Source organism: Schistocerca gregaria, chromosome X, assembly GCF_023897955.1.
Source record: "Schistocerca gregaria isolate iqSchGreg1 chromosome X, iqSchGreg1.2, whole genome shotgun sequence".
NCBI lineage: Eukaryota > Metazoa > Arthropoda > Insecta > Orthoptera > Acrididae > Schistocerca > Schistocerca gregaria.
Window position 1 is genome coordinate 524,895,519 of NC_064931.1, and position 144,179 is coordinate 525,039,697.

At 42.6% G+C, this 144,179-nt stretch overlaps 1 non-coding gene across 1 annotated transcript; it reads right to left on the bottom strand.

Moving 5' to 3' along the window:
• Positions 1–25,292: 25,292 nt before the first annotated feature.
• Positions 25,293–25,376, bottom strand: Trnas-gga (transfer RNA serine (anticodon GGA)). Its single transcript is given in 2 exon segments — positions 25,293–25,327; positions 25,337–25,376. It is a non-coding gene; the product is annotated as a tRNA-Ser (tRNA).
• Positions 25,377–144,179: the final 118,803 nt, after the last annotated feature.

Sequence of the window (144,179 nt, forward strand, 5' to 3'; positions counted from 1 at the left end):
GAACCTTGGATACAGCACATTCGCCGGGAAAGCCTCAGATCACAAAGAACGATTATATTTGTATTGTGTATTGAACCAGGGACCTAGAAACAACGGAGAGGCATCGTCCCGCCGTAGCCCTCAGTGGTTCACAACTCCACAACAGGCCACAGCAGGCCACCCACCTCACCGCCGCCCCACACCGAATGCAGGGTTATTGTGCGGTTCGGCTTCTAGTGGACCTCCCTGGGAAGGTCTCACATACGAGACGACTGTAACCCCAAGGTTTGCGTGGTAATGATGGTGTATGCGTACGTGTTTGCGCAGCAACCGCCGACATAGTGTAACTGAGGCGGAATAAGGGGAACCCGCCCGTATTCGCCGAGGCAGATGGAAAACCGCCTTGAAAACCATCCACAGGCTGGTCGGCACACCAGACCTCGCTACTAATCCGCCGGGCGGATTCGTCCGGCGCTCGGGAAGCAGCGCGTCAGATCGCGCGGCTAGCCGGGCGGGCACTGTTATAATTTCTGAGACGTGACAGAAGGTCGTTAGTATAGAATCAATGGTCGTCACTTCCAACTAGACGTAAGTACCAGTGAAAATGTAAACGTGGAACAGCCACAGTTTATGTACAGATAATATTACTAATGTTACTTCGCAGATCACGTGACAACGGCAATAAGCCGAAACTGCCCCGTCGTCTAAAATATTAAAAAAAAAACGCATTACCTTATTGTGGCTGGTTTGGAGAATTCATTTCCATTATGTCTTATACCGAGCGTAGAACACCATCAGTAACTCACATACTGTTAGATTTGCGCTTAATTCAATGAAGAGTTTCGTATTTTGCCGGTAACTTTATTTAAATATTGATTGTAAGTGATATTAAAAAAAAAATGCTGCACTCATTTGAAAGTGGTCAACTGCATATGTTAGCGGACACAACTGAAAAAGAGTGCCAGAAGACACTTCTGTCAAGCAGGTATAAATAACTGTTTAACCAGTTTTGAGCGACAATATGTTGTCATTAATGTAAGCGCACTTGTGCAAGAATGCTGGCTCATTCAGTAATAAACAAACCTTTATTTGTAAGTATTGTGAATAATCTGAATGTAACCGAATGTTTATAATACTCCCTTATATAAACTTTGTTGTAACATATTAGTCTACTTCGGAAAGTGGTTATCTTAAGTCAAATTATGACTTTAGAGCCTGAGAACATGGCTTTTTGGTGGGGACAGACTTCCGCCAATTAGAGTTGGACAGTGGCAGAACACTTCTGGAGTCAAGTGGAGACAGACTTTTCCAGGGAAGAAATCAAGGGAGCGATTTTGGACTCTCTTAAGCGCGTTCTAGGAGGCAGAGCTGCCCATTGTAAAGAGTGGTATTCGATTGTGGAGGTGCTTGGTTCTGGGCGGTGAACGGCCGCTACTATGCTTCAACTTCTGGAGAGCGAATATATTTCAAGAGGTTTGAATGTGCTAACTTTTACCACCAGATTTACAGATTTGAGAACTGATAGACTATTAGTTACTAGTCTTCGTATCGTGTATGTTAATTTCTGAATCATCATGTTGGACTCTGAACTATTTAAGCTGATTAATGTCTAATGTATTATGATAAAGAAATGGACTTAGTTTTCGCAAGTCTTTGATGACTATAGAGTTTGGGGATTTTGCTACTACTTTCGTAACAGTCCCAACGCAACTTTACTGCATCTGATCGTGTGGGCTCGGGAACTAAATCCTCAAAATAATTTTCGGAGAATGCGTTTAGCACAATTTCTGATGTTCCATGCATACCACCGGAATTAAACATGTATTTTCACCAACATATCGAGGATGGTGAAACAGGTGTTGACTGACTAAATTATTAGGACTGAGGGTATGCGTCTATACTTAAGGTTAATGCTGAGTAATTGGTCTCCTAACCAGCAGTCCATACGAGCAAACCAGTTGCGACTGTACCTGATTTAGGTACTGGGGCTATTCACGGCTCTGTTTAAAAAGAATGGCTCGATGTAGTCATAGTAGTATTCTCCCTCTGTATTTTAAACGAATATCGTAGGACCTCTTTCCGCTTATCTGAGATGTCCTTTCTCGAATAAACATTATTCGATATAATTCTCTGCCGTCTTCCTTAATTACAGAACTTAAAATCAACCCTTTTTATTAAAAAATACTCATTTATCTTTCTTTTATTTTTGCATTTTATTAATTCGTAATTCTAGCCCACGCACAGACTATTTGATTGCAGGATTACAGTTACGGGTAACTATTTGCAGCGAATTAGCTGCAGGGCATGAAAGCAGACGTGCACGGCTCGAACCTATGACTACATCGAGCCATTCTTTTTAAACAGAGCCGTGAATAGCCCCAGTACCTAAATCAGGTACAGTCGCAACTGGTTTGCTCGTATGGACTGCTGGTTAGGAGACCAATTACTCAGCATTAACCTTAAGTATAGACGCATACCCTCAGTCCTAATAATTTAGTCAGTCAACACCTGTTTCACCATCCTCGATATGTTGGTGAAAATACATGTTTAATTCCGGTGGTATGCATGGAACATCAGAAATTGTGCTAAACGCATTCTCCGAAAATTATTTTGAGGATTTAGTTCCCGAGCCCACACGATTAGTAAACGGTTGTGAAAACACACTTGACCTCTTAGCAACAAATAATCCTGAGTTAATAACGAGCATCAAAACCGAATCAGGGATTAGTGAATAGAGAGTTGTCGTAGCTAGACTGAATATTGTAACACCCAAATCCTCCAAAAATAAACGAAAAATACACTTATTCAAAAAAGCAGGTAGAAATTCAATTGACGCCTTCCTGAGAGACAATCTCCACTCCTTCCAAATTAATAATATAAGTGAAGACCAGATGCGGCTTGAATTCAAAGAAATAGATCTGCAGCAATTAAGATATTTATACCAAATAAATTAACAAACGACGGAGCTGATCCTCCTTGGTACACAAACCGGGTCAGAACACTGTTGCAGAAACAACGAGACAAACACGCCACATTTAAACAATCGCAAAATCCCCAATATTGGCGATCTTTTACAGATGCTCGAAAGTTAGTGCGGACTTCAGTGCGAAATGCTTATAAAAGTTTGTCTCGAAACCTGGCAGAAAATCCACCGAGATTATGGTCGTATGTGAAGTATGTTAGCGGCAGGAAACAATCAATGCCTTCTCTGCGCCACAGCAATAGAGATACTATCGAAGACAGTGCTGCCAAAGCAGAGTTACTAAACACAGCTTTCCGAAATGCTTTCACAAAAGAAGACGAAGTAAATATTCCAGATTTCGAGTCAAGAACAGTTGCCAACTTGAGTAACGCAGAAGTAAATATCCTCGGAGTAGTGAAGCAACTTAAATCACTTAAGAAAAGCAAGTCTGCTGGTCCGGATTGTATACCAATTAGGTTCCCTTCAGAGTATACTGATGCATTAGCTCCATACTTAACAATAATATACAACCGTTCGCTCGGCGAAAGATCCGTACCCAAAGACTGGAAAGTTGGACAGGTGACATCAATATTCAAGAAAGGTAGTAGGAGTAATCCAGTTAATTATAGTCCCATATCGTTGACGTCCATATACAGAATGATTTTGTAACATATACTGTGTTCGTACATTATGAATTACCTCAAAGAAAACGGTCTATTGACACACAGTCAACATGGGTTTAGAAAACATCCTTCTTCCGAAACACAACTAACTCTTTATTCGCATGAAGTGTTGAGTGCTTTTGACAAGGGATTTCAGATCGATTCCGTATTTCTGAATATCTGGAAGGCTTTTGACACTGTACTACACAAGTGGCTTTTAGTGAAATTGCGTGCTTATGGAATATCGTCTCAGTTATGCGACTGGATTTGCGATTTGTTGTCAGAACGTAAAACAGAAGTGATTTCTGGCGTTTCTCAGGGTAGTGTTAAAGGCCCTTTGCTGTTTGCTAGATAAACGATTTGGATGACAATCTGAGCAGTCGTCTTAGGTTGTTTGCTGATGATGCTGTCGTTTTTCGACTAAGAAAGTCAGTATAAGATCAAAACAAATTGCAAAACCATTTAGAAACGACACCTGTATGGTGAGAAAATTGTTAGTTGACCCTAAATAACGAAAAGTGTTAGGTCATCCACAGAGTGCTAAAAGAATTCGTTAAACTTCGGTTACAAGATAAATAAGTCTAATCTAAAGGCCGTAAATTCAACTACATACCTAGGAATTACAATTATGAACAACTTAAATTGCAAGGAACACACAGAAAATGTTGTAGGCTAACCAAAGGCCGTTTTATTGGCAGGACACTAACAAGGGAACCTCCCCATCGTACCCCCCCCCCCCCCCCTCAGATTTAATTATAAGTTGGCACAGTGAATACGCCTTGAAAAACTGAACACAGATCAATCGAGAAAACAGGAAGAAGTTGTGTGGAACTATGAAAAAAATAAGCGAAATATACAAACTGAGTAGTCCATGCGCAAGATAGGCAACATCAAGGATAGTGTAAGGTCAGGAGCGCCGTGGTCCCGTAGTTAGCGTGAGCAGATGCGGAACGAGAGGTCCTTGGTTCAAGTCTTCCCTCTAGTGAAAAGTTTACTTTCTTTATTTTCGCAAAGTTGTTTGTCCGTTCGTTCATTGACGTCTCTGTCCACAGTAATAAGTGTAGTGTCTGTGTTTTGCGACCGCACCGCAAAACCGTGCGATTAGTAGACGAAAGTACGTGCCTCTCCAATGGGAACCGAAAACACTTGATCACAAGGTCATAGGTCAATCGATTACTCCACAGGAAAACAAGCCTGATATATTCTATACGACACTGGTGACGGCATTTGCGTCACATGACAGGAGTATGTTGTCGATCCACCTAACTTGTACACTTGGCGAATGAGTAAAAAGATTCTTATATCTTGCCCGATTTAGGTTTTCTTGTGGATGCGATAATCACTCCCAAAAGACGGACAGATAATAATTGTCTGAAAATAAGAAATTAAATTTTCCACTCGAGGGAAGACTTGAACCAAGGACCTCTCGTTCTGGAACTGCTCGTGCTTACCAGGGGACCACGGCGCTCCTGACCTCAAACTTTCCTTGATGTTGCCTATCCTACGAATGGACTACTCAGTTTGTATATTTTGCTTATTTTTTTCATAGTTCCACACAACTTCTTCCTGTTTTCTCGATTGATCTGTGTTCAGTTTTTCAACGCCTATCCACTGTGCCAACATATAACTAAATCTGAGGGGGGTGCGATAGAGAGGTTCCCTTGTAAGAAAATGTAACAGATCTACTAAGGAGACTGCCTACACTACGCTTGTCTCTCCTCTTTTACAATACTGCTGCGCAGTGTGGGATCCTTACTATATAGGACTGACGGATTACATCGAAAAATTTCAAAGAAGGGTAGCACATTTTGTATTATCGTGAAATGTGGGAGAGAGTGTCACTGAAATGATACAGGATTGGAGCTGGACATCGTTAAAAGTAAGGCATTTTTCTTTGCGACGGAATCTTCTCGCGAAATTCCAAACACCAACTTTCTCCTCCGAATACGAAAATATTTTGTGGACACCAACCTACATAGGGAGAAACGATCACCATGAAAAAATAGGGGAAATAAGAGCTCGTACGGAAAGATATAGCTGTTCGTTCTTTCCTTGCGGTATACGAGATTGGAATAATAGAGAATTGTGAAGGTAGTTCGATGAACCGTCTGACAGGCACTTAAATGTGATTTGCAGAGTATCCACGTAGATGTAGATCCTGGGGCAATAAAAATTCACCTTTACCAAAGTTTCACATTAGAAACCGCATCGGGTGCGTCTTGTGGGCATTTAAGCGTTAATCTGTTTCGTAAATGGCACGCGCTGATGATACGGATTACCCCATTAGCTGCATTACTTATATTACATTCCACGTCTTTCATAGCAACACTAGTTTCGTTTGCACAAAGAACATTTTCTCAGTCCTCTGTCATCTTTTGCGACAGCTTATTGATTTATGTGTAACAACCAGACCCAGAAGACAGACCCTTGGTGCATTTCATTTCTTTTTATATGTACTTAATTTACTGGATTTCGGAATGTTTCCATACAGTGGCCCCAACTGTGAAATGTCAATTGCGACGATACGAACTTAAGGACCACGTAATACCCAGTTGCCGAGCGTTGAAACTGCCCCAACCGACGAGGAGTCGTACGTACACGACGCAGACCAAAACATTAGCAAATACAAAATTGACTGCTCTGGCTGTAACGCCTGTATGATAGAAGGAACACGCACGCGTAATTAAAAACAATAAAACCTAAGTTGCAAATCCACATTCGTAGCTCACCTAGTACAAGATACTCTCAAGATACACAGTAACAAAAAAACTTCATGCTACAAAGAAGAGCTACTTTATGGACATTATGAAATTTGCGCTCACCTGAAAAAAGCCAAGGAGAAGACGCGTAATGAGCAATGCACATTGATGAACACTAGTTTCTTCCATATCTGCCACCCAGTTGTTGACAACTTCCCTTAAAGATTTCCCACAGGTTCACACTTGAAGCCAGTTGTTTGTAAACACACTTCTATAAGCAATCGATGATGCGTCCGAGCTATGCGATAGCCCTCAATAGTTTCCGATGGTTCAACTTTTACTCGTTAGAGGTCGTACCTTTACGCTCGACTTAGACACCTCGTCCACTGTAGTTATTTTACACTTTTATTAATTCCAAATAATTTCATTCAGCTTTTATTTTTGAAAACATGCAGTTGTAATTCTGAAACACGCCAGAATTTAACTCTTTTAAAGCAAACAGGTTTTCTAATTGCACTTTTTTTATAATTGCGACACATCCAGTTTCTGATGACGTCAATAGCGCGAAACTTTTTTAAATCTATTTGACGTAGCTGTTTTATCGTTTACTTTTAACACTTTATCTGAAAAAACCAGCTATGTAATTTTAAAACAATCAGGTAACACTTTTTAAGCTAAACCCTTCTAACAGTTTTCAAGTATCGGATCGTACAGTTTATTATTAAGACACGCCTATTTCTCATACCGTCACTGGGCACGAAACTTTTTAAATACACTTAACTTCTGCTATTTTTATTATTTGAAGTTGCTTTTCTCAAGCATAACCTAAGTTGTACATTATATCTGGACTTACATTTATACCCCATCATGTGGCAGTTTCAGATGCATTTGAAAATGGCCTAATGTAAATGCCGAAACCGGTCGGATGAACTTAATAAAGTTCTGAAAAAAGCAACTGGAGCGGCTTTACATTAATTTATTCAAAAGTATTGCGTGGTCATCGGAATCAAATGCTATTGTTAAATCAAAGAGTACGCCTACTGTCCTCAATCCTGCTAATGTCGCATACTCCAAAGAATTAATTGACACTTCTGTGGGAACTCCTTGCCTGAAGCCCAACTGCGAGCCTCACAGCAAATGGTGTACTGAGATGCGGTACTACACCGGTACGCACTTGTTTCTCAAAAACCTTTGAAAACACTGCTAGCAAAGAAATTGGCCTTTGGTTGTATACATTATCTCTTTCATCCTTTTCACAACATAGTTACCCAGGCGAGTTTTTATGACGAAACTGATCACCCCTGAAAGACACATTACACAAGTGACTGACAACGAGACCAAATGGCAATCGCATTTTTGTAATTTTTTTATCTTTATGGTAAGTGTAGTTGCTAACAATCGTACAGAGCTATTCGATGCAACTCTCAAAAATTCTCGAGAAAATTGACTTTTAAGTTTTTCAGGCGTCCGCAATACTGTAAAGCAAAATATTTTTTCGATAGCTAGAATGACTCTGTGGTAGACTGCTCGTGGGCGACCGCAGTCCGATTTTCGGTTGTGGCAAATTTTCAAACAAAGGTGCAAGTTCTACGAGCATTTCCATGAAGAGTAAAATGCAAAATGCAAAAAACGAATCTGTAATGTTCTTTTTAAATTAAAAATACCTTTATTAACAGTTTTTTATAAAATATCGGCAATTATGAATTTATTTTTTAAATGTAAACTGGATTTTTGTATGAGGTGTGTAAGGTGATTAGAAATAAGAATATCTGCATTTTGCGTAAATATTACAATTAAATACCAGTTAATTAGCATATATTTGAACAACAGTATATTTACATGACGTACATATTCCATATGAACGTGAAAAAAACGAAACAAATAACAACTCAAATGATACGCGAACCAGCTATCTAGTGATTACCATTCTCCAACTTTACTGATTTTTTTCATCCTTTCTTAGCCACGGAAATGCTCATAGAACATGAACCTTTCTTTAAAGACTAGCATCCGCTGGAATTCAAACCCGGGGTAACGACGATCCATGCTGCTTATCGAAAATTTGACCTTGCTTCACGCACTCAAAGATGCTCGTTAAACTTCAAAGTCGACTTTTTTTCAGGATTGTTGAAAGCTGCATGGAACTGCTGTATGAGATGGGTCTCTAAGTTTTGAACTTTACGTACCATACATATAAAAAATTACAAAAATCCAACTGTCGTGTGGTCTCTTCGTAAGTGCAGAATTAATGAATGGTGTACCAGTCTTCATAATCCTACTTGAAATTTCGCCATACCAGTGGAAGTCTTTGGTCTTCATTGTTTTAAATATTGATTCAATTTCATTACAGATTGTTTCCTGTATATAGATGCATTGTAGTTGCCTCGGAACAGTTCAGCGTATTTACCTGCACCAGTTATATTTTGATTTAACTTGTCCACTAAGGACCGAGTAAATATTAAATATTTTGCACAGCTCTGGAGGAACTCTAGCAGCAATTCACATCTCGGGCGCACATTGTTCCACCGACCACCTGCCAATTTTCCAAACACTTCACTTTATTACATGGTGTAAAAGCTCACGGGGCGGCAAGTCACAAGGTCTTCTCAAAAAGGACAATTAAATTAAATCTTTAAAGTCTCGACCCAATGGAAGTCCTGCACGATTCTATACTGATTTTATAAAAGACGTTGCTCCCCGTCTAGTGGTATCTAACCCCCGACATTATGGGAAAACAGGAAAAAGTCGTACCAAATAATGTAGGGAATCCCAGGAGTTAAAGTTCAGGCTGCTGCTTCCAAACATTGCTGTAACAGACGGATCTTCAGCACTCTGTCTTCCAACCATTCACTCTCCTCCCCCTTTGGAAATGTGCTGCAGTGGCGCCATGGATCAGGCTGCTCTCTTCCTGTTGTCCATCTTCATCTGATTCTTCAGTTGTCTTTCTGGTACCAGTTATATAGGTGGACGTGGTTTATGCATGATAAAAGGGTAATGGTCTAAAATAACGCTGATAACGCGTATCGCAGTAAAACGTAATCAACATCACCCGCTAATTTGTCCGCTCAAGTGCATGGCGCTATGATTGTGTCACACGTTGATACAAAAGCGAACGTGATGTCTTGCTTCCGTGATAACTCTAGCATTTGTATCGTCCCAATGATAATTATTGTAATATATTATCCCACTTTTTGTGAACCCCGCCTAAGTAGTAGGGCTGCATATTGTAGATCTTAAGTGCTCCGCCTTAGGGTCCCTTGGCAGAACTGTAATATAGTACGGTGGTCTTGTGGCCTGGAAGCTTACAAACGCTGTAAGTAGTAAGGATAAAGTAACTTCTCGTGCAAAGCTGATTACGCAAGAGCATGGTTTATGCTTTCAGCAGCCCCAGTTCTCTGCAGATTTATTTCAGGGTCATATTTCACTCGTCACAAAATTCGCTCCTTCTTATCCCATATCTGCACTGTGCCACGTCTAGCGTGATTCCTAATCTTAATTGTGAATGATAACATGCCTGAACGTTGCTGGAACGACTTGCTGAAAATTTATCAGTTGGACTGCGACGTTGATGACGTTCATTGCAAATGACACGTGTCTGTTGATTAATGCTGCTGGCTAAATCGCAGGAAAGTACCACATCTGTCATTTCCCGTGTGGAATAATAAGACTCCATTTTACCGTTTACGTTGTTCACATTCCACAGAATCATTCATTATGTTCAGATGTCATCACAACATCAAAACGATAAGTACGGAATGACTGATGCAGTAGACAGTTGAAAACACTATGTTTAACACCAGATCACAGTGCGTAGACAAATTCAACCCATAAGAAATGAGCAACTAATTTCAACAGAAAGGCAGCCTGTACAACAACAATTTTTGATACAAGTAAGATTGGCCATATCCCAACAGATACTTATTTCCGTCCTCGTATTTACACGATTTTGTATTTTGTTTTGACAAGTACTACCTCTTGAAGGAATGTGCAATACTTTTTTTAATAAAATCCCATATATAAATGGTCTGGTAGGTTAATATCGACTCATTAGCAGGATATTCCGAAACTGCAATCTGTCCTTAAAACAGACTGCATACAAAATACTTCTACGGCACATACTTCAATATTGATATGGGATCAATGTCATATCGAACTAACTGGGGACTTCGACAGTATATGAAGAAGGGTGGTTATAAAGGTCACAGGCTTGTTTCACTGGTGACAGAATGTAACACATACCTTGGAAAATCCGAATTGGCAGGCAATTGAAGAAAAACGCCGCATTTCTCTCGAGAACCTGCTTAGGAAACATCAAGAACAAACCTTGTTTCCCTTCATACACACCTATTTTCTAAACATAGCGTAGATAAAACTAGGTGACTAAAATTCGGTAAAGTTTATTTACAACAGTAGGAGATTCATGTTAACTTTGCTTTGGTGGCGTTCTCTAGACATCGTGACTGGGTAATCTTCCCGAACTCCTATAATCTAGTACTCTTTTCACTCTTTATTACTTACTTGTTTATTCTTCTTTCTCAGACAGATTTTGCCAGAGACGGAGCTACAGGCGCTATACCAGTCACACTTGTGCTGTACAACGGTCATATCATTTATCACAATTTTTCCCCGACAAATGGCTCTGAGCACTATGGGACTTGACTTCTGAGGTCATCAGTCCCATAGAACTTAGAACTAATTAAACCTAACTAACCTAAGGACATCACACACATCCATGCCCGAGGCAAGATTCGAACCTGCGACCGTAGCGGTCGCGTGGTTCAAGACTGTAGCGCCTAGAACCGCTCGGCCACTCCGTCCGTCCGTTCTTGTTTGTTCCATGAGAACATTGCCACTTGCTAGTCAGTGTGTGACAGTCCAAGGAGTATGTTGTGAGTAGGCCATGGGATTTACCAATGCAGAAAAATCCTAGATACTCATGATGTATGGAGAGTGTAGAAAGAATGCAGTTCGTTCTCGTACAGAGTGTGCGGCAAGATATCCCAACAGACGTCAACCCTCTCGGCAATTATTTATCAACCTCTTCAACAATTTACGTGAAAGCGATAGTGTTACACCTAGACAACGTAACAAAAGGAAATAAATGAGGACAGAAGAGGGGAAAATTAATGTTCTTGCTGTTGTTACAGTTGATCCGCACGTTAGCTTCCGCGCGGTCGCACGATGAAGTGACATGAGTCAGTCAAGTGTCCTACGCATTCTTCATCGACACAGGTTCCATTCTTATCATATCTCTCCCCAGCCAGTAGGAACTGCGTTGAAACGATTATGAGAATCGTGTTAACTTCTGTAGCATTAAGGCAGGATACTCCAGAAGTGTCATGCAGCTTGTTTACTGATGAAGCCACATTTACCAATCATGGCCAAAATATGCACTATTGGTCTGTTGACAATCCCTGTTGGCTTCATCAAGTGGAATGTCAGCGTCCATGGACTGTATGTGTGGTGTGGCATAGTGAACCGTCAGCTCATAGGTTCGTTTTTCACAGACGGAGCACTTAAGGCTCAACATTTTCGCAGCCCCCTAAGAGACCAGCAGACTAGGAGTAACGTCTGGTACCAAAATGATGGCTGGCTAGCCCAGAGTTCACTAAGTACTATGGCATGTCCTCGCGAATTGGTTCTAAATCGTTCGACTGGACGCAGAGGACCTGTGCATCGGTCTGTCCGTTTCCCAAATTTGACGTCTGTACACTTCTTTCTGTGGGGAAGACTCAAAGACGCTGTCTACAAGGACATACCAACAACACCCGGTGATACGCAACGACATATTACTGCAGCCTCCTGCGACATCTCCGCTGAAATGCTACTACATCTCCGCTGAAATGCTACTACGTATGCAGCAGTCGTTCAGTACAGGATTGGAAGCGTGTATTGCCGCTGCCGGTGGTCATTTTGAACTCCCAGAAATGTTCACTTGTGTCGTTACTGGTCAGAATTCACATAACTAGTGTACGGTCTTGTGTTGTTCTTCAGTATGTGCTACCACAGATATTTTACATTTGTTGGTGTGAGAACATTTCAAAGTACGATATCTCGTAAACGACTTGCACTAGAATCCTTCAACAAACACCACTGACATCTCTAATTTATCCTACTTTTAGTCTCTCAATGCCAATAGCCATTGTTCCATTTAAAAAGTCGATTTATGATAGTCCTCTGGACACAGCAAAAGCCAGGATATATATATATATATATATATATATATATATATATATATATATATATATATATATGTGTGTGTGTGTGTGTGTGGTGTCTGGAAGAAGAGACACCATTTTTATACCGCAGCCACTATGAATTGAGACCCAAAAGAACTACAGACGTTGGCTGCTAGTGGGCATGAATTTAAATTAATGGGAAAAGTTGAAAATTTGTACTGAACTGGGATTAGAACCCATGTTTTCGGCTTACGTCTCAGACGCTCTGAAAACTGAGCCATCCAGAGACATTAATCATCACAGCTGCATGGACTACAGTAGCTCGCACTCTGCCAGACAAAAATTGTCAACTTATCCACACACTAATAATACTATCAGTAGTGTGTGGGTGAGTTGAGAATATATATAAGATGGCCAGTAGAGATCACTTTCATTTATTACCGGATTAGCAACGGTCGCATACGCATTGTCGGAGGCATCTGCAGTGCAGAAAACAAAATAACATTCAAAATACGTTTATCTATAGTGTACATAGTTTCAAATAAGCTAATGTGACTGCTACTTTTTTATATAATTGAATCTGCTTTAGATACTTGCTTCTTCGAACATGCCAAAGATATTTGCCAATAACAATCATCTAATGATATGATAGTTTCAATCAAAATAATAATTTTAATTATTACGTGCTTGTCATTGGTGAGGTCCTTAACATTCAAAATTATTGATTGAGCTTCAAATTACGTAGATTATAACAATTAATTTCTAAACTGTATTATGTGTCTTAATAACTTTTTAAAGAAAGTAATGTATTTCAGTACAAAAGATTTAAGGGGAGACTGGTGTAATGTTCGTGGTTTTTTTATGTCGCTCTCTTGCTTCAAAATAAAGTCAAAATGTTTGGTTAAATTTATGCATAAGATATGTGATGATTTCTATTTCTCCCAGAATACTTTTATGCTACCGTTTCCGACCATGCGGAGGATTGAGAGGTACTGTATTGTCTTATGTCACTGGCTGTATGATTTTGTTATTTCAGCTATATGCCAATGAAAACAAAATAACAAATAGTATTATCCTAACAAGACCACATGATTAGCACAGCATCAATGAATATTATATTAAATAAGTTAAATTATACAAAAAGTAGTTATCACAGTAAGCATTATGAAACAGTACATACTAGTGTTTGTTGGTAAATAATTCTTCTGCTAACAATCACGATTTTCTTTATTTTATTTTTCATACGACGCGTTTCGGGAAATGATTCCAATTTTCAATTGCGTTTTTTGTGTTTGTTATGCCATTTCTGTGTGATGTTGTCGATATGAACGTGAAAAAAACGAAACAAATAACAACTCAAATGATACGCGAACCAGCTATCTAGTGATTACCATTCTCCAACTTTACTGATTTTTTTCATCCTTTCTTAGCCACGGAAATGCTCATAGAACATGAACCTTTCTTTAAAGACTAGCATCCGCTGGAATTCAAACCCGGGGTAACGACGATCCATGCTGCTTATCGAAAATTTGACCTTGCTTCACGCACTCAAAGATGCTCGTTAAACTTCAAAGTCGACTTTTTTTCAGGATTGTTGAAAGCTGCATGGAACTGCTGTATGAGATGGGTCTCTAAGTTTTGAACTTTACGTACCATACATATAAAAAATTACAAAAATCCAACTGTCGTGTGGTCTCTTCGTAAGTGCAGAATTAATGAATGGTGTACCAGTCTTCATAATCCTACTTGAAATTTCGCCATACCAGTGGAAGTCTTTGGTCTTCATTGTTTTAAATATTGATTCAATTTCATTACAGATTGTTTCCTGTATATAGATGCATTGTAGTTGCCTCGGAACAGTTCAGCGTATTTACCTGCACCAGTTATATTTTGATTTAACTTGTCCACTAAGGACCGAGTAAATATTAAATATTTTGCACAGCTCTGGAGGAACTCTAGCAGCAATTCACATCTCGGGCGCACATTGTTCCACCGACCACCTGCCAATTTTCCAAACACTTCACTTTATTACATGGTGTAAAAGCTCACGGGGCGGCAAGTCACAAGGTCTTCTCAAAAAGGACAATTAAATTAAATCTTTAAAGTCTCGACCCAATGGAAGTCCTGCACGATTCTATACTGATTTTATAAAAGACGTTGCTCCCCGTCTAGTGGTATCTAACCCCCGACATTATGGGAAAACAGGAAAAAGTCGTACCAAATAATGTAGGGAATCCCAGGAGTTAAAGTTCAGGCTGCTGCTTCCAAACATTGCTGTAACAGACGGATCTTCAGCACTCTGTCTTCCAACCATTCACTCTCCTCCCCCTTTGGAAATGTGCTGCAGTGGCGCCATGGATCAGGCTGCTCTCTTCCTGTTGTCCATCTTCATCTGATTCTTCAGTTGTCTTTCTGGTACCAGTTATATAGGTGGACGTGGTTTATGCATGATAAAAGGGTAATGGTCTAAAATAACGCTGATAACGCGTATCGCAGTAAAACGTAATCAACATCACCCGCTAATTTGTCCGCTCAAGTGCATGGCGCTATGATTGTGTCACACGTTGATACAAAAGCGAACGTGATGTCTTGCTTCCGTGATAACTCTAGCATTTGTATCGTCCCAATGATAATTATTGTAATATATTATCCCACTTTTTGTGAACCCCGCCTAAGTAGTAGGGCTGCATATTGTAGATCTTAAGTGCTCCGCCTTAGGGTCCCTTGGCAGAACTGTAATATAGTACGGTGGTCTTGTGGCCTGGAAGCTTACAAACGCTGTAAGTAGTAAGGATAAAGTAACTTCTCGTGCAAAGCTGATTACGCAAGAGCATGGTTTATGCTTTCAGCAGCCCCAGTTCTCTGCAGATTTATTTCAGGGTCATATTTCACTCGTCACAAAATTCGCTCCTTCTTATCCCATATCTGCACTGTGCCACGTCTAGCGTGATTCCTAATCTTAATTGTGAATGATAACATGCCTGAACGTTGCTGGAACGACTTGCTGAAAATTTATCAGTTGGACTGCGACGTTGATGACGTTCATTGCAAATGACACGTGTCTGTTGATTAATGCTGCTGGCTAAATCGCAGGAAAGTACCACATCTGTCATTTCCCGTGTGGAATAATAAGACTCCATTTTACCGTTTACGTTGTTCACATTCCACAGAATCATTCATTATGTTCAGATGTCATCACAACATCAAAACGATAAGTACGGAATGGCTGATGCAGTAGACAGTTGAAAACACTATGTTTAACACCAGATCACAGTGCGTAGACAAATTCAACCCATAAGAAATGAGCAACTAATTTCAACAGAAAGGCAGCCTGTACAACAACAATTTTTGATACAAGTAAGATTGGCCATATCCCAACAGATACTTATTTCCGTCCTCGTATTTACACGATTTTGTATTTTGTTTTGACAAGTACTACCTCTTGAAGGAATGTGCAATACTTTTTTTAATAAAATCCCATATATAAATGGTCTGGTAGGTTAATATCGACTCATTAGCAGGATATTCCGAAACTGCAATCTGTCCTTAAAACAGACTGCATACAAAATACTTCTACGGCACATACTTCAATATTGATATGGGATCAATGTCATATCGAACTAACTGGGGACTTCGACAGTATATGAAGAAGGGTGGTTATAAAGGTCACAGGCTTGTTTCACTGGTGACAGAATGTAACACATACCTTGGAAAATCCGAATTGGCAGGCAATTGAAGAAAAACGCCGCATTTCTCTCGAGAACCTGCTTAGGAAACATCAAGAACAAACCTTGTTTCCCTTCATACACACCTATTTTCTAAACATAGCGTAGATAAAACTAGGTGACTAAAATTCGGTAAAGTTTATTTACAACAGTAGGAGATTCATGTTAACTTTGCTTTGGTGGAGTTCTCTAGACATCGTGACTGGGTAATCTTCCCGAACTCCTATAATCTAGTACTCTTTTCACTCTTTATTACTTACTTGTTTATTCTTCTTTCTCAGACAGATTTTGCCAGAGACGGAGCTACAGGCGCTATACCAGTCACACTTGTGCTGTACAACGGTCATATCATTTATCACAATTTTTCCCCGACAAATGGCTCTGAGCACTATGGGACTTGACTTCTGAGGTCATCAGTCCCATAGAACTTAGAACTAATTAAACCTAACTAACCTAAGGACATCACACACATCCATGCCCGAGGCAAGATTCGAACCTGCGACCGTAGCGGTCGCGTGGTTCAAGACTGTAGCGCCTAGAACCGCTCGGCCACTCCGTCCGTCCGTTCTTGTTTGTTCCATGAGAACATTGCCACTTGCTAGTCAGTGTGTGACAGTCCAAGGAGTATGTTGTGAGTAGGCCATGGGATTTACCAATGCAGAAAAATCCTAGATACTCATGATGTATGGAGAGTGTAGAAAGAATGCAGTTCGTTCTCGTACAGAGTGTGCGGCAAGATATCCCAACAGACGTCAACCCTCTCGGCAATTATTTATCAACCTCTTCAACAATTTACGTGAAAGCGATAGTGTTACACCTAGACAACGTAACAAAAGGAAATAAATGAGGACAGAAGAGGGGAAAATTAATGTTCTTGCTGTTGTTACAGTTGATCCGCACGTTAGCTTCCGCGCGGTCGCACGATGAAGTGACATGAGTCAGTCAAGTGTCCTACGCATTCTTCATCGACACAGGTTCCATTCTTATCATATCTCTCCCCAGCCAGTAGGAACTGCGTTGAAACGATTATGAGAATCGTGTTAACTTCTGTAGCATTAAGGCAGGATACTCCAGAAGTGTCATGCAGCTTGTTTACTGATGAAGCCACATTTACCAATCATGGCCAAAATATGCACTATTGGTCTGTTGACAATCCCTGTTGGCTTCATCAAGTGGAATGTCAGCGTCCATGGACTGTATGTGTGGTGTGGCATAGTGAACCGTCAGCTCATAGGTTCGTTTTTCACAGACGGAGCACTTAAGGCTCAACATTTTCGCAGCCCCCTAAGAGACCAGCAGACTAGGAGTAACGTCTGGTACCAAAATGATGGCTGGCTAGCCCAGAGTTCACTAAGTACTATGGCATGTCCTCGCGAATTGGTTCTAAATCGTTCGACTGGACGCAGAGGACCTGTGCATCGGTCTGTCCGTTTCCCAAATTTGACGTCTGTACACTTCTTTCTGTGGGGAAGACTCAAAGACGCTGTCTACAAGGACATACCAACAACACCCGGTGATACGCAACGACATATTACTGCAGCCTCCTGCGACATCTCCGCTGAAATGCTACTACATCTCCGCTGAAATGCTACTACGTATGCAGCAGTCGTTCAGTACAGGATTGGAAGCGTGTATTGCCGCTGCCGGTGGTCATTTTGAACTCCCAGAAATGTTCACTTGTGTCGTTACTGGTCAGAATTCACATAACTAGTGTACGGTCTTGTGTTGTTCTTCAGTATGTGCTACCACAGATATTTTACATTTGTTAGTGTGAGAACATTTCAAAGTACGATATCTCGTAAACGACTTGCACTAGAATCCTTCAACAAACACCACTGACATCTCTAATTTATCCTACTTTTAGTCTCTCAATGCCAATAGCCATTGTTCCATTTAAAAAGTCGATTTATGATAGTCCTCTGGACACAGCAAAAGCCAGGATATATATATATATATATATATATATATATATATATATATATATATATATATGTGTGTGTGTGTGTGTGTGTGTGTGTGTGTGTGTGTGTGTGTGGTGTCTGGAAGAAGAGACACCATTTTTATACCGCAGCCACTATGAATTGAGACCCAAAAGAACTACAGACGTTGGCTGCTAGTGGGCATGAATTTAAATTAATGGGAAAAGTTGAAAATTTGTACTGAACTGGGATTAGAACCCATGTTTTCGGCTTACGTCTCAGACGCTCTGAAAACTGAGCCATCCAGAGACATTAATCATCACAGCTGCATGGACTACTGTAGCTCGCACTCTGCCAGACAAAAATTGTCAACTTATCCACACACTAATAATACTATCAGTAGTGTGTGGGTGAGTTGAGAATATATATAAGATGGCCAGTAGAGATCACTTTCATTTATTACCGGATTAGCAACGGTCGCATACGCATTGTCGGAGGCATCTGCAGTGCAGAAAACAAAATAACATTCAAAATACGTTTATCTATAGTGTACATAGTTTCAAATAAGCTAATGTGACTGCTACTTTTTTATATAATTGAATCTGCTTTAGATACTTGCTTCTTCGAACATGCCAAAGATATTTGCCAATAACAATCATCTAATGATATGATAGTTTCAATCAAAATAATAATTTTAATTATTACGTGCTTGTCATTGGTGAGGTCCTTAACATTCAAAATTATTGATTGAGCTTCAAATTACGTAGATTATAACAATTAATTTCTAAACTGTATTATGTGTCTTAATAACTTTTTAAAGAAAGTAATGTATTTCAGTACAAAAGATTTAAGGGGAGACTGGTGTAATGTTCGTGGTTTTTTTATGTCGCTCTCTTGCTTCAAAATAAAGTCAAAATGTTTGGTTAAATTTATGCATAAGATATGTGATGATTTCTATTTCTCCCAGAATACTTTTATGCTACCGTTTCCGACCATGCGGAGGATTGAGAGGTACTGTATTGTCTTATGTCACTGGCTGTATGATTTTGTTATTTCAGCTATATGCCAATGAAAACAAAATAACAAATAGTATTATCCTAACAAGACCACATGATTAGCACAGCATCAATGAATATTATATTAAATAAGTTAAATTATACAAAAAGTAGTTATCACAGTAAGCATTATGAAACAGTACATACTAGTGTTTGTTGGTAAATAATTCTTCTGCTAACAATCACGATTTTCTTTATTTTATTTTTCATACGACGCGTTTCGGGAAATGATTCCAATTTTCAATTGCGTTTTTTGTGTTTGTTATGCCATTTCTGTGTGATGTTGTCGATGTGTGAGAGTCTGCTTTATTTCGTTGACTTTAAGTTTCCTTATGGTCCATTTGTGCAGAGTCTCACACACACTAAACATCACACACAGCTTGCTGTACACTTTAAACATCCAAAATATGTTACATAAACAAAATAGTTACAAACATGTTCCTATGAGTAGTCAAAAGAGATGAGATTACACGTCTTTCACAGAGTATGAAATACTTTTGTGTAGAGGTTACTTACCTTAACAATTTGGATCATAATTTACGTACATCGATTTTACAATTGTGCTTATTTCTACGTGTTACTATTTTTATTTAAGTATACTACTGAAATATCTGAAGAAGTTCCTGATACACTTTCAAGTTTTTCGTTTAATGTTTTATCTTCATATTTTCTGTAATGTGAATACATCTCCAGTTCTTCTAGCAAATCCATTTTATGTCCTTAATTTAGTCGGTGGAGTACTTTGACATTTTGCTCTATTTTGCCAAATGGGTGTCCTGTATTATGTATATGTGTTGCTATGGCTGATGTAGTGTGTCTGTTGCGTGTGTAGGTTTTTATGCGCTCTGTGAACCTGGTGTTGAAATTTCGGCCAGTTTGTCCTAGGCAGAACATCGATCATTCCTGGCATGTGACCCTGTGTATTCCAGAGTCTGAATATGGATCATGCTTACACTTTATATTATGTATTAGCTTGCGTTGCAGTGTATTAGATGTAGAAAACCCAATTTTTACTTTGTGGTTTTTGAAAATATTTGCAATCTTCTGCGATACATTGTCAATGCTGGGATACTAGATATACATTTGTTTTTCTCTTTTTCTTCTGTGGTGCAGTTTGTACCTGGGTATTTTCTCACTTTGTCTAGGATTGTGTCAACCATGGAAGCATCTGAACGATTTATAATGGATCAAATCAGAGTACGTATTAGAGATAAAAGTATTCGGAAAGATAGTTTGCTTTCTGTAATGGAGATGCTGAAGATGATGGGCATGCCCCGATGTTAATCCGGCAATAAGTGAATAAACGTAATTTCTGTTCGGGATCTTACGTCATTATATACATAAAATGTCGTATTTCTAAGGTATCGTATTGCTTGTGGAAAATCGTCCTTACTAAAAGGTTGACTGAAGTAATGAGTGATGTGTAAACACAACGTCAACTGTGAAAGAAAGGAGTGAGTTTTCTGAATGACATAAAAGGCCAAAGAAATAGACAACACTACTGGATATATCACTGATTCTTTTTTCTGTGGATTTAAGAACTAAAATATCTGTAACAACTGCTACATACACTTCAAATGATTGAAATATATACGAGAATGGGGTGCATTATTAATAAATTTATTGAGGGAGGCGTGTAGGAATCCGGATTGACCTGTTCTCGCAGCCTGCCAATTAGTTTGCTGCTCTGTCTATATACTATTTCTGCAGCCGACTATTTAGACCAGAAGTCATACAAGAGAAGCCTACTGAAACGTTTCTTGCTATTTGCCCGTATTTTTTGGAATTAGCTTATTCGCAGTGTCCGATGTGTACGTTACTACACACAGTGGTGATTACGAGTACAGAAAGCAGTTCCATTGAACCGACATGGGAGTGTTTTGCCGTCGGTGTAAGCGGATACGTGCTGGGATGTTGTCTGTCTGTCAGTGTGGCAGCTGTCGCCTCAGGTTGGGTTTCACGCTGTCAGGCTTTTTCTGACGCTGACTGCAGGTAATGGATGTCCCAGGGGCCACAGCGTAGATACTCGTACAATAACAAGCTTACACGTGACTGCACACTCGTAGCCGCGGGAGTGGGAGTTCAGTTATGTCAAAGCTAACAAGATTAATCAAAACAAAACAAGCTTCGCTGACATCAAAATAGAAGTAATACGCTGTTAAGTTACGATGTATTGTATGCATGACTGGGAACCATTGCATTAGAGTCGTCTGCTCTTCGAAATAGAAAACATGCTGTCGATCGACATATGTATGGAATTGATCACCAACAACCTCAAACCCGATTATACATCTCGGTCGTTCGAGTTCTTGCATTATATTGTTTACCTCGTTAATATTGATAATTTTTGCAGCAGAATATATATTTCTGATATGAGAATTAGATTACTGCTAAGTTGGAGAGTATTTTACTATATGCCCCTCACCCCCACCCCCCCCCACCCCCCGCCCCCAAAAAATCAAAAAAATACACTCCTGGAAATGGAAAAAAGAACACATTGACACCGGTGTGTCATGCCCACCATACTTTCTCCGGACACTGCGAGAGGGCTGTACAAGCAATGATCACACGCACGGCACAGCGGACACACCAGGAACCCCGGTGTTGGCCGTCGAATGGCGCTAGCTGCGCAGCATTTGTGCACCGCCGCCGTCAGTGTCAGCCAGTTTGCCGTGGCATACGGAGCTCCATCGCAGTCTTTAACACTGGTAGCATACGCGACAGCGTGGACGTGAACCATATGAGCAGTTGACGGACTTTGAGCGAGGGCGTATAGTGGGCATGCGAGAGGCCGGGTGGACGTACCGCCGAATTGCTCAACACGTGGGGAGTGAGGTCTCCACAGTACTTCGATGTTGTCGCCAGTGGTCGGCGGAAGGTGCACGTGCCCGTCGACCTGGGACCGGACCGCAGCGACGCACGGATGCACGCCAAGACCGTAGGATCCTACGCAGTGCCGTAGGGAACCGCACCGCCCCTTCCCTGCAAATTAGGGACACTGTTGCTCCTGGGGTGTCGGCGAGGACCATTCGCAACCGTCTCCATGAAGCTGGGCTACGGTCCCGCACACCGTTAGGCCGTCTTCCGCTCACGCCCCAACATCGTGCAGCCCGCCTCCAGTGGTGTCGCGACAGGCGTGAATGGAGGGACGAATGGAGACGTGTCGTCTTCAGCGATGAGAGTCGCTTCTGCCTTGGTGCCAATGATGGTCGTATGCGTGTTTGGCGCCGTGCAGGTGAGCGCCACAATCAGGACTGCATACAACCGAGGCACACAGGGCCAACACCCGGCATCATGGTGTGGGGAGCGATCTCCTACACTGGCCGTACACCTCTGGTGATCGTCGAGGGGACACTGAATAGTGCACGGTACATCCAAACCGTCATCGAACCCATCGATCTACAATTCCTAGACCGGCAAGGGAACTTGATGTTCCAACAGGACAATGCACGTCCGCATGTATCCCGTGCCACCCAACGTGCTCTAGAAGGTGTAAGTCAACTACCCTGGCCAGCAAGATCTCTGGATCTGTCCCCCATTGAGAATGTTTGGGACTGGATGAAGCGTCGTCTCACGCGGTCTGCACGTCCAGCACGAACGCTGGTCCAACTGAGGCGCCAGGTGGAAATGGCATGGCAAGCCGTTCCACAGGACTACATCCAGCATCTCTACGATCGTCTCCATGGGAGAATAGCTGCCTGCATTGCTGCGAAAGGTGGATATACACAGTACAAGTGCCGCCATTGTGCATGCTCTGTTGCCTGTGTCTATGTGCCTGTGGTTCTGTCAGTGTGATCATGTGATGTATCTGACCCCAGGAATGTGTCAATAAAGTTTCCCCTTCCTGGGACAATGAATTCACGGTGTTCTTATTTCAATTTCCAGGAGTGTATTTACTCCTGTTGCATACGTGATCAAATTTTCAACCGCTGTTTTTAATTACTACATTCTAAGATTACTATCATATATTGAAAATGTGAAGCACTCATCGAGCATAATGTGATAGTAGGATTTATGGGGGAAAGCTTCCACATGGTAGATTTTTCAGGCGGATATTCAAAAACCAAGACAACATTATGAGCGTGTATAATTTTCAGAAATTTATATTACCCATCAGTCGAACGAGCTGCACAAAATTTCAGCTGATATTTTTGTTTATATTTCGATTCACGGCCTCCAAATGTTTCATCCCACTACTAAGAAAAGGAACAGCAGGGATGGGAGATCTGATGATCCAATCATCTACGGAACAACTGAGCAAAAAGGCTAAATATAATGTATTATCCCATTATGGACGTATACCAGATAACACAGCAAAAGTGTTTCGTAATACTAAGGTGCACTCACAGTGAGCTCAGTCCTAAGATACTTCACCATTATGTACAGAAGGTACAACTCTTTAGGCAATCTGGTTCAAATGGCTCTGAGCACTATGGGACTTGACTTCTGAGGTTATCAGTCCCCTAAAACTTAGAACTAATTAAACCTAACTAACCTAAGGACATCACACACATTTGTGCCCAAGGCAGGATTCGAACCTTCGACCGTAGCGGTCGAGTGTTTCCAGACTGTAGTGCCTAGAACCGCTGGGCCACTCCTACCGGCTAGGCAGTCTGGTTGTGACAAGATCTATGCGCAACAGACGGTTAGGAGCTTAGGTACGAGATTAAGGGAACACATAAATACTAGCGAACATAAAAAGATATTATTTAGTGGCCTTTTACGCAATGCAACGTGTAATGCTACTAATACTTATACATTGGAAGCTCTGCACTGGCTCAGTAAAGTCAGGTTAACGAGTATTTTCGAAGAAATCGAATTTTATACAGGCCTCAACAAACAGCCAAAGTGTGTTTTAATGAACAAACCGAAATATATATTACGTTCAAGACTGAAAACACCAGTGATTTGTGTATTTGCTGTGACAGGTGTGTAGTACTTTCCTCGTTTGCTCTCACTCTTCCTTATTGGAATTATGAGTGCGAATGATAAAATTAACATTAGTGTTATTACATTCCGATTATAACTTATTTGTGATGCTTTGTTTACATAGCAGGCAAGATAGAATATGAATTGAGCTCTTGGATTTTATAAGATGAATTAAGGCCATAGCCTTACTCTATTGTTATTTAACAGGTTTATCTTTTTGGTGCCCATAACGCAAATATTTTGGTATGTAGTATCCGCATCTTATTGTTAACCTTTGTAAACTTTAACGTTACCCTAACGTGTTTTTCCATATTTCATTTATACGTTCCTCTATTTTCCATTAATTACACTTCAGGTACTACTTATTTTAGACAGAAGTATGCACTAAAGCAAGGGAATAGAAGTTGTTATTTGTACTTGTTGCCGTAGTCACTCTTTTTCTGTTCAATAATCCTTTCCAGTCAGGCGATGGATGCACTGTTGCGTTTTGCATCACCAACATATACTCGTATGTAACGATACTTGAAGATTTATGTATTATCTGAGATTACAGGCCACTGAAGTTAAAACGATGTTTTTTATCCATAACGAAATATGCAGTCAATATTTACGTTGCATGTACCATAATTTGAGAATACATTTATTATAACGTTACTCGTAATTTGTGCCTAAAATTATCTTCCCCAGCAGTACCCACGACATTCTTTGTAACCCTGGGATATATATTATCATTCTTTCAGTTATAGGTTACTCTTAGAGTTGTACTTCGTGGATAAGTAAGTGACATACGTTAGTGTATTTAACAGACAAATTGAAATTCATATTATTAGAGCTATGGTGACACGCCTTTGTTCCAATGTTACGTTCACTATAACTTGGACGAGCAGTTTAATAATGTCCAATCCTTTCTGTTTCCCGTTTCATATTTGGTTCGAGTAATGTAATGCATATTCCATAGTACTAATGTGGTATGTAGTTTTAGGAACTGTCGAGATTCAGGGCTGCTTAATAGTAATGTACACTGGTCACAGTTTACTCACTATATGTAAATATTTTTCACGGTCATGTAGTTAAATGTTTCAAATGGCTCTGAGCACTATGGGACTTAACATCTGAGGTCATCAGTCCCCTAGAACTTAGAGCTACTTAAACCTAACTAACCTAAGGACATCACACACATCCATGCCCGAGGCAGGATTCGAACCTGCGACCGTAGCGGTCGCGCGGTTCCAGACTGTAGCGCCTTGAACCGCTCGGCCACTCGGGCGGCTCATGTAGTTAGGTTTATACCATTTTGAGGTTGTGACAGATGTTACATATAATGTATTTCAAAATGTGATATTTAACTATAAGTAATCTGAACGCCAGAAAACTATGTAATATCAATGGTCATACAAAATCGATAAGTTTGTATATTGTGTTTGGGGTATCTTTGGCAAAAGTTAGAACAGATTATTATTACTTCAGTCTGTACGTTTATGTTACCAGTGGATTAGTTGTGGTTCGCACATAATATGATGTTGTTCTGCAGTGAATGAACGGAATCTTCGTCTTCAAGTTATACTGAATACGAATCTTTCACATATATTACTGTCCTTCCGCTTGTATTCGATACCAAGTCGACCAGGGTAAACTGCAGCAGCAGATGACTACATTATGCAACAGTGAAGAAAGGACCCACTTCAAACAGCTGGCGCAATTGCAAGCACATTTAATAGGACTGCAACCTCACGCTACATAGCAGCACGGCAACTGCACAGTGGTGGCACTGCCTTCACTTTTGTGGATGACAATGCGCGACCGTATCGAAGTGCACAGGTGGAAGAGCTCTTGGAACGAGAGGATATTCAGTGAATGGACTGACCTGCCCGTTCGTCGGACTTTAGTCCAAACGTGGACTTGTGGAATGCCGTGGGGAGACGTATTCCAGCACGTCCACATGCCTCAACGACCATCCAGCGGTTGTTAACTCCGCTAATCAAGGAATGGAACGTCCTGTCACAAAAATTCGCTACCGACTTTTTGGCAAGCACTGAAGTACATTGGAGAGCAAACATTGCTGTCTGTGATGGTCACACACCCTACTGAGAGCCATGGCATGACTTTTGTAATGTTCAGGGGACAATCGTGATTCGTAGTCACTGCAGCGTAACTACTGTCTTTGCAAAAAGTATATGTCTGTCCGTTTCTTTGCCTATTTCTTTCAGTTACCCTTTTGTTCTATACTGTAGATTTTATTTGTATGTACGGTCCAAGTTTAATCGAACTTTGTTGCTTGGCAGTGACACATCATGCAAACCTGCTCTCGTCCTTCCTCTCTGCACACCAGTTTATATTCGATGTTAAGATCGGAACTCTCAACCACTCAGTAATCAATGTGTTCAGCTGACAAGACAATAAAAAGTGAACAGTATTCAGTAAAAAAGTGACATCTCAGACGCAGTTTCATTTAAAACAACAACTTCCTATACCACAGTAACAAGCACTCAGTCACCATGAATTTGGTGATGAATCCATGGACAGCGGGAATTGCACCTGAGGAGTATAAACTATTCACTTTTATGAGCGAAGGATATAAAACGTAGATTGGTGATGGCAAGAAAAGATTTTCTGAAGAAGAGAAATTTGTTAACATCAAACATAAATTTAAGTGCTAGGAAGTCTTTTCTGAAGGCATTGTCTAGAGTGTAGACTTGCATGGAAGTGAAACATGGTCGATAAGAAGTCCAGACAAGAAGAGAACAGAAGCTTTTGAAATGTGGTGCTACAGAAGAATTCTGAAGATTAGATTCATCAATCGCGTAGCTAATGAGGAGGTACTTAGTACGACTGGGGAAAAAGGAAATGTGTGACATAACGTGACTAAAAGAAGAGAAAGGTTCATGAGACAAGTTTGAGACATCAAGGAATCTTCAGTTTATTGATGAGGGAATGAGTAGAGGGAGGGGAGGGATAGCAGAGAGAGACTAAGAGATTAGTGCAGCAATCGGGTTCAACTGGATGTGGGTTGCAGTAGTTATTCGGATATGAAGACGTTTGCACAGGACAGAATAGCGTAGAGATCTGCTTGTAACCGATCTTCTGAACAACGACAACAACAAGATAATTGATTGAGGCTGAAAGTAAAATATACCAAAACAGGCACTGGAGGCTTGAGATGTTTTTCATCTATAATGAAGTCCAACAACTAAAGCAGTTAAATAGAAATGATGATCTTCGTATCTGTACGTAGGCTAAACAGCGTCGGGTAGTATAGCTGACCAAAGAATGGAGGGAAGGTTAAGTATTACCGCTCCGCAGACATACAAGGTCATAACATGCGGGCTACATACTTACTTGGATAACGACAATGGAGGAATTGAGTCGCTTTCTTGAAGAAACCATTCCAGCAATTGCCTGACGTAAAAAGTACCTCAGAAGTACTTGGCGCCTTTCCTCCACACTCCACAGGACATGCAGCACTGGGACCGCACAACATCCAAAATTGTCAGAGGCGGATATTATGTCAGGTCTGTAATCCTAACCATTTGTGTATCGTTATGCAGTCTTTCGCTCATTCTATTCAATATATACATCGAAGGAGCAATGACAGAATTGAAAGAAAGGTTCAATAGTTGGAAATTCTGAGTGAAAGGATATCAAGGATACGATTTGCTGATGACATTGCTATACCCAGTGAAAGTGAAGAAGAATTGCATGATACGTTCTACGGAATGAAGAGACTAACTAGTACAGAATATAAATTCAAAGTAAATCGGGAAAAGACAATAGTAATGAGAAGTAGCGGAAATGAGAATAGGCAGAAACTCTACATCAAAATTGGTGGACCCAAAGTAGGCAAAGATACGGAATTTTGCTACCTTGGAAGCAAAATAATCCATGACGTACGAAGGAATGAGGACATAACAAGAAGACTAGTACAGCAAAGAGTGCGTTCCTGGCCAAGAGAAGTCTATTGGTATCAAACAGAAGCTTTAAACTGAGGAAGAAATTCCGGAGACTACTTTTGGAGCACAGCATTGTATGGACAGTAGGCAAACTGGAACAGGAAAAATCGAAGCGTTTGAGATGTGGTGCTAGAGATGAACGTTTAAAAACAGGTCGATTGATAAGATAAGGAATATGGAGATTCTCTAAAGAATCAGCTAGTAAAGGAACATATGAAAAACACTGACAAGACGAAGGGACAGGATGATACGACATGTGTTAAGGTATCAGGAAATAATATGCACGGCGCTAGAGGAAATTTTAGAGGATAAAAAATTGAAGTGAAGACCGAGATTGGAATACATTCAGAGAATAATTGAGGACGTAGGGTGCAAGTGCTACTCTGAAATGAAGAAGTTAGCGCAGGAGAAGAATTGGTGGCGGGCCGCATCAAGCCAGTCAGAAGACTGATGGGTCAAAAAAAGCGCATATAGCCACTAGTGTGGAGATCATTTCATTAGTATGGATCCTTAGTGCAGCAATCTTCATAGTAGATGCGTTACATTACCAAATGTCTTTTACAGCGCTATGAATCTAACCTGTAACTTACCGGACGCTTTAGTGTCCTTTCGTGGAATTGCAGTCTTCAAAAGCTATTAACTGCATTTCTAGAAATGTAAAATTCTGGTAAGTTGCAGATCAGGTTCGTAGTTCTACAGAAGGTATTCGTCAAAAATAATACACAGATTTTCAAAAATTCAATGAAAGCTGCGATAATGACACACTAAATAGTTAAAAACAAATAAAGAAATTTATCAAAAGATTGTAGAGAAATCTCCAAGAACCACAAGTAAAATACACTCTAAGAAAAAAAAAAGTGACAGACCACGAAGGAATTATCCGAACGGAGCGAAAATCGATATATGTCATGTACATTTGCCGATAAACAGATGATTTATTCAAGAGAAAGAGCTTTACTTATTGAGCAAGTCAGTAACACGTAGGTCAACTTCTGTCCCTCATGCAAGCAGTTATTCGGATTTGTACATATTGAGAGAGTTGCTGGATCACCTCCTGACGGAGATCGTTCAAAATTCTGCCCAACTGGCGCGTTAGATCATGAAACTCCCGAGCTAGTTGAAGGACCCTGCCCATAATGCTCCTAATGTTCTCAATTGGGGAGAGATCCAGCGACCTTGCTGGTCAAAGTAGGGTTTGGTAAGCACGAAGACGGGCAGTAGACATTCCCGTTGTGTACGGGCGGGCATATCAACAAAAAGGGTCATGCTGTGAAATGAGTGGCACCCCGTGCCATCACTCCTGTTTATTTGGCTGTGCGGTGGCTGACACTCAGGTCAGTGTCCCACCTCTGCCTGGGGAGTCAACAGACACGTCTTTGTTGGTCGTGGGGACTCAGTTCGAAGCAGCACTCATCACTGAAGACAATACTACTCCAGTGAATGAGATTCCAGGCCCCGACAACCAGTAGAGACGTGTGAATAGACGCCCCAGGCAGCGGTGAAATACCAACCTGTCACCCCCATATTGCCCGACAACCAGGAGTGATGGTCTGGAGTGCCATTTCATTTCATAGTAGGACCCCTTTGATTGTCATCCGTGGCTCCCTTACAACATTGCGGTGCTTTGACGACATTCTTCCCCACGTTTTGTTGCCCTTCATGGCAAGCCATCCTGCGGTTATTTTTCAGCAAGATAAAGCCCGCCCACACACGGCGAGAGTTCCTACTGCTCGCCAAACACTACTTTAGCCAGCAGGGTCGTCGGACCTATCCCCATCTGAGAAAGTTTGGAGCATTATGAACAGAGCCCTCTAACGGCTCGGAATACTGGGAATTTAACGCACTAATTGAACAGAATTTTGCGCGATATCCATCAGAAGCACATTAAACAGCTCTACTAATCAATACCTGTCCGAAAAACTGCTTGTATAAGGGCCAGAGGTGAACAAACGCGTTACTGACTTTCTCAATTGTTGAATGTCTTTCTCTGGAATAAATCATCCACTTCTTTCTGAAGTTGGAATCATTTGTTTGTCAGTAAATCTACATCCCATCTACCGAGCTATGTCCCATTCGACTGAGTCCTTCGTGGCTCGCCGTTTTTTCTGTCTTAGAGTGTATATAAAACAATATCTAACAGAGGGCGATTCAAATTCCTGTTCGGCCATGTAGACGGAAGTTTTTCGTGGTTTCCCTAGATGGATTAAGGCTAACGAAACGATGGTTCATTTGAAAATGATACCAGATTTCCCGAACCATGCTTCCACATTTCAAGTCTATGCTTCGTATCTAATGACATCATCGTCAACGGAATTTTGAACATCAATATCTTCTTCCTTTGTCTAGATGGTTAATCGTTGTAGCAAGGTTCATCTGCAGTCTAAGAATGGGTAGGTTAATAGCTACTGGATTTTCCCTCGTATTCATTTCTGCCCTTTTGTCGAAATTCGATGAAAGCAGACAATCATTATGTTGCGTAATTATTCTGTGTAATTACACAGAATATTACTGTGTAATACAATCAGATATTGTATCGCAGACACAGCCCCTTAGACTGTTTAGAGACGTCACTAAACCTGCCCAAAGATGTAACCAATCATGCATTAGCAGCGCCTATTAGACGGAGGGGGTCCGACAGCCGATCAGTTCCAGTCATTCCACCAGGAAGGAGGTACATGGCTCGTGTTGTCTGTAGTTCAACCATGCCTAGACGGTCAATACTGCGGTTTGATCGCGTCCGCATTGTTACTTTGTGCCAGGAAGGGCTCTCAAGAAGGGAAATGTCCAGGAGTCTCGGAGTGAACCAAAGCGATGTTGTTCGGACATGGAGGAGATACAGAGACACAGGAACTGTCGATGACATGCCTCGCTCAGGCAGCCCAAGGCCTACTACTACAGTGGATGACACTTACCTACGGTTTACGACTCAGTGGACAGCAACGCCACCATGTTGAATAATGCTTTTTGTGCAGCCACAGGACGTCGTGTTACGACTCAAACTGTGCGCAATATGCTGAATGATGTGCAACTTCACTCTCGACGTCCATGGCGAGGTCCATCATTGCAACAACACCACCATGCAGCGCGGTACAGCTGGGCCCAACAACATGCCGAATGGACCGCTCAGGATTGGCATCACGTCCTCTTCACCGATGAGTGTCGCATATTCCTTCAACCAGACAATCGTCGTGTTTGGAGGCAACCCGGTCAGGCTGAACGCCTTAGACACACTGTCCAGCGAGTGCAGCAAGGTGGAGGTTCCCTGCTGTTTTGGGGCGGCACTATGTGGGGCCGACGTACGCCGCTGGTGGTCATGGACGTCGCCGTAACGGCTGAACGATATGTGAATGCCATCCTCCGACCGACAGTCCAACCATATCGGCAGCAATTAGGCGAGGTAATCGTCTTCATGGACGACAATTCGCGCCCCTATTGTGCACATCTTGTGAATGACTTCCTTCAGGATAACGACATCGCTCGACTAGCGTGGACAGCATGTTCTCCAGGCATGAACCCTATCGAAAATGCCTGGGATAGTTTCAAAAGGGCTGTTTCTGGACGTCGTGACCCACCAACCACTCTGTGGTACCTATAGCGAATCGCCGTTGAGTAGTGGGACAACCTGGAACAACAGTGCCTTGACGAACTTGTGGATAGTATTCCACTGGGTATTAGAGGTACCGGTGAGTACAGCAATCTGAGCCACCACCTCTGAAGGTTTCACTGTATAGTGGTAGAACGCGCTATGTGTGGTTTTCATGAGCAGTAAAAATGCTGTAAGTGATGCTTATGTTGATCTCTTCTCCAATTTTCTGTTCAGGTTCCGAAACTCTCGGAAGCAAGGTGATGCAAAACTTTTCTGATGTGTGTATATCCTGCGTTAGAGTATTAAGAGCGTTGGATTCTGCACGCCTAATTCTTCGGAAACCGTATGGAATTAACAATATAGCATTTTTTGGTGCAGAACCTTGCAACTATAGGATTGTGTGTTTATGCTCTACTATCATTTCTCTCGTGCCGGTACCTTCCTAGTGCTGTTGCCAGACAGAATTGATAGCACGGTTGATTTACGAGAAATGTTTCAAACTCCATCAGTGTGGAGCTTCATCATGTACTCTGAAGCAACAAAGGAACTGGTATAGGCATGCGTATTCAAATACAGACATATGTAAACAAGTAGAATACGGCGCTGCGGTCGGCAACGCCTATGCAAGACAACAAGTGTCTGGCGCAGTTGTTAGATCGGTTACTGCTGCTACAATAACAGGTTATCAAGATTTAAGCGAGTTTGAACGCGGTGTTTTAGTCGGCGCACGAGTGATGTGGGACAGTATCTCCGAGGTAGCGATGAAGTGGGGATTTTCCCGCACGACGATTTCACGACTGTACTGTGAATGTCAGGAATCCGGCAAAACATCAGATATCCGACATCGCTACGGCCGGAAAAAGATCCTGCAAGAATGGGACCAACGACCACCGAAGAGATCCTTCAGTGTGACAGAAGTGCCACCCTTCCAAAAATTGCTTCATATGCCAGTACTGGGCAATCAACAAGTGTCAGCGTGCGAATCATTCAACAAAACATCATCGATATGGGATTTGTGAGCCGTAGGCCCACTCATATACCCTTGATGACTGCACGACACAAAGCCTTACGCCTGCCTGGGCTCATCAACACACACATTGGACTGCTGATGACTGGAAATATGTTGCTTCATCGGACGAGTCTCATTTCAAATTGTATCAAGCAGATGGACGTGTACAGGTATGCTCACAATCTCATGTATCTATGGACCCTGCATGTCAGCAGAGGACTGTTCAAGCTGTTGGAGGCACTGTAATGGTGTGGGCGCGTGCAGTTGGAGTAATAGAGGACTCCTGATACTTCTAGATACGACTCTGGAAGTGGGCATGCACATAAGGAACCTGTCTGATCACCTGCACCCATTCATGTCCATTGTGCATTCCGATTGACTTTGGCAGTTGCAGCAAGACAATGCGAGATCCCAAACGTCCAGAATTGCTACAGAGTGGTTCCAGGAATACTCTTCTGAGTTTAAACACTTCCGCTGGTCACCAGACTCCTCAGATATGAACATTACTGAGCATATCTGGAATGCCTTGCAACGTGCTATTCAGAAGAGATCTCCACTCCCTCGCACTCTTGCGGATTTATTGACAGCCCTGCAGGATTCATGATGTCAGTTCCCTGCAGCACTACTTCAGACATTAGTCGAGTCCATGCCACGTCCTGTTGCGGCAGATCTGCTTACTTTCGGGGGCCCGACACGATATTAGGCAGGTGTACCAGTTTCTTTGGCTCTTGAGTGTAGTTTACAGAAAAATAGTATTGTAAGACGATCGTAAAGAACTGCAGAAAAAGTCTGATAGAATTTCCGTTTGTCGTAGCGACTGACAGCTCGCTTAAGTTGTGGATGAAAGTAGGATAATGCCTAAAACAATGAGCAGTATCCCGATAATGTCAGATTACAAGGTTAATACCGAATTAATGGAGCACATGAAATGGAACGAATACGGAAAAGCAGTAGAAGGGGAGGCGAATCGGAGACTTAGAACTGTAGGAGGGATTCGGGGAAAGTGCAGTGCACGTGTTAAAGAAATCGCATATATAATTCCAGAGTGACGAATTCAAACGTTTTGCTACAGGATTTGGAGTCCTTATCAAGTAGTAAGGACGGTAGATACTGAAGGCCTTCTGAGATGATCTGCTAGAGCAGTAATCATTTGTACTTACCAGTTGTATCTACGAAAGCGTAACAGCGATTCTTGCTGAACTTATATGGGAATCTTCCGAAGAAAGGCAACCATGGTCTCAGAACTGTGACATTTTGTAGCAATACGCCTCATACTTAACTGACGGTAATACCAGTATACAGCGTCTATCCAAAAAGGGTCTTGGTGTATAACAGACGAGAGTGCAGTAACTACCATGGCAGCTTGAACTAACAACTGCAACCAATATGTGCACATCCGATCTGTCAGTTAAGTATCAAGCGTGTGGCCATTCTTTTGACGAAAATCGCAGGGGGGACATCTCTAAATCAAGAGCTCAAGACATTCTTCAGAATGTTTAGAAAAAGAGCGAAGTTTGTACTCAGTTTGTTCCGCACATCTTGACTCCCCAACAAAACGAACGACTCATGGATACATGGCGCGACTTTATTGAAATGCAAAATGCAACAGTAATTTTTTGGAAAACGTCATCACGGGTGATGAGACCTGATGTTATCAATACAAACCTATCATAAACCGACAAAATGCAGAAATTCAAGCCAATGTGACGCGCGAGTTGAACAACATCGCAAACAAGGATTTTTCTGACAGTTTCACATTGGTGTTTGAGCGTTCTGTATGTTGTACTCAACTGGAGGAGGTTATGTAGGATACCTACCTGAAGCATTAAAACCAACATCTTACCTTTTCTCTATTTTCTTAATCTGCTCTCGGAACTTCTTAGAATGGAGTATGGCAGAAATTCGGCAATACTGGAATGAAGTGTACTTTGCCACGCACTGTACAATGGCTTGCTGAGTGTACAAGATGTTTAAGAAAAAGATCTCATATTCTTACAGAAGACATTACTGACCACAATTGAAAAGCTAAATACTTGTTGATATGTGACGCATTTCTCTAGTGTCGTGATTAGTCGGGACGTCAGTAGTGTACGCCAGTTGACGTTCGTTACTTGCCTCTGTACACCATCGTCAGACTTTGACACCGTCTGTTACATCACCCATTCCGCACTTACGGTTTTCAGGTTGAGAAATCATTAGAACAGCATTAATGGTTTGGTGGACTGTGAACGACGTAAACAGATAAATGGAGTCCCATTATTGCAAACATTGTATTGCGTTATGTTTTAACCAGCTGCGTTAATCGACAGGTACGTGTTATATACTCTGAATGATGTCCTGAACGTCGCATTCCACCAGAAAAAAATTCAGCAAGTTGTTCCAGTGGTTTGCAGACACGGGATCACTCTCAACAAGGGCAGGTGATCGCAGCAGTATTCACATTGTTCGCAAGCCAGATGTGAGATATTGTGGGGATATTGTAGTCAAACAAGTTTTCAACGGCCTGCAAATGGTGAAGGCGTAAGCCACGCTTTTGTGTGACCAGTTCTAAACGATCAGTTTCTTTATCGGTATCAGTTAACGGTATGAGCAAGCTCTTAGAGCGCAAGACCAGTGCTACATTATAGTTTTGCCAATGGATTCTAAGACGTATCTCTGATGTTTGTGGGTACTGTGAGATTCTCACACGGTAAAATAATAAATTACTACAATAACTACACATGTAAGATACAAATCCTTTAGTGGTCATGGAAATTAAGAGTTAGGTTCGCTTGAGTATCAATGTCGGGTGGAAATTGTGGGCAAAGAACTGATTTGTCTAAAAAGTCATACCCTTTCACCTGGCGCTAATCTTTATACAGGGGTTGAACAACACTAAGGAAACACCGCGAGAAACGCTTGCTTGAAAATTAACGCAGATGCTAACCAAACCTGCCTGTTGCGGTGTTGTACCAGAGCAATGTCCTCAATACCTTGCAAGTGTCAGCCGTGTTTCGAACAGTGTTCTGTGTAGCTGTGAGTGCGTTATGTAGGAGCTCAGTCTAATTGAACGTGGGCGAAAAGTTTGTGCTCGTATGAGGGGTGCTTCCGTAACCAAGGTAGCAGAAGCGTTTGGTAATTGACGAGCTACCGTAACGAAGATTTGTGCCACATTCAGGGAAAGCGGAAACACGTCATCCGCTAAGTCACAGCTCGGACGAAATGTGTGTGTTGAATGATCGTGACGGACGATCACTGAAGAGGGCTGTGACGAAAAGTAAGGAGACGAAAGCTGTTAGAGTCACTGCAAAACTGAATTTCATACTCACGAAACCTGTCAGCACCGAAACAACGCGAAAAGAGATTCATAAACAATGAAATCAATTATGCAAAGGCCAGTTAACAGGAAGCCTAAAAACTCTGATTATTGAGGACTAGACGAATGTCATTTTATCGGATGAGCCGATGTTTCCAACTACGGGACGAGTTTACGTCCCAAGAGTGAAACATGGCGGGGATTCAATGCTGTTACGTATTATGTGACCATTTTCGCTTATCGTGACCATCCCATCATACAATTTTTGTTCATCAGTTGTGATGCTCTGTCAAAAGACGACAGGGCCCCAGTTCACATAATTCACATCGTTCAGGATTGGTCTTGCGAACAAGAGGATGAATTGCCGCATCTGCTTTGGCCCCCACTTCACAGGATCTCAATATTATTGAGTCTTTGTGGTCCACTTTGGAGAGGTGGGTGCATGTTGCTATCCACCTCCATCATCGATCCCTGAACTTTCCACTATTTTCCACGAAGAACGGTATAAGATTCCCTTGAAAACCATATAGGATGTGTATTTATCCATTTCGAGACAACTGGAAATTGTTTTGAATGCTAACGGTTTACACGCCGTATTAGGCATTGTTTGTGGTGTTTCCATAGTATTGTCGAGCCCCTGTATTTCAGTCCATGTGGACACTTAAAGACAGTGGTGCAGTCCATGCCCATCGATAACTTGCACACGCTGCAGAAGCTTGTGCCCCATGCACGAACTGATAATTCTTTGAGGTGGGATGAAGAATGCGCACGAATGAGTATAAAGACACGTTGAGCATCTTCTATGGCCTGAACAAACACAGCTGTCAAAGAACTAATATTTGTCTCCGGACATGTGTCGATAGAATTTTTTTCTAGTTTGCCCTGAACTCTATCCTGTTTCTTACAGACCCTTTAGATGCGAAGTAACGCAATCTGTTTTGCTCGACTAGTGTGGCGTTGGCAGCTGACAGAGACATGTCTCTATTGCCCTGCCTCACAGCACATAGGAGGCAGAGACGTGGTGCGCGTTGCGAGGTGCGAGGTGCGAGCCTACGGCAGGCCGTCATATCTCAGTAACCCGAGCCGCCGCGGGGAGCGGCAGCGGCAGCGGGACGCCTTCAGAAATGGGAACCACAGCTCCTGCCGCCTACCCTCCTAGCTGCACTCAGGCGCAAATAACACTGCTACTAACGACTCCGGCCAAGCGAAAGCAAGCCTAGAGCACAGCTGCCCGTCCACATCGTGTTTATTAGAGAAGGACCGCTAGCTGAGGAGACTGGCCGTACCGTGTCGGAGGACCTTGTACTCAAAACCACCGCTCTTACCCCGATGCCCCCTCCCCCCCCCCCCCTAACAGAATACGATTTCTGTGACTTCCCATATCAGGTTGAAAACTTCTTGCAGTCGTGGAAAGCTAATGGTTGAATTATGAATTTTTTGTTGAACATAATACACGATGACATTACGTGCTCGTAACACGGATGAAACAGAGTACAAAATCATACAAAATTAACAACTCTCTGTTTGAAAAGCGGAGGAGTTTGCAGGAGAGATAGTGCAAGTTACGTAAATAATTATACAATACCAGACCTGAATAAGGTTCAATCCCTGTCTCTGTTCATGTTGTATATCAGCATAGGAAAATAAACCAAGTACTCTAGATATGATTTTTCCTGCGAGAAAGGAGGATCCTTCTGGATTTTATACAGAATGACGATCATGGTCAGGACAATACCGGGGATAACCGAAAAATCACTCTCTCTTTCTCTCGCTCTCTTTCAGTGAACTACAAGCTAGTTGAAACATTCGTAACATATGAAACTCCCACAAATTAAGAAAAAACACAGTTAAATAACTCACGAGGAACGTAATATATGAACCAGGAACGCATATATATATATATATATATATATATATATATATATATATATATATATCCCACCAGAGGTTCCAGTCCTCCCTCGGGCATGGGTCTGTGTATTGTTCTTATCATAAGTTAGTTTAAGTAGTGTGTAAGTCTAGGGACCGATGACCTCAGCAGTTTGGTCCCTTAGAACCTCACACACATTTGAACATATATATAAGGTGTACAACTTTGCTTCCGCCGTTTCTTCCTCAACATTTGAGGCTTTAATGAAACAAATTGGTTACACATGTATCATTCAAAGTATTTTTCATCGCTGGCCACTACTTTCTCCCATCTTTCGGGCAGTGTACGAATCCCGCGTCGAAAAATTGTTCATCTTTTGAAGCGCTCCACAAATCGATCCAACTTGTGACTTCTTCATGAGATCGGAAGTGTTGGTCAGCCAGGCCATGCGCCATTGATCTAAACAGGTGATAGTCAGAGGGAACAATATCTGGAGAATACGGCGGGTGGGGTAGCACTTCCCATTTTAACGTTTCCAAGTACGTTTTGACCTCTTTTGCAACGTGGGTTCAAACGTTATCGAGCTGCAAAATCACTTTATCGTGCCTCTCGCTGTATTGCGGCCGTTTTTCTTTTAATGTTCTACTCGAACGCATTAATTGCGTTCGATAACTAGCACTTGTGATTGTTTCAATTGGTTTGAACACCTCATAGTACACGATGCCGAGCTGGTCCCACCAAATCTTGGAGCCGTGAATATTCGGTTTAGCCGTCGACGTGGAAGAATGGCCAGGATATCCCTACGATTTTTTGCGTTTAGGGTTATCGTAATCAACCCATTTTTCTTCCCAGGTCACAATGTGATGCAGAAATCCCTTCCGTATTTGCCTCTGAAGCAACTGTTCACAAACACACAAACGCCGTTCAACGTCTCTTGTTTTCAGCTCACACGGGACCCAAGTTCCTCCTTTCTGAATCATGCCTATAGCCTTGAGACGTTTTGAAACGGCTTGCTGTGTCACTTCCACTAATCGTGCCAATTCTTCTTCAGTTTGACGCGAGTCTTCACTCAGCAATATCTCCAATTCTGCATCTTCGAAAACATTCTCTCTTCCACCACTATGCCGGGCTACGACATTAAAATCACCGTTCTTGTCGCGTCGAAACCACTCACGACACGTTCTTTTACTAATAGCGTCCTTACCATACGTACTTCAGAGCATTCGATGAGACTCAGCCACTGTTTTCTTCATACTGAAACAAAACAGTAACACCTCTCGAAAATGACGCCAATAAGGCTCGTAAACTGACATTTTCAATCAAGGCCAACTTTACGATAACGTTCCTTTTCAAACCCATCATATGTCATTTCGGGACGCCGTTCCGAAACGAACAGTTCACTGCAAATTAGCCCATATATACGGAATGTCCGTTCTAAGAGCCGTCAGGGGCGTTTTCCCTTGTGTTTCCGACACATATTTGCAGTTTCGCTGTAGCAGGAGTCATCCCAAACAAATATTGCTAATCATGTCCTTCATTCGACGCCCAATGTCGACGGAAAGCGTCGTTTTGTTTCCCATTAGCAGCAAAATGATTTTTAAAGTGGAATTTTACGCGTCCATTGGATAGAGCGGTTACAAATTAGCCTAGTGTGATATTCGTTTTATCCGTATGTAGTAACAGTAACGTTAAAAAAGGTAAAAAAAAAGCCAGTACTCCAACAGCGGCAGCACCACTCTGGCCCACGCTGACTGCTACTGCCGCGCAGAAGCACTGCTCACTCTCTGGTGAAGTACTTGTTGTTCTTAGTGTTTTACTGTCACTGTCGATACATACAGATCACAAAAAAACATCCGACTACACTAGTTTGGAGCCGCTCTATAGAATGAGCCCGTAAGGCTCCAATTTAAAAATAATTTTATTTGAAACGTGAGACAAAATCATTGCATTTCGTCGACACTGGGTGTCTGATGAAACACGTGAAGAGCATTATCTGTTTGGGCTGACTTCAGCTACACGTTACAACAACGAAATTGTAATCATGAGCCGAAACATCAGAGGAACTGCGCCTGACGACTCTTAGATGGGATACTGTACGTACACCAACTTTCCTTACCAGGCAACAGGCAATAATAAAAGACTGAATGACGAAATTGTCAGAAGAAGAAATAATGGCTGACATCGCACGTCAATGACCAATACCCCAAGTCAAACGGCATGTTATGAAAGTCTTGAAAAACGGACTGATTAAGGAAAAGCAGTGGCCAGTGCGTCTTTTAATCTTCAAAGCGCAGAAACGGTTTGACTCTGTGTATATACGTGGTGAGCGCTGTTCCGGTAAACAGTACGTGAGACATGATCGGCATTGCTTTAAATCCGTGTGTTACGGTTGTTGTGGTTGGCAGGAGAGCCAACACCGTGTTACTAAAGGAGGCCGAAATGCAATCGTTTTAGCTCACGCAGGCTGGCTTGAGGTCTGGAACATGGCAAGGGAATTAGAATTGAGAAAAACGGACGTAGCTGGTGGAATTCTTAACTTTAATCCGTTAATGACGAACGTCGATCTTGACATTACATGATTCACAGTATCAATAGTAACAGATAATGGCGCCTTGCTAGGTCGTAGCAAATAACGCAGCTGAAGGCTATGCTAACTATCGTCTCGGCAAATGAGAGCGTAGAAGTCAGTGAACCATCGCTAGCAAAGTCGGCTGTACAGCTGGGGCGAGTGCTGGGAAGTCTCTCTAGCCCTGCCGCGTGGCGGCGCTCGGTCTGCACTGATAGTGGCGACCGCGGCCGATTTAAAGGCTACCACCTAGCAAGTGTGGTGTCTGGCGGTGACACCACAACGGTCATTCCAGTAAACAATGTTGTAGTATACAACACTGCACTCACGCCTCTGGGTCGCACGACATCAACGAGTGTGACTAACAAACACCTGCATTTTGTGTCCACTGCATCCGATTAATTCTAGAGAGTGTGTCCAGAATATGTCTGACAGAGAAAAATTAACCACTGCATTTCATTAGGAGGCATAACATACCGGCAAGGAGCCTCATAAATACATTTCGAAACTTACACCTTCTCCGACATTTGCCCGCACTCACTAGTCACCTAGTATAGTTACTCGCCCGATACATCTGCACACTACAAAAACAATAAATGGAATGAACAGTTTTTACGCAAGTCAGCCGCTTCAATAGATACAACATGTAAATTTTAAAATTTACCGGGTGAATTAAATGTTCAAACAAGTTTCGGGCTTGCGACCAATCGCCATTCAAAAAATTCTACAGTATTTCAACTAGGCACGTGTCAGTCATCCTCAGGTGAGCCATCGAAGACATCTTTCGTTCTGCAACATACAAAATGTCTCTCCTTTGGGTCTTCAGGTGAATTTTCTCTGTTGTTTCGGCAGATAAACGCTATTTCGTTATTCCAACGTGTAGGTGATGGCAGCGCAAACAAATTCAGCTGATCTCGTCTTTCATAAGACGCCAAGTCCCAAAAGAATGCGACGGTTTGTTCCCGTTTCAAACAAGATGATGTTAAATTGAAATTTTCCGATAGAGCGCTGCCAGATTAGTCTAGTGCAAAATTCTTCTGACAAATATGTACTGACAGATACAGTGAAACACTACTGCAGCGAGCTACTACATGGCGGTAACAGTCACCTCAGTCCAGTGTGGTGCTATCTTTGCTGGAGTTCTCCTCGTTATTCCTCGTCTTTTGCTGTCCCCGTTAATACGTATCGGCAAAAGGATTATCACACTAGACTAAATTGGGAACACTCGCCCAATGGTCTCGTAAAATCCACTTTAAAAATAATTTTGTTTGTAACGGGAAACAAACCGACTGTTTCCATCGAGGCTCGGATTCGCACGAAAGACGTGAAAAACAGTAGTTGTTTGGACTGACTGCAGCTACCAGTTGCAAAAACAAAATTGCAAATATCTGCCGATACTCCATAGAAAATGCGCCTGACGACTCTCACGAGAGATATTCTCTATAGCCCGCGTTAAGTATTGCGTGCACGCATCGGCTTCATGTTGACAGACGGACAACAGTACCTGGCGGCAGCACCCACTCTGGTGGAACTGCGAAATTCAGCTGTCCTCTGCGTTGCTTGCCGCGGCCGTCGGTGCACTCTCTCGTCTTCGATTAGAGCAAATCGTGGAGACGATAGGATTACACGCATTGTCCAGCTGGTAACCGCTGTCACGGTTCATGAACGATACTGCTGGGCCCAGAATCATTGTTTTATTATACTCTACTGAATATCCAATGGAGATACAATGTTCGGCAATAGCATACTTACTTGGCTGCAAAGGGCAAGTGCGATGTTAATGTTCAGTGAAACATTTTTTTACAGTGCGTGAGGTCTGACTTACGTAAATCATACCACACTGGCAAGGTATTTTGTAAATTCCGGCCTTCCGCAGCAACAAATTGTCCTTCACTGATTCCAGAAAGTTTACAATCTTAGATGGTGAGCCGAAAACCACTTTCACCTGAAATCGACGAAGGACTGTTGCTATCTTAAACGAAATGTTGCCACCAAAAGGCAGAAAAGGTAGTGATTTTGCCTTGTGTTCTCCTCTTTATCCACCTTCTGGTTCTTGGCTTTAACTGATAGTGCCCTGTTAATATTCCAGGTAGAATATCTATTTTCGCGTAACACTTTATTCAGGTGGGCAAGCTGTTTAGACAAACTATCTAGATCTGGGACTGTGTGAGTTCTGTGTGCAAGTGTTTTAAGTAGGCTAGTGGTCTGTAACCGGTGATGGCAACTCGATGCTTGTAGATGCAAATGAATATGAGTGGGCTTACGATAAACAAAATGCACCAGAGAGCCGAGGCGTCCAAGAAAGGAGGGCAACCATATTTCATCGTTTTCATAGTGAAGCAGATGTTGATATCAGTGGAGTTGACGTGATCCAACTATGCACGTACACATAGAGCACCATCTTTAATATGTTTTGTGAATGGTGCTGCAGAAGCTGCACGACGTCTTCCTTTCGAAGCTGCAGAAGAAATGAGACGGGAAACGAAATATTACCAATAAAAGGAAGAAAAGGTAGAGATTTTTCCGTTGTGTTCTCCTCTTTATCCACTTTCTGGATCTTGGGTTTAACTGACAATGCCCCGCTAATTTCCGAGGTAGAATATCAGTTCTCACTGAACACTGTATTTAGATGGGCAAGCTTTTAGGGCAATCCATATAGGTCCGAGATTGCGTGAGCTCTGTGTGAAAATGTTTTAAGCACACCAGTAGTTTGCGACGCTTCATGACAACTGGATGCTTGTAAATACAAATCGGTATGAGTGTTCTTACGATAAACTGAATGCCCCAGAGAATCATCAATCATCCGTCTAACAAAGACAGCGAAGAAAGGCAGGCAACCATCTTTCTCTGTTTCCATAGTGAACCAGAAGTTCAAAAATGGTTCAAATGGCTCTGAGCACTATGGGACTTAACATCTGTGGTCATCAGTCCCCTAGAACTTAGAAATACATAAAACTAACTAATCTAAGGACATCACACACATCCATGCCCGAGGCAGGATTCGAACCTGCGACCGTAGCAGTCGCGCGGTTCCGGACTGAGCACCTTTCTAGGCCGCTAGACCACCACGGCCGGCGAACCAGATGTTGTTATGAATGGAGCTGAGGTGACGTAGAAACTATACTAATTTATCTTTTCCATGCAGCTACACTATGGACGTATCGTCCACGCACCTCGAAATACAGTTGGTTTAAGCGCAGCTGATTCAAGTGCCCTATGCTCTAAATCCTCTACAAACGGTTGGCTAGCAAATAAGACAGATGGCTGCTCATGGCGACGCCGTCACCCTGTTCAAAATATTCTAGGTTGAACGTAAAACAGGCTGAGGAAAGAGCGTGCCGAAACAAAGCTACGGTGTCCACCTGAAGCTTATTACCAATTAGTGCCAAAGAATCTGCGAGAGGGACCTTTGTAAAAGTGATATCACGTGAAAGCTAACCAGACGGTGAAAAGTACTTACACCGAGAGTAGCCAGCCAACTGATAAAAATCAGCTGAGTTACGCATGTGATGTGAGCCTTTGGCGACTAATGGTCTCAGCAAAGAAGCATGACGCTTGGCTAGCTCCAACGTTTCTCATCATTGGATGTAAAGGAATACGCTCTTTACGAATTTTTGGAAGGATTTACGGTATTGGTGGTACACAGTCACGTGGATATTAACCTCTTCTTGATCTCTTGAAGTAAGGAGGAGGAAAGTTTTATGTTGAATACATAGCTTGGTTTTTGTGCCCGATATTTGTGCCATTATTAGGTCCATTACTAAGCCCTAAATCAGCACCACAGAATAGTAGATTCAGACTTGCAACAGCATCGGTCTTCAACTTGCGTTTCAATGGAATATTCAAAAGTTTACTTTTCAAATCCCTTTCATAAGCTGAATCAATAAAATAAATTGAGCAGACACTAGCATTATCAACTGAAAGTAAATTTGCAAGTTTACAAGCATTTGACCATTTTTGTTTTATCTCATTGTTTTTAGGAAATATATGAAAGTCAATTCCTAACTTACTTACTTGTCTGCTGTGGTTAGTGAAACTGGAGATCGCACAGCAAACCATTTTTCGCTTAAAAAATTACTCTAAAATCCCGGAATACACTAATAATTACGGTGTAACTCTGTACTAAATCGACAGTCAACAATAAAAATTTAAACACCCGTAAGAAATCTTATTTTTGCTCGTAAACGCAATTGAAACACAATACGTTATGGTAATTGTGGTCTACTCAGCGCTGGCTGGGTTCACTCTGACGCCAGCGCCGCGGCTTGCTACTGCGCATAGATTCCGAGATCTCTACCATGTATCCGTGCTCCGGGGTAACAAAACGGTCGCATTACCTTTGTCAGCTTTCAGCACCACTACATCAGAGTGCTCGTGTAGCGTTCATAGTGCAGCCCTTTCTTCAGAAGATAAGTTTTTTGTATTGTATTGTATGTTAACCAGGGGCCTAGAAACGACGGAGAGTCTCCGTCCCCGCCGCAGCCGCAATGGTCCGCAACCCCACGACGACTACCGCAGCACACTTCACCCCTCCGCAGCCCCACACGGAACCCAGGGTTATTGTGCGGTTCGGCCCTCGGTGGACGCCCTAGGGAATGTCTCACACCAGACGAGTGTAAACCCTATGTTTGCGTGGTAGAGTAATGGTGGTGTACGCGTACGTGAAGAACTTGTTTGCGCAGCAATCGCCGACGTAGTGTAGCTGAGGTGGAATAAAGGGAACCAGACCGCATTCGCCGAGGCAGATGGAAAACCGCCTAACAACCGTCTACAGACTCGCCGGCTCACCGGACCTCGACACAAATCCGCCGGGCGGATTCGTGCCGGGGACCAGGCCCTCCTTCCAACTCCGGAAAGCCGTGCGTTAGATCACACGGCTAACCGGGCGGGTTTAGGAGTTATGTTACTGCGTTTAGGAATAGCCTTCAAAATAACATAGCTAATTTCCCTTCTCATTTCTTCTGCAGCATCCAAAAGAAGATGTCGTACGGCAAAACATATTAAAGCTGAAGCTCTAGGTGTACGTGCATAATTTGATCACGTCAACTCCACTGATATCAACATCTGCTTCACTATGAAAACGGAGGAAGATGGTTGTCCGCCTTTCTTGTATGCCTCGGCTCTCTGGAGCATTCAGTCTATCGTAAGCCCACTCACATTCATCTACAAGCATCGAGCTATCATCAACCTACTTAAAACACTTGCACACAGAACTCACACAGTCCCACATCTAGATAGTTTGTCTAAACAACTTGCCCACCTAAATACAGTGTTCAGCGAAAATGGATATTCTGCCTGGAAGATTAGCAGGGCACTATCAGTTAAAGACAAGAATCAGAAAGTGGATAAAGAGGAGAACACACCGGCAAAATCACTACCTTTTCTTCCTTTTGGTGGCAACACTTCGTTTAAGATAGCAAGAGTCCTCCGTCGTTAGGTGAAAGTGTTTTTTTCGCTCACCATCTAAGATTGTAGACTTTCCGGAGTCAGTATAGGACAATTTGTTATTGCGGAAGGCCAGAATTTACAAAATACCTTGCCAGTGTGGTATGACTTACATAAGTCAGACCTCACGCACTGTGAAAGAATTCAGCACTAAACATTAACATTGCACTCGCTCTTTACAGCCAAGCAAGTATGCTATTGTCGAACATTGTATATCCATTGGATATTCATTGGAGCACTATAAAACAATGATTCTCGCCCTAGCAGTATCGTTCATGAACAGTGACAGCGGTTACCAGCTGGACAATGCGTGTAATCCTATCGTCTCCATGATTTGCTCACGTGGAAGACGAGAGAGTGCACCGACGACCGCGGCAAGCAACAACACAGAGGACAGCTGAATTTCGCAGTTCCACCAGGTAGTGTGCTGCTGCCTGGTTGTCTGTCTGTCAACATGATTCTGATGCCTGCTTGGGATTCTTAACGCGCGCTGTGTACACTGAGTTGACAAAAAGTCATGGTATAGCGATATGTACGCATAGAGATGGCGGTAGTACACTTTTCATTATTTGGGGTCAATTGCTGATTTTTCGCACCATACAGATTTCTACCATATCTGCTGTGGTGTTGCTTCTATACGACAACTGCAGGCAACTTAACCTATACGTGCTATTTAAGTATGCACTGTGAACATGAAAGCTGTTTTCGCATTATTCGTCTTTAACTTTACAGTTATGTACGAAGTTTGCCTCTAGCGCGCAGCTATCAGTACAAGACTCAGATAATTTCTGGTCCTCCCAATTCAGAAATCTGCGTTTGAGTCTCGGTCCGTAAACGTGCAACAGAGTCTGGAATCGAATTGATAAGCTTGACAACACTTATCCAAGATAAGAACATGGGCAATTTCAGTCTTAGGGATATGATGTGCCAGATCAACAATATGGAAAGAAATACTAACAGGTGGTCTGAAGAGAAGACAAATGTCAAACTCATCGAGGAGTTAACTTGTCCATAAACAAAATAGCTTCGGTTCGACGCCATCCGTCATGTTGGATTAAGGATGTCGTTGTACTCTGAACGAAACGACGGTGTCTGGAAAGCAAAACGTGCGCAATTGGACCCTGAAATGCTGTACCAGTACTCGACGAGTCATCCACTGTAAGGGTTCTTAAGCTCAAACTTTGTGGGTGGGGGGTATTGTAGAGAGCATTCCGAGACAATCCTGTTAAAAAGCTTAGGTGATAGTGCACCTTCTCTAAGGGCATCGTTGATAACAGAACTGTAAATTCTAGCGTTTCTGCAGTCCTTCTGTCTTTTGAGAAATCATTACATCGTATCATAGAACAAGAGTGATTCAATATATCTTCTGGTAACGCTCTAAACTACTTCAGGTAGCCGTAATCATTAGCGCTCACTGGTGGTCAACACTACCCGTGTAAGTTCAGTCAGTGGTTTAACAAAGAAAGTGCCTGCTAAAACACAGGGAAGGCATATAGGCCCTATTTACATCTATACTTCCCAAGCCAACTTACAGTGTGTGGCGGAGGGTACTTCTGGTACCACTACTTTTTCTACACTTTCCTGTTCCATTCATCCATAAGGCGTGGGAAGGATGGGATTGATAAGCTTTTGTATGAACCCTAACATTCCTCATTTTTTCATCGTGATCGTTTCACGCATTGTATGTGGACGGGAATAACTTGCTTCTTGGAATGTTTGCTTAAAAAAAAAATGGTTCAAATGGCTCTGAGCACTATGGGACTCAACTGCTGTGGTCATTAGTCCCCTAGAACTTAGAACTACTTAAACCTAACTAACCTAACGACATCACACACATCCATGCCCGAGGCAGGATTCCAACCTGCGACCGTAGCAGTCGCACGGTTCCGGACTGCGCGCCTAGAACCGCGAGACCACCGCGGCCGGCGGAATGTTTGCTCTCCCAACTTCAAAAGTAAGCCCATCTGTGATGTACAAATATCTTTTGAAGCGTCTGCCATTGGAGTGTGACGAGATGAAATGCCTTCGCGCTTACTGAACGAACCCCTGACGAAACTCGTCGCTCTTTGTCGAATCTTCTCCATCTCTTTTATGAGCCCTACCTGGTAAGGGTCTCAGACTGACGAGGACTACTCAAGAATCGATTGAACGAGGCATTTGGTTCCTGAATGAGTTACATTTTCTTAAGCCTTCCAAAGTTACAGTTCCACTACTGGCCACTGAAACTGCAACACCAAAAAGATTAGCAAATAACGAAATTTTGCTTATAAGGGTCGCTCAAAAAGTTTCCGTTTGAGGACGTTCCTGCAGCGTATGTGCAACGCAGCCCAACTGCGATGCCTATGAGGGCATTGACGTGTAGGCAAGGTATCAGTGTGGCACTCGCGTCTTTCCGACAAGCCTGCAGTAAATACGGAATGATGAACTATGGCGACGTTATTATCACATGCGTTCAAACAGGAGCAACGTGTTGTTATTTTTTTCTTGTCTGCCGTAGGACAACCTCATGTCCGTCTCCGTAGTGACACGGTCAGTGAGGTGAATTGCTAACTGAAGGGGTCTGGGTTCGACTCGTGGCCAGGTCGGAGATTTTCTCTGCTCAGTGCTGGGTGTTGTGTTGTCTTCACTTTCGTATCGTCATAACTGACATTCTACTATTGAGCTGCCTGTATGGACACGTCCCGAAACCAGTAAATTAAAAAATAGAGAGGGACAAACATCGATGTACATCCATCAGAGAATGAATAATGTGTATGTGGTGGCACGAAAAAGACAGCTACTGTTTCATCATAACTCACGTCCCCATATCGTGAATGTCGTGGCGCAATGTTACGCCAACTCAAATGGGACGCACTCGAGCACTCACCCTATAGTCCTTCTCTCTTCCCATGCGATTATCACTCCTTCGGTGCTTTAAAAAGGCTTTGAAGGGTCGAGGATTCCTGTCGGGCGACGATGTGCAGCAGGCAGTTACGTAGTTCTTCGCGCAAAAGGACATGGTGTTTTAGCAAACGGGTACCTTCAAACAGGTGCGTTGGTGGGATGATTGCCACAATGTTCACGGCGATATTGCCTGATTGGCATACCGATTCTGGACAGTACGGTCTTCGAAAGCAAACTTATTGATCGCCCCTTGTATTATGAATGTACAGTATTATAAGGGGATACATGATTAAATTTGTAGTTGATCTAGGGGTATAAACGATGAGAAATTTAGTACCCATAGTTGGAATCTTCTGTAACAACAATGGTTCTAACACAGCTGCGCATTAATCGGAATTGAGGTTGGATCACAGTTACGGGTGCCTCATTCCACGCTGGTATAGCTCTGTGCCAGTGTTCGTCAGTCACAAAGGCGAGTGGCAGGTATCAATCTCAAGGCAATCCATTATGAGATGTTTTCAGCTGGTGAGATATGTGCGAACAGGCTGGCCATCACAACAGTGGGACACCCTGTGAAGCGCAAGTATGTGAAGACATCACTACCAACATGCAATATTTCGTTATTTTGTTCAAAAATAATGTCACAGAGATTTCGATAGTAGGGCATATTTACCGCCCTTAAATCTCAGAAATACATCGGCTGCTGTCCACATTATCGCCTCTGAGGAGACGATGTATTCGCGTTGTGTAACCGATTGTTCCCGCGCCATTACGCCAACTGTTGGTCATGAATGACGAGGGAAGTGCAATTAGTCAACGTCCGTTCTCTTCGGGGCCTGTTCACACGGATACGTTCAGCGTGATGCTGTAATCGTATTTCGAACGTGTCTACTATCGCCGTCCCTCTATTGCCTCGTAAAGGGACAGCTTCACAAGTCGCCGTGCTGACAGACTGTGGTGCTTTAGACGTCATCGCACTGTCTGTGTGAATACTTGTCTTGCAATAGACAGGGTTATTTCTCTATTCAAGGTATGTTCCGTGGCTGTACAATCCTATACGGCCGAGTGAAAAATGTGCCTCTCCTTCAGGCTATATGGTTGTGCCAGACCGCTGACATCCTAAACAGCCCGGAGTACGGCCCTCTTCAAACCATCGATGCCATATTCCCTTCACAGTCGTGGGATCCCGACCAAAATGAGCGGCAAAACAGCGGTACGATAAATCTGTCTCGATAAGGCATGATACCGCAGCTGTCGAACTGATGGTTGACGTTTCTCCGTACTACATGAGAGATTACACGACTGCACGAACAAGTAACTTTCAAATCAGTTTTCTGAATGACAAATTTGCTGCGTAATCTTTCCTTGTAAATAACATGTAGACAGTGTTACTCCTAATTACTTTAGCGGTCCCGCTAAATTTGCATATCCCAACAGGTAGTATCTTAATGTTAAATTAATGTTTCTTGCATGCCGCCTTCATTGAGTTGCAGCTTTAATAGCCAGCAGCGTAGTTTGATGTGCACGTTTGAATTTAGTTCGCTCAGTACCTACTACAGGTCTTCCTGCATGATGATAATGAATCATTTAAGGTAGCGCTTCCTGTGTCGTCTGGCACCTTTGGGAGTAATCTTCAGTTCGGTGGTCACCGCGCTGTCCTCTAGTGTGCTGCAGTCCATGTTAAAGTGAGATTTCGTCTGTAAGCACGACCTGCTGTCAATCACTGTGGCTGTGCTTCTTGCTATACTTTTTGTAACTTAAGTAGTGATTGTTTCTCCAAACTGGATTCGTGTAAGCCGGCCGCTGTGGTCGAGCAGTTCTAGGCGCTTCAGTCCGGAACCGCGCGACCACTACGGCCGCAGGTTCGAATCCTGCCTCGGGCATGGATGTGTGTGATGTCCTTAGGTTAGTTAGGTTAAAGTAGTTCTAAGTTCCAGGGGACTGATAACCTCAGATGTTAAGTCCCACAGTGCTCAGAGCCATTTGAACCATTTTTTGGATTCGTGTAAGGCGTTTCGTACTGCGGTCCATAATATGGCGGGCAACAGGATTTATGTCCACAACTGTAACATAGAAAGGATGAAGCAATAGTTAACGCAACTGAAAGTGACGCAAAGATCCATTCCCATCTGCGGCTACCGTTAACTTGGTAGAAAGAGTTTCATCATATCACCGTCTACGGTGTTCTAAATTTAAGAAACGTGATGAGACAGCTGTGACCGTGAAAAGCTGAATGTATTGCCAATATTAAACAAGCCCGTCCGGTTGGCCGTGTGGTATAACGCACGGCTTTCCGGGCGGAAGGAGCGTGTGGTCTCCGGCACGAATCCGTCCGGCGGATTTGTGTCGAGGTCCCGTGAACCGGCCAGTCTGTGGATGGTTTTTAAGCGGTTTTCCATCTGCGTAGGCCAATGCGGGCTGGTTTCCCTTATTCCGCCTCAGTTACACTATATTGGCGATTGCTGCGCAAACAAGTTCTCCACGTACGCGTACACCACTATTACTGTACCCCACAAACATAGGCGTTACTCTCGTCTGGTGTGAGACGTTCCCTGGGAGGTCCACCGGGGGCCGAACCGCACAATAACCCTGGGTTCAGTGCGGGACGGAGGTGGGGTGCAGTGGACTGCAGTAGTCGTCGTGGGGTTGTGGACCACTGCGGCTGCGGTGGGGACGGAGCTTCTCCATCGTTTCTAGGTCCCCGGTTAACATACAATACAATATTAAACAAAATAATATGGAAGTTTCGTAATTTCTGGTGTAGTTCCCATATTGACCACGCATCCACCAATGGTGTTAGAGTTAGTACACAATAACGTCTAGTGCCAGATTAACGCACGTCTGACGAACAAAACGCGATACATTTTCAATTTGATGTCACAAAGTGTAAAACCAGTTGCAGTATATAGAAGGACTTCATAATATAGTAATTTTATACCAATGATCGAATAATTTTAGCCTGAATCAGAATTAGTCACATAGTGCGCTAATTGCAAACACTGATGGCTATTAATAATTACATTTTCACAAACTCGTGTGTATTATCAACGAAAATGAATTACACAGTTTTTTCTGAAAGAATACGTGAGGAATATGTAACACGTAGACTTATTCCAGCCGCAAATTAGCAGCAGTTGAAACATCGATCTGAGCCTTCCGTGTCAATACTAGGAACGGCACTGTATGGAAGTACAGTAATATTCCATCACTACAGTAGTATTGCCTTGGAATATATCATAAGAATCTTCTATTGGCAATGTTCCACTACCGCTTTAATCACGGAAGGTTTAGACAGCACCGTCTTACGTTACGATGGAATGAGCGACCGCTGCGCTAGTGTGGCGGACATGTGCACAGTAATAATATCATCATCGGCTGCCTCTCCGATTATAAAAAACAACTCTTTTTCTGGTTATCTAGTATAATGGGGAAACAATTTGCCTGAAGTATGAAGACATTGTTAGCAACTAATGGTATGATGGTATACAAGCATGTATCCATCTTTTTGGTCAATTAGTGAATAATACACTATAAGACAACAAGACGACCACCAAGTACGAATTATCCAAATCGGGATGGAAATCAGTAGTTGTAGCGTACATGTACAGACGAACAGATGATTACAGTTTCAGGAATAATGGATGATTTCTTCAAGAAAAATATCTTCACAAATTGAACAAGTCAATAACGCAATGGTTCTTCTGTAAGCTGTTATTCGGCTTGACATTCATTGACACAGTTGTTAGATGTCATCCTGAGGGATATCGTGCCAGTTGGCTCGTTAGCTCGTTTTCAGCCTATAATCTCAATGCCTATAGTAGAACTGTTTTCAGTGATGGGTCCCGCTTCGAGTTGAGCCCAGTTGACCAGTGAAGATATGTCTGGAGACATTGCAGACAGCGGTGGGATACCAACCTGGCTGTCGCCCGCCATACGGTCCGACTACCAGAAGTGACGCTCTGGGCTGACATTTCTTTTCATAGTAGGACCACTTTGGTTGTCAGCCACGGCACCCTAACAGCACAGCGGTACGTCGACGATATTCTTCACCCTGTGCTTACATTTCAGCGAGATAATGTCCACCCGCACGTGGTGAGAGTTTCTACTGCTTGCCAAACCCTACCTTGGCCGAAAAGGTAGTCGGATCTTTCCTCCATTGAGAATGTCTGTAGTATTATAGGCATGACCCCCTAACCATCTCGGGATTATGACGATCTAACGCGCCAACTGGACAGAATTTGGCACGATATCCGTCAGGGCGACATCAGTAACACCATCAACGAATGTCAAGCCGAATAACTATTTACATAAAGGCCAGTTGGCCAATGCGTTGTTGAGTTGCACAATTTATGAAGCTCTTTCTCTTGAATAAATCACCATTATTTCTGAAATTGTAATCATTTGCTCGTCTGTACATGTCTGTTACATCTACTGATTTTCATTCCCATTTGGATATTTCCTTCGTGGTGGTCGTTTTTTGTCTTAGAGTGTACTTACTTTAGATTTTGTGTAAGACACTGTTTTCGATTATCATCTGTTATAAGCTTGCTGTATCGATACTGTCCCAAAAAAATTAGAAAATAACGAAGTTGATTGGTACCACTGAAAATTTCCTTAGCTCGGACATAACCATTTTCAGTTGGAGAGCTTGTCTGATTCGGCGCGATATATTATCTCAACGGAGGAATATCAAAACAACTTTAAGCATAGCCACAGTAAGAAAAGAGCTAAATTCCGCTAGCATGCCCAGAGAATAGCGGGATGCCGACCCGCCACCGTGTCGTCCTCTGGTTATTCGTTTACGGTATGGAGGAGCATGGGGTCAGCACACCCTTCTCTCGACAGTTGTCAGCTTTCCAGACCTTGCAGCCGCTATTTCCCTCACAGGTAGCTCCTCGGTAGGCATCATGACGTTGAGTGAATCCAGCTGCAGCCATTCCAGCTATGAAAAATCCCTTGCACTAGCGGAGACTGAACCCGGGTGACACATATGATAGTCAGACGTGGCTGCTCAGATACGGAGACGGATCATAGCCACATTTTAGCAGATGTAATTAAAATCAGCTTGCTAAATTATAAATGAGAAGTAAAAGGCTTGAAATATCGATAGGAAGTTTAGGAAATAATGCTGGAACCAGCTTTGATGCAAATGCTTGATCGCTCACCAGATGTCAGCAGAACCAAACCGTAGGTCGCCGTCAGCGCCGGCTTTGCCATCGTCTGATAGTAACACCACTTGCCTGAAAATGGATACACACAGTTAATCAGCAAAAAAAGATGCACGCTAAGATGTTTCAAATTCAGCCGAAGGTTATAATTTACCGTTAACTTAGTTAACATAACCTTTAACGCAAGAAAATGTAATGGTACTTATTAGTAGGTTATCAGTGGGCATACTGCCAGCGACAATGATCTTATCTGAGGGTCACTAATAATGACTTCTGGCGTCAGGTTACACAAAGTCATTCTGCACTCCCCTCCTCATGGGAAACCACTGGGAAATGATCAACGTCATTAAGAGGAACAACCACACAACTTAGGCAACTGAGCAAGCTATATTCAGGTTATCCATGGGAATCCCTGATGCAACCATCCACCTTAGGTATTTTCAAAGCCATATTCAAGGTTGTAATCAAGGGCATGACGTACCTCGATGATGATATAACATTGGAGGGAAACCCCTGGGCCAATGTGAGCATATTAAAACGCCGGGAAACCCAGTGGTCCAGTAAGATTCGAGATCTCCCTTCTCCTCCTTATCGTCCGTTATAACTAGCACAGCTGTGTAGGCCTCTTCGTTCGAGGTCTGTTCATCATGGGGGAGAGTTTCAGGTGTGTTGTAAATGACAGAAAATAAAGTTCTGGATTATCGACAATTCACATGACAGTCAACCATTTGACAATGACAGAGGAGATCTCTGCCGAAATCTCGTAGACATTAAACGATTCGACGCACCTTGAAACCCTACGGTTTTCTCTTTACTTAGTTCAATAGTATGAGCCCCGTCAATTGTCGTCTGTAGTCAGGCAGTCAGGTTCGTTTGTAAATAATACCACTGATATAAAAAATTACTTACTGTTTACTGAAAATAATTTTTTCTCTTTGTTAACAATTTTTTCGCATTTTTATTATACAATAACATTTTCTTAATTAATGCCTTAATCACAAAATATTTGCAACGTTATTTTACAATAATTTAATTTTTTGTTGCTAAAACATACCGTATACAGAAATACTACTTGCACTAAAACTGGTAAAAAAGAAGAAGAACCTTTACACTATGTTCACCATATAATCATTAGTTTCTCATTTGTTTTATCATTTCATTCAATACATACAGTATTTACATTTCTTTCTTAATCTGCACTATTTACATGTAATAGATGATCTCTTTCTGTTTACATTTCAATCATTTCTTTGCGATGTACAGTATATACGTGGGACATAAGGACTAGTAGCATCAGGTTAAGAAAAACTCACACTCACACAGAAATATACTAGGGTTGGAACTTAAATAGTGGCTACTATTGATTCACAACCGATACAAAAGAGTTACATGTTTACCCCTGTTACTGTCCTTCAAAGTAGTCACCAGCGTTCTGTAGAACCCGTTGCCAGCGATGTGGAAGACGTAGTATACCGTTAGCAGCGCCTGTTCTGTTGATAGTGCGAATGGAGCGGTCTACTGCCTGTCGAATCACTGTAACAGTTCTGAAGCGAATGCCACAAAGTGGTTCCTTCATCTTCGGAATCAAATCAAAGTCACAAGGACTCAAGTCCGGGGAGTATGGTGGATGCTACAGTACTTGCCAGTCCCATCGACTGAACACAGGAGCCATGCGCACGCGCATTGTCGTGCAAAATGATGAGTGGGTTGCGCAGAAAGTGTCGCCGCTTCTTTCGCAAAGCTGGTGGAAGGTGATGCTCCAAAAACGAACAGTAATACTGTACATTGACAGTATGCCGTGAAAGAACGTAATGAGTTAGGATAACACCATCACAGTCGTACACGAGAATCACCATAAGTTCCACCATACTGGGGCTCTGATGCACGTTCGACTTTCGTGGCGACCCATAATGACGTCAGTCGTTGCATTGGCGTTTCAGTTTTGGCTCGTACGATGTGGCTAATGTCTCATCCAGTGTTACGATACGGTGTAAGAAAGCCTCTCCTTCTTGCTCATAGCACTGTAAGTGAGTCTGAGCAGCGTCGTAACGCATCCATTTCTGCATTTCCGTCAAGTCATGCGGAACCCATCGTGATGCAATTTTTCGCATGCCCAGGCGTTCCTTCAGGATGCGAAGCGGTTTCGCGGGCGAGCTCACGAATCGTATATCGTCAATCACTGTCCACTAACGCGGTAACAGCATGCACTTCTTCAGAGACGCGAGGACGACCTGCCCGATACATGTCTGCCCATGTCTTCCACAGTTTGCCGAACTTCGTTGAAGGCTTTTACCCAACGTGCCACTGTTCTGTACGGCAATGCCGATTCCCGCACGCTCTTGAAGACCTTGATGACAATGACGTGCTGTAAGACCTCTGGCACATTCAGTCTTGATCCAGCTCCGTTGTTCCTGTTTAGAAAACATAGTGACACCGTTACGTTAGACCGCTCGCTCCCAAGTGACTGTTTGTCTCGACTGTGCGCACGCCAGTGACGTGGGTCGGGAGAGTCCATTTGCTCGGATATACCGTGGACACATAGTGTGCCGTCGGACATTCATACTCACACACACGAGGATGACAAGCGATTCATCCAACCATATCGCACACAATCGCACATACATACCAAATATTTACAAATAAATATGCAGTCAGACACAGTCATTCCAGTGAATACACTACTGGAAATTGAAATAAGAACACCGTGAATTCATTGTCCCAGGAAGAGGAAACTTTATTGACACATTCCTGGGGTCAGATACATCACATGATCATACTGACAGAACCACAGGCACATAGACACAGGCAACAGAACATGCACAATGTCGGCACTAGTACAGTGTATATCCATCTTTCGCAGATATGCAGGCTGCTATTCTCCCATGGAGACGATCGTAGAGATGCTGGATGTGGTCCTGTGGAACGGCTTGCCATGCCATTTACTCCTGGCGCCTCAGTTGGACCAGCGTTCGTGCTGGACGTGAAGACCGCGTGAGACGACGCTTCATCCAGTCCCAAACATGCTCAATGGGGTCAGATCCGGAGATCTTGCAGGCCAGGGTAGTTGAATTACACCTTCTAGAGCACGTTGGGTGGCACGGGATACATGCGGACGTGCATTGTCCTGTTGGAACAGCAAGTTCCCTTGCCGGTTTAGGAATGGTAGAACGATGGGTTCGATGACGGTTTGGATGTACCGTGCACTATTCAGTGTCCCCTCGACGATCATTAGAGGTGTACGGCCAGTGTAGGAGATCGCTCCCCACACCATGATGCCGGGTGTTGGCCCTGTGTGCCTCGGTCGTATGCAGTCCTGATTGTGGCGCTCACCTGCACGGCGCCAAACACTCATACGACCATCATTGGCACCAAGGCAAAAGCGACTCTCATCGCTGAAGACGACACGTCTCCATTCGTCCCTCCATTCACGCCTGTCGCGACACCACTGGAGGCGGGCTGCACGATGTTGGGGCGTGAGCGGAAGACGGCCTAACGGTGTGCGGGACCGTAGCCCAGCTTCATGGAGACGGTTGCGAATGGTCCTCGCCGGTACCCCAGGAGCAACAGCGTCCCTAATTTGCTGGGAAGTGGCGGTACGGTCCCCTACGGCACTGCGTAGGATCCTACGGTCTTGGCGTGCATCTGTGCGTCGCTGCGGTCCGGTCCCAGGTCGACGGGCACGTGCACCTTCCGCCGAGCACTGGCGACAACATCGATGTACTGTGGAGACCTCACGCCCCACGTGTTGAGCAATTCGGCGGTACGTCCACCCGACCTCCCGCATGCCCACTATACGCCCTCGCTCAAAGTCCGTCAACTGCACATACGGTTCACGTCCACGCTGTCACGGCATGCTACCAGTGTTAAAGACTGCGATGGAGCTCCGTATGCCACGGTAAACTGACTGACACTGACGGCGGCGGTGCACAAATCCTGCGCAGCTAGCGCCATTCGACGGCCAACACCGCGGTTCCTGGTGTGTCCGCTGTGCCGTGCGTGTGATCATTGCTTGTACAGCTCTCTCGCAGTGTCCGGAGCAAGTATGGTGGGTCTGACACACCGGTGTGAATGTGTTCTTTTTTCCATTTCCAGGAGTGTAGTTTGAGTATGGTAGGGCTCGTCAAGACGGGCAAGCCCTATTTTCAACTGCAGTGAAGTATGTACCTCACGGCCTCTCGATCGAAAGATTACTTGGCACACAATCTGTGTAACTGGGCCAGTGCCCTCGATGAGGCACCTCTAGCAATCCTCATCGTGAGAGCTTTGAGGTCGTTCTATGCACACCCCTAGCCTGCCACGGTGTGGCACCGGCATCTATGCGGTATGCATATACATTTGAACTTGAGTCCTGCATACTCAATAATCTGCAACCCATTCGCATAGTCTTTTATCGGGCCAATAACGTTCTTGTTCTGATGTGTTATGCCATAAGAATTACTGGTGACATATCAAGACGTGGTGAATTTCTCAGGATTGTACCTAATTACTTCGTAGAGATCGCGGCCTTTCACCCAGAAGATGCTGTCTGTATCCATACCAGGTCATTTGGGCTCGACGAAGTTTGGCTTCGCAAAGCCATAGTGAAAACGGGTATTGTGGAGTCTGGAGATGCTCAGAATACACATATCGATATAGACAGGCTTCGTGAACTGCACTGAAGCCTTGGCCATCTGTACAGCGACCAGTCCTTCATTGAAGATATTAATGCTTGAAATTTTGTCTGGTAATGTAATCTCTTGCTGTATTCTCTAACATTCTCAATGATCCCTCCGAAAACAGAACTGTTCATTAACCTGTAAAAATCTTTTTCAAAAATCACAAGTCAGTGAGAATCATCTTTCGGTATTAACATAACTGACTCCTTCAACCAGCAACACTGCTTGAAAGACATTCTGCAGGTGCTACTAACCAGTTCCATCCCCAACCTGAAACACTGGTGGAGCTTCCTATAGTGCAGAATATAACGTTCTTTGTTCCACAACGTTGTCAACAGCTTCGCTATGGAATCAGTTCACACGACTAGGCATTCCAGACATAGCGGCAAGTTGCTGTGCTCATCTTGCTAGTGGATGGGATATTCCACTTCTGCCTTTCACCATGATACCCAGCCGCATTTTTTAAACTTTTCCTTCAAACTGACAAGTCACTACTAAGGCACCATTGGCAAACTTCAAATGGTAGACTTTGTTGCATAGCATATCCGTAGAGGGAGTTTTACAGTGAAGTAAACGACGTAGCTTAAATCGTAAGATGGCCTTTACTCCTCAGTCATTCACACGTTATTCGCCTCCACGTACCTGTACATGCACTGGCAAAGTCAGCAGCGAATAGCGCATTCCAAGAAGAGCGGCATGTCAACCTCGATCAGCAGTTCTATGCGGACACGTTTCTACCTTAGAACTGTGTCTCGCGAAACCCCTAGCACGGTGAAACAGGAAGCAGGATCGAGACTATATGTGCCGAGGCCTATCCAGAACTTTCTGAAAATGTCTTCGAGCAAATGTACATCTCTGTTCGTATTTAATCTAGTATATTCTCCTAAATCAGAGATGCCCTACTCCTGGCAAACACACACCATGTGCTCAAACTCTGCATCCGTTATGACAGTGCGTGTGCCTGGCGGCGCGTGAAAAGTCGTAGGCATATGCAACGTCGTACCAGGGTACGACTTTAAAGTACTATATATCCTGCGTTGTCAAAACAGATACTGTGGTATCGTCTTTCCATTGTTGAGATGGCTGAATGGGAACAAACCTAAAGCCACAAAAAAAAAAAAAACAACTATGGTTTTGAATTTTTTCCATTTGTACTCCTCATCGTCATTCTCAGTACTGAATGTTTGATATCGAATACTCAGATACTCAGCAATATCTATCCTGTCACTCTGGCTAAGCAAAAATATTTCCCTTCCTTTCTTAACCCTCCTTGCAATATTCGTAGTCATAGTTGCTACCACTCCGTTATGAACACCGATACCATCCTCTGCGTTTGCTAAGTCGATATGTTCACGTCTGTTTGTTAGTAGGAGGTCTAAGACGTTACCTCCCAATCAATGCCTGATGAGTTGAAGGCCCACTGTTGCAACGGCATGATGAGGAAAGTTACTAACAATATTCTGAAAGATCTCTTTGAAGCCCTGCCGGGCGGAGAGGCCGAGCGGTTCTAGACGCTACAGTCTGGAACCGCGCGACCGCTACGGTCGCAGGTTCGAATCCTGCCTCGGGCATGGATGTGTTTGATGTCCTTAGGTTAGTTAGGTTTAAGTAGGTCTAAGTTCTAGGGGACTGATGACCTCAGAAGTGAAGTCCCATAGTGCTCAGAGCCATTTTTGTCTGAAGCAATCTAGCACTACACATTCTGACCAATGCGGTCTATAGAAGCATCCGATTATCATTTTTGACTGACCTTTGATGCTCGACTTCACACACATCAATTCAAATTCGGAAGGATAACCTCGCTAGATGTTATCAAATTCCTTACTGCAATAAATACGTTGCCACCATTGGCGACTAACCTTATCCTTGCAGTAAATATTCCAATCTAAACTAAGGATATAGTTGCTATTCACTTATTCACTTCTGGTTTCAAACCAACTTTCTGTTCCCACTCGTACCATGTGAAGTCTGGTACCGAAGTGTTCTGCCTTTTCAATTTCAATCATGACGGTAAAGTAACTGTCCGGTGATAGACTCTCATTTACTCGTTTAGATCTACACGTAGTAACTTTATATGTGCTGGCAAACAGTAGTACTCTTACTAGAGGACTAGCCTGCCTTTCTGCGAGCTGTGTAGCGTCAATGGTGGTGACTGCTGTTGCTGCTGCGGCTGCGGCGGACGTGCAGTATAGTTAAACAACGGCGGCGGCTGCGGCTGCGGCTGCTGTGGTACAGTGTAGCTGATCGACAACAAATCCGATAGATCAGGAATCTCATGTGTTGACTGTTGTTGTGGCAGTGCGGCCAATAGTATTTGCGTATGTGCGTTCACCACTTCCGCTACCACCGGATCGGGGGCGCATTGTGTTGCTGGAACAGTAACAAACCGCAAGTATATACCGTGATTCAGCTGCCCCTAAAGATGTCGTTTTATGCAACCCGCAATTCTATTTCTGGTCTCCCAAAACCACGGGCAAGATTTTCATACTCTCTCGATCGCTACGAGCTAAGTATTAGTCCTACAGAAAAGTTGAATAGGAACTTTTTGTAGGAAATTTAATGCAGTAAAATTTTTTACTGGGATACGTTTTCGCCAGAGGCCGTAGTTTTCGAGTTATTCATGAAAAACATACAAAAGCGACCCTCAAAGGCACACTCAGCCCCACCGATCAGCATAACTAGTACGCTGTTAATGGTACTTCTTCCTACCACTGTACAAAAATATACGACCGCACGAATTAATTCTCACATTCGAAATTTTTGGCCTTCATTGACATGCCTTATTACGCCACTGGCTGAGTCGAGCACTTCAAAAATTGTAAAATCGACGTTTGTGTAAAGTTTACCTAGCAAATTTGTGAAGTGCAACAGAATAAAATAAATAATTACATAGTTGTATTCGTCAGGTCTCCAGACTACGAAACTACTATTATTGTAAGAGTTAAGTTTCGATCTAATTGTCAACGGAATCATTTTTACGCGTAACGTTTACAAAAGTAGATTTCCTCGCCTCTCCCTCACGGGCATGTTTACATTAACAATGTTAACGAAACAGCAGACTATGCTGGTGGCGTAATAACCCAAACAACAGAGTCGGAAATTTTTGTGCAGTATTAGGAGGGAGCGCCACGAACAACATACTAGAAATCCTGACTGGTGTGGCACAAGCGTGAGGCCGGAGGTGTGTATGAAGGTCGCTTCTGTCCGTTTTTCTAAACCAACGCGGAAGCCGCGGCCTCTGACAAAAACGTATCGCCGTACAAAATTAAACCTACATTAAATTTCATAGAAAAAGGTCTGTTCATTTTTTCTGTGGCACTAATAGTTTGGGTGCAGCGAGGGACATAATATGAAAATCTCGCCCTTGGTTTTTGAAGATCAGATACATAATTGTGGATTGCATAAAACGACGTCTGTAAGGGCATCTGAATCAACCTGCATATTCGAATATATATTTGTTAATAACAGTATTAATAATCATAATATTACTAATTACTTTCAAATCTAACAATTTTATTCCTCTTGTGTCCTTAGGCGGTAGCTGGTCCTTGCTGTTGCTGCTGACATTTCATCAATTTTAACTGAAAATACCGGACCTCTTCTCTGGCGACACGGACAGCTGGATTCATAATATAATAAACGGAGGGGGGGGGGGGGGGGTTGGGAGACCACGTTCCTTATTGGGGCAGCCGTCCTATTGATTCGTGGGCTGGCAGAGGGGGAGGGTACAGGGAGTGGTTTCCCCTGAATGATGTTTATCAATTGCTGGTGGTTCCCCACGGGCTGGTTGGGGAGGAGGGAACGTGAATATACGTCCTACCGGAAGTAGTTGTAGGTGACATTGAGCTAAAATTGCCGTCCTATTAATTCGTGGGCAGGCAGAGGGGGAAGGTACAGTGAGTGGTTTCCCCTGAATGAAGTCCTACCGGAAGTAGTTGTCAGTGACATTGAGCTAAAATTGCTTTGGCGGGCAGTATTCCCAGCGATAAGCTGTTCTTGTGAGTCATCTTGTTTGTGTTTGTTTGCAATAAGTGTTTAGAATGCTCCGTGTATGAACTGGAAACAACATGTAAATATATTGTATATGTCGCACTCGAGAGTCCTATGAGCACTAAAACAACACGAAGGGAGCTCCATATGCAAGGAACTGCAGGGCGAACTGGAATTTCTAAATAATATATCATTGGTGCCGAAGCAACAAAACCTTGACTATAGAGCACTGGAAGCAAGCCGTTTGATCGAATTAATCTTGTTTCACACTTTTTCTAACATCTGGCGAGTTTACGTATGGCGTATGCCGTTCCAAGCCTACGATGCATACTTCTTGCTGCCTAGAGTGAAATATGGCGGTGGTTTGGTGTTGATTTGGGTATCTACAACGTGGTATTCGATGGGTCCATGCTCCAGTACTTGTTTCCGAATGATGATTCTGTGTTCCAAGACAACAGGGCCCCTGTTCACACAGTTCGTATCTTCAAGGGCTGTTTTTGTGAGCACATCACAGTCACCAGATCTCAATATATGAAATGTATTCGCAGTTGCGAATATGGACAACCAACTGCTATATAATGGAATGCCGATAGTAAAAATTTGGACCAGATGAGGACTCGAACCCGGATTTCCCGCTTATTGCGAGCGGCCGGCTTACCATTAGGCTATCCGAGAACGATTCACAGCCAGACACAAACTTCCAAATGTCGTTAAGCATCTGTCTACAACCTGCACTCGTACACCTATTACGTACAGTGAGGTAACAAAAGCCGTGGGATGCCTCATAATATCGTGTCGGACCTCCTTTTGCCTGGCATAGTGTAGCAACTCGAAGTGTTATGCACTCCACAAGTCGTTGTAAGTAGCCTGCAGAAATAGTGAGCCATGCTTGATCTATAGGCGTCCATAATTACGAAAGTGTTGCCAGTGTAGAATTTTGCGCAGAAACTGACCTCTCGAATATTTTCCATAAATATTCGATGAGGTTCATGTCGGACGATCTGGGTGGCCAAATCGTTCTCTCGAACTGTCCAGAAAGTTGTACAATTTAATGTGGAACAACTGTGGCCCAGTGACATAGCGCACTGTCATCCACAAAAATTCTGTCTTTGTTTGGTAAAGTGAAGTCCATGAATGTTTGTAAATGGTCTTCAGGTAGTCTAACATAACCGCTTCGAGTGAATGATTTTTTACGCTGGACCAGAGGACCCAGTCTATTCCATGAAAACACAGCCCACATCGTTATGGAGCCATCACCAACTTGCATAGTGGCTTGTTGACAACTTGGTTCTATGTCTTTGTGGGCTCTACACAGCAACACTCGAACCCTACCATCAGTTCTTACCAACTGAAATCAGGTCTTATCTTGCCAGGCGACGGTCTTCCAGCCGTCTGGGGTCCAACCAACATACGTGTTACGTGCCCAGCAGAGGCTCTGCAGGCGATGTCGTGCTGTAAGCGAAAGCACTTGCGTTGGTCGTTTGCTGCCATAGCCGCACTGTCCTAACGGATACGTTCGTCGAACGTCCCCCATTGATTTATGCGGTTATGTCACGCAGTGTTCTTTGTCTGTTAACAGTGACAACTCTACGCAAACGCCGGTGTTCTCGGTCGTTATGTGAAGGCCGTCGGAACTGCGTTGTCCGTCGTGAGAGGTACTGCCTGAATTGTGGTATTCACCGCACAATCTTGACACTGGATCTCGGGGTATCGAATTCCCTAAAGATTTCAGAAATGGAATGTCTCATGCGTGTAGCTCCAACTACCATTCCGCGTTCAGAGTATGTTAATTCCCGTCTTGTGGACATACTGACGCCGAAAAACGTTTCAGATAAATCACCTGAGTACATACAAATAGTGGCTCCGTCAATGCACCACTGTTTTATGCCTTGTGTCCGCGATACTATCTCCATCTGCGTATGTGTATATCGCTATCTCACGACTTTTGTCACCTCATTGTATATTCCTGTACATGGGAGACTTTTAAATGAGAGTCACTTGCCAGGTTTTGGAGGATAAATACGATACTGCAGTGCCTGTTTTGTTCAGAAGTACGATGCTAGGTTCCTTCGGACATGCATTGTACTTCTGAACAACACAAGAACTGCAGTATCGTATGGATCTCTATATTTTGTCGTTATTTTTGAGTGAAGGGTGCATGCTTGCTATGCACCTCTGTAGTCGTTACCTGAAACTGCCACTATTTTGAGGAAGAACGGTACACTATTCGCTTGAAAACCATACAGGGCTTGTATTTATGTATTTCGAGACGACTGGAAACAGTTCTGAATGCCAACGATTTTCCTACACCGTATTAGGCGTGGTATTGTGCTATGTCTTTAGTATCTTCATATTTTCTTCAAGCTCCTGTACAGAAAAGAAAAGACTACAATAAAAACGGTCAACTGAAATCACATAAAAAGTTGGTGAACATGAATCGTGCGTCTAGGGCGTCCCGCTCTCTTTGACAAAAATTGTAGCTTTCTCATAACCATTAAAGCATCGGTCCTAAATGAACGAACCGTAAGGAACATAAGCAATTATACGAAAATTTTCATTTTGGTGAAAGTAGAACTCTTTGAATTGGTCGTTCTGGTGTTGTTAAGAACTACTAACACTAACATAAAACTTATATCAGTACGCGACTTTTGTGAAGAAAAGATTCATACAGGTGCAAAGCAATGGAAAATTATACCAACACGACATGAGAGAGAAAAACGATTAATTACAAGCCTTCAGAAGTTTGAGAAGTGTATCACCGTGCACGAAGTCACCTTCCACACATACTCCTTGCAGTGATAAGGGTAACAAACCCGTCTATGTGAGAAACTTTATTTTCTCTTTTATTTGCAGAAGATACTAAGTCAGCATGCTTTAACGGGGCCATGATGTGGCAGTCAGACTTGTGGTTGATTCAGTCTACTTGGTTGTGCAGCGTCGCATTTTTATCGTGCCGTCGCGTCAAGGGTGCATCTCTATACTTTGTTCATCATAAGAATAAACAAATACAAACATGGTGATTGGTCAGCAGTCTTAGCACACTTACACTGGCATTTTGACGGCCTTGGAAGTATGTCCCACTTATGCTTTAGATATTACAATGTTACAATAAAGGACTCTTTAAGATATTCTAATGTATTAACAGACATCAATGTTTTACGTAATCATATTTTAGCTATGTAGTTTTTATTTCGAAAATCGTGTATAGTGTCAATCATTGTACTGTTGAGCTCTGACTGTGGCGATACGTAGTGAGAAAAAGTGTGGTGCCGCTTCATGCTCCGTAGTGAAACACACGCGTAAAACAACGTTAAAAAGTGGTGAGAAACAGGTTGTTCTTAATATTTTTCAGAGAGTTACGGAAAGAGTCAACTTTGAGGTTTCCTGAGTAAGTATATTTACCAAAGTTAAGGAGGCTTTCCAAAGCGTTGTAGTGTGATAATTTGGTAACTTTTATGGATAGATGGTACAAACCTCGCTTTGGTCTTCATATTTTTCGTTCAGTCTGGAATACCTAATCATTTAAATGTAAAATTCATGAAATACATGCTAAATAGCACTTTTCTAATCATCGTTTTAATGAAAAAGGTACCTCTTCAGGTTTCTAATAACATATTGCACGCAAAACTACTGTACCACTGCAATATGAACCCAACAGAACACACCTGATCTAGAGCCAAGTTAAGGGATCTGTCGCGAGAAATAACAATGCATTTAAGCTACTCGACGTACTGGAACTAATGCACGAAGCTTTCGTCACACATCACTGCTGAGCGCTGGCGGGATGCAGAACGGCACTTCATAAAAGATTAGAAAATGTGGCACTTGGATGGCTTCATGGATTCGGTTATTGACCTACTCGTTATCAGTGTAGCAGAGGACAGATCTAGTTCTGAAATGTGTTTTTCGGATTTGGGTATGAAAGGAGCTCAGAGATTACGAGACGACTGATGATAAATAATACGTCCAGTGGCTTCAGTATTCAACTATGCAGTGAAATCCCTGCAATACGGTTTTCCGTCATGCATATCGCATACACAAAAATCACCCTGTGTTTGAGTTAGGAATTTTCATCACTACTGTTTTTAATTGCAGTACTATGTTAGCCGTAACGAGAGCATGTCACGCTTTTCGTCTGGTCCCTTGAGAAGCGTGCGATACTGAAGTTTTGCCGAATATTATTTACTTGTCTTTAAAAATTAAATGACATTCGAAGCTATATTGTTTCTCTGTTAGGCTCTTTTTACGTCGTAACTGCAACTGCTGACATCACTGCAGGTTAGCAATGCTAAATTCGCCGGTAAAGCTGTTGTCATGTATTATCGCTCAGTCGATTAGTGCATAAAGCACAGCATGAAACTTATCCTTATTACCGTACATGACTCTACTCGAGACAGCTTGGCTTCTGCTCCCCGTGAAAGGAAATATAGTGAAATTTCAGTAGAGGTGGAAGATGACATGGTGTAATGTTTATCCATGTTTATTCTTATGATGAACACAATATACGTAGTACCTAAATTCCAGCAAAAACGCTGGTGCCAGGGTCAGCTGCTTTTGGGAGTAAACTGTAGATAACAGGTAGTCCTTTTAAGTAAACAAGTGTAGCAGCAACCTAATGACAGGAAACGCTGACATAGTCATAGTGCCTCCGGGTTTTAGCATAATGGTGCCTTCAGCGCTCCATTCCATAAACTTTATGCTGGTAAGTGACAGTTCACGGCCCAGTTTGATGGTGTCCCGTGGGGCAGCATATTTGAAAGGTCAAATAAGGATACTGTATTAACTTGACGTTCAGGAAAGATCTGGTTATGGCTAATCTTGTCAGAAAAGGAATATTTGCATCGAACACCAAGTTTTACCTCATTACTCCCCTCTTTCTACCACCCCATTGACTAATTTTAAACTCGGCTGTTCGCCGTTTAAATTACTGTACCAGGAGGACCGACACATAGCGAAATTTTACTTCTTATTCGTAAACAGTATAGTATGAAGTTTATGTCACTATATTTGTGGGTGATTCGGGAGTATATGTACAAGGTGTAAATCTCGGAACACGAAGTTGCCACCTCTGGCTGCATCAGTGGCTGTAACCTGATTGGGCATCAGGTAGAGCTGGGCTTGGTTGACAGAGACGGGTACGACGTTCCACACTGCTTCAACTCTATGTTAGAGTCAACCAATCATAACAGATGGCGAGTGGCGGCGGGCGAGTCTTTTGGTAACCCATCGGCAGAAGTGAGAGATCAGGACGATTTACGGGACAGGGCAACACTCTAACACGCTCTGCATCGATAAAGGGCAAGACAACATGGGAAAGGCGTGGTCTTGGGTTGTCTTGTTGAAAGATAGAGTCACAGAGTCCTGGAAGATATGGCATAACCATCGACCTTAAAACGTCACTAACGTAATGCCTGCTGTCCAATTTATCGACTACCCGGTAAAGCCCTATTCCATCTCGCCGAATGCTGGGGACTTATGACGATAATGAAAGATACCTAGAAACATTTTTTCTCCTCAGAGACTCCACACAAGAAACGTTCATCGTGATATGGCATCTGAAAACAGGTAGTTCCACCACTGTGTCCATCGTTGGCGTGAATCAGTGCACTACAGCGCTTGTCTTTCTGCTACTACTCGTACGTCAAGTGAAGCCGCGACAGTGATCGCCATGCTATGCTGACAACCCGTGACGCTCCAGACGTCGTCACTATGACCTTGTGGTTATTTATCTCGCTGCAAAAATCCAATTTCGTGACTTAAGGTGCGTGACGTGGCTGTACGATACCGTACGGCCTCTCGGGCTCTAGACGCCTTGGATCGTTGAGATTTTGCATGGCGTTGAGTGTAGCCCTCTTGAACTCACAAACCGCATAATCTCATGACAGTCGTGGGATCCCAACCAACGTGAGTAGCAATATGCGGAACGCAAAACTGCGCTCACGACAAGCCATGATCCTCCCACAGTTCAACCCATAATGTCCCAGGTAATATTTTTGTCACACGCTGTCCCAGGGCAGTCTCACAGACCGCTATATTTAAATATCCATAAAAATTGCATTCAGCTATTTCAACGAAACAATTCCGTTTTCATCTTGGGTATTAATAACCCCTTCAGCTGTATTTAGTCCTTTATTACAGGATCACAATAGGTTTCGTGGCACTAAAAGCCACAGCTTCAGATGAATGTCTTCAGATGATGACAGAGCACGCGGCCGCGTCCCCTGTACGGAGTTCCGTATAGATCGGAGAAGAGATAACTATGATACGATTTGGTTTGGACCCATCCGCTATAATGGATTCTGGCAGTTTTCAATCTACGACATATCGTCTTTCAGCGGTGTTTTGTTTTAACGGGCAACGAATGTTGGGTAGAAAGATTCCGAGCTCTTCCGCTTTAATGTTTTAATCATACGTTCATCTGAAGATGTGGCTTTTGGTGCCACGAAACCGGTTGTGATCCAGGAATAAAGGACTAAATGAAGCTGAAACGGTTATTAATACCCAAAATGAGTACTCATAGTTGTGGCTGCCCCACCTGCAAGGTTGTCCGCAATTCAGTTTTTTATGAAAAGGTAAATTAATACTACATAAAAATATATTCGAATAAATTTTAAAATTTATTTTTAAGAAAAAAATGCATTTAAACAGAAAATTACACAAAATGAACATATCATTATGTGATAACGTTAATACTGTAAAAACTCAAATACCCTGCACTCTAAATTTTCCTTTTTCCTATATTTTTATTGTTTATAATACAACTAATAATAAAAACATAAGAAACTCCCACTAAGTAGTAAAAAATAAAAACGAAACTAGTAATTTTTAGATTCTTAGTTTCCTTTTCAGAAGCTGTCTTTGAACTTGCTGCAAGTTTTTGTAGAGCATTCAAGGCAGGCTGGCTTCTTGAAACAATGTCAATCATAAGGTGTCCTCCTCTTCTTCTTTGGGTCACAGGTGGAGCACGTTTTGCGTTTTTCTCCGACTTCTACTCTGGGTTCGGCTACACCGAAAACACGGCGAATGGATGAACGAAGTTCACGGGGTAAGTCCATCTCTGATGTCACCAACGAGTTTGCAAGCTTCTTCAAAAAATTAAAGCACCTGACTTGAGAACTATCTTTGAAAGAGTTGTGAAGGACAGACGTATTCATTCCACTTATGTCCAACATGCGGAAAAAATCTGTTGGCCAACGTTGCGTATATCGCATAGTTGAATACACGGCACATTTCTTATCTAGGGCATCAATTCTACGTTTAGTGTGGTTATAGTATGAAACCATTTCTGGTTTACCTATATCAAAATAAGAATCACAGCCCTACCCTAATTTGGCATAAATCGAAAATGGAAATGCCGTGTAGCTAGGGCCTCCCGTCGGGTAGACCGCTCGCCTGGTGCATGTCTTTCAAGTTGACACCACTTCGGCGACTTGCCTGTCGATGGGGAGGAAATGATGATGATAAGGACAACACAACACCCAGTCCTTGAGCGGAGAAAGTCTCCGACCCAGCCCGGAATCGAACCCGGGCCGTTAGGCAAGACATTCCGTCGCGCTGACCACTCAGCCACCAGGGGGGGGGGGGGGGGGACATTTGCCACAAATGAAGATAGACTTAGATCATGCGTGAAAGCGTAGATTGCACAGCCAACGTTCTTGATTTTCACATGTAAGAACTCTATTGGAGTTTCCTTCAACGATCACACGAACGTCAGTCCTTTTGAGTTGACACGTATTGTTAACTCGATTGAGCTAAACGAACTGTCTGCAATAATACTGCGGTTAGTCTGTTCAGTTGGTTTAGTTAGCTTAATCACAGCCTGTGTTGATTTCTGGAAACTTTTTTCTACTGAAATTTGCTTTTGTACATCTGAATTCCTTCCTGTGTAAAGGCACGCGAATTTTAAGCCATAATTGCATAGCATGTTCGGCGTTTACATTTTCAGTCTGCGTTTACCAGGAAGTGATACCAGCATTTCATCGATACATACACATTCTCCAATACTGTACAGCATTTGACAGTTCTCAACTGGCTTTGGAGCTAAGGGATCGTTTTGCTTGCGTTCAAAACGGGCAGAAGAGTCATCGAATTGCAAGCATGTTAGAAGTACACCAAAAGTGTTTTTGGGTGTAACCCATCTAAATATATCACGTCTACTACCACTTGTGATATAAAACGATTTTAATCTTCTCTGCTGGATTTGAAAGTAGATGAATAAAATAGTGAACCTAAAAATGCATTTACACCGAAAAGCCAAAGATATTGGTACACGTGCCTAATAACGTGTAGGGCCTCCAGGAGCAAGGAGTAGTGCCGCAACAGGACGTCGCATGGACTCGACTAATGTCTGAAGTAGTGATGTAGGGAACTGACATCGTGAATCCTGCAGGGCTGTTAATAAATCCGTAAGAGTACGAGGAGTGGAGATCTCTTCTGAATAGCACGTTGCAAGGCATTCCAGATATGCTCAATAATGTTCATGTCTCGGGAGTTCGGTGGTCAGCGGAAGTGTTTAAACTCAGAAGAGTGTTTCTGGAACCATTCTGTAGCAATTCTGGACGTGTGGTGTCTCGCATTGTCCTGCATTGTGTCGCATTGCCCAAGTCCGTCGGGATGCACAATGGACATGAATGGTTCAAATGGCTCTAAGCACCATGGGATTTAACATCTGAGGTCATCAGACCCTAGACCTAGAATTACTTAAACCTAACTAACTTAAGGACATCACACACATCCATTCCCGAGGCAGGATTCGAACCTGCGACCGTAGCAGCAGCGCGGTTCCGGACTGAAGCGCCTAGAACCGCTCGGCCACAGGACATGAATGGATACAGGTGATCAGACAGAATGCTTATGTACGTGTCACCCGTCAGAGTCGTATCTAGACGCATTAGGGGTCCCACATCGTTCCAACTGCACACGTTCCATACAATTACAGAGGCTACACCAGCTTCAACAGTCCCCTGCCGACATGCAGGGTCCATACCCGTACACGTCCATCCGCTCGATACAAATTGAAACGAGACTCGGTGTACCAGGCAACATGTTTCCAGTCATCAATAGTCCAATGTCGGTGCTGACGGGTCCGCGTGAGACTTAAAGCTTTGTGTCGTGCAGTCATCAAGGGTACACGAGTGGACCTTCGAATCCGAAAGCCCATATCGATGATGTTTCATTGAATGGTTCACACGCTGACACTTATTGATGGCCCAGCATTGAAATCTGCAGCAATTTGCCGAAGGGCTGCACTTCTGTCACGTCGAACGATTCGCTTTAGTCTTCGTTGGTTCCATTCTTGCAGGATCTTTTTCCAACCACAGCGCTATCAGAAATCTGATGTTTTACCGGATTCCTGTTATTCACGGTAAGCTCGTGAAATGGTCGTACGGAAAAATCGCCACTTCATCCCTACCTCGCAAATTCTGTGTTCCATCTCTCGTGCGCCGACTATAACTCCACGTTGGAACTCACTTAAATCTTGATAACCTGCCTTTGTAGCAGGAGTAACCGATCTAACAACTGGGGCAGACACTTGTTGTCTTATATATAGGGGCGTTGCCGACCGCAACGCCATACTCTGCCTGTTTACACATCTTCGTATTTGAATACGCATGCCTATACCAGTTTCTTACGCGCTGCAGTGTAGTTCACATAAATCAGCTCCATACCAAACATGTGGATCATTTTCATGCTTTTCTTTGTTTAAACATTAAACCCTTTCAGTACGATACTCAAAATATTGTCAGGAATCACCAAATTCCAGATACTAGTATGTGGATATGGATTATTATCTAACGGAGCAGTCAGTCGCATTGTTGGTAAAGGCATGATGTTATGTCGCCAAACATGAGGTCACTTGAGAAGAGGCATCGACAACCAGCAATATGAGACCATACGTAGCATGAGCTGCTACAGTGTAGTACAGAAGGTAACTGAAGCAAATACGCAGTGAGACGAACAGAACTGACTCTTTTTTTCAAAGACACCACTATTCATGATGGTCCCTGGGTATTAAGAAATAGCGGTTCATGTTGCTTAATAGGCTGTGTGATGACTACCGACGGCAGTGCATGGTCTGCAATGTGTTTCCATGCTGGGCGCAATGTTTGTAATGGGTTCTTGTGGTCGGGCATTCCATTCCTAACAGCGCTGTTAACAACCACTGGATGGTCGTTGGTGCTTGTGGACTTGCTGCAGTGTCTCGCCCCATGCATCCCACAAGTGCTCGATGGAACTGAAGTCGGGGGAACGGGCAGGTCAGTCCATTCACCGAATATCGTCTGTGCTGCTAGATGCTGTAACGCATTTTATTCCATAAAAATAATGTCAGAGCCAAATGCAACCCATGAAAAGACGCACATTTGTAAGGAGAACAGTGTCACAGTAACATTATTCAAAGATTTGAGGTCAGCACGCTCGTGCAACGTTATGGCACCTAACGCTATAACACTTCAACACGAAGCCAATCACGGTCGACAGTATTTCTGGCCGTATTACGTATCCTCTTACGGCGAGAGGTGGGAACAAGTAATGCACCCAGAAGCACTGTCGGACATTTCAATATGACAAACAGTCAAAGTGGCAAAATAGTTCTTTGTTTTCCAGCACACTGGAAATCCATTAACTGTTGGACATGATCGTTTCAGTGGTCCAGGTATTATGTTTGAGGAAGCATAATGTTGCATTGGCGTACCGACCTCCAAATCTATGAACACGGTACACTCAGCAGTCATTGTTATTGTGACACTGTACTCGTTCACGATGTGCGTCTTTTTAGGGACGCATTCGGCTCAGAATGCATTTTTATGGATGACAGTGGGCGCCAGCTTAGGTGAAGGAGCTCTTGAAACGAGAGGGTATCTGCTGTTGGACTGGCCTGACCGTTCCCTCGACTTACATGTTATCGTGCAACTATGGAATGCGTTGATGAGACGTATTGCAGGGCGTCCACATCCACCAAGGGCCACCAACAGTTGTCAACCTCGCTGGTGGAGAAATGGAACGCAATGCCACAAGACACTCTTACCAACCTTGTGGTCTACATGGCAGCATGTTGCAGATCATGCACTGTCGCCCGTGGTGTCACCCACACTATTAAGAACCATGTTTCGCCTTTCTAAATGCCCAGGGGACCATTACGAACCGAAGTTATTGTCTTTGTATAAAAATGACCCTTTTGTTGGTATCACTGTGTACTTCTTTCAATCGCCTTCTGTACTATACAGTAGCAGTTCTTTCTACGTATAGTCCATGTTTCATCGAGTTCTGTTTCTTCTCAGGGACACATCACACTAATGTTACTTTTGTCCTTAAATTTTGAACATCAGTGTACACTACTGACCATTAAAATTGCTACACCACGAAGATGACGTGCTACAGACGCGAAATTTAACCGACAGAAAAACATGCTCTGATTTGCAAATTATTAGCTTTTCAGAGCATTCACACAAGGCTGGCGCCGGTTTCCTACAAGGCCGGATAGTAGCCTATCGCGATTGCGGTTTATCGTATCGCGACATTGCTGCTCGCATTGGTCGATATCCAATAACTGTTAGCAGAATGTGAAATCGGTGGGTTCAGGAGGGTAATACGGAACGCCGTGCTGGATCCCAACGGCATCGTATCACTAGCAGTCGAGATGACAGGCATCTTATCCGCATGGTTGTAACGGATCGTCCAGCCACGTCTCGATCCCTGAGACAACACATGGGTACGTTTGCAAGACAACAACCATCTGCACGAACAGTTCGACGACGTTTGCAGCAGCATGGAGTATCAGCTCGGAGACCATGGCTGCGGTTGCCCTTGACGGTGCATCACAGACAGGAGCGTCTGCGATGGTGTACTCAGCGACGAACCTGGGTGCACGAATGGCAGAGCGTCATTTTTTCGGATGAATTTAGGTTCTGTTTACAGCATCATGATGGTCGCATTCGTGTTTGGTGACATCGCGGTGAACGCACATTGGAAGCTTGTATTCGTCATCACCATACTGGCGCATCACCCGGTGTGATGGTATGAGGTGCCATTGGTTACACGTCTCCGTCACCTCTTGTTCGCATTGACGGCACTTTGAACAGTGGACGTTACATTTCAGATGTGTTACGACCCGTGGCGCTACCCTTCATTCTATCCCTGTGAAACCCTACATTTCAGCAGGACAATGCACGACCGCCTGTTGCAGGTCCTGGCCGTGGCTAGCACATTCTCCAGATCTCTCACCAATTGAAAACGTCTGGTCAATGGTGGCCGAGCAACTGGCTCATCACAAAACGTCAGTCACTACTCCTGATGAACTGTGGTATCGTGTTGAAGCTGCATGGGCAGCTATACCTGTACACGCCATCCAAGCTCTGTTTGACTCAATGCCCAGGCGTATCAAGGCCGTTATTACGACCAGTGGTGGTTGTTCTGGGTACTGATTTCTCAGGCTCTATGCAGCCAAATTGCGTGAAAATGTAATCAGATGTCAGTCCTAGTATAATATATTTGTGCAATGAATACCCGTTTATCATCTGCATTTCTTCTTGGTGTAGCAATTGTAATGGCCAGTAGTGTAATTTAGAGCCTTCCGTTGTACTGCAGCTCTCGTATGCATATTCTGTCGAATTTTTTTTTCTTGTCATATTCTTTGCACTATTTATATGATGTGAATCTTTCCATAACCCTGTAGTACGAACTTACATGGTTACATGCAATATGAGAAAATAGACATATAAATGAAATGTTATAGCGCCCACTGAATTGTGAGCGTGTAAGAAAACCACTGTCACTGCCAACAGCAGTGGCCATTCTAACAAACAGGAAATCTATCCGACTGGTTTCTCTCAAATAGAGCGATCTGTCGGAGTGTGATATCTCTGTGAGTGTATGTGTCCTACTCCTTGACTGTGAGAATTTTCTGCTGTTTTATGGAATCATTTCAGGCTACGACGTAATGATTCTCTTCGCTGGCGAAGGAAAACACCGAGGTTGCATACCTTTGATGAAAAATAGATAATTTTACTAACACTTTTAGCAACACGAAACACGATTGTTTGCAAATACAAGATCCTTCCTTGCACTAAACTAACCGCGATTCTAGTAGAGCAACAATACAACAGATACTAGTGTAAGCTAAAAAGGTAAAGGAGTCCTCAGTCCGGAGTTTGGTTTGAGCATCACACCGTTTAACGAGGGATGATCGCGTTGGAGCCGGTATGCACCAATGGAATGGCTTACAGCTAGCCAGTTACAGGGCACATAAGTTTAGTTTGGCCTCAACACCACGCTGCAAGTTGGCATTTTCCACATTAAAAATCCATTACCTAAGGTACAATAAGCGACCAATTACGAAAATAAATCCCAGCACCGATTGAAGATTGAATTACCAACCTTCGCATTTCTGATGTGACACTCAACCACGTAGCCACCATTGGCTTAGAGCAAAAGATTCTGCTACGTAAGTTGCACTGACAGAAGACATGTTTATGTTAATTTGTGAAATTCAAGTAAGCTATTTTGTTGCAAACAGATATTCATTTAAATAGACACAGTGATCGATCAGAAATTGGAAAAAATTTAGTGCGACTTCATATCAAAAATAGATCGCAACTCGAAATCTCAGCGTAATTTGTTTATGTCGCATGGATTTGGCTGAGGTCTGTGTCTGTACTATAAAATTCGTAAAGCAACCTCTTTTACCTTCAGTCACGTTTATTCTCCAATATTTATTGGAACAACGCGTTTCGGTAACATGTTGCCATCATCGTGTGCCTGACTGCTATCTTCACATACATTTCTTTATTACAGATTCCTGAGAAGTGCAAAATTGCTTTTTACTAATGTGTCACTGTAGTTACATTCCGCAAACAAATTAGTCTTGTCCAGAACGATTTATTTATGTTTGTGTTCACTATTTTGTGTGTTGCCTATTTAAATGTGGAACAGGCAGACTGGTTCACACTGACACTGACACAGTTAATCTTTCTTGACAGGGATGACAGCATTACGAAACATAACCTGAGTGACATCTATGTTACTGTACACCATGATGTGTGTTAGACAATTAAATATACAACACATAGAATGGTGCACAGTAACAAAATTAATCGTCCGGGAGGAGGACAACAACATATCTGAAGATAAAGTCACTGACTCACACAGAAAAAATACTTTCGCACTTCACAGCTATATGTATATAACACGAAGAATGGTGCACACTAACATAAATTAATCATTCTGGACAGAGGCAACAATATTTCGGAACATAATCTCACTGGCACAAGCAGAAAAAAATATTTCCGTGCTTCCCAGCATTATATAAAACAAGCTGAAAAAGTGTTAACTTTATAAACACAGCGTATTAGCCTGTAATAGATTCCCCGAGATCGAATTTTTGAAACTCCGATCCGGTTGTTATACAACTAAGTGAACATTTAAGGCAAATTTGTGCCTAGGTGCAGTTTTAAGATAAAATTCTTGTTAATTTCCAAATCCTTTCGAACTGTGTACCACAGAAGGACATTACTCGTCTGCGCAAAATACGCTTGTCATACGCATCGAGTAATTTCAACAGTTAGAGATACTTGTTCGAAAAGACACTCTACGAGATTTTTTTTTTTTGCTTTCCAAGCAAAGGGGGAGGGGGTGTAGGCTCTCTTAAGCTGACTAATTACCGACGAGTCTAATGAGGAATCTGCGCGACGTGCGCTCGGGTTTCTACATATAGTCAGCGGGCCGTCCGGCCGACTCTTTTGATAAGCTATTGTATTTCGACGCCGGGCGTCAGGCGTCGGGCGGAGGCGTCGGCGTCGGTGGCGTCGGCTATGTCGGCGCGGCGCTCGTGTGACGCCGTGGGACCGGGCTCGGGTTGCAGCGAAAGAGGACGCCGGGCGCCGCCGCTGCCGCCGACGCCGCCGCCGCCGCTGCCGCTGTGTGCAATCCGACGCCGCGCCCGCCGCGCCACGCCGCCTCACTCTAATATCCGACGTCTCTCACAGGCGGCTATTCTGTGTCCCCGCGCGTTCGACATGTGGACAGCCGCGTACAAAGCATTTCACGCCGGCCGATGCAACGAGGTCGAGCGCACATTACTACAGGTTACAAATACAAATATTTATCGTACGACGGCTGAAATTTCAGTCATTCTGTACTATGTGCACATGTCATTCGTAACTCTATATTTCCACTGTTTTCTAGATCCACCTGGCGCGTTTAATTATACCCACAACGAACTCATTGAACCCCGCATACGAGGAATATTCGAAAAGTAAGGCCTTTCTGCCACTAAAAATAAAACGATTAGTTAACCTCTTATCTGTTATTTTACTTTTCAGCAAATCTACTTCACTTTTCCGCATAATCGCCATGCATTTTTAAGCACTTTTCGTAACTAAAACTAGCTTTTTCAAGCCTTTCATATATCTACGCATACATATACATCCATACTCAGCGAAACACTGTAGAATGCGTGGCAGAAGGTACATCCCATTGTACCTTTTATTAGTCCTTTTTCCCGTTGTATTCACTTATTAAGCTCGGAAAGAATGATTGTTTAAATCCCTTTGGGCGTGTTGTACTTAGTCTGATTTTATCCTCACGATCCCGATGGGTGCGATATGCAGGGGGTTGTAGTGTATTCCTAGAGTCACCTTTCAAAGCCGGTTTCTTAAAACTTCACAAGTAGGCTTTCTCGAAACAGTTTATGTCTCGCTTGAAGAGTCTGCCAGTTTAGTTACGTTAACATCTCTGTGACGCTCCCCTGTAGAGCAAACAAACCTGTGACCATTCGCGCTGCCATCTTTTGTATGTGCTTATACTGCCACATACTTGAGCAATATTCTAGGATGGGTCACACTATTGATTTGTGAGCAATCTCCCTTGTAGATTGATTTCACTTCCCTAGCGTACCACCAATACACCGATGTCTGCCACCTGCTTTACCTACAACTGAGCGTAGGTGATCTGTCCATTTCACAGCCTACAAACTGTTATACCGAATTATTTGTATGAGTTGGCCGGTTCAAATTGTAACTCCCTGATTTTGCAGTCATAGGATACGATGTTATTTCGTTTTCTGGAGTGCAAAACTTTTCATTTCTGAACATTTCAAACAAATTTCTAATCTTTGCACCAATTAGAAATTGTATGAAGAGATTACTGGGATATTTTCGCAGCTTATTTCAGAAACTAATTCATTATAGATAATCGCATTCTGTGAATGTCACTATTAGCACTCTCTGGATGATCGTTAAGATAAAACATGAACAGCCAGGGGCTACCTAATGTTTCTTCTACATCTGTCAATGATCATCCATCCAAGGCACCTTGCTATGTTTTTCCTACCAAGAAATCCTTAATTCAGTCACAAATTTCACTTGATAGGATCGTACTTTTAATAATATGCGTAGGTGTGTTACTGAGTCAAATGCTTTCCGAAAACTTGGAAATACTGCATCTTCCTAACTGCCTTGATCAATGGCTTTCGTAATGTCATGTGAGAAAAGTGCGAGTTGGCTTTCAGATGATAATGTCTCCGAAAGCATTGCTATTTGGCATGGAGAAGGTCATTTTGTTCAAGATTCCTCATTATGCTTGAGCTCAGCATATGTTCTAATGTTCTACGACAAATGGATGTCAACGATATTGGACGGTAGTTCTGTGAATCCCTTTTGCTCTTCTTCTTCTATGTGAGTGTTTTCTTCCACTTACTGGGCACTGTTTTTCGTTCAAGGGATCTACGATACATTGTAGTTAACAGAATGGTTAACTCAGCTGCAAATTGCTTATAGAATCTGGTAGGGATTCCATTGTGCTATGGGGCTTTGCTCAGTTTTAATGTTTTCAGTTGTTTCTCGACGCCACTGAAATATTTATTTCACTCACTTTTCCAGAGGTACGAGTATTAAATTGGGGTAGTACTCCTCGGATTTCCTTTGTAACGGAATGAAGTATTTCTGCTTTTGTTATGCCATGCACAGTTTCAGTTCCTGTCTCGACCATGAGTGTCTGGACACTGCCTGCGCTGCCACCAACAGCCTTTACACACGACCAGAATTCATTTGGATTTGTGAGAGATCATTCGACAGCATTCTGCCATGGTAGTCACTGGAGCCTTCACGCATTCCTCTGTTGATAACCAAACGCGTTTCATTCAACTTATTCTACCCATTCTACTTATAGTATATGGTTTGTTCTATACCTATTATGCAGTAACCTCTGTTTCTTTAAATGTTTCTTTACAGTGCCTGTATACCGTGGTGGGTCACTCCCATCAATAACTGTTCTACTAGTACATGTCTGTCCAGCATATGGCCAATTATTATTTTAAACTTGAGCCATAGTTCCTCTACAATCTACATGCTCTTGTCCTGAGCAAGTTAGTCAAAATGACTTTGAGCACTACGGGACTTAACTTCTGAGGTCATCAGTCCCCTAGAACTTAGAACTACTTAAACCTAAGGACATCACACACATCCATGCCCGAGGCAGGACTCGAACCTGCGACCGTAGGTGTCGCGCGGTTCCGAACAGTAGCGCCTAGAACCACTCGGCCACTCTGGCCGGCTGAAGTTAGTCATTGAGATATGAGGCTGCTGCTTCTTTCTCTAGTCTACTGAACGTATAGATCTCCTTCTATTTGTTTTAGCTGCCCTTTGTACTTTGTTTGAATAATATATTATGAGAGGTGGAAGCTCTGTTTGTAATATTTGCCTCAGAAAGAGTATTTCCTAACTACATGTGTAGAAGAGACTCCTTGGATTCCATAGTTTATATTATTGTAACGTTGTTAGTCTGCGCTGGCTAGCACTTTTTTGTTGAGCGTTGGCAGAATCTATTGTATAGTTTCGATCGTGCTGGTGAGGAAACTTGATTTTGGAATGCAGTTGTTGCAGCTTGAAACAAGTCAAATGAGGTAATATCTGGCTATGCATTCGTGGGCGCAGGTACTGTAGCAAACGAATTTGGTGTTCATGGAGCGCTTTCTTTTAAGCTTTTTCAATATTGGAACTTGTGTTTTGACTATTTGAACATTGTCGGTTTAAGCAGTTCATAATATACATGAACTCAGGAAAGCACATAACTCTTTATCCTTTTCCTTTTTAATGCACTGCTTCTATCAGGAAGTTTTGTCAAAAGTGTTCACTTCGGAGCTTTCTATTACAGTAATTCTTCATAACAATGATAATCAATGTAGACATCTTCATAACATGCATAACACACAACTACATCACAATAGTTTTAAAGTTCTTTCTCAATGAGCCTTAACGTCCCACTTGCCTATTCAAAATTTTTCAGTGTGATTTTCTGGACATTCGTTGCAGCTTGCGAGATTCAGTTATCCCGTAACTTCCTTGTAACATATAGGCCTACTACGGGGTGTGATCAGTCTAAAGTGATGAAAATTTTGATGTGCATTAAGCTGGATCATCGAGACAGGAAAATAATCCAGTAGTTTTATAGGAATAAAACAGTAGAAGTCAAAATAAAAAACACCGATGCAAAATTTACAACTGCAAGCAAGGGTACTCCGCAGGGATGTAGCCTTCCTTATTAGTCTTCAAATATGCATTCAGGTTGCAAGGAAGAAATGTAAAGATACATATGTAACAGGAATAACTATTTCTGGAGAAACATAAAAATGCTTAGATTTTCAGATAATATTGCAGTGCTAGATGAACCTGAAAATTTTTTCTAAAAGGCCGTAGAAGTTGAGTACAGGGTATTTTCAGAAATCCTTGTATACTGTAAACATCCAAGAGCAACAAACCTAAGTCTGGATGGAGGGAATCTGAAGCATGTCACTAGCTTTAAGCAGAAGGGTAATAGAATAGCAGGGGATGGTGGTTCATTTCAGGAGATTAAATTCGTAACTGTACTAGCTAAAAGAGCATTCACGAAGAAGAAGAAGCTACCAATATCCAAAATTATTAATTTAAAGAGTAGGAAACTGTATTTAAAAGCTTTGTTTGGAGCGTTGGCTTATATGGCTCGGGGACATGGGCAGTAAGGCAGCTTTTGACGCGTGTTGTTGGTGAAGAGTCCTATACATTCCATCGACAGAGAGAATGACCAATGAAAAAATTTTCAACAACATAGAAGAGAAAATATCGTTGCGGAAGACTCTCAAGGAAAGGCGGGAACAATGGGTTGGACGCCTATAGCGACATTACCCCTTCATAATGAAACAAATACGAGGAAAAACGCCTGAGAAGATGCACGAGAAAAACTATGACTTCGATACATCAAGTTAATAAAACTAGATCTGAAATTTACAACATACTCTCTGCTGAAGAGACTTGCGGAAGACAGGAAAAACTAGAGAATGAGAATGTTTCAATTTGCATGAAAATGCTTTGAGTCGATGAGGCCATTTGGATGCACTTTTGGTAACTTTTCTCATTTCTTGCATCTATAGACTTGGCTCCATTTTTTCTTCATGTTTCACAATTTGAGTCACATAAATCTCGAAAATATGCTGGCAACTTTTCCAATATTCGCCTTAATGGGCGTGCATAATGCCTCTTAACTGAACTAGCTGGCGCGTTGAACTACTAGTATTTCACTCTGATTAAAAACGTTGTTCATGCCCATTTTACTTCACTGCTCTCGTTACTAAGGTCTCAACGCATTATGTTGACTGTGCATGTGCGAAAACTGCTTCTTGTTTTAAAAGATACTGTAAATAAAACAAGAAATTTCCACTAACGATTTGATAGCTGTGATACACGAGATTGCTGTAGCAAGATGTATCCCCATAATTTCTATAAGAAAAATTAGTGCTAAAATTACAAAGTTTGAAAATTATGGTTGTCGCTCTCTGTTTGAAATGGTTCAAATGGCTCTGAGCTCTATGGGAATTAACTTCTGAGGTCATCAGTCCCCTACAACTTAGAACTACTTAAACCTCACTAACCTAAGGACATCACACACATCCATGCCCGAGGCAGGATTCAGACCTTAGTACTAGCAGACACTTGCATTAGAAGAAAATATTTCATTAGTGCCAGCAATATCCATTTCCCACTTACAACAAAACTCCAGTAGATTTAACATTATCCAGAATGAGAAGTACGGCGATCTCAGTATCACTTTCCAAAAACTCGTACTCTTCAACAGCGAACCGTTCTCTAATGACATCACCGTCAAAGTGACGTTGAACCACGTACCTTCGTCCTTTTTAATACCGAACGATGTGGACCTACACAAACAACGAGGAGGTATTCTCCCATACTTCTGTAATGGGGCTCAGAATTATGCTGTCGACGGGTACGAAGGACTGTTGTCCTCTTCCATAATATGGATAGTGGAACTCAAGTACGCATTCTACAAGTGCAATAATCGCTAGAGGGATACAGTTCTCGTGCCGCAGGTGAATGACTTCGTTATAAATAATGAAATAAAAATCCGTCGTTGGCTTCTCACGCCAGTACCGAAAACAAACATTTACTTGTTCTGTTTGGAAATATAGAGGCGAAGTACTGTTTACGCGTTTCTGATTGGCAGATGTGATTCAAGTAACATTTTTATCAGTAAAGTATATGTGTAGCAGCATGGAAAATCGTTTTTGTAAGAACATGTGTTTGTGTAGTGCTAGCATTCCTTTTGCCTTTTGATGGTACCTGGACGTAAGTTCCTCCGTAATATAATTCTAGTTTTATCGGGTTAATGATTGGAGGGAACACACACAAGTGAACACCCTGCAATAAAGAAAAATATTTTACGAAGTGTAATTTCTGTGACTGTAACGTCATCTGATTCGATTTGTGGCATACATGAGTGTTCACATTGATATGCCAGTTGCGGAATGAATTGCTGAAAACTTTGATCTCTTTACCAAATACATGTCAGACCAGATGGACATTTTCATTAAGACAAACCATTGGAAAGAAGGAATAGACGGCTAGAACCCAAAGACAATTTATCGCTATAGCGTTAGGGGGACCGAGCGATCAGAGGCACCGGCGACGCTCTGCTCCATTTTTACGAGAAAATTAACCGTAAGTAGCTGAAAGTAATACATGTTTGACATAAAATAGTTTTTCAAACGTATGAAGTACAGTATATATTCGTCGTAATTATACTTTATTAAAACATATTTTAAGTATTACATCTTGGTAGAAGCTTTTATTTACATATTATGTACAGCGCATTTTACTTTTTAACGAGATACGACATAATTTATAATCAATTTAGGGATTGTCTGTACAAATCAGCGCCTTAAACGGAGACCAACTTGCACTTCTGATTGCCGGTAAATCGAACGATAGTAGAAACCTGGAATTGTAGCTACCTTACTGTTCCTACAAGAGTAAAATACCCTTGTAGACTAGTCGGTTTTGATGTAGACGTGTCCTAAATGGATAGTTGTCAAAATTTTCTATCACTTTTATGTTGGACAGATTTAATCGTAAACGAGAAGCTAAAAAACTGTTCCGAATTTTGATAGTGATAATCTAGCTACAAGGAAACTCTGCTAAATCTGTGGATGTCTTCAGCGTTTACGACACAAATATTTAGTTGTCTAAACAATGATTTTCCTTGCTATGTGAAAAGAGACAATTAAGTTCTATTATAACGAGTAGCTTTATGTCCTGAATAATGATTGTTACGTTGGTTAAATAATAGTTGAAATACCAAAGTACCTAAGACCTGTTAGCTCTTAAATTACTCAAATAATAGTTTACTAGCTGGCTGGTTTGTTGGTTTCTAGATTAAACGGACTAAACTGTCAGGTTATCAGTCCATTATTAGCTGATACCCCCATGTATTGTATGGAAGCAAAATAACATTAAAATAAAAATATCTAACAAGGGGAAGGCCTCAGACACGGCCAACCGATTCGGTTCAAATTTGGCAGGTCACCTGTGTACAACCTAAAACGAAGGACTCTAAGATATTTTGGGTCCACACCCCCGCGTTTTTTAGAAAATCACCCCTAAAGTCTATGACGAGCAATCGACTCAAAATTGGCGGGATCGATAGATAATTGTAAATAGAGCATTTTTCATCATCAGGTATGGGGTCCGAAAACGCATACTTTTCCAGAAATTGAGGTAAGAAACTTGTACAATTGCCGCTTCTGTGCCCGCATGGTAAACGCTTTTCGCCGATGGCACCGATGACGTATAGCCCGCAAGGTAGCTCATCGTGTTCGGTCATCGGGCTGCTCGCTCTTTGTAATAAAGAAAAACAACTGAGTAAACGAATCAACGATCAACTTGAACGGATGTCTTGTGACGTCCGCCCAGACCAAACGCAACGAACAATACCGAACAAAAAGGGAAAAAAATAGCGCAACGGCCAAGGTAACTCGCTGGGAATCGAAGAACCCGGGTTCGAATCTAAAAGAAACCTAGCGGATGTTCTTTTCGTTTGTATTTTTCTATATATCAATTGATAGGGATAGGAGGGTTAATAAGGTAGGTAAATCAATGAGGAATGACAATAATAAGGTAGCCAAATAAATTTCTCAAACCTCTTGGGATAGTGAACAACTAAAATGTTAGTCCAGGTCAGTTTACAATGGCACCTCCAGTCACTGTTGTGTGTCCTCTCTTTTCTTCGAACAACTAGATGGATGGTACTTGTCATATAAACATTCGAAACAAATATACTCACGGCACCAAGAACATCTAATGAATGCAATCTTTCGACAGCTACACTGTTCCTTCCGAAGACTCGGCGGAAAACAAACTTGGTTTACATTTCAGAATATGTTTTTTCCGGGAATTAATTTTGATGCGTGCCACGCATACGATATCATTGCCTGAAAAATCCGTGCTGAAAGTTGGTTATGAATTATGCTGTGAATAGTTATTGCATCCGTGCGGTTGTGCAGTTCCCGCTGGGTTTCCAAAAGCACACTGCAATTCTGAAGCCTGGAAATAAACATCACACGGGTGGCACACAGGTGTGCAACTTGGCGGTATTACTTTTGCTGTGCACGTCGGCTGACCCTCGCCATCTATAAACATTGTGTCATATATTGTAGTATTAATTTGTCCACTCCAGGAATCCAATATTAGACTAAACTTGTTATCAGAAACGTATGGTTTTAAAACATTCTCAAGAAATGTTCTGTAAATCGCATTCGTCAGTTTCCCCGATTTGAAGCAGGTAATGTAAACATTTTGCAACGAGTCGGATAAACGATTGGCCTCTTCCATAACCCGAGGACCAAATGTAACATTCGTTTCTTGTAAACACATGAAAACCTTAGGCAACACTTTTCCAGAGGCTGTGATGGCGCCGGCCGCAGTGGCCGTGTGGTTTTAGGCGCTACAGTCTGGAACCGAGCGACCGCTACGGTCGCAGGTTCGAATCCTGTCTCGGGCATGGATGTGTGTGATGTCCTTATGTTAGTTAGGTTTAAGTAGTTCTAGGTGACTGATGACCTCAGAAGTTAAGTCGCATAGTGCTCAGAGCCATTTGAGCTGTGATAGCATATTGCGCCGTGTACGAATGTGTTAGTTTCTTTTTACTACCAGCTGCAACAAGGGTTCGTTTTTCTCCCTCATGCGATAACGTGCGTCGAATGTTCATCCTATACTCAGATCCTGTTTGATAGGTAATCACGTAATCACGATTAAAGCCGGTCATAAGTGACGCCGTTTGCGTGCTGAAAAGAGCCGCCACTTTCTGTGTATCTTCTATATTTTGTACCTCCTTATGAGAGACGTATTTAGTGACGAATTTTATGCTCCGATTTGAAATTTCTTGCCCAAGATAATGATGCAGCAAACATAAAATCGTTGTTGGCTGTATATTGAACCGCTGCACCTGCAGCCCACTCCTGAAGAATTCTCGTTGTTACATTCTCGTTACGACAACGAGATTCGTCAAATCGGTGTTATGTCCATTTATTTATCGCCTGGTATTTGTCGTATCTTGTCCCTCCTTTGACGATACCACTCTCCCACAATTTCAAATCCTTCTTACTTTTCAGAGTTGTTGTTTCTCCATTCTTTTGTAGTGTTTGTAAGATACAATTTGGATGATTCCTTTCTAGCGCTACTGCCTTTACTTTTACTTCAAGGGGTATAGCGCCGTAGTTCACTCTTTAGTAACCGGTTCGTAATACTCATCGGGAACAGATGAAGCACATATTCACAGTGACGTGGAGATTTTCAAAGTGTTATGACCATTTTGCGATTCACTAGCCGGTATATCTTCCACTGAATCATCTTCTGCTTCGTCTTTATTGTATAGTACTTCAGTATCAACAGAAGTCATTTCGTTCGTGAGCTCCAAAAATCGCACGACAATAGCCGCTCTTATCAATCTGGAACGCCGAGAAACAGAACTGCCTGCTTCCGGTATTGCATTGATAATGCATCTGTCTTGCAACACTTTTACAAACCAAAACACAGCGTCGGTAACTTCCCACTTCCCATCGTCTGTGACAGGCTCCCAACTATGTATTACAGCGCTAGTCGAAGGGTGTACAATCTCCGTTATTCAGATTATGCACCTGAAAGAAATGACACGACAAACAATAACTAGTAACTACAGCAAAACAGACGAGCGAATTACTACGAACTACATACAGTACTCGTCATATGTTACTTATGGAAGAACGCTGTATTTCATTCGGCGCATTAACGATGGAAAAATCACTACATGTATCCGCGAGGATCGCTGCAGCCTAATGACGGAAAACAACTATTTCCGATTGACTTCTATAAGGTTCGTGGACACCTTCACTCCTCCAGGTTCACAACTGTGATACGACGAAAAGGCAACCGGGACAACGTAACTCTCCCCGCGTGCGTTCTGTCCCGTGCCTCGCTGTAAACAAGCGTCGCGGGGTTGTCTATCTGTGATCCCTCGTGAGGAATTCACAGCACTCTTACTCGGAGTTGTTTTCATGTGACAAGGCTTAAAAGTTTAATACTTTACTAAATCACGGCGTTCGGGAAATTAGTTTGCCTGTCTTATTATTATGATACCTTATTGATTTACTTACCTTATTAACCCCCCTATCCCTACCAATTGAGATATGGGAAAATACAAACGAAAAGAAGAACATCCGCTAGGTTTCTTCGTGATTCGAACCCAGCTTTCCCGATTCCCAGCCAGTGACCCCCTTTTTTTTTTAATCTCATTTTGTTCGTTATAGTTCGTTGCTGAGCTACCGTGCCGGCGTGACCTTGGCCGTTGCGCTACCGGGGCTGTTAGCGAAAAGCATTTACCATGTGGGTACAGAAGCGGCAGTTGTAAAAGTTTCTTTCCTCGATTTCTGGAAAAGTTTGCGTTTTTGTGTTTGCGGACCCCATACCTGATGATGAAGAATGCTCTATTTACATTTGTCTATAGATCCCTCCAATTTTGAGTCGATTGCTCGTCAAAACCTTTAGGAGTGATTTTCTCAAAATCTCGGGGGCGTTGACCCAAAATATCTGAGAGTCCTTCGTTTTAGGTTGTACACAAAAGATCTGCCAAATATGAGCCGAATCGGTTGGCAGTGTCTGAGGCCTTCCCCTTGAAAGTACTGCTGGACAGAGGTCCTCAAATTATAAGTGCTACGAGGTCCATGGGGCCTTGAACAGTCTCTGCTGGTGCACGTCATTAGCGCCAATATAATTTTGACCTGTCTGCTAGACAAGTTGTTACGTATTCTTCCCGGGGAAACGGATTCTCACTATTTTGTTAGTGTCTACTCATTCGCGAAATAACAAAATGTTGTTCATTGTTCCTCACTTCATTTTTGTGATAGATTCTGACGTATTTAATTGCGAAACTTCTACAATCGGGCAGCTGGGCGCATTCTTTCGTTCGATTTGGAAGGGGGAAAGGAAGACAGGTTTTTATGTCCCGTGGACCTCGACATCATTGACGGAACGCAATCTCAGACACGAGGAACACGAAGGAATAAAATTGGAGGCGTGCTTTCCAAAGTATACACCCTGAGACTTAAATTCAGCGATTTAGGGTCACTACGGAAAACATAAATTTCGATAGGTGCACTGGGATTAAACCACCGTCCTCGCTAATTTGAGTCCAGTTCCTACCTTCGCCTACCGCGCTCGTTAGTCGCTCTGGAGACAAGCTCACTCAATAAGCTGAAACGATAAACAGTCGCCGTCTCACGTAGCCGTGGGTTCACGGGATCACTTGAAACGAAGGCCGGGATGGATCATTCGGTAAGGCTACGGTCGGCATTATTCTCGGTCTGTCTTCTACTACATGAATGTCCGGTCGCTATCGACGATGCCTTCCTTCCCTCCACTTCATGGAAACTAGAAATAGCGAATTTAAATAAGATGTGATTGAATGATTGCGAAGTGAAACGCCTGAGTTACACATTACAACAATAATTTCGAATTTTTACTACTTGTAATGACAGTGCATCAACTTTTGCTGACGATTTCTGAATGCGTTATAAGTATTTAAACCGCACTCGCGTGAATCTTTTTAAATGGACATGCATGATGTGTGATACGTTTCCTCTCGTGCTACTTATGATGCGACAGCTTGTTCAGTGGAGGGCTCCAGTCCACCAGGAACACTCCATAGCACCTATTTTGGCTAGTTAAATGAACTGTCGACCATTTGTTAGTGCTGAATAACAACAGCAAGAAAAAATTGATTTTTTTAGTTACGTGATGCCACCGGAAAACGCACAAGTATGTACACATGACATACAGTACTGAGCTCCGAAAATAACCATTTTGCAGCGACCTTCTTGATTTGAATAGTCGAAATCGGAAATCAACAAAAATTGTTGTGGTGTCAGCACAAAATGTCATCCTGTAATAAAAAGCTTGAACTGCTTTTGCAAAGGCAGTAGTTTCGCATTGCATGTGCACTACAAAAGGAACCCATACAAGAAATGGTAAGGACCGCTTGTCACGGGATGTGTGATATAACGGTCATCCAAGAGCTGCTGTATTGCCAAGCAGGCTACGTCTTTTCTTAATAAAATGGACTTTTCTCGCTGTTCGCAGCTCTTTTTCTTGTAATGAAACCGTTCAGAATGGGTACTTAGTCATAAGACATTATCTATGAGTGGAATTGTTATCAATGTGCCGTAAATCTTTTCGGATAGAAAACATGCTAAATTCTACTTCTGCAATGCATTGGTATAAACTGAATCGCGTAATGTAGAGACCGAATCACTTAGTTAATGAAAGCAATGGGACTGAATGTACAAAAGTTAATTACTTAATGCATCTGAATTTTATGATGAAAGCAGACAGGACTCTAGTTTCCTTATTAATATCTTCATTATTATTGACTATTTTATACTTTTACTGCACCTTACGCTATCTTTATCCTCAGTTATGTATCAGAAAGTAACAAGTTATAAGATACGTTACGTTTACCTTTACTACCAAAAGAAAAAAATCCAAATTCAAATTTCGTCATTATGAACCGAAAGAATACTTCCGACACTGTTTCGCCATTATCTCGCATCATTGCATGAAAGACACAGTATCAGCAATAAGGCAACGTTTGTCGGAACGAATGATTTGAAATCAGATAGTAGTTCGTACAAGTACTCCTTCACTGTACAAGCTACACTGCCTGACAAAGAAGTGAAGAACCCAGAAGCCAATATTGGTTGTCAATGTAACGTCCCACACATACACACGATCGGCGCGTATGTAGATGATCAGAGCTTCAGTTCTCTGTGACAGGTAAAACTGATACCAGAGTGCAATGGCGCTGTTCGTGTTTAATGTTGTTAGCGGGTCTGATAGAACAGATTAGGGGTGTGAACAGCGTCAGATGCTTAATGATCACTGTAAAGAATACGAAGACAGAGCGCATTCGTGTGAGACAAGCATTATCTGCATCTGACAGAGTTTCAGAGTGGACTCAATGCGGGTCGCCAATTTGCCAGCAGGCCGAATCGTGTAACATCCAAAAGTGTGGGGCTTTCTGATATGACAGTGCCACGATGTTGGATTTCATGGTAACTCGAGGCCAGACATACTCGCCGTCCAGGCTCTAGTCGACCATTGTAGGGAGGATGGCCATATTGTGCACTAAGCACATCAAATCCACATCATATCTGCACCTGTCTTCTGATAGCAAGTTATGGATTCCCTGTGACATTTCTGTCATCCTGCACCAGTGGTCGGAGACTAACAGCACCCGGGCTAGCGAGTTACCTTCTCACACGGAGGCTGCCGTTAACACCACAACACAAATGGCTGCGTTTGGAGTGGTGTCGTGCCCTGGAAGGAAGCATGTACTGTCGATGAATGGCGTCACATTGTGTTCAGCAACGAATCACGGTTCTACAGTTCTGAGGACGACAGTCGTTAGCGAGTATGGTGGGGACCTGGGGAGAGGTTCTGTTTTCCAATGTCTTGGAGAGACACAGCGATGTTATTCCTGGTGTGGTGGTGTGAGGAACCATAGGATATGACTTACGGTCACGGCTAGTTGTGATTGAAGGAATTGTGACGGGAAAACGGTACATCACGCACATCGTGCGTCCTCATATGTTACCTGTCATGCGAAGGTATCGCTGTGCTATTTTCCAACAGGACAATTCTTGTCTCACATGGCTCGTGTTTCTATGAACCCTTTATGTGATGCTGAGGTAGTCTCGTGGCCAGGAGGGCTATAACATCTATCTCCGATAGAACGGTTGTGGGTCAGGTCGAACATCAACTCTGTCCCAGTGCCAGTTTCCTGGATATCAAGAACCGGCCAGATGGGGTTCAGCGTCATTCTGGTAAGTGAGCTCATACGGCTAAGTTCCTTGTAAATTCGACTTGATTTTGTAATCACTGAAATAACATCATCATGTACCCTCTCAATCTAGGAATTTTCATTTAAGTTCCTCCTCATCTGGCGGCAAAAAAAAAAAAAAAAAAAAAAAAGGCTCTGAGCACTATGGGACTCAACTGCTGTGGTCATCAGTCCTCTAGAACTTAGAACTACTTAAACCTAACTAACCTAACGACATCACACACATCCATGGCAGGATTCGAACCTGCGACCGTAGCGGTCGCACGGTTCCAGACTGTAGCGCCTAGAACCGCTAGACCACTCCGGCCGGCTCTTCTGGCAGCTTCAGTTTTTTGGCCAGGCAATGTATTTACGTACTTATACAGACCAAATACAATGCATGACAGGTAGCATAACGGATTCTTATGTATCCACCAGAACGTAAATGAATTTTCGAACCATGTACTTGTAAATAAACAAATTAATTTACGTACGAAAGCATGCTCTCGCGGCAATATCCATTAATAAATCACTCTCGGGTTTCAAGCCATGTCAAATGGTGAACTGCCCACGAGTTTTCGGCTGCCATTGACAAGTGGTTGACTGTCGTGTGAATGCCACTGCCGTGGTTACACAGTTGCGCAATCGCCAGTGACCTCACTGGTGCTCAGACCCATACCACATACTACGGTAACGTTTTGGTGGCGCTACCGCCGCACCCCCTTCAACTTCCCAATCACAGGATTTCAGGCTGTACTCAGCTGCAATCCACTGTCTTTACTGAAGATGTTGTCCGATATTTTGATCACTAGTGCTTCGTTTATTACGCTATCGCAGAAGCCATTAGTCTGTTTAATAACAGAAGTCTTGTCGAATGCAGTTTGGTGTCGTTTACCTGTTAACCAACAGACGTGGCCTGAAACCCGAGAATATGCTATTAAATTCATTTAAAGCCATGTGCTTATAAAAATAATTATTAGTGCTAGCTAAGCTTCACAATTCAATGACAGAAGAGCAACATGAGAAATTTGTTGTGAATAAAGCAGAACATGGCTTAGAATGATAACTGCATTGGTTCAGCAGATTTTCAGTTCAGGCAATTTCATAAATCTACACTTGGCACATATAAGCGCGGCAACATCATCAGTTGAGTTAGTTCCTGGCATTACACTGGTGGACCTTCGCTTAGTTGCTTAGCTTGGCCTCGCATACAACGCCCCATTGGTCAATTCCCATCTTACACACCATCTGACTGAACAACTGAAATATGTCGAAACCTCACCTCGTTAACTCAAAGCGCTGATCACGCGCATCACTCTCCACAGCTGCGTACGGACTGTCTTGTCTCTTCAACGCAAGTGGTTTCAATAGAACAACTACTCAACCTCTTAAAGGCATTTCTAAGCCAGTCAACTGGTAAAAATTTATTTTTTTATTTCACATCCAGTTTGTAATACGCATAACATGACTATGTAATAGTTACAAAATGAATATGTAATAGTTGATTTACTCCTGACCGCCTACTTTCGCATGGGTTTTGTTGAAACAGACACTCGACTTTGTTTCACAAGTTGTAAATTTTGTTCGATGTGAGGATGGCAGCAGCAGAAACATAATATAAAACAATAAGGAAGCATTAAGCACTCAAGACAGTATTATTTGCAAGATTAAAATTTTTGTGCCTTCATTCCGGGAATTTATTTTCTTTATTAATAAAATGCCGGGACACTTAACATTTTAAATCATTTCACAGTTTTTGTGAACGCAGGAAATTAAAATCGAAAGTCGAGAAATATCTTGGACGGCACAAAGCCGGGTTCTTAATGCCATTGACAATAGATTGTCGACTGACTGATGAGGATTAAAAGAACTACGGAGCTACTGATCCCTCCATTCTGAGAGAAGCTAACTATATCAGTTACTGCAAGACAAAATTACGCGAAACCAGATACATGCCCTGCTTGCCTTGAATAAAATCGCTACATGGGGAGAAGGGAAAGATTTATATTCAATCGGCAGCATCCCTTCATCCCCTTCCCTTGAATTTATCGTGGAAAAACAGACTTGCAAAATCAGGTAGTCAGTAAAATAAAATACACTTGTGTGTAATACGTGAGGAGGAAAGTAACTTCAGGAAGATTTATCAGTGGCACTTAATAGAACTCGATGAAACATAGACCATACATAGAGATACCTGTTACAGTACAGAAGGTTACTGAAATACTTATACAGTGGAACTAACAAGAATGCGGTTCTAGGCGCTACAGTCTGGAACCGCGCGATCGCTACGGCTGTAGGTTCGAATCCTGCCTCGGGCATAGATGTGTGTGATGTCCTTAGGTTAGTTAGGTTTAAGTAGTTCTAAGTTCTAGAGGACTGATGACCTCAGAAGTTAAGTCCCATAGTGCTTAGAGCCATTTGAGCCAAACAAGAATGACATTTTTATTCAAAGACAATCATTGCACTGAAGTCCTCGCGATTCATGAGCATCACTTGGACCATACAAACTGCGAGACATAGTCCTTAATAGTATGTGTGACCACCACTTACGGAAATACATGCTCTGCAATTTTCTCCGATATTGGCCCCTAGGTTGGTAAAGAGTTCTTGTGGTAAGGCGTTCCATTCCACCATCAGTGCTGTTGATTTTGTATCCAACTCTGCGTACGTAAAAACACAGTTTATGAATTCTCGTTCATGGTATCGAAGAGCACTGTGGAACAAAACGGATGGTTCCGGAAATTAATGACAGCAGAGACCGCGAACTAGAGTAATAACCAATATAAGTTCAGAGCGTAGCCAAGTCGTCTAAAGCGAATATAACCGTCCAGAGAGAAAAATCCAGTCACAAACGTCTATCGGGCAATGTTGGAACTCTGCTATTCAGCGGCGCGTAACTAAGGTTTCAGTGACTAACGAAAGACTGGCTGCAATCGCCGGGCTGCGTCATACCGGTAAACGCTCGTCAGAGGGCGCCGCCACCTAACGTGCTTGCCGCGCCAAGCAGCGGCTGTCGCCTGGAAACCGTGTATCTCTGACGTTTTCTTTCTATCGATAGTCGGGCTACACGGAGAATCATAATGACCCTCGGATAGTTGATAACTGCTGCATGGTCGCTGGTGGATATGGCGTAATGCAGTGTGTCTCTCCAATGCATCCCATAGGTGCTCAATGGGATTTAAGTCGGGAAACGAGCAGTCCTATACATTCACCAAATGGGGGACACTGCAGGAGCCTCCACGAAGATTGCGTTCACCACTCGAACAACAAGCAATCGGGCGTCCCCTGGAACGACCTAGTCGGCCAATCCTGCAAATACCGGAGCACCAAAACCAAAGATCACAAAACAACTCTCCGAAGAGACTCAAAAAAGGCCTTTATCAAGACCATCACTAGTGACAACTTCCTGCAATATTGAAGGCTTATCTGTAAATAAAGAAATTTTATTATCTGACATGTGCAAACGAAACAACTGTGATGTTTTAGTGTTACAAGAAACACACAGGGCACCAACTAGCCATAGACCAAAGATAGAGGGCATGAAATTAGTTCTTGAGAGACCACACGAAAGGTACGGAAGTGCTATATTTGTGAAACCGAACTTAGACATATGCTCCTGTGCTCCGACCTGCGAAGAAAATATAGAAATTTTAACTATTGAGCTACATTCATGTACTGTAACATCCGTGTACAAACCACCCAGTGCGAGGTTCAAATATACGGAGCCTGGAAATTTCCATTCCAAAACCATTAAAGTTATAGTAGGAGATTTTAACTGTCACGGTCTCGCATGGGGTTATAAAGAGACAAATGACGATGGTGAAATGCTGGAGATCTGGGCAGACCAGGCTAAACTGAAATTGATACATGACCCAAAGTTGCCTGCATCATTTAACAGCGGAAGATGGAAACGAGGATATAATCCAGATAACATCTTTGTCTCCGGAAAGGTATCCCTGCAAACAGTAAAGCAAATCGAGGACCCAATTCCAAGATCGCAACACAGACCAATAACTTGCTGCATTACTGCAGTAATCAAATCAGATGTAATGCCCTTCAAGAGTCTCTTCAATTTCAAAAAAAGCTCATTGGGAACTTTTCACAGAGGACCTTGATAAGGAGATCTTGGAAATTAAACCAGAGATACAATCATATGAAACTTTTATAGACCTTGTCAAGAAAATCTCTCGACGGCGCATACCTAGAGGGTGCCGCACCCAGTATATCGCTGGACTCAATGGTAGCAGCAAGGAAGCTCTGAAAAAGTATGAAGAACTATACAATAAGGACCCCTTCTCAGAGGAAACGATCCAGGCAGGTGAGGAACTGATGCCTGGTACATCCGATGCGAGAAAGGAAAAGTGGTGTAACCTCCTACAAGAGACGGACATGAAGCACAGCAGTAGGAAGGCATGGAAACTGGTCAAAAGTCTCAGCAACGACCCAAGAGAACCACAACCAAATTACAGTGAAGTTACACCTGATCAGATAGCTCACCAACTACTCATGAACGGAAAAACTAAAAGGAAGAACAGGAATGGCAAAATTAAAAGAAAACTGAACGAGGAGATTAGCTTCCTAGTTCGCCCGTTCTTCATTCAGGAGCTACAAGATGCCATCAACGATTTGAAAAACAATAAGGCCGCTGTCCTCGATGATCTGAGACCTGAGCAACTTAAACATTTTGGACCGGGAGTACAAACATGGATCCTAGAGCTAAAGAATCACTGTATTACAACAATGCAAATTCCTACACTGTGGAGGAAAGCTCGGGTTATTGCGTTACTAAAACCAGGGAAAGACACAGCTGAAGTTAAAAATTTTCGGCCTGTCTCACTGCTTTGTCATTTATTTAAAGTGCTGGAGCGAATGATCCTCAAACGCATAGCCGATTATGTGGACAAAGCCCTCATTAACGAACAAGCTGGATTTCGACCAGGAAAATCATGCTGTGGCCAAATCCTTAATCTCACACAGTACATCGAAGACGGCTATCAGAGAGGAGAAGTAACTGGGGTCGCATTCCTGGATCTCAGTGCTGCATATGACACAGTTAACCATAAGTTGCTTACCCAGAAAGTGTATAATGTCACTAAGGACTACACCCTTTCTATGTTCGTGAAATGCATGCTACAAAACAGACGCTACTATGTAACCTTACAATCTAAAAACAGCCGATGGAGGACACAGAAAAATGGACTTGCACAGGGTAGTGTCTTGGCTCCAATATTATTTAACATCTATACCAATGATCTTCCCATCAGCCACCAGACACGAATGTTCATATATGCTGATGATGCAGCAGTGGCCACACAGGATAAAACCTTTGAACAAGTGGAGGAGAATCTCACAGGAGCCTTAACAGAACTTGCTACCTATTACGACGGCAATAATCTCAAACCAAACCCTAGTAAATCTCAAGTATCCGCCTTCCATCTTAGGAACAAACAAGCCAAACGAAAACTCCGAGTCATGTGGCAAGGGGAAGAGCTGAAACATACAAACAGCCCAAAATACCTGGGAGTAACATTGGACAGAGCACTTACTTTTAAGCAGCACTGTCACAACACTAAAAGAAGGGTCTGTGCCAGGAACAACATACTGCGGAAGCTAACAGGTTCATCGTGGGGAGCTCAACCACATGTTTTGCGCACCACGGGTCTGGTGCTGAGTATCTCAGCAGCGGAATTTGCGGCGCCAGTTTGGAGGAACTCTGCTCACACTAAGCAAGTTGACGTCGCCGTAAACGAAACTGTACGTATTGCCACAGGATGCCTCAAACCAACTCCCACAGACATCATTTATCCCATCATAGGCATAGCAGCACCCACTATCCGCAGACAAGTAGCCGCCGAGATCGAAAAATCAAAACAAATGAATGATCCTCGACACCAGTTGCATATGCACCGAAAACAACGTGTCCGGCTGAAATCAAGCAGGAGTTTCATTGAAACTACTGAAGAGCTCGCCACCAAGCCCGTCGCAAGGCGGCTATCTCTTTGGGAAGAAATGGTGCCACACTCCACAATGGAACTACTTGAGGAGGGATCTGCAGGATTTCAACTACCTTTTGCAACTTGGAGGTCATTAAACCGGCTGCGTACTGGAGTAACTGGATGCAAATCAAACCTATTTAAATGGGGTTACAGTGATAGCGATAGGTGTGAATGCGGAGCAATACAGGACTTGGACCACCTACTGATTTTCCCAGATATGTTTATAACATGGACTAAAGATGATATTTTGGAAGTCAATGACAAAGCAAACTACGTTGCTAATTACTGGGAAGGGAAGATAGAATTGGTGCATCCGGATACGGAAGAAGAAACCGAATACCCTTTCGTTCCAAGAGATAACACTTGGAACACCAACACGATCATGTTCAACCATGTTCCTGGCTACAATGTGTATTCCCACCGCTTGTCATGTGAGTGTACATCTAGCACTGTCGAACATGATCGTTTTGTTGGTGTTGACGTTACATTGTGGGGAGGCAGAATGTTTCCTGCCCATACTGACCTCCTAATCTTTAAACAGGGTACACTCACGGTTCAACTTTAATGTGGAATTGTACTCCTTCCACATGTCCGTCTTTTCAGGACGGCCCCGATTCTTTCTAAGGGACGCTAATGCGCGACGGCATCGAATAGTACGTGTGGACAAGCTCTTGGAACGAGAGGGTATTCGGTGAATGGACAGGTCTGCTCGTTCCCCCAACATGAAGTTCATCGAGCACATTTAGGATGTGTTGGGGAAATGTGCTGCAGCACGTTCACACGTACCGACAACCATCCAGCAGCTGCCAAGGTCACTGGGGGGAGAAAGGAACGCCCTACTGCAAGAACTACTTTGTGGCCAGCATGGGAGCACGTTGCAGAGCATGTATTACCCTCCTTGTAGATCACATACCCTGTTAAAAACATGTTCCGCCTGTTGTAGTGTCCAGGGGTCTATCATATATCGCGGTGAATTCAGGGTAAATATTCTCTTTGAATATATCTGCCATTTCTATTCTCATAATTGCGTATTTTTTTCAGTTGCCTACTGTACCGTACTGTATTGTATAGTGCTATAGCAGCTGTTCCTATCGATGGTCCTACACTACTGGCCATTAAAATTGCTACACCAACAAGAACTGCACATCAACTCTAATTCACAAGCAAGTCCTACATGTAAGTTTGTTTTCAATGAATCACCACATTGTTCATATTGTTTGCAGCACACATTGTTCTCCAAAACGTCTGATAATAAAGAGACGTTAATTACCTCATATTTTGTAGTCCCAGCATTTAGTTTCTTGTATTCTTCTTCAATTCCAGCTAGTTTTCTTCTTGAAGCACTTTCCGGTGTAGTGGCAGCAGCATCACTCAATGTATCACTACCAGTGTTGAGGTTAGTCGCTACTGGGACATCAGATACTGATCAACATGAATCAGACGAATTTTTAGTACACTTTACTTTCTTGCGCCAATGTAAACGCTTTCTAAATACCTTCAGACTAGGTCCTGGCATGTTGAAGGAAAGAAAACTCAATGCCTTCTCCACATACGACTTTCACAACAATGACATGGATCTACTCACAAAGGAAACAATACAAATGGTGCAGAATCTATTGTCAACTGTCTAGTAGTGTAGCCAACAGAAAAGCTAACTCTCTTGTGCTCAATTATATCCCTGGCAAGGCTGTCTATATCAGGTTTTTTCGCGTCTCATGTCGGAATTATTTTAAAAAATTATTTAAAATAGTTCTATTCACATCATCCAAATATTTTATACATGGTATTAAAGGGGAGAGTGTAAATTTTCGAAAATGCATTTACCCACAAATCGATTTTTTCATCGAAAAACTCATTCCGTATGCCCTTAAAGCCGAATTACTGTCTAAGTAGCATGCCAGAAGGGCTACATGAAGCTGCCAAGTTTTATTCTTCTTTCTTCGCATCAGTCAGGGAAATACGACAAATGACAAGCGAAAACCAAGCTTACTGTCTCTTCGTCTTGTATGAAACTTGACGAAAATGAATAGGTTTATTTTTACGAGAGTTGCACAGAAAGTAATGCACCACTTTACAAGATGGTACACATTCCGTTCAACGGACTAAATCACAAACAAATCGGCAAATCCTGAACTTTAAATTCACTTACAAAAGGTCTTTTACTGCTTGCTGACTATACGGACTGAATGGCATGGGGGACGGGGCACGACGTTGTACCTCTCCTTTCTCAACTCCTGCCTTCAGTCCACGTTGCTAAACTCTTATAATTACAGTCTAGTTCCTACGCAAGTTTCAGATATCCTTTCGTTCACTGTATTTTATTCAGATAACTTTATAATTTCAAACAAAAGGGCAATATAAAAAAGGCACAAATGCGTCTTCGAGCAGCAAGGAATAATATTCTCTTGTAAAAAGTTGACTTATTGAGAACCGAAGGTGTAGTATAGTTATAAGGTTTGATTCTTCTTTAGAGCATACTTGTGGCAGGTTGCCGTTTAAATTACAAGTCTCACAAGAAAATATAGTTTTACACAGCAACCGTTACAGAAGAGTGAGATAGCGAATATCGTCAATGAGAGTCAATTTTAAAGTTTGCAATTTTTAAAACGGTGGAAATAGAAGTTAGTTAGATATGCGCTAAATCTACATCAGCAGCAAAGCGATCCAGCATTTAAACTACAGGAATGTTTGCTCTGACTGCAAATAAGAGCAGGCCCGAAAGCATGGGAGATTCCAGCGAATGTCTCATCACATTTCTTATTCTGGAGTTCGTGAAATGGGTTCAGTTAAAAGCAATGTGTGTGCTCTGACTGACGAACAAAAAGAAAAGTTTTCAAAGTTGTCAGGAAAATAGCTGAAGAATGTAAATAAGTGTTTTACAAAGACTTGTGAATTACTTTCGATTCTGGAAAAGCATAGTGACATTTCTATTCATTTTCTAACACACAATCGTTTATGCTAGCACACAAGGTGACACACATATAAACGGAGGTAAAGTCACCCTCAGCCTTTCCAATTAGGCATCTGAACTTAACCTTCGGGATCAGTCAGTAAACTACGCCATACAACTTGACTTAACTCTCAATTCGAAGATTGGGTTGAACACCAAAGTGATTTACTAGGTATGGATCTACTGGAAGTGATATTTCCTTGTTTTCTTACTGTCTGAGATGGACTCCGAATGACGGCGGTACTTGGTATTTTTCTTACATACACTATCTGATCAGAAGTATCCTAACACCTACTGGTAGACATTAATATTAGTGTGTCCACCTTTCGCCTTTATGACGGCTTGAAATTTGCTGGGGACTCTTTCAATGAGTTGTCTCAATGTTGGTGGATGAACTGCTGCTCATTTTTCCTCAAGGGCCGAAACCAAATACGGAAGTGAGGTTGGACGATTGGATATGGAGTGAAGACGACGTTCTAAATCGCCCCACAGGTTTTCAATTGGGTTCAGGCTGGGACGCATAACAGGCTTGCCCATTTCAAGAATGTTATTGTCCACAAACCGTTGCCTCACAAGTGCTGCATTATGACAGGGTGCATTGTCAGCCTGATACAATCATCGTCTCCGAACAGTTCCTCCACTACACGCAGTACACAATGCTCTAAAATGTGTTCACATCCTCCGCATTTAGAATTTGCTCAAGTGTAATATGGATTACACCCTAACCAGTGAAATCTTCCCATACCGTATTACCTCCTTCCCCTCCATACTTCACTGATGGTTCTACACGTGGCAGTAACGCTCTTCAAGTATTCAGCAAACCCAAACCTTTCCATCGGATATCTACTGTATAAGGCGTTGTTCATAACCCCAAATCGTTCCTTTCCAGTTACCCACTGTCCTGTAGCGTGGCAATTTATACCACCTAAAGCGTCAAGGTGTTAGCTGAACTGCTTGGTAGCAATTTGGAACTCAACAGTGTTCTTTATGCTCGTTTCAAGCGATTTTGTACAACTATCTTCCTCAATGTTCGACAGTCCTTGCTCGTCAGTCCATGAGGTCCGCCTGTTGTAGGTTTAGCTGTGGTTGTTCCTTCTCGATTCCACTTCACAACCGTATCACCAGCATTCGACTAGGACAGGTTTAGGAGGGTTGAAATGTCCCTAATGGGTTTTTTACTCAGGTGGCGTCCAGTGACTAGTCAACGTTTGCAGTCAGTGACCCAATCTCCTATTACTGCTTCCGTACTCACAACTTAATACTTTCCGCCTCTCTTTGTACTGGCTAGTGGATCTCTCGTGAAATCTATTGGTTAATTCTGCATTACGTAAGAGTGTCCGGTTGCTTTTGGGCAGATAGTGTATCAAATCATTGACACATGTGAAAGAAGCCATAAGTGTCAGAAAAAGTCCTTGGGTTGAAAACCGTTTGTTTGAATTACGCAGTCTGACACTTACCCACTTAGCCATCGGTCTGTCAAAATCAGCGTATTCTACTGAAAAACAAGATAATGAAATTATTTATAATCTGTTTATCACTGGGAGAAAGAACCACAGAAACATATTAGTCACCGACCCCCGGAATATCATGAACGCCAACCATGAACCTCGACAGACGTTTAGTATGCCTGCAGCTCCGTAAAAACTGCTGAGATGTTTCCACACGCTTAAGGCCACACGTGTAAAACAGTAACTTACAACAACTGGCAGTGATTTCCGTACATATTCACTACTGACGAGTACTGTCGTGTGATAAGGATACTTGTAAGCGAAAGGAGCAACGACTTTATGCAAATGTTATCATCCACCAGAAGGCTGAAGAAGATCATTCTATGCTATGTACGGTAGCCTTCTGCTATTCGGGCACACTAAAGCAAGTTTCAGTTGCTCTCTACGAATTTCAATGTCTCTTACCTCAACGACAAAAGTTTTCATAAATACTTAGTTCGTGCCAGATACTTAGATATGCTGACTATGAGATAGAACTAGTAAAAGTTTCACTACCCGTAACATGCATCTCAAGACGTCGGAAAAACCCAAAGACATTAATTTTTTGTGTATTGAAAATTTATTACTTTTTCTTGGACTGTTTCCTACTCGACCTTTGAATAAATTTTGCGCTGGATGTAAATAACATTCTTCTCTCTGTCTGTAAGCCGCAGAAGTGATTAACGAAATAATGAATTCTTCTAATCGAACGCGACGTGAAATAGGGTCGTTTCATTTTCTGAGACGTATTGGACAATGTTCTACAGATTTTTTGTAAATGATATTTATTTTCACGAGATTCGTGTTGTTGTGTGTGATGTGAAATTTGCCAGATTTGTCTGACTGCCAGCACTCTGCTGCTCGTTTAGGACCACCTAGGGGACACGTACAGAGTAACTGATAAGTTAAACTTGCGAACGTGGGCGAAAGTCGTTGCCATACTGAAACCAGGTAAACCAAATGACAAGACCCAAGGCCCGCAGCCTTACTTATTATGCTATATAAGATCCTGGAAAGAGTGGTATACAATAAAACGTATCAAAAGATTTTTCAAAATATACTGGTTGAAGAGGCAGGATTCAGACCAAACCGCACCTGCACAATTTGTAACCTATCGGTTTTAAATTAATTAGGGGTGGTGGTTTTAAAATTGTGAATAATTAATTGATTGCACTAAAATGGCCCTGACAGCTGACAAAAATGAATTGCTACGAACCAGAACAATGATAAAGGAAGATGAAATCTCATGTGTTGTTATACCGCGTCATATTCCTCTATATGATAGATGTTTCGATCCCTCTGTTGTGGCCTTCTTCATAATCATTTAGTGCTAACGGTTGACTGAACACTGTCAGAAATCAGTGTTGCGGTCTCTTATAAAGGGTGAGTTTTCCCGAGCTTGTTCTGGTGAAATCAGAATTATTGGTTAAAATTCCTGTGGCTACCATTTGTGGGCTATCATCATTGGATAGTAAGCGAGGTACTCCCGCGCTAACGCTGGAGAAATCACGATGTCGAATGACGATGACCCACCAGTAGTAGCCACAGGAATATTCCCCATTAACTGCCGCTTCTCCAGCATAAGAGAGAGATTATTCCCACTTTATATGTGAATGCGACACTGGTCTCTGACAGTGTTCAGTCAACCGTGGACACCACAAGATCCTGAAGAGATTCCATCAGAGGGGTCGAAACGTCGGTCGCATAGAGGAAATATGACACGGCCTAACAATCCAAAATATTTTACCTTCAGTGACAACAGCCACAAAAGCCTGCAGGCTTACAATGAGACAGGAGTTTCTTTTACTACTAAATTAAACAAGGATCTCAATTAATTCAGTTTATTACATAAAAATGCAAAAGAAATTATTAACAGCCATTGACAATAATAAGCTAAAGCCATGCGAACCTTGGCATGGGACCTAGGATTTGATTCAAGTGGACATGTTGTCTGAATAAAACATTTACATTCGCGAAAGTTGTACCGTGACGACCAAAGGTTAGTGCGTAAAGATAGAAAATACTATGGAAGGGTATGCATTTTCAGGTATAGTCTAAGCTGAAAGCATGTTGAACCTGTAAGTGCAACCAGTTCAGCGTGAAGGTTTAAATTACTGAACTTCCTTAAAAAAAATACACGATTTTCCCTACAGTTTGCCTCGCGGTTGCGACTGGATTCACCATACTCGTAATCTGCAACTGGCAGCTAAAGTGGCTGCAAAATCTATCAGTGGGTCTGTACCAACGACTTGTATCAAAGTTCAGCTCCGCCGGACGAAGTCTGCCCAAGGTGGCGCTGGCTGTGAATCAGCTTTCTGCAGTCTGCTTCTGACAAGGAAGATTCGGTTCTCTGCGATTTTCTGGCATGACATAATTTTCAGTTGTTGAATGATAACTATTATGAATGCTAACCAGTAAGAAGCTGTCTTAAGACACTAGTCTCCCTCTCTTGCTTTCATTTAAGATGGTTAAACTGTTACGAAAGTCGATATATTTGTCGCTCCAAAAGTGACATTCGAATCGCAGATTTACGTACTTTTTACACCTCAGCAAGCCATTAAAACAACTTAATGTGTCAGTGGTAAGGCGCACTACTGTGGCAGGTCCAATAAAATCGCAAGAGAAGATTTACGCGTCTATTATGTGCTATGTGTAACTATGGGTAGGTGCCAGATGTTAGAGTTGATGTTGGTTAAGTGGTTTCCGGCACGGTAGCTCAGCGTGTTCGGTCAGAGAGCCGGTTGGCCTGTGTAATAAAAAAATTGTGTGGAAGGATCAACCACCAAACTTGAACAGGATGTCTTGCGACATCCGCAACGACCAAACATAACGATCAATAACGAACAAAATGCAAAAAAAGAAAAAAAAAGAAAAGTGGTTTGTGTTCAAGCTTCGTAAAGCGAACGTGTATGAAGCGATGCTTCGGTTCCCGCTCAAACTTAATTTTTAATTTACACCATCGGAAGATAGATATATTTTTCAAAATGTGTGTTTTACTTTAGAAACTTTCAACATTCCCTGTAAATGCGGGAAAATGCATTCATTCGATGTAGTAAATGCCGTTTCAATTTATGCTTTCCGTGCCTGTGTGACAAATACCATCTTGCAGTGTGTGATGTCGAGAGCATACCGACGAGTAATTGTGCCTTACTCTTGTGGTCTGTCGCATTGTGACTTATCATATTATTGAAAAACGACATTCGCATAATTATTTATCGAGGTTTGACTTGGGGTTTCCAGCCTGTAGCTCGTCCTTGAAAATTTGATTAAAAATAGTAAATAATCAAATATCACAAATTCACTACAACTTCATGAAAATGAGCTTGGTTTTTTTCATATATTGTCTCTCGAATGTCATATAAATTAATATGAACAATGATGAAAAAATATAGATTAAAAAATAAGAATTGGCGAGATTCCAACCGTTGCCTCGTTCACAACCCTCTATCGCAGCACGAACGGTAACCAGTTCACCGCCTAGACTTCTTACAGGTAGCTACTGGGCACAGGTACATGAGCCTCGTAATAGACGAGTAAAACTTCTCTTGCGATTTTCTCGGAATTGAGAAAGTAGTGCACCTTACTAATTACACATTGTGGTGTTTTAATGGCCTGATAATGGTGTACCAAGTTTGAAGTTAATCCGTGATGCTAACGTCGTGGCTTCCCCTTGTGAGTTCTATCTACCCGTCTATCTGACTACGTTTGGGTACTGGCCAGTTAGGCTGGACCTCTGTAAGCACAGTCGTGCTCCTTACTCCAACTTCTAGATTATTCAGGTTAGCCATTGGTCGCTGTTTTTGCATTTCGTTAAATATTCGGGCTTTTGCATCGGGCTGCACGCGGTGGCGGCATCTCACAATCTTCAAAGTCTCCCTAAAACTTTCTATGCCTATTCCACTCTCTCCGAGATTATCTTATAGGTGCGTTTATTTCGAGAATTCTGACTGCTTGCGGTTTTCTACACAATAGGAATTCTTCCGGGACTCCGTCAAAACAGCATGCATCCCCAGGCCACACACACCCTAGAGATACAATCTGCAATCTGACTTTTTACAGATGAAGCTGAGCAACAGGCTTCCACAAGGGTCTGTTCTGACCGCTTTCCTGTTCAGCTTGTACATATCAGGTATGTCCGGAACCGCATTAAGAGCGTCTGAGTAAGACGACGACTGTGCCTTGCAACGAGACAAAGCGATATTGATGTTACTGAATCTGTGTTGACCAACGATGTATCAACTGTCGGGAAATATTTCCGCAAAAGGAGGTTGCAGCCAAGTGTCGCTAGACTGAAGTCTCTTCGTTTCACCTAAATAATAAGGTGGCTAACAAAGAGCTTACAGTCTGCTTTGGAGGAAGGCTACCAAGATGTAACAGAAATCCGAAATATCTATGGGTCACGTTTGATAGAACGCTCAGCTACAAACAACATCTGTGAAGAACAGCTTCGAAAATCAAAACTCAGCACAACATTGTCCAGAAACTCTGTGGCTTATTATAGGGGATCTTCTACAAAGACACTCCGTACTTCAGCTCTGGAACTGATTTACCCTGTTGCGGAATTTTGCTCCCCAGCTTGGACGTGTAGTACTCGCAGAAGACTTGTTGATACAGCCCAACCATACCATGCGTCTTACAACTTGTACAATGAGATCTACACTTACTTTCCGGCTACTCATGCTTATCAACATACCACCTCCATTTCCTCGACGGGAAAGTGCACTCCCCTGTTCACGGAGACAGTCCAAAATCAGCAAAGGAAGGCTTTGTCTTCGTCACCCACCTCTGGAAACCGCAAATGTGTTCGTTGATAACGGCTTTAATATTAATGACTTCTGGAGACGCACATGACAGATTAATGCTACTATGAAACAGCTAATGATGCCTCGCATATCGACCAAGCTACCTGGTTTTGAATTGCTACGCATAATCTGGTGGTCCTAAACAATGGAAAGTCAGGTAGTGTGTAGATTCTCCGTACAAGTGGAAGAAGGTAATTTCTTCAAGTTGTGTGTGTGGCGCTGAAAAACAGACTGACCACGATTTAATTCAAGAATGTTCTCTGAGAGCTTTCCCTTGCGATGCAACAGGGTTCCTGGTACTGACGGTGGAATCAATAGATTGCTATTCGTGGCCTGGATATTAGTTTGTAATTTGAAACAATCGTAAATATTTTTGGATGTAGCTATACGCTAATTAATAAAATAAATAAAAAAGTCTTGAATGGTTGGTGCTCCGCAGCTTCAATATTAGTTTGCACCAGATGTTTCACAAGATATACTGTATACTATACATGACAATCATCATCAACAACATAATCATTATTAGCCACTCCACATCCTGTGCTGGGTGAAGTCTCTTCTAAACGTTGCTTTATGGCGTGCAGAAACACGCCTCAAGGCTGCCTACCCAACTTCCGCTCGTAGCTGTACTCATTTTAATTGTCTTTTGCAATCTGTCAAAGAACGTCCTTATTCCGTTTACTATCCATTTGCTGACTGTGTTTCATTTTCGTAACAATTACATCATCATCATCATCATCATCATCATTTGAGACTGATTATGCCTTTCAGCGTTCAGTCTGGAGCATAGCCGCCTTATAAAATTCCTCCATGATCACCTATTCAGTGCTAACATTGGTGCCTCTTCTGATGTTAAACCTATTACTTCAAAAACATCTTTATCCGAATCCAGGTACCATCTCCTTGGCATGCCCCGACTCCTCCTACCCTCTACTGCTGAACCCATGAGTCTCTTGGGTAACCTTGCTTCTCCCATGCGTGTAACATCACCCCACCATCTAAGCCTGTTCATCCTGACTGCTACATCTATAGACTTCATTCCCAGTTTTTCTTTGATTTCCTCATTGTGGACACCCTCCTGCCATTGTTCCCATCTGCTAGTACCTGCAATCATCCTAGCTACTTTCATATCCGTAACCTCAACCTTGTTGATAAGGTAACCTGAATCCACCCAGCTTTCGCTCCCATACAACAAAGTTGGTCGAAAGATCGAACGGTGCACAGATAACTTAGTCTTGGTACTGACTTCCTTTTTGCAGAAAAGAGTAGATCGTAGCTGAGCGCTCACTGCATTAGCTTTGCTACACCTCGCTTCCAGTTCTTTCACTATGTTGCCATCCTGTGAGAATATGCATCCTAAGTACTTGAAACCGTCCACCTGTTCTAACTTTGTTCCTCCTATTTGGCACTCAATCCGTCTATATTTCTTTCCCACTGACATTACTTTCGTTTTGGAGATGCTAATCTTCATACCACAGTCCTTACATTTCTGATCTAGTTCTGAAATATTACTTTGCAAACTTTCAATCGAATCTGCCATCACTACTAAGTCATCCGCATATGCAAGACTGCTTATTTTGTGTTCACATAACTTGAACTCACCCAGCCAGTCTATTGTTTTCAACATATGATCCACAAATAATATGAACAATAGTGGAGACAGGTTGCAGCCTTGTCTTACTCCTGAAACTACTCTGAACCATAAACTCAATTTACCGTCAACTCTAACTGCTGCCTGACTATCCATGTAAAGTCCTTTAATTGCTTGGAAAAGTTTGCCTCCTATTCCATAATCTCGTAGAACAGACAATAACTTCCTCCTAGGAACCCGGTCATATGCCTTTTCTAGATCTATAAAGCATAGATACTGTTCCCCGTTCCACTCATAACACTTCTCCATTATTTGCCGTAAACTAAAGATCTGGTCCTGACAACCTCTAAGAGGCCTAAACCCACACTGATTTTCATCCAATTGGTCCTCAACTAATACTCGCACTTTCCTTTCAACAATACCTGAGAAGATTTTATCCACAATGCTGATTAAAGAGATACCTCTGTAGTTGTTACAGTCTTTTCTGTTTCCATATTTAAGGATTGGTATGATTACTGCTTTTGTCCAGTCTGATGGAACCTGTCCCGACTCCCAGGCCATTTCAATTATCCTGTGTAGCCATTTAAGACCTGACGTTCCACTGTATTTGATGAGTTCCGACTTAATTTCATCCACCCCAGCTGCTTTATTGCACTGCAATCTATTGAGCATTTTCTCCACTTCCTCAAATGTGATCCTACTTCCATCATAATTCCTATCCCATTCTACCTCGAAATCTGAAACATTGCTGATCGTATTTTCACCTACATTGGGCAACTCTTCAAAATATTCCCTCCATCTGCCCAAGACATCCACAGGATTCACCAGCAGTTTTCCTGACCTGTCCAAAATACTTGTCATTTCCTTCTTACCTCCCTTTCGAAGACTGTTAATTACACTCCAGAATGGTTTTCCAGCAGCTTGACCCATAGTCTCCAATCTGTTTCCAAAGTCTTCCCAAGATTTCTTCTTGGATGCTGCAATTATCTGTTTGGCTTTGTTTTTTTCTTCAACATAACTTTCTCTGTCTACCTGAGTTCTAGTATGTAGCCATTTTTGATACGCCTTCTTTTTCCTGTTGCAGGCTGCCTTGACTGTGTCATTCCACCAAGCTGTTTGCTTCATCCTACTTTTACACACTACTGTTCCAAGACATTCTTTAGGCACTTCTAGTACTGTGTCCCTGTACCTTGTCCATTCCTTTTCCAATGACTGTAACTGACTACATTCAACTAACTGGTACCTTTCTGAGATTGCTGTTATGTACTTGTGCCTGATTTCCTTATCCTGAAGTTTCTCCTCTCTTATCCTCCTACATATGGACCTGACCTCCTGCACTTCCGGCCTCACAATATCAATTTCACTGCAGATTAAATAATGATCAGTGTCATCAAAGAATCCCCTGAATACACGTGTGTCCCTCACAGCCTTCCTGAATTCCTGACCTGTTATTATATAGTCAATGACAGATCTGGTTCTCCTGCCTTCCCAAGTATACCGGTGAATGTTCTTATGTTTAAACAAGGAGTTTGTGATTACTAAGCCCATACTGGCACAGAAATCCAAGAGTTGTTTCCCGTTCCTTTTGGCCTCCATATCCTTTCCAAATTTACCCATAACCTTTTCATACCCTTCTGTCGAATTTCCAATCCTGGCATTAAAATCACTCATGAGCAGAACACTGTCCTTGTCCTTTACTCTAACAACTACATCACTGAGTGCCTCATAAAAACTATCCATCTTATCTTGATCTGTCCCTTCACAATGCGAATATACTGACACAATCCTAATTTTATTGCTAGACACTGTCAAATCTATCGACATCAGTCGTTCGTTTACATACCTTACTGCAATTACGCTGGGTTCCATTTCTTTCATGATGTAAAGCTTTACACCCCATTGTGCTATTCCTGCTTTGACTCCTGACAGGTAGACCTTGTATTCTCCCACTTCCTCTTCTTTCTCACCCCTTACCCGAATGTCACTAACAGCTAAAACGTCCAGCCCCATCTTACTTGCAGCCTCTGCCAGCTCTACCTTCTTCCCAGGGTAGCCCCCATTTATATTAATAGCTCCCTATCTTATCACCATTTGTTTGCCAAGTCGTATCTTAGGAACCCTGGTTTGTCAGTTAGAGGTGGGACTCCGTCACCTCCAAAGGTCCGAGGCATTTTGCTCTGATTGTTGCCAGCATCATATTTAAAATATCGGGGAAGCAGGTTGCTAGCCTTACTTGCCCCGAGTCCCATTGAGTTTTACCCCTAACGGTTGAGGGACTAACCGGTGGATTTGGTAGTCTTTGCCGTATGAGCACAAAGGTGACCACGACTCAGAATATGTCCGAGATGCCCATCCTTATTCCAAAGTAACTGGTATCCCGACTGTCGGGACCACTTACTTGGCCACTCATACGTTGCCCGTGGTTCATGAACTAGGACATGACTTCAGGAACCCACACCATGAACCACTACATTTAAATAATTAAAATAATAATACCGCAGTTACGTCTTCCACTCTCGTTTGGTCCATGCACTATTGATCTGTTTTTCTATCTCTCTTACTACTTGCCAACATTCATCTCTTCATTATTTGCTGAGCAGCCCTCAGCTTTTCAATTGTTTTCGCATGAAGAGTCCGTGCCACATTTCTGTAACTCAATACTGGTAACACACGCTGATCGCATACTTGCCATTTAAGACACATAGAGCGATTAATTATAAATCATCAGCTCTGGTTACGAAAAGCACTATGGGCCTCCTTTATTCTTCTGCTTATTTATTTTGCTGATTATGTAAACGTTGTCATTAACTGTCCTATATACAAAAGCCATTAACCTGTTTATATGAGTTAACTGTTAAGTTTTAATATTTTCTTGTACATGTTTTATACAAAATTATTTTAATGTCATGATAATTAGTTTTCACATCTATCTCCAAACTTACTTTATTCAGTTCCACGTTTCCTTTCTGAAATTTATCTTCACAAGATTCAAAGAATACAATGTATTCACTGAACAAAGCTGATGCATGTGAGTTAAAGATCAAAAAATTCTTCGAGCACTGTTTCGAATAGCGGAACCGCCCACTGACAAGGCATTTCGCTAAGTTAAGAGAAGAACAAATTGACGAGTGTACATGACTTTTGTAGATTCGTCGCTGAATCTAGTGTCCGCAGTAATAAGAACTCTCAGCATAAAAGTTAGTTTCCAGTCTACTAAGAGCGTCATTTATCGAATCTAAATGTGAAACAGTACACTGATACTGTCATTCCTGGTTACCTCAGGAGGGCAGCATGACTTATAATGACATAGGGAGCAATTACTTCTACAAACACTGTAAATTAACATGCGCGATGATTATAGCTCAAGTCGCATCCTCTGTCACGAAAAGTCTTTACCGTCTCGTCTTTACGCACGATTATCTAACATAGGTTGTCGCCTTGACAAGGATACCAGGTTATCTGTCGCACGACCTCATCCTTATATTGAGTTCTAGGTTCTAGGTCCTAGGGGACTAATATGCTCTATCAAGCCAAGACGTCTCGCTCTCCAGTGGAGTCAGCGTATCATGACAGTTACAGTGTAGTACAAGACTGAACCCTAGATTTACACCCAGTAAATGAAACTGTTTGTATTCATATAAAGTACCTTGAGGTTAGTGAAGTTTGGGTTTACAAACTCATAGTGGAATCGCTACATGTGGAGTTTGGGAGGCCCAGAACACACATACCAATATAGACAGGCTTCGCGAACTGCACTGAAACCTTGGCCATCTCCACAGTGACTATATATTCATTGAAGATGGTGGCCCCCTCAAAATTTGGGCTGTCGATGTAACCCCTTGCACTAAAACAACCAGCGATGCTGATAGAAGGAGATGCCGCACATAATTCTAACAAGTTCCTCCCCAATACGAAACATTGCTGGATGTTTCTCTAGTGCAGAATATATTGCTGCTTATTCTCCAGCATTGTCAACAGCTTTGGCGTGGAACCATATTGTGAGGCAATGCACTCTGGACAGAACACATCCTTCACCAGAATCAGCAGACACATTTTGAATATCTTTCCACAGTCTGGTGATTTCCTCATTGGGCAGCCATTGGCACTCTCCAAATCGGACAGTTTTTCGCTTGCCTTGCCAGTAGAGGTTTGTATAGTCCAGCATAATCCCCTAAATCAGAGATGCCGAACTCCTGCCAACTGCTCACTATACGGTCATATTCCGTATCCGTTATGACAGTGCATATTGGTTTACTGGAAATGCGGTTATATTAGGCAACGTATTTTCTTGGAGCCTCTCTGGCGGATCCAGGTATTTGTTTTTTGGAAAGATCCCTTCTTCGTCAGAAGCTAAAAGTTTCTGAAGAGAAGTATGCATGATGTATATCGAATCCAGGAAACGGAGCGTTTTTTCTGGCGAGATTCGCTTGACAAATGAAACGCACTTTTCATAGGTGTCAACAATGACGTATTGTGAAAAAATCCATAGGGAAAGCGAAGTTCAAGCAGTTTAAGGACGAGATGAAGAGTGAGTTTGTAGACTGATGTATGCAACTTTGTCGCTAACCTTACAAGCCGCTGTGTATATCTTATAAGTTAGTCGCGTAACGATGACGCCACTTCCGGTCATTACTCCCAAAACGTTAGAGTACGAATTAACATTACGGATAAACATCTCATTTCGCACTTCATTGGCTCGTGATGTTTTCGATTTGTGTGTGTGTTAGGCGCTCCTTTAACGCTGCAGCAGATAACACTACATCTGGAAGTGTGTCACAGCACCACAACGTTAATGTAAATATGCTGTCGTAAAAATACCCACAATTACTCGTTATGACCGATCTAATCTATAATCATTTATCACTTGCTTACCACGTTTCAGGAAAGGGCTCGAATTTTCAGGTGAGTTTTTCGATGTGTGTTACGTAGAAAAATAAGTAAGGTTCCGCGATTTGGCGTCAGCCTGAGACTGTGACCAAGTTGGAATAACGGATAAGGTATGTAATTAACATGCAACACATATTTTTAGAATACATCTGCTCCACATGGCAGAATCTGCAAACTTCCTCTAAATGTCAAGCAACATAATTCTAACTGCCAAAGCCAACTCAATATATGCTAAAACACGCACATGGATTGCTGTGAAGATGAAGTGCTGCCTTTAGTCATATCTTAATTACAGTTTTTTGCCTACTGATTTTTACAAATTGTCATTCTATGGCCACATAGTATCTATTTGTACTCTGTCTCGTATATTAACAGCACACAGAAGACAGTTCAGCTATTGCTGGCAAAGACTCGAAAAATACTCAAAAGATGCATGATAGAAATAAAGTGCACAGTACTAATCAACTGTACACATCAGAGCTTAGATCTAGGATGCAATTAGCAGTTGGATACAAAAAAAAAAAAAAAAAATAATGTTCCAGAACTGACGTTTTTGGTGTTATAAATACACGTAGATCGGTTACGATATTTTAAAGCAGGTATTTATGGCAGCGAAACAGGTTCACCCGCTGGAGTTGCCAGTAAATAAATGGAAACACAAGGAAAATGAACACCATTGATACCCGCAATGATGTTTCGGTCACATATAGTATGTTAAGAAAGAACGAGAGCATAACAAAGGACCATAATGCGACCAATACGCTATTGCTACATCACTCCTATATTGTTAGCAATGTGTGCTGTCGTAGTTTGCATAAAAAAGTAATGGCATTAGCAATACATATCTCAATGTTATTTACAGTTTTGATCATTTTTCTCTGAAGACACACGTATAAAAAACTGAAAAAACTGGTCACTGTTACGTTTAAACAAATTACAATTACAACCCGCTTTGAACAACTAGCACAGAGTGATACTTTAACAAATGCACCTATACCCCGAGTTTAATTACAATAAATTTCGCATTGCATCACTTATGTAGCAACTGATAAATTCTTGTTTTTACTTCGACGATCCTACCTCTATACACCGCAGCCTTGCGCACAAGCTATAGCTACTTACCACTAATCACTCTTCCACACTGTCACTCGGAGGTCACCAAGGCTAACTGCCAGTGCTGCCAAGGGATTAGAACTGATGGATTCTGCCCATACTGTTATCCAATGCAAGTATTTGTTTAATCTTGAAAGGTGTTTATTTATCATGTTTTATTTCGTCCTAGACTCGCAGTTTGTCATTCGTGTTCAGGTTTGAACAAAACTGCTACGTGTTTCCTCAGATTAACCATACCAAGTTGATGGATCCAACATAGCGGTAGTAAATCTGGCATACTACGATGGTTTTTAGAGAAATCCTTCTCCAAAGTTAGTAAGAAGTAGGTTACAGCATTTTCACAAGCAGTGAAAGATTTGCTGCTATGAACTGCGTCCAGTAACCTTACAAACCGCATGGGCTGACTGCAACTTTCTAATTATTATTTCGATCTTCGTTTTCCTTCATAGGAGACCTCAATCTCGTGATACAGTGATCATGGTTTAACACTGCATATGTAAACAAAATGCACATTTAATGATTCCATCACGAAGGCTAGGATGTCAACATGATGTATATTTGTCATTGCTAATGTCTCACAACGTTTTTTTCCCCCTTAGTACAGTCGTCTTAATAAAATCATGCTGTACAGGACTATTCTACTACTGTTAACAATATGTCATTACTGTAAATATTCTTGACATTTAGAGCGACATAAGAAAAGATTAGACTGCCTGAGTACTGTCCCAGTCATCCACTTCTTGTTGCCCTGCACGTCTTTCTTATAGTGAACACTTCGCGCCACAGCTAACACCAGCACAGCAGGCAGCCACACACAGAGAGACCCCTGCACAGCTCGCTATCTGAGGAGTGGACAGTGCTATCGTACGTGTATCTTTAGAAAGTGGTGAAATTAATATCTGGAAGATGCACATGTGACTTCGAAGGAGGCGTTCGGCCATTACCGTGAGTGACACACGGGACAGGAAATCTCTTAAGTGTAGTTACTTGGAGCCAATGAGTGCGGCGTTGTATGCATGTAGGTGCTTCCCTGGCTATGCGGCTCCTGTATGGTCAAGGTACAGTTCCATTATGTTTCACAGAGAGACGGGAGCGCCTCATACGTGAGACTCCACTTCCTCCATTGCGCACCGCCGAGCTACTGAAATTTGCGCGGACTGCGGAGTGGCAGTGTGTAGCAGACGAGTACCAACACTTGGTATGTGGCATTAGTTTTATTTATCTTGATGTATTTGGATTGTTTATGCCATTGTTTGTTAACAATATGTCGTTGCCTGCTAATAATGCAGGGGTAACAGTACTTAGCATGTAAGTATTTGCTGGCAAACAACGCATTGCAGAAATGGTTCACAATCTTTCCTTAAAATAAAGAGCTTTGGTAATTATTTATATGATTTTATGTAGATGCTCCTCCTTGGATTTTTTCCTGTGGTTATTTACAGGTCTTGTAGTGCCGCCACATATTACTTATGTAATGTTTACTTGTTTAAATGTTTTGTAGTGTTAAGTTAATGGTCTTCTTCGTCCTCTCTTTTATTCATTCTGGCTGACCAAGAATGCATTTTCTACTGTATTGAAAAGTAGTATAGTTGGGGGAATTTGATTCTAATTGGTCCAGAGGAGAGATTCGGCGGATGATATGGGAGTTCTTGGCCACCCACATATTGCTAGTGACGTGTCAGGGCCTGTTTGCCTTTGTTACCACGGGAGGAATGTCCATTCCTGAGTGCACGCTTTCATACCAGCGTCTTCAGTGCCAGTACCCAGGATCACCGTGCCTGGCACGATGAGAATTCAACAAATTTAAATAAAATGTATTTCTTTGCCACTGCCTGCTCGGGGTCATTTGGTTATGTGAGTGGAAAAATGCATTGTGTGCGCTACAGGTGTCGTGTTTGACTAGTAGCAGCTCCTGTGGAGGTACATGCTATATTTGTGCATATCTTGGGAACTGGCAAACCTCAGTATTTCGTTATGATGTCATTAATTTATTTATAAAAATAAGAGAATGCGCTCATTTTAACTCAACACTATGATGTCACACACTCTAGTACTATAGGTGTGACTTACAAAGAGTCTATTTGTCTACCATCATATTTCTGTAACATTTAAAATCTCTGTTGTTACACGTTATGTGATTTGTTTATAAATGTGTTGTGATTTCTCCTAACAAGATGAGTGTATTTTTCTTAAATAATTCATGACAATAATTTTTATATCGTATATAGATTGAAATAAAAAAAATAGTAATTATTTTTAGAGTGCTTACAGGTCTGACCAGAGTGGTCTCTTCTGGGACCTCGAATGATGTGTAATAATAACCATAATAATAATAACAATAATAAATTCAATTTGTTACTAACAGGTAGACACACCATCATCCTTTTCCTAGATCTCAAGTGACATGTCTTAGTGTGACTGCAATAAAAGTAATTTGTTATTAACAAATAGCCATATCTTGCTTCTCTCCCTATAGTCCACAACTCCAAAGTGAAGCCACTCACTCCAGTGCTCTAGTCATTAATGCAGGCGGGAGGGGACGAAGGGGGGGGGGGGGGAGAGGAAAGTGGTGTTTGGGTAGGACAGAGATTACCCTAAGTGTCCTTTAACAAATACTAGTGTTTCCCAGGGGGAGGAGAGGGGAGAGCGACCTTGGATATAACTAGACCAAATGTGTAACCTGACAGTGGAAGTTCTTATCAGTGACCTTGAGATAACATCATTACAATGACCAGAACCCACCATTGGCAACTACTAGGGTACACTGCTGAGCCCTGAACATTCACGACTCAAGTAACATAACTCATATCTCAACAAGTATATGTTGTTTTCCTATGTTTTAGGACTTTCTTCTAGTTTTGACCTATACAGTTTGCCTGTAAGAATATGGAACACTTCATTTATGAACAACATTTATGTATTTAGCAACAAAAATAAACATTTTGACATCCTTTTTTACACTTCAACTATTTTTCAATTAGGTAATCTTTTGTAGAATAAAAACCATTTCATTTTATACTTCAAAAATTTGCTTTACTATCTGTCACACTGCTATATTATTTAGGAAAATTGTCAAACATTTTTGTGGCCATATATTAACCTCCTTACTCCTTATGTAGCATATACTCTACATCCAACTACTACTTTTTCTCGCTCAGGGAAGAAACTATATTCTCTATGTCTGATTGCAGCATGTGCTTTCTGTGCATCACTAGTTTTTGTTACTGCGTTTTTCCAGTAGCCGGCAGTATATGCTTGAAGAAAGCTGTTTTTTCGCTGTGCCAGCATGTCTTCCAGAAAAAAAAGTAATATCTGTTTGTTTTTAAGAATTTTCAACAAAGATGTGTTTAGAAAAATGGTTCAAATGGCTCTGAGCACTATGGGACTTAACTTCTAAGGTCATCAGTCCCCTAGAACTTAAAACTACTTAAACCTAACTAACTTAAGGACATCACACAGCCGCGCGGTTCCGAGCGGTCTAGGGCGCTGCAGTCATGGACTGTGCGGCTGGTCCCGGCGGAGGTTCGAGTCCTCCCTCGGGCATGGGTGCGTGTGTTTGTCCTTAGGATAATTTAGGTTAAGTAGTGTGTAAGCTTAGGGGCTGATGACCTTAGCAGTTAAGTCCCATAAGATTTCACACACATTTGGACATTTGTGTTTAGAATATGCTATAGTAGAATATGCTATAATATGCTGAAATACCCTACACTATCGAAGTGACTGTCACAACATAGACCGTATATATATCGCCTACCACCTCACTTACATCAAACAAGGTAGATGTTTTTGTAAATGACACTTGTGTTGTAACTAAATTTGCTAGAGAAAAATCGATAGACATAATTGCTATTCGTGTCTGTCAATAAAACACTGAAGCATTCTCTAAAAGGGGTGTCTCCCTTGATTAGAACTGAATTCCATTCATGACATTTCTACAGTCAGTAAATTTTTCTCTCCTTTCAGTATTGTCAGATTCAGTGCAATTATTCATCATAGCAACGTTTGGCGTAGAAGTACTTATAACTTTAAGTACGGATATTACGGAATTCTGTAAATATACATTAACAGAATAGTTACAGATAACTTCAACAAGTCACTTGCGAAATGTTTGTTTATTTCCATAAAATATTTTTCTTCTCATCTTCCAATGAGTGATGCCGCAAGGCGAAGAAAGACGTTGTATCATTAGGTTTCTGGCACTTCTAGCTGCGGGCTCTTCCGCAGCGAGTCTTGCATGTGAGAAAGCGTGCTGGCATTATTTCCGTCCCGCTCCATGCTCGCGTTGATTTATAAGTCTTAAATACGACTAAAGGGTGGAGCAAAACGGACGATGAATTAAGCCCGTGAACGGCCATTACATGGAGGACCAGCGTCCGGACCATTTATCTTCAACAAAGGACCCAGCCGCCAATAACCGCTGCCTTCTTGGGAGAAGAGGCTTACGTGTGATGTACGGAAACTAAGCACTCACCATTCTAACACAAAATTTCTAGTCTGTCATACACAGAACAAATTTTATTCAATTGAGCTGTATTTCGGGACTGTAATTTTCCACCTCATTCTAAGGGTGAACTAGAGGAAGAAAGTTTTTAGTTTAACGCCTCATAAAATTGGCATCCTTAGATGCTAAGGAATGTCTGGGAGGGAATCAGGCGGGGCTCTTTTGAGAAATCACCCCGGTATTCGTTTCAAACAATGAACAACCTACACCATGAGAGCCAGACGGGAATTTAAACTCTTCTTTTTTTGGCTTCTAAGGAATCGAAACTTCTCACATGGTGCCTTCAGACGCTTGTATCTTGTGCAACTTCCTACCAATTATTTATGCCCGTACTGTTGCGTATTGTTTTAAATTCATATACCCATGTACGCCTGGTTCTCTCCCCTTCTAACTACGAAATCAATTTTCTCCTGTTTGCCCTAACTTGTTTGGAGTTGCCTGAAGGAAAAGAATTTTCGTTTTACTACATGCAATAAACTCTACGAAATTTATATTACTTAAAAATGATATGGAACATCAAATGACTGTAAATCAGTGACGTTCTCCCTTCAGTGTGACGGGGTGTTCAATAAGTAATGGCCGGCCGAAGTGGCCGTGCGGTTCTGGCGCTGCAGTCTGGAACCGCGAGAACGCTACGGTCGCAGGTTCGAATCCTGCCTCGGGCATGGATGTGTGTGATGTCCTTAGGTTAGTTAGGTTTAACTAGTTCTAAGTTCTAGGGGACTAATGACCTCAGAAGTTGAGTCCCATAGTTCTCAGAGCCATTTGAACCAATAAGTAATGGAACAAATTTTTTCTGAAAGTGGGTTGATTTTATGCTGGATTCCAATGCGTCATATAATTTCCCAGTATTTTGGCTACAAAACCCCAGTTTTCAACATCATATCCGTTCAAGGCGATGGCCTTACGCCACCTTACTGGGAGCGCCCGTATGCCCGCATGGTACCACTCTACTCGTCGACGTCAAAGTCAAAATCTTGCTGCATCAGTAACCTCCCCATTATCCACGTACTGCTTCCCACGGAGTACATCCTTCATTGGACCAAGCAGACGGAAGTCGGAAGGTGCGAGATCCTAGCTTTGGTGTGGATGGGGGAGAAGAGTCCAATGTAGTTTTGTGAGCTCCTCTAGGGTGCGCAGACTTGGGTGAGGACTTACATTGTCATGAATAAGGAGAAGTTCGTTCGCATTTTTGTCACGACCAACACTTTGAAGTCGTTTATTCAATTTCCTGAGGGTATGAGCGGCCGACTGGCACGCGGGAGATCGGATTTGTTTCCGAAAGCTTGTTGCGATGATGACAGACGTCTCGCCCAACGACTGAAAGCGGTTTTGTTCACTGCTAGGTCTCCGTAGACATTCTACAAGTGTCTCTGAATATCTACAATGCTCTAGTTTACCGCCAAAACAAACTCAATGGCAGTTCTCTGCCTGAAACTCACCTCCGTTACAGACACCATTTCCAAGGCTACGTATAGCGCCGCCACATACCAGAACTATCGGACCTTCACGAAACTATAGGGGCTGAAGCGGGAAAACTCCATGATGCCCGACAGAAAATTTCGCATTTTTTCAAACTAAATCGGCCGAGGAAAAAGAGTGTGTTGCTTTACTTATCGAACGCCCCTCATACTAATACATGTCATTTCAATAATAATCTTTTTTTTTGGTTATCAAACGTTCATATGAAAGAATTTGAATGTAAATACAAGATGGAAAACATTTATATTTAAACAGCTAGGTGAGTTAGAAAATGGCACAGGTCAGCACCGTTACTTTTTAATGTCTATCTCGACTCTCTCTCTTTAAATAACAGAAAAGACAAGCACTATTGAGTGTGAGGGTTATAGCAACTGTTTTACTAGCGTTCTTCTACCTTCATATCCATCTATACTGCGCAAGCCACATTGTGGGATGTGGCGGAGGATAATTTATGTAGCGTTATCATTTCCCCCTTTGCTGTTATAGTCACAAATAATCCACGAGAAGTATGATCGTTGGTACGACTACGTGTGAGATCCAATCTCTCAAATCGCACCTCCATGGTCTTTCCGCGAGGTACATAGGAGGGAGCAATATATCGACTGACTCTTCTAGAAACGTACGCTCTCTGGAATTTAGACAGCAAGCCACACTGTGATGAACAATGCCTCTCTTGTAAGATCTGCCACTAAAGTTGGGCGATATACGCTTCTCTTCTTTGAACAGTTTCTATTCTCTCTATTCGCACTAACTGGTATGGCTCCCAGACTGGCGAGCAATATTCAAGAGGATTATCTAAGACAGCTCCTTGTTTGGCGCACAACATTTCCTGAGTGTTCTTCCGGTAAATCTCAGGCATCAGCCTTACCTGCTATTAGTTTTATGTGGCCTTTCCACTTTAAATCACTTTCCTATATATTTTTTGGGTTTGACTGTTTCCAAAGATTGCTCCGAAATCGTGCAATCATAATGGGTCTTATTGGCTGTTCGTGCGCAATACATCACATTTGTATATGCTGGAGGTCAACTGCTAATCCATGCACCAAGCGTCGATTCTCTGCAGGTCTTCCTGCATTTCACTACAACTTTCTAGCGTTATGACTTCTCTCTATACAACAGCTCTACCTGCAGAAAGCCTCATGAGACTTCCGACATTACCCACTACGTCATATATAAAGTAATGTACCATTAACACTCCACCGATGAATGCCAGAGATTGTTTTTACCTCTCAAGATTTCTCTGAGTTAAGAATGGCTAGAAGCTCTTCAATCGACGCAGCTGGTCTGATATTCCGTACGCTCGTATTTTATTCATTAGGCGACAGTGCGGACCTGTATCGAGCGCATACAGGAAGACAAAGAGTACGGAAGTGACATGGGCGCCGTTATTTACTGCTGTGTAGGTCTCATGGACGAACAGAGCAAGCTGGGTTTCAACGATCGTTGTTTGCAGAATGCTTGTTGATTCCTGCAGAGGAGATTTTTGGTCACTAGGAGTGTCGTAATAACGTGCATGGAACATATTCCGAAATTCTGCAACATACTGACGTCAGCGATGTAGGCCTTTAATTTTTGTGCATCTCTTCGACGACCCTTTTTGAAAACGGAAATGACCTGCGGTCTTTCCCAGTCACTAGAAATAACGCCCGTAAAAACTGAAAGCACCTGTTAGTACCTGTTACAAGATTAGTGGTGAACATCTCGAGCATCTCACATCGCATAAGTATTTACGGTTAATATTAAGAAGCGACATGTGCTTGGAAGAACACATAATATGTCAGTAGAGCTAGTGGATATGAGACATAAATTCATTGAAAAGAGCCGCTCATCTGTGAATAAAATCGCATGCAAGCTGCTAGTGTGAGCATTTCTGCAATATTGCTCCAGGGTTTAAGAGCCCTTATCAAGTAGGCATGAAAGCAAACAGCGAATATATTCAGAACGCGATACTAAGACCGTATTACATCGGTATAAGCCATAGAAAGTACATCAAAGATGTTCAATGAACTCAAATGGGAATGTGAAATAGTGGTAGCGTTTCTCTAAAAAGAAATTGGATAAATTTAGAATGCCTTTATTGGAGGAAGACTATGCGACAGTTGTAGGCCTATATCTCGTGTAGGATAGGGGAGGATAGTATACCTGGGAACGTAGAATGTTTTCTGGTCGCTGTTTCAAGCTAGTGACTGATATTTAGAATCTCATGAACGGGAACGGATGCGCACTGGGAACCACCATAATAAATTTCCTGGGTTTTCAACTCTTTTTATTGTTGTGAGACTTGAGGTTGTATTTCGTGCAGTGCTTGTAAATATTATAATATTTCGAGGCTACTGTTAGTTCTTCAGTTGCTGAGTTTCACTGCGAGTAAAATTCCGTATATTTTTTAAACTAGTTACATAAAGTGTGGACGGTTAAACCATGTATCGTTGGCCGTGCAGCATCTTGTACCTTAAAACGAAAGAAAGTGTTCTACTATGGAACATGTGATAATTGCAAATGAACTGAGTTACTTTAATGTCTTAACGTTTCTTGCTGTCTTGAAAACTGAAATTTTTATTAGTTGCCCGTAGCCTATGATGCAAAATGTTTTTAACTTATAACTGATTCTTAATGATACTTCTCCTTAACTTGATTTCAGTTACTGATAATTAGTTGGTAATAGAGTAATAATGTAACACATAGACTATTAAAAACGGTGTTGAAAAGATATTGTCGACAGCAACACATTTAAATTTTAAAAGAATATTTGTTCCTAAGTACATTACCATTGTACCGTGAAACAATTTTTCACACTGGAAGAACCTTACTTTTACGGACTAATTTCTGCAGTTCCGGAAAAAGACTGCAGTACACTTGAATTGAAAGCTATAATTTTAAAATGATAGAAGAAAATATATTAAAATTCTCTTACAAATTAAAGTTTGAGAAGTGTTCCAAAGTGCTACACTCTCCGCTACAAGAGAATGAGAGAGCATAGAAAGCGCACAAGGGCATGCAGAAAGTCATTTTTCCTCATAGGAATGTTAGCCTGAAGGTGTTCAGACGATTTAGAGACCACATGAAAATTTCAATTATACGTACATTGAGTATGACTGAATTTCCAGAAACACGACGCGATGTATGTGACAGTCACTTCCGGACTGTCTCATTTGGTTTCCTACAAAGTTACAATTTGCCTTACACTATGGACTCAAACAGTAACAACACACTGATCTCTGAGTTTTCACAATTAATGACTAGTATTGCAAGCAGTAATTTTCTTACCTAACAACGACAAATAAAATGACTCAAATTGTATTCATTATGCACAAAATATAATTAAAATTTACAGGACTTTGTTATTTATTAATATTTGTCACATATACACTTCGGCAAATATTAACAATTCACGAAAACCGCCAGCACCATAGCAGTACTCAGCTGGAATATCGTACATAGTGGCACATTCAGCGCTAAGTAATGTGCCATGCGCTTACGCCTAGCAGCGAATATATTGTCTTATCGTCTTTTATGGTTATAGTTCCATGTAATCAGCTTCTGTTTGGAATATATAGCCTTCGACTCAAGGTTACGTAAATAAAAGAGACTAGCCCTCATTGAAATCTTACTACAATGCGCAATGCTGTTTCTCAATATATTTACTAAAATCTGAGAAGAGAACAGAATCGGCATGGCTAAATAATTCTCTCATAACAGCGACATGGTATTCAAATGGAAACTATGTCAAATTAAACAGCTGTCCAGAACAGAAAGTGTCAAGATTTCAATAGTAATCTGAAGAAACATGTAAGCATCGTAACAAGAGACTTGCTGGTTGTCTGTAACATTCATTTTCAGCTATCAGTTTCGTCTTGCCTCATCAGAAGCGGAGAAAAAATTCCTGCGTGGTTTCATGTGTCCAACATCTGGGATGTTGGCACGTTTTTGTTCTCGTAAGCGTAATAAATACGCAACACACTTGGTAAGTTTCTCAGTTAGGACAACCTTTCCAGATGAACTGAGACATCAGGTGCATAATAAATGTGTCTTGTCTGCTGACAACTTGGGTGTCCTAAACGAGTCAGTACAACTTAGTCTCTCTAATACTGAATGAGCTGTAAATAAACGACAAAGAAATGGTCGCTCTACAACAAGACTATTAGTGTACGTTTCCCATCAAGAACAAATTTCCAAGCAAAAGATTTACTTATGGTCAGACTCAAATGCTTATATCCCTCGTGTTAGTTTACGACATGAAATCCGTGCATAATGGTACAGTAGAATAATTACAGACCACTTTAACAGAACATTTGTATATCATTAGATCAGCCGTTCGGAATACATAAAATGGCTTGTGCACTCACCAGACGTAGCATTTGTGGGCTTTTCCCTGTGCTGAATGTAAAACCAAGAAGTATACAAAGACACATCGACGATTCAAAGACATGAAATACCGTATAACACGGATCTGTTCTGTGATAAGTCCAGAAGAAATACAACGTTCAGCGTCGTTTGCCTGGAATAGCCTTATGGCATGTATCAGCGCTCAAGGTCGTTATGTTGAGTGCTTGATATGGTAGTCATAATAATAAGCAACCAAACCGTAACTGAGTAACGTGTTTTCTTTCACTTGGTACATTAGGGCGGACGTTTGTGGAGTCTCATCTCCTGCAACCCTATTTCCATCGCTGTTATCTTGTTACCATTTCATCACGTTCCACAGATGTTACGTGACTGAACTACTCACTGAAGGCTATTTCGAATTCTAAAGAAAAAAGTATAATCATTCGCAAGTGTAAAAATTAAAAATTAACCACATTGTCCGCTATACCTTAGCGAAAGCCGCACTTCCTCCGGACGTGTGTTCGGTGCATGTCGTAGCGATCTTACTCCGTATCTGACATGGTCATTCCTTGTTCAGTCACAGTCCATGTAAAATATTTTGTAATTCTGTACTCTACATTACGTGTACTATCTCCTGTATTTGGCATATCTGAATCGACAATTTCTATACTGTAAAAGCATATTGTGAAAGTTGTGTAATGAAACTGTAGTCGTTATGAAACTGAACCTACGAAATTTCTGGAATCGCTCTACAAGCTGATCTGTGCCAGAGGAAAGAAATACACTATTGGCCATTAAAATTGCTACACCATGAAGATGACGTGCTACAGACGCGAAATTTAACCGCCAGGAAGAACATGCTGTGATATGCAAATGATTAGCTTTCGAGAGCATTCACAAAAGGCTGGCGCCGGTGGCGACACCTACAACGTGCTGGCAAGATGAAAGTTTCCAACCGATTTCTCATACACAAACAGCAGTTGACCGGTGTTGCCTGGTGAAACGTTGTTGTGATGCCTCGTATAAGGAGGAGAAATGAGTATCATCACGTTTCCGACTTTGATAAAGGTCGGATTGCAGCCTATCGCGATTGCTGTTTGTCTTATCTCAACATTGCTGAACTCGATGGTCAAGATACAATGACTGTTAGCAGAATATTGAATCGGTGGATTCAGAAGAGTAATACGGAACGCCGTGCTGGATCCCAACGGCCTCGTATCACTAGCAGACGAGATGACAGGCATCTTACCCGCATGGCTGTAACGGATCGTGCATCCACGTCTCGATCCCTGAGTCAACAGGTGGGGACGTTTGCAAGACAAAAACCATCTGCACGAACAGTTCGACGACGTTTGCAGCAGCATGAACTATCAGTTCGGAGACCATGGCTGCGGTTACCCTGACGCTGCATCACAGACTGGAGCGCCTGCGATGGTGTACTCAACGACGAACCTGAGTGCACGAATGGCAAAACGTAATTTTTTCGGATGAATCCAGGTTCTGTTTACAGCATCATGATGGTCGCATCCGTGTTTGGCGACATCGCGGTGAACGCGCATTGGAAGCGTGTATTCGTCAACGCCATACTGGCGTATCACCCGGGCGTGGTGGTATGGGGTGCCATTGGTTACGTGTCTCGATCACCTCTTGTTCGCATTGACGGCACTTTGAACAGTAGACGTTACATTTCAGATGTGTTACGACCCGTGGCTCTACCCTTCATTCGATCCCTGTGAAACCCTACATTTCAGCAGGTTAACGCACGACCGCATGTTGCAGGTCCTGTACGGGCCTTTCTGGATACAGAAAATGTTCGGCTGCTGCCCTGGCCAGCATATTCTCCAGATCTCTCAGCAATTGGACACGACTGGTCAATGGTGGTCGAGCAACTGGCTCGTCACAATACGCCAGTCACTACTCTTGATGAACTGTGGTACCGTGTTGACGCTGCATGGGCAGCTGTACCTGTACACGCCATCCAAGCTCTGTTTGACTCAATGCCCAGGCGTATCAAGGCCGTTATTACGGCCAGAGGTGGTTGTTCTGGGTACTGATTTCTCAGGATCTATGCACCCAAATTGCGTGAAATTGTAATCACATGTCAGTTCTAGTATAATATATTTTTCTAATGAATACCCGTTTATCATGTGCATTTCTTCTAGGAGTAGCAATTTTAATGGCCAGTAGTGTATCATTAATTTTTCACAGTGGTCTTTTAAAACGATATGGGGGGAAAAGCAATTCTTTTGTTTTGTCGAGCCAGCGATATACAGCGGAATTGTTATGGGTGTCGCACCGCTACAAAGGCAACTACAGAGTGGAAAAGATATTCCAGCAAAGTAAGAAGGTGGCCAAACAAGAGGCAACAAAAAGAATTCGTTTCAAGAATACTGAAGTTATGTGCATGTAGCTTTAAGTTAGATTCAAATAATGTAAAGAGGGCTGCCTACAAGTTGGCAGAATCGAACAAAATACAGTACCCTTTTTATGAAGCCAACAAAATAGCAGATAAAGAGTGGCTAAAAGGGTTCAGGGAACGAAACTCAAATTTGTCTTTGAGAAAAAAGGAAGGGCGTTCCCTAGTCAGATGTAATGGCTTTAATACAGAAGATGTGGCTGACTCCTTTTCCTTGTCGAGGAAAACTATGGAGGATCTTGATTTATTGGGCAAATCTCTGCAGATTTATAATGAAGATGCATCAGGCTGCCAAATCGAAAACAAGCCAACAAAAAAAAATTACTGAAAAATTAAACAAAGCCGTTTATACTCAGACTTCTGTAGCAACAGGAGAACTTGTCATCGTCTTAGTTTGTGCTAAAGTCACAGAAAATTTTATCCCCCCAATGGCCATATTTACAGATTAAAAAAATGTACCTGAATTTTGGGACTGTTTTTCCATACGGGTCCCTAATAACGACAGATTGCGGATGGATTAAGAAAGGAGTACCCCTCGAATGGCTGAAACATTTTGAATCTCACCCGTTTCCTGGGCATTGCATGTTACTTGGAGGTGGTCATGCGTCTCACGAAACTTTACAAGCGCTTCATTTTTGCTAAGAAAATAACATCTATATGCTCTGCGTACTACGCCACATAACTCATCGCCTGCTGCCATTAGTATCATATTAGGGCGATGACTGTATGAACTTCATTCGTAACACAAAAGGAGCAAGGAAGGTCAACAAACCCACATTAGGAAACATTTTAAGGCTCCATTGATAAGTGCCAAAGTACTAGCAATTGCAGAAAATTTATATCGTTCTGCTGGTGTTTTTCCGTTGAATGAAAACGCAGTGGCTAGTACATCGTCGAGCCTGGAAAAGAAACTAAAGAAAACTGAACGTAAGCCTGTGCCTTCTCCCGCTAGTCCAGATCTTGACTTGCCTAACAATGAGATGCCAAAGACTTCTGCGTATTTTATGACTGGTTGCTATCTCTAAAGAACACTACAGAAAAATATACGACCAGGAAATGCAGCCCCAGAAGATATAAACTAAAAAAAAAAAAAAACACATCTACAGCGTGAATCTTCAGATTCATCAGAATCATCCGAAGAAACAGACGAAAATATTGAGATATATTGTGAACTTTGCAAGATTAAATACGTCGATCCAATATCGGCTAAACTTGGTTCAAATGTTCAAATGTGTGTGAAATCGTATGGGACTTAACTGCTAAGGTCATCAGTCCCCAAGCTTACATACTACTTAACCTAAATTATCCTAAGGACACAAACACCCATGCCCGAGAGGGGACTCGAACCTTCGCCGGGGCCAGCCGCACAGTCCATGACTGCAGTGCCCTGGACCGCTCGGCTAATCCCGCGCGGCGGCGAAACTTGGTGACTGGATTCATTGTCAAGACAATGGCAAAGAAAGGTAATGTGTGTACTGTGTTGATGCAGTGGGGAATATGATGTTTGTTCGTGGAAATCGTGTTGCTATTTTAATGTGATGTATACATTTTCGTACTGACCCTATCCGCCGGACATATAACCCGATTAGCCTCACTTGAAGAAGGCGAATAGGGACATGCAGCTCATTCATCAGATAGATTTTTTGAAACTATTAATAACATTAATGTTGTGTTATGTATTAGAGTTTGTAGGCAAAAGGACATATACCAACGGAAAAATTGCAACACGAAAAAATAATTAATGCGAAATCAAATTTCTGGAATTCATTTGTTTAGGTAACATATTTATGTGATTAACATTGCAAGATCACAGGTTAATTAAGCTCGAGAAAAGCCATTGCAAATGTGAAATGCTGGTACAGTAATAATCGGTATAACTGCCAGAATGTTGAATGCAAGCATGCAAGCGTACATTCACTGTGGTGTACAGCTGCCGGATGTCCGTTTGTGGTATGTTCCGTGACTGTTGTGCTTGGTCGGTGAATACAGGGACGGCTAATGTTGGTTGTGGATGATATTGGAGCTGTCTTCCGATGATGTTTTCTGATGAAGCCGGCCTAGGCAACAAGTCGACAGTCTCTAGAGCATGCTTGGTTTCAAGAGCGGTATGTGAGCGAGCGTTATGCACAATAGGACGAATCAGCATATTGACGTACAAATTTTCAAACAGTGTCTGTTTGATAACCACGAGAGTTCTACTGCTGTTATACGAAATCGCACCCCAGGCACTAACTCCAGAGGTAGGTCCAGTGTGTTTATTAGGCAGACGGACTGACTGTAGGCCCTCAACTGCCCTCTTTCCAACCAATAAACGGCCATCACTAGAACCGCAGATTCAGCTTTCGTCAGACCTCTACCCTGCACTCCAATGAGCTCACGATTCACACCACTGAAGTTGCAAACGGCGGTGTTTTGGGATCAGTGGAATGCACGCTACATGGCGTCTGGCTAGAAGCTTTCCCTGACGTAACCAACTTCTAATACTCAAATTGCTGCTGCACATGCAGTACGATGCGTCAGGGCCACACGCCGAACACGATGGTTCCCCTCTCGGCATGGTCATGTGGCAGTCGTGAGCAAAGTCTTCTTGCGACCGTACGAGCATTCTCGTGAACACCACTGCCAGCAATCTTATGGCTAAATTCTTGCCAAGTCTTTCTGCAATATCGCAAAAGGAACATCCTTGTTAAAACTCAGTGAGGTGTTGGTGACGGCGTCTTTGTCACCTTAAAGACAATCTTGACTAACATCAACTCACCATGTCCAACCCCAAAGTAACTAACGTTCACGACCGCTACAGCGTGTATTTAAAGCAGACCTTATTTTCATCCTCATAATGGCGCTACTACTGCCACTCTTATGCGACAGGAGCGAAATCTGAATAGACATCATCTTTCAGATTCAGAAACACTACTACCTAATTTCGTTTATGTCGCACAATTCTTTCTCGATGTTGTGCGGTTTTTTTGCGTCAATGTAATTGTTCAATAATAGCAATGGAAATTTGTTCGTGTGAACATATGTCTTTTATTTAGACTTTAAGAAGTATTGACCACATTCAGCCCACCTTAACCCTAACCAAAGGTGTGTCAAAATACATATTAAAAATCGAAGTCCATTTACATTAGTATCAGGTGGACGTATCGAACCTGTCGTATACATTCGTTCGGCGAGAGTCTAAAGGATGCCTCTTGCTACACCGTTCACATTCGCTCTTACGATTCCATAAATATGACGACCATAGCCGAGCGGCTCTAGGCGCTACAGTCTGGAACCGAGCGACCGCTACTGTCGCAGGTTTGAATCCTGCCTCGGGCATGGATGTGTGTGATGTCCTAGGTTGGCTAGGTTTAAGTAGTTCTAAGTTCTAAGGGACTGATGACCTCAGACGTTTAGTCCCATAGTGCTCAGAGCCATTTGAACGATTTGACGACCATAGAAACGGGCTGATGGATGTCAAACTGACAAATAATTTCAGCCACCTGTTAAAAACAACCTTTTCCACTCTTGTTAATATCTTTCCGTCACGAAATGTGAGATTCGTATAGGATATTCAGCTCTTCAACAGGTAGATTGTGGTGGTTTATTTGTGTTATTTATTAGAATGAGAAAGAAGGGAAAACTTGTACCCCGGTGCTGGCACATAGCCTACTCTAGAATAACACAGACCGCAGAGGAGGGGGTAAGGAGGGGGAGAGGTACGGGGCGATGAACTTTACGTCAACATCTCACCGGATGCAATGAACACCATCCACTGTAACGTAGCTTCAGTATTTCAGCCACTGAAAAAATATTTACTAATTTATTTGTTCTACCTTATAGCCTGTTACCTGGTGTTTCACTCTTCATCGCTTTTCCTGCCTACGATTCCATTTGTACATCCATATTAAGATAAATAATAGCGACGATGCTGTCAAAAATAAAGGAAACTATTAGTATTACAACAGTATTAGAGACCTGGTAATGTATTCCAGAGGCAAAAATTTGTGACAAGTGCGGGCATTAATTCCAGATCGACCCTCTGGAACTCAGACAGAACAGATTACAGAGGACGCATAATCACCGACCTAATACAAGAAACCCAATTACGTGTAATGAACACGGAAGGACCTATACCAACATATGCAGGGTTCGATGGTACGAGCAGTAATATCGACTTTACAGTAGGAAATAATGCAGCAACGGCATACGTAACAAACTGGACCGTACACAATAACCAGTAGTAATCACAATGTCATAACATACACACCAACTCACACTCAGAACACAACTACCAGATCACACACCAGACACTTATTGTTGCACAAAGCAGACTGGAACAAATTAACGGAAATTATACAACAAAACGATCTAGAAAATATCAATGGACGTATCGATTATAGAGCTCACAAGCTAACACAGGTAATACAGCATGCACGAAACACATCAATACCGACAGCAAAGAACACAAAACGCTCGCCAGTACCATGGACCAACGAACTCAAGAGACTCAAGCAAGATGTCAGATGCAAGCGAAAATTACATCAAAGGGCGATAGCAGATAGGTACAGACGCATAAGACTTGAAGCATATAGGCATGCACAGTACTTATACAGACAGACCCTATACAACACGAGTACACAACAATGGAAGCTATTTATAACAACACAAACTGAGCAAAATATATGGGGGAACAAAATACTGATAAAGAAGACAAATACCCCACTAGTTCTGGGAAAGCTAGGGCAGGATGACGCACGATGACGAGGGGATGGAAGAATACAGTGGAGTTTCTGCTGTATAAACTGCTCCATGACGGTGTGATCGATACAGACATACAATATCATACATTGCTAAGAGAAAATCTACACATCCCACACTTGCAACTGTCACCTGTCCTTTTACGCAAAAAGACGTTGCGCTAGCAATCTCAGAGCTCAAAAACAAGAAAGCACCTGGACCAGATGGTATCCACTAGGAAACACTGAAAAAACTAGCTCCGCAGATCTTCCCGTTCCTAACAACGTTACTGAACGATGACTTACGACTGGGCAGGACACCTACAGTATGGAAAACCACCAAAGCAGTCATTATTAAGAAATTAGCGGACAGGGATCCTTCAGATCCAAAGACATACAGGCCAATATGCCTAATAAACACCATAGCAAAGATTCAGGAGAAGCTACTGTGTAAGTGCTTGCAAACACACAGAGCTCTCAGGGATATGAACCAACACCAATTCGGCTTCAGAACTGGCAGATCAATAGATGATGCCGTCAACCAGGTCCTACACATGGTTAATACTACAACACAGACATACGTCATGGCAATAATGATTGACGTTGCCGGAGCATTCGATAATTTCTGGTGGCCCGAAATGTTTCAGAGGTTGAGACATCTGGAGGTATCGCAGACACTGTACAACAGTTTCCTAGACTGCTGTAAAGACCGAGTAGTCGAATGGCAGATGGACAGCCGGAAAGTAATTAAAAGAATTACCAAAGGCTGTCCTCAAGGGTCGATCTGCAGCCCCATCTTCTGGGACATAACACTCGAATCCCTCGTACAACTTCCGGACGGGGATGACAGGTCAGACGGAATTGTCGGTTACGCAGATGACCTATTAGTTGTAGTCACTGCAAACGACAGAGCCCAGTTAGAAGAGAAATCCAGTGGAATACTACAAAAAATTACACTATGGTGTCACAACAATAAACTCAGGATAGCCGAAAACATACACATTACTTAAAGGATCACTCCAAAGAAATCCTTCTGCTAAAATTGGTGACAAAATGGTTCAAATCGCTCTGAGCACTATGGGACTTAACTTCTGAGGTCATCAGTCCCTTGGAACTTAGAACTACTTAAACCTAACTAATCTAAGGACATCTCACACATCCATGCCCGAGGCAGGATTCGAACCTGTGACTGTAGCGGTCGCGCGGTTCCAGACTGTAGCGCCTAGAACCGCTCGGCCACCCCGGCCGGCAATTGGTGACACAAACATCAAACGAGCACACGTCACGCGCGATCCTGGGGTACACATAGATGAAAATTTGAATTTCCGCGAACACGTAAGGCTAACAACAGACAAAGCATAAAAAATGTTACACAAACTGGTGAGGCTAAATTCAAAATAGTACTGATTACCTCTATCAGTCATAAGGGCATACCACTGTGCGCTCTTCGAATCAGTACTTAGCTTCACAGCTAGCATTTTGGCACATAGACTGAACCTAATCACTAACAAAGCATCGGTCAGACGAGGGCAGAGAAGTTTCCTATTTAGGCTACCTAGAGACTTTGGCACCACCTCAGCGGATGCACTGTGTGTGTTGCTCGGAATATGCCCCATAGATATCACGATCTAATTACAGAGCTACAAGGTACTGGTTAAAGATGGGGAGACTAGATAAGGTACACACAAAAACTGGTGTGCCGATAGAGACAATACGTCAACTTCAAAGTTGCCTTTTGGATACATGGCAAGGTGTGTGGGATATAAGTGATAAAGGATGTAGACTGCACGGCTTCCTCCGTCACATAAGGGACCGGTTGAGAATGAAACATGTCGATCCCAGCCGCGATATGGTACACTTCTTAACCGGCCACGGAGCTTATCCCACGCAGATAAGCGCGTGAGTCTGAGGCAGACACCTACATGCACATGCGGGGAAGAACGTTCCCCAGAACACACTTTCTTTTTCTGCGGGCAGTACACGAACAATAGACATACACTACACTTAGACTACACAGAAACAGACGTAGATACTGTATATACGCAACAATAAGAAAGAAGAACAATGGGCACAATTAAACGTGTTGACAAACAGTATTTCAAAAACAGCACATGAAGAGTACATGCGGACACGACGTAATTGACATGCCTATGTGCAACGTAACAATTTCCAGAGGGTGGACAGCGATACCCACAGTGACAGCGAAAACAGTGACTATGTGGACCAACAGGAGGAGGAAGCCGAGATGTGATAGTAAATAAGCAAATGTAGCCAAAAAATCGCCAAATGCAGTACAAAGATGGGCACCTAAAGTTAATACATAGGATTAGTAACAAATAGGATAAGCAAAACTACTTCTCTAATATTAACCATTTGTGTGTGTGTGTGTGTGTGTGTGTGTGTGTGTGTGTGTGTTTCTGTGTGTGTGATGTGGTCAACGGTTCAAAGAAAACATTCCCAGGTATTCACCGTCAGTCACACTGGGTGATGGTACTAACAAATGTCCCCTCTGTCCTATTATCTTTTTATACTCTTCTTAAAAAACGACAACATTTTATTTATATTTCAACCTTAAATTATTGTTGTTTTGAAAAGTATTATTCTTTGTAAATGTTGTAGGTAAAACAAAAGAAAAGAAAACTACAAAAAGATGAGAAACGAAAGTTGTAAGATATACGACCTGTTTTAAAACGTCAGGTAACGAGTTCTAATTTGACAATAAATAAATAAATTACAACAGTATTAATACTTGTGGATTCACCACGCTGTTACTACTACTATCACTAATACTACTGCTGCTGCTGCGGCTACTATGTGCACCTCTGTCTACTTCCATAACTGCTATTGCTACTCCTATTCGGATGCATAATCACAAACGTCATATATCCTTACGGTATTAAATCGAAAGCTATTATCTATTTTACAGCTTCTACTTCAGAGATTCCTCACAGTCAGTGGCACACCGGTACGTAGGCAGATCGCCGGGTAGGCGGGCACCCTGTTGCCTAGAAATCGGGGTTCTATGTCCATTTCTGTGTGAGTGCTAATCCTGTCTGCACATCTTTGTCTGTAATCACTCATACACGGTATATTTCCCTGGTACGAGGTTGCGTCGCCGTATCCTATGGCGCAAACCAGTACTTTAGTGGCTCTACTGTTCCAGTAATACAGATAAATGTGGTTGATTCAAATAGTGATGTACCTTCCAAGCCTTTCTTACCACTCTGCCACCAACGCAGTCAGAAAAGTTCCAGGCTTAGTCGTGATACAGAAACTCCTTAAAGCCTGTTGTTCCACGTTATTTCATTTGTTGTCGTCCAGCGCTAGCCACGTTCGCATACAAAAAGCATTCCCAGATGGTGCTGAAGGCACGTTTCATAAGGATCATGGCACGTCAGAAACTAGGTCAGCCTTCCCGGAGCGTTGCGCTGCCGTAAACGGAGGCTTTGATGCTTACGAAGAAGTTATTGGATTGTCTTCCTTTTCCGGTATCATTGCAGAATTCCTGTCAGCGAAGAAGTCCTATTTCTTGCTTGTTTTCGGTATGCGAACTGCACACGTTAAGAGATACCGAACGTGGTAATAGCCATCCCTCTTGACACAGTATCCTAGTGTCCTCAATGCCAGCAAACGTCAAACACTAACTTACAACAAGTAAATTCTGCTTTCTTCCACATTATTATTTAAGGGGTCATATTTAGTGTACTACTTGAAGAGCCTTCATGGGTACGGTGCCAAGAGTCCCTGACAACATGAGGAGTACTCGGTGCAGTAATTTCTTTACCGATTGTGTTGGTGTTACCAGTCGCAGCTCGTGAGCCCAGCAGACATTTGTAAAGTCGCCCACAGCAACAGTTAAAAAGGTATCGTGATAAAGTTGTATTGTCCGTTTTGGTTTCTTGTAATTGTACCTGACCAAAGAGTGGTTGGAAAGTAATGTAACTACTACATGGGATAAGCAAAAATGCGGATACAACAAAAAGACAATATACACTCCTGGAAATGGAAAAAAGAACACATTGACATCGGTGTGTCAGACCTACCATACTTGCTACGGACACTGCGAGAGGGCTGTACAAGCAATGATCACACGCACGGCACAGCGGACACACCAGGAACCGCGGTGTTGGCCGTCGAATGGCGCTAGCTGCGCAGCATTTGTGCGCCGCCGCCGTCAGTGTCAGCCAGTTTGCCGTGGCATACGGAGCTCCATCGCAGTCTTTAACACTGGTAGCATGCCGCGACAGCGTGGACGTGAACCGTATGTGCAGTTGACGGACTTTGAGCGAGGGCGTATAGTGGGCATGCGGGAGACCGGGTGGACGTACCGCCGAATTGCTCAACACGTGGGGCGTGAGGTCTCCACAGTACATCGATGTTGTCGCCAGTGGTCGGTGGAAGGTGCACGTGCCCGTCGACCTGGGACCGGACCGCAGCGACGCACGGATGCACGCCAAGACCGTAGGATCCTACGCAGTGCCGTAGGGGACCGCACCACCACTTCCCAGCAAATTAGGGACACTGTTGCTCCTGGGGTATCGGCGAGGACCATTCGCAACCGTCTCCATGAAGCTGGGCTACGGTCCCGCACACCGTTAGGCCGTCTTCCGCTCACGCCCCAACATCGTGCTGCCAGCCTCCAGTGGTGTCGCGACAGGCGTGAATGGAGGGACGAATGGAGACGTGTCGTCTTCAGCGATGAGAGTCGCTTCTGCCTTGGTGCCAATGATGGTCGTATGCGTGTTTGGCGCCGTGCAGGTGAGCGCCACAATCAGGACTGCATACGACCGAGGCACACAGGGCCAACACCCGGCATCATGGTGTGGAGAGCGATCTCCTACACTGGCCGTACACCTCTGGTGATCGTCGAGGGGACACTGAATAGTGCACGTTACATCCAAACCGTCATCGAACCCATCGTTCTACCATTCCTAGACCGGCAAGGGGACTTGCTGTTCCAACAGGACAATGCACGTCCGCATGTATCCCGTGCCACCCAACGTGCTCTAGAAAGTGTAAGCCAGCTGGCTAGCAAGATCTCCGGATCTGTCCCCCATTGAGCATGTTTGGGACTGGATGAAGCGTCGTCTCACGCGGTCTGCACGTCCAGAACGAACGCTGGTCCAACTGAGGCGCCAGGTGGAAATGGCATGGCAAGCCGTTCCACAGGACTACATCCAGCATCTCTACGATCGTCTCCATGGGAGAATAGCAGCCTGCATTGCTGCGAAAGGTGGATATACACTGTACTAGTGCCGACATTGTGCATGCTCTGTTGCCTGTGTCTATGTGCCTGTGGTTCTTTCAGTGTGATCATGTGATGTATCTGACCCCAGGAATGTGTCAATAAAGTTTCCCCTTCCTGGGACAATGAATTCACGGTATTCTTATTTCAATTTCCAGGAGTGTATTACCAATGTTACGAAGAAGAAAAACCTTTGGCATTCAAAAGAGCTTCCAGCCGTCTCGGACTGGAAAGATCAAGACCCACCACGGTTTTCAAGTGAATCTTACTCCATTCTTCCAACACAATAGTGGCATGCGCAGGTAACGATGAAGGAGGTGGATAGCGCTCACGCATCCTCCTCTCCAAAGTAGACCACAAGGCGCAATAACATTGAGATGTGGTGATTTCAGTGTCCAGGAAAGATGCGACAGTCCATCCTCGTATTTACAAGATCACTCAAGAACGACACAAGCTGTTCGATCAGAGACCCTGTCGTCTTCAAGCACAGCATGTCAGTGGTGAACAAACATTGCATCTTGGTATGGGTCTGGTCAGCCAAAATCGTGGTATAATTTCTGACAATAACTCGATCATGAAGAGTGACCACTGGGCACATGGATTACCGCGTTGTGACTGCCCAAACCATTGCCGACGCTGAACCCCCACCATATTTCACTCTTGGGATTTAAACTCGGACAGAGGTGAACTGTGTGAAACTATACCCATCCAACCAAATGACTTTCTTATTTAGTTCCATAGTCCAGGCTTTATGGCTTCGGCACCACGTATTCCTGTTACTGGCATTTCTGCTCGCCCTGCAGTTGCCTGTTACGGAGCTCCGTTCGTATTGTTTCGATGATGACAGGGTTCGTGAATGCGAGATTGAGTTCTGCAGGACTTTTGCAGCTGTTGTCCTCTTAGTTTTTGTCACAGTCCTCTGCACTGACCATTTCTCAGGATCACTCAACATACACTCTTCCGCGTTGTGACTCAGCGGATGATGTTTTCCCTGTTGTTGTGTACATAGTTCTGCATAGTAAGCGCGTACACAACTTTCACACTAGAGCGCCCCCCCCCCCCCCCCCCCTAAGCACAACAGCGCAGGCGCAGCGCTCGTCCGTCTCCGCACTACGAGATGGAGCTGCCATAGAGACGGACCAAATTCTGCTTCCGCCGATCAGTGTAATTAACATGTAACGCAGCCAATGAGATTGCTGCTAACGTAGAACCTGTTCTCCTCGGGGATCACACTCGCGCAGTGATACATGAATGTGCAAGGTATTATAATGAGTGTACAGACCTCCAACTAGTCAGTCTGCATTAGTCTGTACCAGTCTGTACGAGTTCTACATTTGTCTGTATGAGTCTATAGTCAAGTTTCAGTCTGCGCCCAATAAGATTACCATAATCCTATACATAGCCATAAAGATAAATGTATAGATACTTTTGTCAAGTATCAGAAATATATGTCAGAATAAGATTAACGTACCAATACCAAAGGAACTTCAGATTGTCAATTGTAAATAGCATCCAGAACCAAGTTAAGTAATTTTTATGCTTGTTATTGTTTTAATAAATGTGTGTGGAAATTAATCAAGTTTTGTTTAAAGTTTGTCACCATCAATCTGCTACTCTAAGCGTGTAAGTGGCATTTCTATCGTCTGACCTAACAGCAGAAGATAAACACGCCACGATAAGACCACGAGATATATTGCTGACACTCGCCTACTTCGTTATGTAAGTAGGCTGTTTAGGTTTTTATTGGTAACGCCACCTCTGTTTGAAAATCACTGGCTGTGCTGTGTGCAGTCTGTGGCTGGTTGGCATTGTTGTAATACTCGCCATTGTAGTGTTGGGTAGCGGCAGATGGATGTGAACAGCGCGTAGCGTTGCGCAGTTGGAGGTGAGCCGCCAGCAGTGGTGGATGTGGGGAGAGAAATGGCAGAGTTTTGAAATTTGTAAGACTGGAAGTCATGAAATGCTATATACATTATGACTTTTGAACACTATTGAGGTAAATACATTGCTTGTCCTCTATCAAAATCTTTCATTTGCTAACTGTGCCTATCAGTAGTTAGTGCCTTAAGTAGTTTGAATCTTTTATTTAGCTGGCAGTAGTGGCGCTCTCTGTATAGCAGTAGTTCGAGTAACGAAGATTTTTGTGAGGTAAGTGATTTGTGAAGGTATAGGGCCATTCTTTTGTAGAGATAATTGAAAGTCAGATTGCGTTGCGCTACAAAAATATTGTGTGTCAGTTTAAGCACAGTCATGTACAATTTTTCTTATGGGACGTTTCAGTTAGAGCGACAGGTCAAATAATCTGATGATGTGTGTACTGAAGGTCTTACAGTCGCACACCACACCTGTATGCGGTATAAATCTTCGATAAGGTGCCTCCCCCCCCCCCCCCCCCCCCACATGCAAACAGAAACAATTTGTCCACGTTGAAATTCACAATTCACTTAGCTCCAATATAACGCTCTCGCAACTACACGGGATATTGTTCTGACCACGACTGGCAGTGGGAACGTATTGACGACACTGCACAAGTGCATTCGTAGCCAAATACTACAGTGCAACCTGCAGGCTTGGCTAGCATTTATGTTCAATCACGCATTTACTTTTGGCCAACTCTGTATATGAGAGCCAAAATATAACCGCTATCCTAGAAAGACTCCTAATTATCTATAGATAATAAAATCTGCATAGGAAGAAAAGTCAAGTCGCATTAGTTAGTTCTTATTGAACGACCTTTCAACAAAATATATTTAGTTTTTTGAGGACTAATGACAAAACTATTAGTACATTTCTTGAATAAATACGTTACAACCTGTTTCTAGATTGTTTATAGAGTTATCTTTCCCAAGAATTACGATTATGTAAGTTCTGTAACTGATTTCTACATTTTAGATTTCCTAGGAATCGATCCCAGAACACAGAACCACGGACAGATCCCTGTGGGCAGTTTTTGAAGATGTTTTTGTTGACCCTGAAAGCTAAGATGTTTCGAACATAACCCAGGACTCTGACAAAAAGTATGGGATCATGTTAAGAGTGCAGTACGTCACTGGTCCCGTACCACACACGATCAAAAAAACTGGTCGGTGAACAAAAAATCCGTGTAACTTTCAGATAGGCTGGACAGAACGACTGCATAACAGCTTCCCGCCGATTTAGCCGCGGTCTGTGAACTCGGAAGCAGCACCCCTCGGAGGAACAGGTGGCAGCAGAGGGAAGAGCGAATGACGTGAGCGACGGCTTACATAAGGCGGCGGCGCAATTCCCCATGAAACCGCAGCCCCTGCGGCTGCTGCGGCCGTGGTGTCGGCTTCGGCCCGCCTCGCGCTACCGCCGGCTACCGCTCCGCCACCCGCGCCTTACCTTCCACCAGTCGTCCCGAAAACTTACTCATCGCAACTAATTTAATCAAAGACTTGCGACAAATTTATAGTGCCATGAGCGGTACCAAAGCAGCTAACCGTCGCAAATTATAAACAGAGGATGTGCACTCTCCGAAACGTGTTCACAAAAATGGTTCAAAACGCTCTGAGCACTATGGGACTTAACTTCTGAGGTCATCAGTCCCCTAGACCTTAGAACTACTTAAACCTAACCAACCTAAGGAAATCACACACATCCATGCCCGAGGCAAGATTCGAACATGCGACCGTAGCGGTCTTGCGGTTCCATACTGTAGCATCTAGAACCGCTTGGCCACCCCGACCGGCAAACGTGTTCACACTTGAATGTGAAACTCTGTGGATGACTGAGCCACGTCGTATTCGTCTTCAAACTACTTTTTCAAAATTAGACGATTAAGCCACTCTGGTGTTCCAGGGTGGCTCGAACACTGTTGACACCCAGTATCGTGTTCATTTAATAAACAGTATTTCCCTACGCTTTTTTCGAAGATATGGAGCTAGTGGGTAACATTCCTCGAACCGCCACTGGTGGGCTATCGTCATTGTGGAGGTACTGAACAGCTGGTTGTGAAGGAGAGGGGAATGTTACCAAAATATTTTTGTTGCCATATCTTCGAGACAGAGACAGTAAAGGACTTGGAAGAGCAGTTGAACGGAATGGACAGTGTCTTGAAAGTAGGGTATAAGATGAACATCAACAAAAGCAAAACGAGGATAATGGAATGTAGTCGAATTAAGTCGGGTGATGCTGAGAGAATTAGATTAGTAAATGAGAGGCTTAAAGTAGTAAAGGAGTTTTGCTATTTGGGGAGCAAAATAACTGATGATGGTCAAAGTAGAGAGGATATAAAATGTAGACTGGCAATGGCAAGGAAAGCGTTTCTGAAGAAGAGAAATATGTTAACATCGAGTATTGATTTAAGTGTCAGGAAGTCGTTTCTGAAAGTATTTGTATGGAGTGTAGCATGGACGATAAATAGCTCACACAAGAAGAGAATAGAAGCTTTCGAAATGTGGTGCTACAGAAGAATGTTGAAGATTAGATGGGTAGATCACATAACTAATGAGGAGGTGTTGAACAGAATTGGGGAGAAGAGGAGCTTGTGGCACAAATTGAGTAGAAGAAGGGATCACTTGGTAGGACATGTTCTGAGGCATCAAAGGATCACCAAGTTAGTATTGGAGTGCAGGGTGGAGGGTAAAAGTCGTAGAGGGAGACCAAGAGATGAATACACTAAGCAGATTCAGAAGAATGTAGGCTGCAGTAGGTACTGGGAGATGAAGAAGCTTGCCCACAACAACAACAACATCTTCGAGATGGCTTCCTGATAGTTGTTTATGTTCCTCGAGCCATTGGCTGGATAGTAACTTCCTTACAGTACGTAGCTGTGAGACCGGAAACATACAGATGTAATGTCTACTGAAATTATACTGCTTTTTAGAGATCTCAACTGCTCCCCGTACTCACTGTCTATAAATTTTGCAATCACTGGCTAACAACTGTACGTTATTAACTACCGACCCCATGACGATGGGCTGCCAATTGTAGCCTGAGCAGTTCTATCCATTAATCACTTTTTATGGAAAACAGAGAGGAAACATTCTTTTACGAAAATCATACAATAAACAATGCCCCACTTTTTATAGTCGTTAACAAATATAGGGTGGACATTAATAAAACGTTCAACCTGCAGGGATGGATTTCTGACCCGAATTGAAGGAGAAATCGTCCTATTAACACGTGCCCAAAAATGCATCGTTGCCACGAATGACAGTTCTTCTGACCACGCATCGTGTTGTGAGTGCAGTCTGTGTCATTGCCGCTGCGTACTGTAAGCAGCAGAATGGTCCGGTATTCATGTCTGAAACAAGACGAGATGGTGTTAGTGAACGGCCAAGCAGATGAAAGTGGTAGAGAGGCAGGACGGCTATACCAAAAGGACCTCACAGACACCACACAACATTTCGAGCCCTTTTTGGGCGACTGTGTGATCATGGGTCCTTTCAGACAGACGAACGTGCAGAGAGGCGGCGGACTGTGCGTACGTCAGGTTCAAAATGGTTCAAATGGCTCTGAGCACTATGGGACTTAACTGCTGCTGTCATCAGTCCCCTAGAACATAACCTAAGGACATCACACACATCCATGCCCGAGGCAGGATTCGAACCTGTGACCGTAGCGGTCAGGCGGTTCCAGTCTGTAGCGCCTAGAACCGCTCGGCCACCCTGACCGGCGTACGTCAGGTGTTTAGAAGGCCAGGTTCTACAGGATACTGAGACGAACTCTAATACAAGCACCAGGCGAGTGCCCCGCCAACATGGTGTAAGTCAATGTACGATGAGTGTACCCTGCCGCTGCAATCCCTATCACCTGCAGTCCCTGGAAGGCCACTTTGAACATGTGTTGTGGCGTGAATGCGATGCAGCTCTGTACTGTGTTCCGCGACGATTTGTTCTCGTTGCACGCACACTGTCCATTTCTGGACACATTTTCATACGGCCTATTTTCTTCCATTTCCAGACAGGAATCCGTCGCTGCAGTTTATGTGTTTTATTAATGTACACCCTTATAGGCAAACGTCCTCTCATGTATTTCGATGTTGATGTTTTTCTGCACATGTACAAAGTTTTTAACAGTTATAACACATGGTAACATCGTAGTGAACTATCAAAATGAAGTCTACGCAAGACACGCGTTGCAAGAAACGTTCCATAGTTGAATTCTTGATTGCAGAGAAATAAACCGCACTGAACATGTACAAACGCTTATGTCCCGTGTCTGGTAGTGATACAGTTGAGACTTCAGCTGCGTGATGTATAAAGAGGGCTAAAGCGTTAGCAAGTGAGGAAACTGAGCTCTATGGTTGTCCACGTTAGGGCCGTCTTATCACGGCCACTGCTCCCGATATTGTAAATCGAACGGATGTCATTATTCGTGCAGACTGGCATATCAAGACTCAATAATTGGCTCTTCAGCTATCAGCGAGCATTGAAAGTGCGTATGTAATTATCGAGACTTTTGGATATCCAAAAGTGAGCTCAAGACGAACTCCACGAATATTCACAACAGACAACACACTCAAAGAAAACCATTTCGTCTGAACTGTTGGAGCAGTTTGAGGCCACTGCAGATTCCTTTCTGCCATGGATAGTTACGGGTGACGATATCTGGGTGCATTTCTTCAAGATTTTACAACGGGGAATACATGCTCTGACACAACGCTAGCGTAAGGTGGTGGAGGTTATGTACAAAAAGAGCACAGGTAAAAGTAATGTTTACTGATTTGTCTCCAAATCCTGACTCTTAAGAATATACATCTACATCTAAATGGATACTCTGCAAATCACATGTAAGTGCCTGGCAGAGGGTTCATCGAACCACCTTCACGATTCTCTATTATTCCAATCTCGTATACCGCGCGGAAAGAACCAACATCTATATCTTTCCGGATGAACTCTGATTTCCCTTGTTTTATCGTGGTGATCGTTTCTCCCTATGTAGGTCGGTGTCAACAAAATATTTTCGCATTCGGAGGAGAAAGTTGGTGATCGCAATTTCGTGAAAAGATTCCGTCGCAACGAAAAACGCCTTTCTTTCGATGATGTCCTGCCCAAATCCTGTATCATTTCTTACCTAGGTATTTAGTTGAATTTACGGCCTTTAGATTTGACTGATTTATCGTGTAACCGAAGTTTAACGAATTCCTTTTAGCACTCATGTGGATGACCTCACACTTTTCGTTATTTAGGGTCAACTGCCAATTTCGTACCATTCAGATATCTTTTCTAAATCGTTTTGAAAATTTGTTTTGATCTTCTGATGACTTTATTAGTCGATAAACGACAGCGTTATCTGAAAAAACCTAAGACGGCTGCTCAGATTGTCTCCCAAATCGTTTACATAGATAAGGAACAGCAAAGGGCCTATAACACTACCTTGGGGACCACCAGAAATAACTTGTGTTTTACTTGATGATTTTGAGTCAGTTACTACGAACTGTGACCTCTCTGACAGAAAATCACAAATCCAGTCACATACCTGAGACGATATTCCATAAGCGAGCAATTTC